The sequence below is a fragment of the Amborella trichopoda genome, chromosome 4 (genome assembly GCF_054954075.1).
Source record: "Amborella trichopoda isolate Santa Cruz 75 chromosome 4, AtrichopodaSantaCruz75HAP2 v2.0, whole genome shotgun sequence".
In the NCBI taxonomy this organism is placed as follows: Eukaryota; Viridiplantae; Streptophyta; class Magnoliopsida; order Amborellales; family Amborellaceae; genus Amborella; species Amborella trichopoda.
The window spans coordinates 37,731,947-37,876,125 of NC_142339.1; the positions used below are offsets into that span (position 1 = coordinate 37,731,947).

Below are 144,179 nucleotides of genomic sequence, written 5' to 3' on the forward strand. Positions count from 1 at the left end.
AGACAAACGTAGCCAGTGCCAGTACAAGCAGCACTCTGATCCAGGCCCCCCCCTTTAAGCTTCCAAATGGCCAGAAGTCTGACGACAGGGCCAATGCCGCCATCTCCATTCCAAATAGCATCAGGCCCGAAGACCTCCACCAAGCGGGAAACAGCTTGGCCAACATGACTGAGATGACATGTTGACATGTCAGTCCGTATGCACCATACTGACACTTCAGAAGTCAGTACGACCAATGGCTTTTGAAATTCTATTAGCCAAAGAACTGACAAAGGTACAACCAAGACGGCATGCCAGTTGGTCTCTGGTGACACTCCAAATGCTGCCGTCGCCATTGCCAATGGCGTCAAACATAGACAGGGCTGTATCGGCCGCATTAATGAGAAGTTAATCTTTGTTGACCTTCATTATTACTGCATTAATGACTTGGTGTCATTCCCATTAGCGCTAGCACCACTCCAAATGTAGCCAAAATTCTGATGGTCCGAAAATCGTACAAAACCGATCTACGGGTTGTCATGGGTCCCTTTTGCCTATAAATAGCCCATGTTGCCTCAGGCTTAAGGTCCAAAAATTCTGAAAACTTTGTGCCTAGACTATGCCTAAGATCCCTTGATCTTGAGACTAGTTTATGCTCAAAATTCCTTGATCTTAAGCTCAAGCTTGTGGTTGTATCAAAGCCCCAAGGTGAGCCCACTTGAGAAAATCTCATTCTACCAATATCCTTAAATCCAAGACTAAACTACCAACCCTTCAAGCTACACTATCAAACCGAAGGCGGTCTAAATAATTAGACCTTACGGGCCCTCTTCCTCAAATTTCTACTTGCTCTGTTAAAAACTGAAAGTTTAGAATTGACGGTGCAACAAATCGATCAATGTTGGCACTGACTCTGGGCGTCGGGCTTGGTGGCCCAGCCTAAATGTTGTTTTCTGCCTTCTTTCATTTGTTTTTCTAGTATTTATTTTCTTTTATCAGTTATAGTTATGATTTACTTCTTTTCTCTCTTCATTTCTTGATTTAGCTCTCTCCTTCCTCTTCTTATATCTCTTCAATTTATTTCCTTTTAGCTATATCTATAGGTTTTTCATTTTTTTCCCTCTTTGTTGGTGATCCTATTTATCTTCTCTTCTTCTTCACTTAATATGATATTTATTAACCTTGTCTAGATATATTTTAATCATCTATCCCTTCTTCTACCTTCTTTATTATATGGTTATTTTCCTTTTCCTTCGTAGCACTTATGCATATTAGTTTGTTATATTTATGTCTCTTCCTTGTTTTTCCTATTTGATAATATAGATTTTGTCCTCTCACCCCAATCTTTCATATCTTCTATTGCATGGTTGTTTTCTCTTTTCTTGTTGCGTTTATTTCTTTTTAATTTGTTGTGCTTGTTTATTTTCCCCTTTTGTTTATTTGATGATGTAGATCTTTCCTTCTTCTTTATCTTCTCAATCAAGCATTTATTTCTTTTCCTTTATCATGGTTGTATTTCTTAATTAATGATATGTTCTCTCTCTCTCTTTTGATCTTATAGTTTAGACCTCATCTATCTCCACTTCCCCTTCTTTTCTTTCTTACTCCTATAGTTGGCATGTACCCATCTACTCCTTTCTCCCCCTTCAATGTGACACTGTCTACTTCTCTCTATCTTATTCATTTTGGCACACTTTCTAACACTCTTTTCTTCTATCTCTCTTTTATATCAATTTTTATTACACTCTTTGCATTTTTCTATTAGTACTAGTTTCACTCTCTCTCGTGTTTGTTCTCTTCCATATTGCATTACTACTTTTATTCTCATCTTGTACACATATCTCTTTGTATTGTTGATAGGGACCTCTTCTCCTTTCTTGTTCATATTCATTTTCTCATTTCTTTAATCTTCTCTCTCTCTTTCAGTTTATGTTATGCATGTTTAGTTTAGATAGTAGCTTAGACTTTGTAACCTCCATGCTTTTTACCTTCATATTCTTCTTACACTTTATAGTTACATTATTTACCCCTATGTATTTCTAATTCCCTAGTTTAGCTATTTATTTTTTGTTTTCCACTCTTGTACTTTTTCTAAATCAGATTTTCTAAAATCTCCCTTTTACCTCCAAACCCCTTTTCGAAGGATTTTTTTGTTGAGTTCTAAGATTGAAATAGGAGGGAAGCTGGCTTTGCCGGCGGTCCAAGAGGAATAAGGTTTTTTGACCCGTTTCTCCCTCGGAATGTAATTTGATAAGACCCATTCTCTACGAACTCATCACTTTGTTTGCACCTGAAATCATGGTGGGGCAAAGTCACTTGCTCTCATTTTCGAATATAAACATATAGGAAGGTTTAAAGAGACTTAAGTATGTTTAGGAGTTTAACTAGTTGAGTGTAAGTCTTAGTGAAGTTAGCTTCTAATTGGTCTATAATTAATTATGGTGTATGGTGGGGTGTATAGTTCATGCGAATAGGGTGCATGAGGGTGTACAACTGTAGTGTATTCTATAGTGTGGTTTAGGTTAGGAGGAATGGTTGTTATGGGGCAAAACTCTAGGATTTGTCTAGAATAGTTTTAGGGAGGCTCTAGAGTAGGTTCCTATGGTTTCTAGAATTTTCCTCAGCTGGAAAATGAGGTGTCTACAGTTGCCCCTTTTGTTGCTCGTGTCGAGCACTTTGGCTGAGATGAGCAACAAATAAGTTGATAACTAAGCCACAAGGTTAGAGAAAACCAAGGTTTGAAAAGAGTTTTGCAAACATAGCAGTCATACATCCTAAATTATTTGGTTAAAAGACTCAAACTCGAAATTGTGAATGAGGGAATTTTTGTATTTGAACAAAGTGAGGACATGGTGATAGGAAAAACATATAATAAGACCTTAAGAAAATTCTCAATCTTTGTGGCAACCCAAGTTGTCAAATTTTACATCGACAGTTAAGAATGAATGTGACTTTCTATACCATGGATAAATGGTCTTATAGTATATAATCAGTTTTCATGATTTAATTACTTAAGTCACTTAAGCCATAAAGCCTAAGTACATTTAAATACTCCATATTTTGAAACTACAATGTGGTTTATTTAAAAAATTTATTCTAGATTATAGTAACATTTTTATTCTTGATTTGGAACTGATCACTTGGTGGGGCCAAATTAATAAATGGAAAAAGTTTATATAAGGGTAAGGCTCTAAACAATCAAATTAAGGTGCACCTCAAAAAATTCATTAAAAGAGGTTTTTTTTATGTCCAAAAATACTCAAATTGATCAAGTCAACTCAACCTCAAGTTGCATGGATATGAGAAAACAGGATTTCAAGTTATGGAATAATGCATCTTGTACTGCATTTTTGGACTGATTTTCAAGATTTTAAAGTTTTCATAGAGGAAAGTCAGGTTAGCAAAGAGGGCGAGCACATCAATCTCATTTCTGATTCGTCAATTGAAGCTGCATAGGTGATCTCGAGTTAGAGAGTCGAGTTCGAGGTGAGGCTGGCATCAAACGAAAAGCAAGGTCGTGGAGGGGACTACTTTCATTCCATCTCGCCCGATAGAGCCATCCCACCCGATAAAGGGATACAATGATAAGTCATCCTTACTCTCGATCAGATACGCTCTTCTCTTCCACCCCTGGACTATATTCCATCTTGAGAGACAACCAATACGCAATTCCATCCATTGTATGCTAGGCCATCCTTTTGGCATCCCTAAAACCCGTGGCGAAAGGAAGGGTTGAATCAAATGCTGCTTTAAATTTTGGGAAAGCTTTTTATGTTGTTAAAGTTTTTTATGTTTCCCCTACAACATAGAAGTTCTATCCTCCCCCTTATCCAACCGTCCATTTTTAATGGAGGGCTAAGATTGCCTTAATTACAATGTCACATCTCTACACTATTTTAGCTTTATTTTTTAGTTTTTTATAAACTATTTTGACACAAAATTTTGGATGTCCATTCCTCTATTAGAGCACTAACGAAAACTATAAAAAATATATTTTCAATAAAATAAAATGACCAAAATACCCCTGAAAAATTTAAGGGGTATTTTGGTCATTATTGTTTATCAAAAAATTATCGTTAATATTTTTTATAGGCGCACCCCAATGAGAAGATGGTACATACAAAATTTCATACTCAGAAAAATTGTATTAAAAAAACTAAAAATACTACTAGACGTCGGATCTAAGATCAAACGGTGAATTGGCTCTCTTGTTCAAAAATTGTTGAGAGCCTCGAGGAGAGGCTCGACCTTATATACAAACTGTACATGTATCCTTCATAAAATGCCTCAACTTGTTCAAAGTTATGAAACAAAAAAAAATTATTTAGTGTAAAATATGTTTTTAAGTTAAGAAAAGGCGGGGTTCATTTGGTTGAAGTTCTTGCCGTGGTTCAAATTACTGCAACTTTTTAATAAAAATCATATATCAAGTTTTTGTTCATATTATATGAAAAGAAAAAGAAAAATTAAAAGAAATGTATTTGAAATAACAAATTTTAATAAAAATGGTCAAGCTTTCATTCATATTATGTAGGAAGAAAGCTGGGTTGAAAGAATCAAGGTATAATAGCAGTGCATATAACGCACGTTATACAAACTCTCTATTTTCAAGGGTTTTTACAAGTCTATTAGATGTGCTATAATCTTGGAGTTCCAAATATAATCATAAAAAAATTTCAAGAGTAGAAATAAATTCTCAAGTTGAATCTCCATTCTCTTATTTTTTTCGTAGAGCCCCGACATTATATTTTTTTTTTCCCAAGGACTAATGAGAGATGAACTATTTAATATTTTATCCATATATTTTGATTTAATTTTAAAATACTCATCAACAGAGACATGATCATGAATTAGAATAGTTACAGATGTGTAAAATACATAATACTAATACATCTCTCATGTGTTCTTTAATAAATTGTTCCTTTTTATCACATCTTTTTTAAACATTATATAAACCACAATGATTGTTTGACCATTTTGATTTTTCCAATACTTTTAGGCATTTTCCAAAAAAATAAAAGAGAAGAAAAAGTAAAAATAAAAAAAATAGGCACACACACTATCCTCTTGATTATTCATTGAAACCCATATTTCTTCGTTAAGAAAAAGAATTTCTTCATAAAAAGAATCCAGACCTTAACAATCCGACGTCAAAAGCACCTCAAGAGAAAAGAAAAAGAGCCTCACGGGCAGGCGTTTCAGTCCGGGCAAATACTAGAAAAGATGGGCAAGCGTTTCCTCGAGCAACGGGCAGCCATAGCAGGGGACGGGCAGCCATCGCCAAAAACCTTTGTCCTCATGCAATAGTGAAGGGCCTCTGCTTCCGTTAAGAAAAAGCGGGCTCCGGCCTGCTTCAAAGCCTCAATATTAATGGCGCCCTCCTCTCTCTTGATGCTCGAATCCAAGGCTTCGGCGGCCCTCAAGAAATTCTCTTCCCTGCTCACCAAATTCTCCCTCTGTGTCCTCGCTGTCAACCCCATGGAATAATCAGCATAAGGGGGAGTTGGAGAGATTATGGTCCTGGGGTTTGAGTTGGGGTGGTATGATGATGGTGAGGAGTAAGAATATATGTATTCATTGCTGCCGCCACTGTTATCGGCAGTGCTGTCGTCTTTGGCGAGGCCAAACATGAAAGCGGCGACGATGTTGCCCTGCTCGTGCAAGTAAGATTTGAGGCCCAAAGGTACAGGATGGTGGCACTTTCCTACTTGCTTGCAAGGACCCAAACTGCACGAGCTTCTGCACACCTGCAAGAGTGAGAATTAATTAAAACTATTGCACATTGTGGTGTTTTATGTGAAAGAGATCAAGACAAATAAGGTGGCAAATCCTATGGTGTGGGGAGGAGAAAAGGAAAGAACTGAAGGATTATGGTTTTTACCAAGAATATTTAGGGGAGAAAATAAGTTGCAGAGAACAGCAAAGAAATCCTCTTTGGGGATGGGGAGAAGAAAACCCAAAATTTCAGAATAAAGTTCAATGTCCGAAATTCATAATCGACTAGAAATTTGAAGCTAAAATCCTCTGAAAAAGAAAAGCAACCCTAAAATCTCAATATATACCACCACATTCCCTACGATGTTTCTTTTCTAGGAGGATCCCAGCGCCTTTTGGGACTTCTAATTGGTAAGGAATTTTAGCCGCATCAAAAGATTACCTTAAAAATCTGAAATTGGTTTCTAATCTAAAATAGCAGTTTGAACGGCTCAGATTTAGGTAGGAAGTTCGTGAAGGAGAACCCCCCACCGTCCCATCTTTGCAAGTTTGGATATAATGGTTTTCGAAATCAGGGGCGAAAATTTTGGCAGAGCGAACGAGTTTTACGAGCGAAAAAGTAGAAAACCAATTGGTAACTTTTTCATATACATTATATAGATATATATGTTAGGTCATTCAGATAGTTTTATCATATACATTATATAGATATATATTTTAGGTCATTAAGATAGCTTTTCTTTTATATACGTATAGATATATATATATGTTAGGTCATTAAGGGGATATGGTCAATTGGAAAGGGATAAATAACCGCTAACAGTTATAGCAAATCTCAATTGATTTCGCACTGAAAAAGGGAAAGCCTCTACTTCTAAGAAAAAGCGTGGGCATGGGCGTGGGCATGAAGAAAAGGAGCGCGTACATTGTGCAAAGTAAAAGCGATTGTAACGCCAGAGAGAGAGAGAGAGAGATTCCAGTGATTTGAAAGAGAGTTAAAGCGCTTCAACTTCTCTCTAACATGACAAGCATACAACAGAGTTAAGGGAGGCAATCTCTCTTTCGACCTGAGTACTATAAAATAAGGCACCAACAGTGAAAGAAAAGGGAAGAGAGAATTGAGGGTTGCTCTACCTCTCCTTTGTTTTTGGGAAAACGCATCACCGGTCGCAGCTCCTCTTTTCCATGCGCAAACTGTACATCAAAACCACAACCACATCACCGACTACATCATTTGAACAAATCACAGAGAAAAAAAAACAAAGAATTGGGCAATTTACATTGGAACAAATTACAGAGAAAGAACAAAGAAAAACTGACCTGACACTTGGAGCCGTATCTGCAAGCCCCTCTGTCATCCCAAGCCCTGCAAATATCGGTCTTATACAGAGTCCCCATTGCCCAATCTCCTGAGCCATTCGACGAAGAAGAGGACGTTGACTCCATCAACGACGACTTGTGCTGCTGCTTCGTAAACGTATTCACCAATAACCCATCCATCACCAATACCCCCTCTTCCATCTCCTTCCCTTTCCCATACGATGGCGGAGGGAGCACTGGGCTCGGAGGTGTCACAGGTGAAAGCGAGAATCTCTGTTTTCGGACGCCTATATCCGGCGAAATTTGCCGGTGGACGTCATTTCCAGGGAAGAGATCCGGCGAGCACGAGTAGCTGCGGAGGGCCTCCGCGTCGAATGCGGGGCCCAGGAATACAGAAAGGGTGCGACGTGGCAGCGTCCGATTCGGAGCATCCGATGGGGCCAGGGCCCTACTGTAGTTGATGAGACGCTCCATTTTCAGGATGCGATACGTGGTACCCGCTTAGCTTGCGGGTCGGGGGTGAAAGAGTGAAGGCTCGGCGAAATTAACTGAAATATCGGAAGCGAAAACCGTCAAGTAACGGCGGGATTTTAAACGCGGGAGAGTTCGAAGGCGACATTTCGTGCACGGGCCTAACCGAGATCATGAAAGTATCCTATATTCGTTAAAATAGAACCCTTGCAAATCACCTATGGGACGAGTATTTCGCTCCTTATTTTGGCCGAAAGTCATTGAAATCAGGAATCACGAGAGGTTAAAAAAGACAGGGTGCAGTTTGAATAGAGCCGAGGCTCTAAACAATCAAAGTAAAGCATACCTTCAAATAGTATCGAGAAATATGATTTCAATACTGGAAATCTTTGTGATAGGCTTAAAATATATTTTTATTTTTAATTATAAAATTATAATCTTAAAAAATAATGTGGATCAGGCAGATCAATGAAACTCTTGAAAATTGACTGTCAAAAAATGCATTACAAGATGCTCTATTTTCAAAAGTTGAAATCTATTTTTTTCTTATGTCTATGTATCTTGACGTTGAGATGATCAATTTGAAGATATTTGGACATCAAAAAGCCTCTTTTAGTAAAATTTTTGAGCTGGCCTCTAACTGATTGTTTAGAGCCTCGGCTCTATATAAACTTTTTCCAAAGCGAAAAACGGCCCAGGGAATTCACATGAATTTTGTAGAGGTGAAAAGACTTCATGCTCCTCCAGTAACATCTTGTCTACTTGCCCCCTTGGGCATAAATCAAGTTCGGAATGTGTTTTGAATCCCAAATTTTGAGGATTTAATCTCTAGAGGCCAACGATCAAACTCAAAGAAGAAAAAAAAAAAAACAAAAAAGTAAAGATTGAATCAAAACCGTCCAGTTTTTAGAGGGAAAGATCTAGTTGCTTGAACACGATCCAAATTTTTCATCTTAAAGAGTATCATCAAGTGATACTTAGAAAACATATCCCGAGTAGATATCTTGTCCAAAGGAGTTCTTGTACAGTATACTCCACGGGAGCATGCAATAAGCCCTCTTTATTGAGAAGGCAGTAAAACGAGTGGACAAAACATCTCTCTTTGCATCTCAATTTTGGAATCTATGACAATTATGCCCTTGAATATTTGCCATATATTCCAGAGTACGCCCATGCCAAACATTTTAATCAAAATATTGCTCACTTTTCAAATACTTAATAATTAATATTACATCCTTTTTATAGTATTTCACTTATACTCACGTGTATTTTGATGGACATTTTAAAGTTAAATAAAGACATGTAAGAAATTTTTTTAAAGGGGCATTATGGTCACAACTCCTGACCCACAAGAATTGGAATGTTACAGTGTTCTTTCTTTCTTGTACTATTTTACTTGAACCGATTTTTTGTAATAAATCATTAGCAATCTCCACAACGCAGATGCTTCTTGATTTCAAGTTATCATCAAAATAAGCTTTTAAGTGACTCTGGAGAAATGCCAAATAAATTGAATACCAATTCCTAGAGTTCTTTTCTTTCTTCTTCTGCAAGTAAACAATGGGGATTCAATAACTGAGCACAGTTTTACTACCATCAGTAATTTGCAAAAATCATACTCCGGTTAATTTTGGATGCTCCTTAAAATAATGTTGAAATTGTATGGAATTTCCAAAAAATATTAAGAACTTCCAAATAAATGGAAGATCTATTCATGTTTCATACTTCACAGGGTTATTTATTTTTTCTTTTCCCAAAATTTGGGGGTTCAAGAACTGTTCATCGTTTTGAGGTTCATCAGAGATTTGCATAAAGGGGATAACTCTTTATGTTCAGTGATCTTTAAAATCAGTTCACGTGAACAGAAGAACATTCTGAATGAACAAACAAATCAAATGCCCGTTTACAGTGATCGTAAGTAATTACATTGACCTTTCTTTCTTCTGCAGATTCAAGACAATTTTACTCTGAATTTTTAGAAATGCAAAAGAAATCAGCATAGATTGCGATGAACTACAGAGCAAAACATAGAGTAAAGATCAAAACTAATCTTGATAGGAAGCCAGCGAACTAATTAAATCAAATTCGAAATTCATCTGAGAATTAGGAAACAGAAGAGATTCATTAAATTGGAAACATAAATTGAAAAGGATCATTAAATGGTGAAATTTCCGGCTTAAATTTCTGCTGACTTAACAAAAATTACCTCTTCTGATCACGCCAAATCCATGTTTCTCGGTGACTTTAATCGTTTCTTTATGCGGTTTGGCCGAAACTGAAGGTATTTTCCGGCATAATCGGAGGCATTTTCCTGCCAAAATGAGCGGAAGGCTTGAGCAGAGGAGAGAGAGGCTTCTCTCTCTAATGGGTTTCGGTGGCCCCGCCTAAAGCGGAATGGTGGGGCCTTTTATAGGACTCCGGTGAGAGGCCTTACATGAGGAAGGCCGTAATCATTTCTGAGCCGTCGGATTCAAACGCCTGACGGATGCAATTGAGAACTCGTGCGGCGGGAAAATAAGAAGATTTTTGTTAAAAGCGCTGCCGTGGAAGGGACGAAAAGATTTGGTGCATTAACGGTCCAGATTTGTCCGGTCTATTCGCGATCGACGGTGCTCAAGTCTTATTTCGTTTTTTTGGGTAATTTAGTGGAAGTTTGTTACAAACGGAATAGAAGTGCAGCACTGAACAAAAACTGATATTTCGTCTCTCTGCCGAAACATTAACACCCATTTTCATGCAACATTCTAAGGCCCACGTTTGTACTTTTTTTTTTTTTTCTTTTTTTTTCTATTTCTTTTCTTTTGTTTTTTTTGTTTTTGTCTTCTTACTATTCACCCTCATTTGTAATTAATAAAATTATCTTTGGAGAGGTGATTTTGAGAATGCTTCGGCTAGCCTGCCAAGCCCACGCAGATAGAAATGCCGGCTTGACAATAAATATATTTTTTAAATATAATTTGATACTAATTTTTAGAGAATATATAATCTTTAACATGGAGATGATGAATATTAAAAACACAATTGAAAACTAGAAATAATAATTATAGGATATGGTTTCTATGCGGCCAGCCCACAATATTGTAGAAATGCAGGCTGGGCAATAAATATATTTTTAAATATAATTTGATCCTAATTTTTAGAGAATATATAACCGTTAACAAAATTAGAGAATATATAATCTTTAACATGGTGATCATGAATATTAAAAAAACAAAAAAAAAACTAAAAATAATAATTATATTAAAAACACATTTGGGCCATTAGTTACTTGTTTTTTTGATGAACCACCTATTTGCATCCATCTTTAAAATGCTTCTAGTGCATATTGTAGAAACGCAGTCCAACCCTCATGAGACAATTTTCCATAATTATATTAAGAAAACATTTAGACCATTAGTTACAGTTGTTTTAAGATGGACCACCTATTTACATCCATCTTTAAGATGGATACTCTATACTTCTAGACCACATATTGTAGATATACAGTACAAACAGCATGAAATAATTGTTCTTTTCAGAAAGAACATGTTTTCTATGAGTCCATGTAGCAATGAATGAACTCTTAGAAATCTATTTTTGAGAGAGATCATGTATATAAATAAATAAATAAATTTTAAAAAATACAAATAATGATTTCATGAATAAAACAATTGGACCGTTAGTGTCAATTGTTTTTAAATGAGCCACCGATTGTTTTTAGATGAGCCACCTATTTGCATCCATCTTTAAGATGGATGCTTTATACCTTGCATCTATCTTTAAGATGGATGCTTTATACCTTGTATTGTAGACATGCAAACCCGCCCTATTGTAGAAATGCAGTCCAATTGAAAACCTAATACCTGAAAACCTCATACCATTTTTCAACTTGAAAACCTCATAACTTGGAGACCAAATCCTCATGCTTTATACCTTGCATCCATCTTTATGATGGATGCTTTATACCTTGGGAGCTTATATTGTAGAAATGCAAACCCGCCTGTAGAAATGCAGTCTAATTGAAAACCTAATACCTGAAAACCTCATGCCTTTTTTCAACTTGAAAACCTCATACCTTGGAGACCAAAACCTCGTACCATTTTTCAACTTGAAAACCGCATACCTTGGGAGACCGCATGATGTAGAAGTGCAGCCCAGCTCGCATGAGACAATTTTCTTTTCAAAAATGTTTTGAAAACACATGAGTGGCATTAGATACCCGCCGATACCATCAAATCAACCCAAAGCGGATTCTGTAAGGTTGCAACTTTAAACAATCCAATTACGGCACACCTCCAAATTTTTTCATGACATGTAATTTTGGCATAAATTTTTTTTAGGATTATGTAAAAATCTTTTTTTATATCTAATTATAAGATTTTAAATTCCAAACGTAGTTAAAATCAAGTAGATCTATAAACATATGAAAATCTTGAAAATGGACGTTCTAGATAATGTGTTGCAAGATGCACTATTTCTAGAACTCAAAATCTTTTTTTTTTACATATTCATACCTCTAGATGTCGAGATGATGATCAATTAGACAGTTTTTCAATGTTAAAAACAACCTTTTCTAATTGATTTTTTAAATGCATCTTTTAATTCTACATTTGATTTTTTAAATGCATCTTTTAATTCTACATTTTAAGGTTGCAACCTGATGCAAACTTTTTCCTCCATCAACTTTTTAAGTTTAATTTACATCGGCTACAATGCGTCATTACACGTGATGCCAAAACGATGTGTTCGTCTCTACCATGAGACACTCCATTTTTGAAGTGTTTTGGTCGCCTTTCTTTACATTATGCCCAATGTGGGATTTAAAATACCTCATCTCCATCTTTCACTTAATTTTTTAACTTTCCTATAAACTATTGAAATGTGAATTCGCAACACAGCATATTTTTGCAACCGGAGTCTTAAAAATAAACGCCCTGACTGTGGATATTTATGTGTCACAATTAGTAGGTTATATGACCGTTTTTTCTCTTATCAAGTTATTATATTTTGTAAAATTTGTCCCTTTTTTCTACTTTTATTGATTTGTTTAATATAATTAGAGATGTCTGAATCCAGGTTATATTATATATTTCTCCTAATAAAAGTAAAAACAGAAAGGAAAGATGATTTTTTTTATGAGAATAAGGAATCAAAGACCACAATTATCTTCTTTTTTTTTTTTTTTTTTTTTTTTTTTGGGAGAATATAACATAACAAGGAACTACTTGAAGAAACCCATACGGAAATAAATTCTTATATGTCTTTTAAATTTTTTATGCAAGATAAATCTATGATAGAAAGAAAGCAAGAGAAAATATGCTAGAAAACAATTTTGAGAGAAAGAATCTAAACTATGAAATCAAAGCTAAGCAAAATATGTTAGAACAAAGAAAATCAAGGCTAATAGAAAACCAAAACTATGAAACAGGGAGCACCAACCGTAAGAAGTAGGCCATGGAGATGTTCATGGAGACCCGTGATTACTGTGCCGCAAAGTGTGGTACATAAAGGAGGCCTCTTGCGTTGCACTCTATGATGCAGATGACTTCCAGACCGAACAGGGTTCTGGTGTGCGCTCGGACATTTCCTAATTCCTCATATTCCCTTTGTAAGATCTCTGGTTGCACAACCAGGGACTTTCCAGAGGCGAAATTGATGTGTTTATAACTGGATTTCACAATAAATCTAAGCTCGACAGGCCCACAATGGACTCCAGACAACTGTATACACGTGAATCTAGGACCATGTCTAAGACCATGCACAAACTTAATTATTTAAAAGAGTGGAGAGAGGTGGATCCAGACAATTTAGATCTAGAAAGAAATTAACTTTTTTCTTTGTAGATTTGCAACCGAGCCAGCCTAGAGAGTTTGAAATCTAAAATAAACACAAAAGAATCAAAATTAAAAGGAACATATAAACAAATTACTTAATGAAAATAACGGAAATCAGAAAAAATAGGATATCTAATAAGAAATAAAATAAAATAACCAAAGGAAAATAAAAAAACAGATCCATGAACTCCGGGATAGAGAGAGATCCTAGGAATTGTAGATCTAGGGCTTTTGTTGACCAAAGAGGTTTTACTTTTGGTCTTCGAAGTTGGCTAGAGAAAGGTCATAGAACTAAGGTTTGAATGGCCTAAAGCTAGGGTTTGAGGGCTACAGGGTTTTTATAACTTGAATTAGGTTTAGCGTTTTTGTTTGGATCTAGTTCTACTAAAATGACTAGAAAAATGACTTTTATAGGCAAAATAAACTCCAAAACACGAAGGCAATGGTCCAAACCAGTATGAAAATTCCATTTCTTCCATGCTACAACTTGTTATGTGGATCTTTGCCACATATTACAATGTTGATCAATCTCTTTCCCGTTTCTTGACAATTTTGATCAGAACGTTGATGTGAATCAAATGTCAAATCTAGCTCTATTGAAATGATTGAAAAATGACTTTTATCGGCAAAATAAACTCCAAAACACGAAGGTGGTCGTCCGAACCAATACAAAAATACCATGTGTCCCACGCTACAACTTGTTGCGTAGATCGTGTACCTTTCATGCCACATATTACGATGTTGATCCATCTCTTCCATGTTTCTTGACGTTTTTTATTAGAACGTCGATGTTAATCTAATGGTGGTAGTCTTAGTCGAACCTGGATTTACCTCATGAGCTCCCTCGGGGAACCGGGCTTGATGAACCCTCTCAGACAACTGCTTGACCTGTGCGCATGTGTGCACCTTGCGTGTCGTGTGTGGATAGGTATTTCCAACAATGAGAGGATTTTAAAGTAGTAAAGAGAGGGACTCAAACACCTACCTCACCATGATTGAGTTTGTGGGACACATCTGGGCTGTAGCCCTCTTAGATCAATTACGAAAGCCCTCCGGTTGTCCAATAGCATGGTTTGAATTGGTCCCCTCTCTAAACTCGATATCTCTTTGGACTCTCATAAAAAGACTGCTATAATCTTCTTATGCTAACCTCCTATAAATGCACGTATGGAATAAGGGTTCTAGTTTTGAGAGTAGAGTGACAGGAAAGATATGTTAGAAAGAGAAGCAAGAGAAGAAAGAGAAGTATAAGAGTGGGTTGATGAGAGTTCAGTTTAGAGGTAAGAAAAAGAAGATGAGATAGAAGAAGTGAACATATGACCCAAGAATCGGGTAGCCTCCCGATATAACCTCTCCTAAGAGATGTTACCAGAGACAAGGGAAAGCACTAGGCTCAAATCCTTGGTACCAGGAGGATTTGGAAAGTGGAGTCGCGAGACTTAGCCTGTGACTATGTCACTAACCCAAAGAGCCTCCTAAAAGTGATCTAGTGAGAGAAGAGAAGAAAGTGGAAGAGATATACATCTCTCACAACTCGAACACTATGTATCCCGATGGTTAGAGTAGTTTAAGGGTCGAAACTCTTATAAAACTGTCTCAGGAGGACCTTAGCCCAAGTGATCGAGTGCAAAAGAATCTGTGTCTCTTATTACCCAAAACACTATGTGAACTGATCGTTAAAGCAGCATTCTAAGAGTTAGAACCCTAAGAAACTATCTCAGGAGGACCTTAGATCGAGTGCTCCAGAGTGTGAGATGAGATGAGTGAAGAGAGAGAATGAAGAAATAATGAAATGAATGTGGGTGAATGAGAAGTGAGAGAAAGATAGAATGGATGAAAGAGAGTAGATGAGGATAATGAGTAAGGGATGGGAGCTAGAGAGAGTGGAGTAAGGGAGTGTGAGAGTTAGAGAGATGAAGGGATAAGTTGGACCCACCTACGACGTGGGTCCATGCCCAGGTTGGGGGGTGGAGAGATGATGATGAGAGAGGGAGAGACAAAAAGAGTGAATGAAGTCACTTATGGCACGTGTCTGTGGCCTGGTGAGTGAGAAGCGAAGGCGAGAGAGAGAATAAGATAGAGAGGGAGGGACGGACCCACCTATGGCGCGGGTCCATGAGTAGGAGAGGGTAAGGGGATGCAAAAGAGAGAGAGATAGAGAGAGAAATAGTGGGAGATGGGTAGACCCGCCTATGGCACAGTTCTGTAGCTCAAGCGAGAGAGAGTGAGAGAGAGAAATAGAGAGAGGGTAGACCTACCTATGGCACGGGTCTGTGACCCAAGCAAAAGAGAGCGAGGGAGAGAGAGAGTAAGAAAAAGAGAGAGAGAAGGAGACGGGCCTGCCCTAGGTGCGGGGTCCGTGACTTGGGTAGAAGAAGGAGAGAGAGAGAGAGAGAGAGAGAGAGAGAGAGCAAAGAGGGAGAAGGCTCAGAACAGCCTTGGGTCCGAGTGGAAGAGAGAGAGGGAGAGAGAAAGAGAGAGAAAAGAAATAGGAGAGAGAGTGGACCTAAAGTAGGCTCGGGCCTAGGTATGCCTGAATGCACCTTAGAGAGATATCTTAGTCGTGTAGGTTGAGGCTAGGGTCTAGGCTCTAGGTGTATGGACTTAGGTGGGTTCGGATAAAGTAAGGTGTATGGAGGCTAAGGTATAAGAATTAGGGTAGTGTGTACGTAAGGTAGGGTGTACAGTGTAGGCTAAGGTGTATGGAGTAAGGTAGTGCGTATGGAAGGTAGGGTTTATGGATGCTAGGGTGTATGGCGTAAGCTAAGGTGTATGGAGTAGGTTAGGGTGTAGAAAAGCTAGAGTGTATAGGGTAGGGTGTATGGAGTATATTGGGAGTTGTGAATCCTAGGTTGTTGGATGTTTGAGATTTTGGGGAGTGAGGGTACCAAGGGGTAGTTTTTCTTTCTAACAATTATTTCTCTCTCCTCTCTTCTTGAGTTTGGAATTGGGATTAGAGGGACCTACTCTAGAGCCTCCCTAAAACTATTCCAGACAAATCCTAGATTTTTGCCTCATTGAAACACCCATTTTTCGTAGCCTAAACCACACTAGGGAGTAAACTATAGTTGTACTCCGTCATACACCCTACTCTCATGATCTATACACCTCACCATACACCGTAATTCACTAGAACTCATACTCAACTAGTTAAACTCCTAAACCTACTTAACTCTCTTTAAACCTTCCTTAATAAACCTAAGCTACCCATAAACCTGCCTAATTAGGCTAACCCGCCCTACCTACCTTGAAACCTACTTAACTAGGATAACCTACCCCTTAAGGACCTTATAAATTTGTGTAAACCTTAGATTACGAGCATACAAACTAAATTAGAATGTTGACCCACCATAAACTCTAGTTTGACCCATGAATAATAAAAATGTAAATTCAACTTATTTAAACGGGTCATAATTCACCCAAATCGTCCCAATAACACCCCATTTAAAACAAGCACCCTTTGCCCTTTGGACGTGGGAGATAGATGGTAGGAAGTTGCCACTTGTCTAGGGCCCGACACTGTTGATGCACACCACATTGCTGAGAGATGGATGACTTAGATTGAGCTGCTATCTCCCAAGGCCATTTCCCCCTCTTTTCCCTATAAATAAGACCTTGTGATCCTATTTTATGACCCAATTTACAAACCCTACACCAAAACTTTGTCAATCTAAGTTCGGACCTTTGCTTCCCTCAAAACCTTATTTTGACCTTGTTCTAGCCCTAAGCCTTTCAGCCCCGATTGCAACTACAGGAGAATTATCTAACATCCTTGACCCTAAAAAGTATTCAAAAACCTAAAACCAATACTCTGGCTAATCATGATTCACACCTGCCTCGAGAGCGTATCGTCTCCTTAACCATCACTACGAATTTGAGTGTTTCTAGCTCAACTCTCCAAAAGACAATGGGAAGGGTCCCCTTGCACCAACATCTCTGACTCGGGCTGCATGTCTAGGTGACTGTGGGCCTGACTTCTCTCCATGTAGGCTCATTTCTCCTCTATTTTCCTTAACTTCTCTCCATGTAGGCTCATTTCTCCTCTATTTTCCTTACTTCTCTTTGCATTTTATTTATTTTCTTTTCTTATTCTATATTTCTAAATCACCTTTCCAAATTCCCTTGTTTTCCCTAAGATTTTAAAATTTTATGTTTTTTGGTTTTAAGGAGATTTTTAACAGGCATGGCAAGTGATCTATGCAAAGATGCTTTTTTTGATTGATCGCCCCCCAACACATAAATTTCATTTTACTTCTGAATTCTTAAGCCTTGGAGTACACTAACCTGGTATACAATAGGACACATAAAACCATAGTCCATACCCAAACCATAATCCATCCTTGAAAAAATTGTAAGTTTGGATATCAGAGAAAAAAATTGAAAGTTTTTCCTCCACAATTAAGAAACATTCTCTTCTTATTTTATTATGTTGGTATACTGTTTGGATGTATAATGTGTGGTCCCTTCCCATTTATCCAAATCATAAGTTGTTGAGTGTTTACAACAAGTTGAAGCCCTCAATCGAACTGTGGGTCCTCTGGATGGAATCAATTTGTAAACCCCTCACATAAGCTACTGCATATTTTTCTGTAACAATGATATCTTCTCCTGGTGTTTATTGCCCTCTACCCCATCTTGGATCCCTAAAAGTATTGATATTTGGGCCCAAAATGTTAATCTATCAGCTTGTCTAGCGTTGTGTTTTGCTCGCCTCTTTTCCGGCTGCCTGAAAACAATTTCCGTTCACCCCAACAAGAAAATAGAAGGGAAGAGCTAGAGAGAGAAAGTGTTGGAGAGAGGATGAGTTGGGTCCAAGGCCAGGGCTCAAGAGCTTGAGGTTTTGAGACCCAATTCAGAAAAGGAATGAAAGCGCTAGAGAAAGAAAGGAGAAAAATGCGAGCTGAACATTGAGCTTGTCTGTCCAAATCCTCCTACACATCCAAAAAAAAGGGAGAGAGAGAGAGTTGGAGTTAGCGAGAGAGAGAGTTAGAGTTGGGTTCTGGCTCATAGCTGAAAGGCAGTTATTGCTGCAAACTTGAGTTTTGGTGACATACCTATCTTACCCATTTAAAAGAAAAAATAGAGGGCTGGAGAAGGAGAGGCGCGGGAGGGTGATGTTTTTAAGAGAAACATGACTAAAGCCAAAAATATTTGAGTCCCACATGAATTTTTTTGGCACGTGGTTTTGCGGGGCAAAGTGATATTTTTTTGGATGATCTGGAAATTCATATGAGATTATCTAAACGTTTCTTACCTCCTATCTTAATCCTTTTCTATTGGCATCTGAAAATATTGCAATTTTGGGTACATTCAAACTGGCACTTAAATATTCCATATTCTCTAGATATCCATTTTAGGAATTTAATATCCTTAGATATCTCAAATATCCAAACTCAAGAAACCCAATATTTATGAAATATTTCCTCAATATTCCCAAGATCCTCTATAAATCCTGAATATCTCATTTTTGGGAGCTAAATATCCCAAACTCGAACCAGGCAAGTCAATCTCCCAATAAAGAAACCAAATTTGTAGGTTAGACAGTTTCTATAACCTGATAAAGAGCAATCGTGCGTTGCGACCTTCTAGAAACGTCCAAATTCGATCAAACCACCACTATTAGACTCACATCGACATTCTAAACAAAATTGTCAAGAAACAAGGAAGAGATGGATCAACGTTGTAATATGTAGCGTGAAAGGTAAAAAATCTACACAACAAGTTGTAGCGTGGGATACATGGCATTTTCGCACTAGTTCGGATGCCTGCCTTCATGTTTTGGAGTTTATTTTGCCTATAAAAGTCATATTTCCAATCATTTCAGTAGAGCTAGATCCGACATTAGACTCACATCATTGTTCTTATCAAAATTGTCAAGAAACATGGAAGAGATGGATGAACGCCATAATATGTAGCATGAAAGGTAAAAAAATCTATGCAACAAGGGATATATGGCATTTTTGTACTGGTTCGGGCCACGACCTTCGTGTTTTGGAGTTTAGTTTTCCTATAAGAGTGTCATTTCAGTAGAGCTAGATCCGAACAGAAACTCTAGACCTAATTCCAGTCATAAAAATCTTGTAGCCATCAGAAAAATCATACCTATTTTTCTTATTTGTTTTATTTTCTTTAAGTTGTTTGTTTATATTTTCCTTTTAGTTTTTTGTCTTTTGTGTTTATTTCGGATTTCACATAGGATATTTGCTTGCTTAGGTGCTTTTGTCGTGGAAGTATCAAAAAGAATTTTTTTTAAAAAAAACACTCAAAAACTGATGTTGAAGTCGTGAGGGTTACGTAGCTTTAGGATAGGTGGGATGGTTGCGAAGCGCATCAGCCTTTCAAGTGAGTGCCCCTCCAAAAATCCTCACCCCTATGCGTAGCTTTGGTTTGAAATCCCTTTGGAATGCTTCGCATACCTTACAAGGATTTGATCATTGTGCTATCCGATGTGGACATCTTTTGTGGGTATGGTTAAGTCTCAAAATGGTGATCCCGGGCATTTTTTTTGGTATCTCTGGCTTCACCGTAGTTGATGTCTTGGCTGCACACCTTTGTTAAATGTTTGTATAAGCAGAAGAGTGCTTTGAATTCTCATGAGTTGTAATTTTAAAGTACTTGATGTACTTATGTAGTTCTCAATGAACTAGTGCAATTGTTTTCTAAATTGTACATTCTATCCTATTATTACAACCTTCACTTATTCAAATGAATGCAAATATGTATGGGGTTAAATTGGGGAAAATTATAGATACCCCAAAATGAACTTTATAGACATTCTACTTCTCAATATTTTTAGCATCACGCTCTAGATCCAGTGTTTGTAAAATCGAACTGCAACGGTTAACAGGACATGGGATTGGAAGCAGTTTAACCGGCCGATTCAACCGCTCTAACCGGTCAAGTCCCGAGCGGTCAAAAAAATGTTAAAAAAATAAAAGTAAAAATCTACTAAAATATAAAAAGCATATAAAGAATGACTAAAACAAAACACATTCAAATGAAATTGAAAATTAATGAAAAAATGGATTTTAACCCATTTCAAATTTCCAATGGCTATTTTTAAAATTTTCTAAAAAAGATTGGAATATATAAAAGTGAGTATTAATGACCAAAACAATTTTTAATCCTTACCATGATGTAAAGAATATTTAAAAATATATTATAAATCAAATTTCTTATTTTTAAGAATATAGATGCATTTTTTAATTTTTTTTTTTTAAAAATACCGGTTGATCACCCTAATTGCCCAAAACCGGAACCGGCCACTGGCTGGTTCCGATCTAACCGGGCAGTTAGCGGTTAGATCAAATAATGCCTAGACCCAACACTATTTTTTCTTGTATTCACTTCGAGGCAAAGGGTAAACAAAATTGGAATTAAAATGCCCTCTTTAACTCTCTACTTGCCCTCTCACTTTCTCTCTCTACGCGGCTGAAAAACAGGCCTTGCATTTTTTATTCTCGTACTTTCTCTCTCTACCAGTCCTCTCTCACTTTCTCTCTCTACCTGCCCTCTCTCATTTTCTCTCTCTATCTCTCTATCCACCTTATCTATCTCTCTCTCTCTACCCACGCTCTCTATCTATCTTTCTCTCTCTACATGCTCTCTCTCTTTTTCTTTCTATCTTGCCCTCTCTCTCTGCCCGCCTTAGCTCTCTCTCTCTTTGTCTTTATTTGCATGTTCCCCTTTTCATTGTTTCATAAATCCCTTTCTTCAATCCCTAATTTTTATTACAGTGAAGCTCTTAAATCCACAATTTTCATCCCCAAAACATAAATTTTTTTTTTTTTTTTTATCATAGTGAAGCTCTTACGGCCACAATTTCGAGCTCCAGATCCTTGGATTCTTCTCAAATTAGCCAATTTGGGGCTTTTCTCTGAGCTATAAGGAGACATTCTTCAAGGTTTTGTCGAAAATGATGACTAGTACAGTTCAAGCTCCATTCATTGGTTTGAAGAGGTAGGATTGTGGTTTGAGCTTATTCTCGTTACAATCTCATTCTATCACAAACTCTGAGTGTCCGGCAACAACCCTTTTTAACCTTTCTCTCTCTCATTCTCTCCCTGTTAAGCCTTCCTAGATATCTAATTGCTCACGCTCAAACTTTCTTAGTTTCCCTCTCAAACTCACGCGCTCTCAAACTTTTGGCTCCAATAAATAATATCCAGACCTCACTTTTCTGAATTGGAATCGCTCTTCTATTTCTCTCTCTTTCTCTATACGACGCTCCGGTTTTGCCTTCCTCTTTCCCAATTTGGTCTCTCTCTACTGCGTTAACCCAATTGCTCTGTTTCTTCTCGTTTGTTTGAGGTTTTGACGCTCATATTGCTTCACCATTCTGGTTACTTTTTTTTTTCTCTGTGATTTTAGGTAGAGTGGGCGGGTAGAGAGAAAGGCGGGTAGAGAGAGGGAGGGCATATAAAGAGAGAGAAGGCCAATGGAAAGAGAGAGAGAAAGAGAATAAAAACATATGGCCAGCTATATAGAGAGACAAAGTGAGAACATGTTGATTGTTGAAAAGGGCATTTATTGGGTGTGTGCAGGTGTTTATAAATGAATTATATAGTGGAACATAAACTTAGTGAAAGTATGGTTCCATGTGGACCATACTAAGCAAACGATGTTTGCTGAAATCGGACTGAGCTTAACATGCTAGATCAGTCTTGTTAGAAAAAATCTTTATTATCTCGGCATAGAAAAATAAATCGATAAGGGCTAGATGGGTCATCGCTTGTAAGGTTAGAGTATGCCTAGAAGAGTGAGTCATGTGACTGTGTGAGCCTTGTATGTTATAAGCTTTCAAAGACAGGCGAAAGCCTCATCCATGTACTATCACATAGCATACACATTGATAGCCGTTTTTTGAAAAGTGAATCATCTTTCAGGGTGAAACGTGTACATGTGCGAAAGATAAGCTATGTGCGCCATCAAGCAATGGATTGCATTAGGTCAAGGTAATCTTGGTTTCATCTTTAAGGGGAATCTAAAATCCAAGATTGAGACTGCGACCACTTGCCCATTAGCTAGACTTTAGAGACCCACTAATGATCCCCTACATGGACTGTGGGTTATAGGCAATGCTAGGTTGGTTTGAGAAAACATGTGTGGCCCATAGTCTATAGTTATAGGTGGAGTACCCTAGTGCACATTTATTCCTATGGATCCTTTTCTAATCAAAATATTTAATTATGTTTATTTTAATAATATATTATTTTTTAGAATTGTTATTTGAATTTTTCTAAATCTCTTAATATTTTATTTATCAAATTTGAATGTATAAAGATAAAGATATTGATTTTACATTGATTTAATTATTCAAATATGATTTTATATATTTTTAAAAATTATATTATTTTAAATATTGCATAGGAGGCCCATTAGGCTTTATGGGCCCATCATGACAAATTTGATGGGGCCCATTGTGTGCCACAAAGGGTGACACACCCCACCTAGATGGCTTTCTATTTTTGTAGAGCACAAGCTTTTGTCTTGAGGAATAGGTAACTTGAGCTTTGAAAAACTTGCGCCTTGAGGATATTTTGAATCAAGTTTTAGCATGTGCGAGATTGCTTAACTCTAAAATAAGAAAAGATAATATTATCATATATTAATTTTTTATTTGAATTAATCGATGAGAAAATAGTTTAAGAAGTAGGGAATAATGATTCTAGCACCTTCCATATGATATTGATAGCATATCTATAGAATGAATGGCTCATATCTCTGACTCAATAAGTCACTCAATATCAATGGTGCATATTCAATCTCATATGAAGAGACAAGCTATGGAAAACCTTAAAACCCCTTGAGGCACTATAAAAAAGGGATGGACCATGCCCAACATTATCTACACCACATCTCTTATACCTAAAATATCTCTCTTCTCTCTCCCATAGAAAAAGGGGGGCACACCCCATCTCTTGAGATTCTCTCTCTTTCTCTCTCATCCAACTAGGGGGCATGCCTTACTCTATAAAGTATCTCTCTCTCATCTTGGAAACTTTCTCTCTCCCTCAAGAAAGCCTAAGGGGCACACCCCACTCTCTCCATCTCTTGGATCTCTCTCTCCCACATTATGAAAAGAAGCTAAGGGCTTAGGCTATGGAGAGTTACTATCTCTCAAACTATGTTATCAAAGGGGTTTACTTAGAGTTTGAGTTTTAGTGACCAAAGAGGTTCATGTTCCATTAGTGTAGCTTATCCTAAACTTGTTTTCCCTATTGAGATTAAAGGTTAACCATTAGATCCTGCGACATCGAAAGGTGGTGACTTGGTGTGGGGTGTAAGAAGCCCGGTTGAAGTAATCTCCAGCACCTTCATTTATTTCTTGCTTATTTACTTATTGGGATTCTTATTCCCAAGTATAGGTAGTGCCTTTTTTTTGTTATTGAAATAAAGGTTTTGAATGACTTCAAGTTCTTAAGATCCTAGTTGTATTCTTTTCTTTATTTTATTTGAAGTTGATTTATTTTAAAAGGACTACTTGCAAGTGATCTATGCCCTAAAGAAGAAAAAAAAGTTAGAAAATGAAAAAAAAATGTATATATATTCCAGCTAGGTCGTATCAGTCATTATTTCAGCATTTAGCCCCAAATTTGTTGACTTTTTTATTGGGAGAGGAATACAACAAAAAACAGTGTTGGGGTCTAGGATGTGATACTAAAATATTACGACTAAGATGCCTATAAAGTTTATTTTGGGAGAGTACATATAATTTTCTGGTTAAATTTATATAGTTTTCATCCTCAATTTGAGTTGTAATTCAGCTTGTAAAGTGGATGTATCGGTCCTTTAACGCTAAATTTTGGTTTGAAAATTGTAGGCAAGATAATGTAAGAGTTGAAAATTTCACATAATAATTTGGCGATCGATGGGCCTCGGATCTCGGTGCTATCGCACGTGGAAATCGAGTATAGGGAGTACCCAGTCACTTGCGGTATTTTTGGGGCATTTTTCTTGTTTTTATAGCTTTCCATAGTCCGTGTAGTTTTGTGTCTTTAATGACATATGTGTTGATGTGTACGTGAAGCTGATGTTATCATCCAAGTGTTTGTGTTGTTGCGATGTATGTAAGCTTTGTGCACCGGTCTTTGATATACGTGTGTTGAATTTTACGTAAAGTGTGAATTGTCTTGTACATGACAATCTCAACTGTGTCTTCGGATAAGTGAGTGGGGGCCTATTAGAGGTGTGTATTGGGTCTTGTATCCGCCACATTTGCGGTGGTTTAAGTATCTTTGCTTTGGAATTTTGCTACAAATTGTATTAACCATATTCCGCACATGGGTTTACGAAAGGTTGCTATGTATACGTTTTTTTCAATAATTTACGTCCAGGACATAAATAATAATAATAATAATACTAATGAAATAGGCTAATTTTGGGAAAAAAATATGCAAAAGGTTAGTCTACTTGTATTTTTTTTTTTTTCCAAAATTGTTCATCGGTCCAGAAAGACGGATGCCACAACACTGGAACAATCCACTTCTCAATTAGTGTGACATTGTAATACTAGTCCAAGACTCACAACCAAATACAAAGAAGAAGAAAAACCAAAATGAGATGGAAGAAAAAAAAATCTTCCATTCAAAGATGAAAAATGGCGAACACAAAGGTATTACAATATTGACACGAGGTGGAAGAAAAAAATAATCTTTTATTCAAAGTTGAACAATGGGGAACACAAAAGGCATTACAATCTTGACACCCATGTGACCCAATTTTCTCACCACACACCTCTCTTTAAATAGAGGCACTAATAACTGTATTTACTACAATAACTCCCCACTCACAACAATAACTACTAACTTACAACAATAACTACTAATCACCTAGTAGTTCCATAACTTCTTATTACACAAAACTACCAATTATTACATCACCATTATTGGAGTTATGGTGGCAAAAAAATGATACAATTTGCAAAATTAGATCTCGAACTCTTCTTGTTTTCGGGCACGCAGTAGTGTTATTTCAAGACGATATTTGCCCCCCTTCGATTGAGTATTTGTGGTGCATAAGAAGAGCAATTCGTCCTCAAGATACAGGAAAACATAAAGGTCTTATAACAATGTTCCTAAGCTCTATGCACCCGAGCTTGGAACCCATACAATAGACACCAGAGTCTTGATAGTTTAGAAAGAGAAATAGATAAAATCGAGTAGAGAGAGAGTTAGCCCACTGGTTTGCTTGCTAGAATTGCAGAGAATGGTATCATGAGAGAGGCTAAAAAATTGTTCTAAGTTTTTCAAAATCGTATGGGTAGGAGGGCCCTTTTTATAGAGCACCAAGAGGCTGCCCATTTAGTGTTGCGGTGGTTACATGCATCACCCAACAACTACAAGTTATATGAGTTACATGCACCCCAACAGCTACAAGTTACATGCACTTGATGGTTGTAGTTACCAGCCTCTATCTCATCAACGGCTAGATGACCGTTGAATGTCCCACACTCATCAATGGCTAGTTGACCGACACTCATCGATGGCTAGCTGACCGATACTCATCGACGGCCAGCTGATCGACACTCATCGAGGATTAGATGACTGTTGGATTCCTTTACGAGCCGAGCTTACAAAAACATAAACGAGTCACAAGCCCGACCCGCACACGTTCTCGAGTGAGGGGCACCTCATGCTCCGATGCGAGAATGCAAAGTGCAAAGTACGTCATCAAGGGCCCTTGTGCCCACACTCTCGCACATGCACGCATGTGTGCACGTGCCGTGGCTCCGCACATGTGCCTTCTCTCTCCTTTGTACTTAAAGTATATTTCATGAGAATGAGTGTTGTTAAATACACCTCAACAAAGTCTCTCCTCTTCAATATGGGACTCAAACCCACATCTTTCTCTCTCTACAAAGCAATTTAAGAAAGAAACATAAAACCATCATTAAAGCAATTTAGGAAAAAATAATATACCATACTGTTGTTTTGAAATACATATAAGTATTTTTCAAACCAAAAATGGTAACAATTTCCTCCACTATTTCAGAATAACAAAACAAAATATAAGAAACATGTTATTTGCATACCATGAAAGTATCTTTCAATTTGAATTTTCACTTAGAGTGTACACTACAAAGTCCATCAAGTACTATGGTAGCCTATAGCTTTGAACCAGGTTGCTTATTTAACACACTGGTAGTATAACTCACAAACAATATTCAACTCTAGTGTATTTTTAGCTACCAGCATGTTTTGGGCCTTATGCTAATATCCCGATTTCATAAGTGCTCTAGAGATGAGTCCATCTCATAAGAAGCGGCCTCACTTCCACACTTATGTAGGTGTATCTATCAAGAGTACCCCTATATATCAAAAATTCTGACTTATATATATAGTCCATAGATAACATTAAGAGCATAACTCATACTACTAACATACAGGTCATCACTAGACTTATCCACCTTATGGATTTTCTTAGAATGTGTGCTTACAAAAAAATTTTGTCTAGTGACCAAACTAACCATCCGTAAAATTTGTTTTTACCACATTGAACCTAAAATTTTGAGGTCACAAAAGACTAAGTTGGGTTCCCATTGTAGATGATTACTCAATGAACTCTGATCCCATTCGAATTGACATCTTACTAATGTCATTCCTTGCAAGGCCTTTAGTCAAAGGATCAACCAAATTTTCCTTTGATCTTACATATTCTACACTAATCATGTCATCTTAATTAACATTTTAATGGAGTTATGCCTTCTTTTAATATAAGTAGATTTTTCATTATATACATCATTACAAGCTCTCACAATAGTAGCTTGATCATCAAAATATATTGTTGTTGCAGGTATTGGTATTAGCCATATGGGAATGTCCTATAACAAATTATTTAGCCATCCGACCTCTTTGCCAGTAGAGTCTAAAGCAATAATTTCAGACTCTATAGTAGAGCTTGAAATACATATTTGTTTATTTGACCCTCATGATATCGTATCTCTCGCTAATGTAATACTCATACGGATGTTCATAATGAATATTGGATTTCAATATTCCAATTAGCATCACTAAACCTTTCCAACACTCTGGGATAACCCACATATTTTATGTCATAATTGATAGTTCCTTTCAAGTATCTTAATACTCAAGATATAGCATCTCAATGCTTTTTACCTGGGCAACTTGTATATCTAATAAGTTTCTCTAGCGCATATGCAATGTCAGGTCTCGTGCTAGTCATTGCATATATTAAACTACCAATTACTCCAGCATATTCAAATTGAGATATACATCTCCCATCATTTTTCTTTAATTTAATATGATGATTTATAGGGGTAGAGACTTGCTTAGTAACAATATGCTCAAATTTATTAAGTATTTTCTCAATGTAGTGAGATTGAGTCAAAATGAATACATTTTATTTTCTCACTATTTTGATACCAAGTATCACATCAGCCTCTTCTAAGTCCTTCATATCAAAGTTAGATATGAGAAACTTTTTAGTTTCCCCCACAATTTATAGATTAGAGCCAAAGATAAGCATGACATCCATATATAAACAAATTATGAAACATAAAGAATTCATTTTCTTACACATTTACACATGTATCAACCTCTTTTCTCTTAAAACCATTTGACATCAACATATTGTCAATATTCTTATGCTATTGTTTAGGTACTTGTTTTCGTCCATAAAGTAATTTATCCAATTTACAAACTTTATTCTTATGACCTGACACTACAAATCCTTCGGGTTGTTCCATATATATTTCTTCATCTAAGTTACTATTTAAAAAAGTAGTTTTTACATACATTTGATGTATGGCTTGATGATTGGTAGAGGCTATTGCCAAGAACAATCTAATAGTAGCAATTCTTGCCACATGTGCATATGTTTCAAAATAATCAATACATTCTTTTTGTTTAAAACCTTTAGCAATTAATCTTGCTTTATACTTATTAATAGAACTATCAGAATTTATTTTTCTTTTAAACTTCTATTTACAACCAATGAGTTTAGAATTTAGTGGAAGGTTAACTAATTTCCATGTTTTCTTAGGTATAATGGAATCTATTTCACTATTAATAGCTTCTCTCCAAAAAATTGCATCTTGAGATACCAAAGCTTCATTTAGAGAAGTAGGATCTTCCTCTACATTTGAGACTACAGGCAAAGAATTCAAAATTTTATTTTGATTAGCTTCAATAAGATAAATATAAAAATCAGATCCAAAGTTATAAGATGGATCACCTCTAATTCTCTTACTTCTTCTTGGTTCTATTATTTCATGATCATTATTTTCTACATGTACTTCGTCAACATTATGATCATTTTCTTCATTATTTTCATTTTGCATGCTATTTGATTCATTCACTTTACTTTTACAAGTGAGATTTTCAAAAAATTCAGCATCTCTAGATTTCAAAATTGTCTTAGAATTTAGATCCAAAAATCTATAAGCTTTACTATTATGAGAATATCCCACAAAAACACATTTAGATGTTCTATGACCCAATTTATTTCTTTTAGAATCTGGAAGTCTAACATATGCAAGACGACCCCATACTCTAAACATAAAGCATGCAGATAATAAAGTTTCACCCCACAAATTCAATGGAAAAGAGAAAGAAATAAGCATAGCATTTACCATTTTAACTAATGTTCTATATTTACTTGATGAATTATGCCATTATTTTCACAAAATTCATTAAAGTCATTTGATAAATATTCTCTTCCTCTATCACTTCTAATAATTTTGATTTTCTAATTAAGTAGATTTTCTACTTTCGCTCTGAAAACTTTACATTTTTCAAAAGCCTTATCTTTATGTCTAAGCAAATAAACATAAGAAAATCTAAAAAAATCATCAATAAAGGCAATAAAGTATCTTTTACAATCTCTAGTTAAAACATTAATTAAATCACATATATCACTGTGTAAGATGTAGTAATTCACTCTTTCTTTCAATTGAAGGAAATGGTTTTCTAGTTATTTTTGCCTGTACTCATACTTCACATTCTTGTTTAGTTAATTCCTCACAATTAGAAATAATCCTAGTTTTAACCAAAGATTTAATTGATGCATAATTAACGTGTCATAATCTACCCTGCCATACATTACACGAAGTAACAATATATGCAAAAGACATATTCATTTCATTAACAAGGTTAAATTTGAACATCTCATCACATGAGTATCCCTCGCCAACAAATACACATTTTTTTGTCAAGATAGAGTTATTTAGATCCAATGACCATTTTAAAGTACTTCTTGTTCAAGATACATCCTAAAACACGGTTTCTTCTCATGTCCGGTATGTAGTACACATTTTCTAAGGTGAGTACCTTGCCCGAACTAAACTTTAGTTCCACTGTACCCTTTCCAAACATATTCACCATAGCTTGGGTTCCAAGTTGAGCTGAATTACTGTCACCCACTGGTTCAAAAGTTTTAAACATGTATCGATTGTTAGACACATGAATGGTAATGCTGATATTGACCAACTATCCATTGTCTTTATCGATCATATTTACTTCAATGACCATTGTGATAAATTTTTCTTAAATAGTCAAGTTCACTTGATCTCTAGGTCTTTTGAGCCCTTTTCGGTGTCAGCACTTTCTTGAAAAATGTCTCGGTTTTCCACATACATAGCAAGTGGCTGTCATTTTATTTTTGTTGGTAATAGACTTTTGGTCCTTATAATTTTCATTATGGACCTTAGAAAAGAAAGGCTTCTTGTTATACGAATCACTTGATTTTTGTTCAACAAGGTCTGCCTTAGAGTGAAAATTAATTGATTCATATTTCTTTTCCCTAAGTCTATTCTCTTCTTCAATTCAAAGAGATCCTTGAAGTTAAACCAAATCAAGATCAACGTTCTTGTGTTTCATCTTCTTTTGGTACTCTCTCCAAGATGGGGTTAACTTATGAATTATTGAGCCAACTAGGAAATATTCATCCAAAGAATTACCACAATCTTTAAGTTCATTGACTACAAGTTGCAACTCATATACTTGAGAAGGTATAGGCTTGTTTTCAATGAATTTAAAATCTAAAAAATTAGATATCAGAAATCTTTTGTTACCAGACTCTTCCGTGAGGTACTTGGTTTCAAGTAGTTTCCAAAGCTCTCTCGCCGTGCCAATGGAGGCATACATGTCATAGATCGGATCCGCTAAGGAATTTAGGATGTGACCTTTGTATATATAGTGATCCTCCACCCATCTCTTGTATGATTGAGTCTGCTCATCAGTAGAGTCATCCGATGGTGACGATGGTGCAGGCATTGACTCGATGACTATATAAGCTACTTTGAGAGTGGTAAGCAAAAAGAGAACCTTTTGCTGTCATCTCGGGAAATTCAGCCCGTTGAAGTGTTCAAGTCAAGTAAAGTCGTGATTCATGACCTTCAAAGAAGTCATGACAATCTCCTTTCTTTCACCCATGAAATATCATCTTGAACTGTCGAAGTTATGGTGAGTGAAATGGGGGCAAAAAAATGGTACGATTTGCAAAATTAGATCTCGAACTCTTCTTGTTTTCTGGTACGTAGGAGTACTATCTCAAGACGATATTTGCCCCCCTTCGATTGACTATTTGTTGTGCATAAGAACGGCAATTCGTCCTCGGGATACAAGAAAACATAAAGTATATAACAATGTTCCTAAGCTCTATGTACCTGAGCTTGGAACCCACATAATAGACACCAGAGTCTTGATACTTTAGAGAGAGAGAGATAAAATCGAGTAGAGAGAGAGTTAGCCCACTGGTTTGCTTGTTGGAATTGCAGAGAATAGCCTCTTGAGAGACTAAAAAATTGTTCCAAGTTTTTCAAAATTGTATGGGTAGGAGGCCCCTTATTATAGAGCACCAAGATGCTGCCCATTTAGTGTTGTGGTGGTAACATGCATCACCCAATAACTACAATTGATATGAGCTACATGCACCCCAACAACTACAAGTTACATGTACTCAAGTTATATGAGTTACATGCACCCCAACAACTACAAGTTACATGCACTTGATGGCTACTACAAGTTACATGCACTCAAGTTATATGAGTTACATGCACTCCAACAACTACAAGTTACATGCACTCAAGTTATATGAGTTACATGCACTCCAACAACTACAAGTTACATACACTTGATGGTTGTTGTTACAAGCCTCCATCTCATCAATGGTTAGATAACCGGTGGATGTCCCACACTCATCGACGGCTAGAGTGCAAAGTGCTCTATCAAACGCCCTTACCCTCGCCCTCGCACACTTCGCGTGCTCCGCACATGTGCCTTCTCTATCCTTTGTACTAGAATATATTTCATGAGAATGAGTTCTCTTAAATACACCTCAACAAACTCTCTCCTCTTCAATGTGGGAATCAAACCCACATATTTCTCTCTCTACAAAGCATTTAGAAACGAATGATATACCATAATGTTGTTTTGAAATAAATATAAGTATTTTTCAAATAAAAAATACTAACAGCTACATCACTCATAATAAATTAATATACTTTCTAGAAAATACACTTTAACAATTGTAACACAAAGATGATATCTTCATACCTCTTTTTAATTTTTATTTTTTTGTTAATAGGGTAGCGCTCAGTCCAGAAGGTCAATATGAGGTTGGTATCCTCGAACCGCCTTATTTCTTAGCAAACAAATGAGCTAATGTGATTCGAGGATGCCAACCTCAAACCACCTGAAGAGTATCATAGAAGGTGGTCCAAGAATGGGCAACTCAGACTGCCTCTGATTGCTTAACAAAGTTAGTCTCTGCGGTCCGAGGATGCCAACCTTGGACTGCATTGAAGAGCACCACATAAGGCACTATGATGATGCTAGCATCTGACCGATTGGGAATTGACCCAAATATTAGGGCACAGCCCTACTCTCGAACAAACTAAAAGAGAAAATAAATAAATAAAATGCAATCCATGAATGGTATCCTAAGGCAAAGGGGCAATTTTGAAAAAAAATAAAAAAAAACCTTAAGTTGACCAACCTTCAGTATAATTTTGTCCAAAAATTGACTCATTTCGTATTTTAGCAGTTTTTTTTTTATTCCGAACGTAATTCACTCAATATTTTTTAATCGAACACACGTTATCATACCATTGCATAGACCTTTCAGAAATAACCAGCTAGTTACACGATGAATCACACATTTTTCTTGATAAAGAGATCGTATACAATGCTCCTAATGGAGCACATACTGCAGGTTTACTCTTGGATAAATTACATACGTAGAAGCATCTTTGGATGTGAGATTTTGGGATCCACAAGTACTCCCAAACAAAAATTTATTTTAAGTTCCTAAATAAGTAAATCTGACCATCTAAAAATTAGATGGTCTCGATTCAAAATGGGAACATTATTTCCTTTTCAGGGGCTCAGTGTGCAAATAAAATATTGCTTGCTGGCTTGAGGAATGGCCCTTTTGGAGTCCTAGGAATGCCCCTTATTAGTGTTTATCTAAGGGAGTGAATCTCCAACATGCTCCTCCTTGAGCATAGAATTTTTTATTCTTGATTAGTGTAATATGTACAGAAAAATAAACTGTTTAAAGCAACAACCTTATACAATAAAAGTAAGGCCCACCTAAAAAATCTAAATGAAATTGTTATTCGAAAATTATCAAATTGATCATGTCAATCTCAAAATACATGAATACGAAGAAAAAGATTTGAAGTATTAAAAATAGTATATTTTATGCGCATTATCTGCTCAATCTGCACTATTTTTCTACGTTTCCATTTCATAATGTTTTTGAGAAACTTTAAATTTCATGATTTAATGTAAACATAGATTTTTAGGCATAGGGGTTTCCTCCCTATATTTTTTTATGAGCGTTGGAGGTGTTGACCCCTTAGATAAACTATTCCCACGTGTAAAACCCCTTGAACTTAAAAGGGGGTACAATACTAAAATGTTTTCCATTATTCAAAATCTTGAGAAAGAGAGAGAGAGAGAGATGAAGCTTGATGTCATAAAATGTTGTCCATTATTCAATGTCTACAAGCGAAGATCGGAGAGAGGGAAGGGGTCTAGTTGCAGTGGAGGAGAGAGCCATCATTGAGATGGAGGGCGCATCTTTGGGAGCGCGGCAGCAATTGCATACGCCCGGTAGGTTTTGGTCTCCTAAGGAGGGGCACGTTATGTAGCCCACATCAAAGCAATACAAAGGGCCAGCTCCCACTTGGGTTCGCATCGTTCCTTGCAAAATCGTGCCTTTCATGCACAACACAAGGACACATACGTAAAAGCTCGAAAATTTAATCTCTCTTTTTTGTCAAAAAAAATTCTCTCTCTCTCTCTCTCTCTCTCTCTCTGCGCAGAGAGGCAAACACAAACCCCAGCAACCCCGACAATCCCTGGGCCTGGTATCCAACTTATGGATCTAAAAAAAACATTCAAAACTTGATAAAAAATCTAAAAAACGAGAAATTTATTTAAAATATAGTTTTTTTCTTTTTTGTTTATTATTATGACAAAGATTAAACAGTGTTTTGGCCATGAAATTTTATATTTACATTTTCCTTTCATTTTGAAATATTTAAAAAAATATGCCCTACACGATTTTTTCAAAATCCATTTTTTACCATTTTTTTAACCTCATTTAGATATGTCTTGTTTAAGTTTACGATAAACATATTTTTATTTCTTAAATTTTTTTTGTAATTTTTAATATTTTTTTGCTGCTACAGCACTCAGCCTAACTCTGACTAAGTTACTCGGACTTGAGCTGTGTACTCAGCCCGAATAGCTATTTCCAACACTGCTCAAAACAACTAAAAATTCAATGGACATGGTTAAGTAGTTGTACACAAGAATTAAATTTACCTGCCATAATGAATAAGAAGTCGGAGAGCAGTGCCCATGACTTGAGAAAACACAAATGCTATGCTATAGTGTGTCTGGAGACTTTCGCAAGGAGAACAATGGGAGAATGCCAATTTATATAAACACCAAATGTTGATGTATTAATATATATGAGTAATTGCTTTTAAGTCTCAATTAATAGGATTTGTTGGGTGGTGATAGACTTTTCAGTTTGACTGACTATTCTCAAGCTTAATCTGACTCTCTCTGGTACCATCTGGCAACCACTAATTCCAAATCTTAATCTGACTCTCTCTGGCACTCTGGCAACCACTAATTTCAAGTCTTAATCCGACTCTCTCTGGCACCATCTGGCAACTACTAATTCCAAGTCTTAATCTGACTCTCTCAGGCACTCTGGCAACCACTAATTCCAAGTCTTAATCTGACTCTCTCTGGCGCCATCTGGCAACCACTAATTCCAAGTCTTAATCCGACTCTCTCTGGCACTTTGGCAACCACTAATTTCAAGTCTTAATCCAACTCTCTCTGGCACCATCTGGCAACTACTAATTCCAAGTCTTAATCTGACTCGCTCTGGCACTCTGGCAACCACTAATTCAAACTCTTAATCCGACTCTCTCTGGCACCATCTGGCAACCACTAATTCCAAGTCTTAATCTGACTCTCTCTGGCACTCTGGCAACCACTAATTTCAAGTCTTAATCCGACTCTCACTGGCACCATCTGGCAACTACTAATTCCAAGTCTTAATCTGACTCTCTCTGGCACTCTGGCAACCACTAATTCCAAGTCTTAATCCGACTCTCTTTGGCACCATCTGGCAACCACTAATTCCAAGTCTTAATCTGATTCTCTTGGGCACTCAGGCAACCACTAATTCCAAGTCTTAATCCGACTCTCTCTGGCACCATCTGGCAACCACTAATTCCAAGTCTTAATCTGACTTTCTCTGGCACTCTGGCAACCACTAATTTCAAGTCTTAATCCGACTCTCTCTTGCACCATCTGGCAACTACTAATTCCAAGTCTTAATCTGACTCTCTCTGGCACTCTGGCAACCACTAATTCCAAGTCATAAATCCGACTCTCTCTGGCACCATCTGGCAACCACTAATTCCAAGTCTTAATCTGATTCTCTCTGGCACTCTGGCAACCACTAATTCCAAGTCTTAATCTCTGACTCTCTCTGGCACCATCTGGCAACCACTAATTCCACATCAAAACCGATAAGTTTGACTATCTTTTGCATCAAATCATTGTACTTAGATGTCCACCGCATAGCATTCTACTATATTCAAAATTTTAAAGGAAAATGATTTAATAGGGCTGCAGTCCATCAAAATAAGTAAAGCCTCACTTTGTAACTCATCAGAAATTAGAATGTAAGCCGGAAAAACCTTTACATTGATTGTCTCAGCATGAACATTATGGTTGTAAAGAAAAATTAGGATTTGAAGCTTTAAAAAAGGTGTATATTATTCTAAAAAAAAAAAAAGCAACCATAGATCCACAAGAACTGTATATTTTTTTAGTTTCAAATTTTATTGTCATTGTTAAAAATTTGATTTTAAATTCATTATGAAGATTTCTATTGCTGAAAGTGCATTCCAGACAATAATTTGAGATGAGGCTTTAATTTTTTCATAAAGCCTAGGCTTTATAGAACCTTCGTCCTTTTTATTAAAATGAAAGTAAAAAGAGTGCACCATACACAAATTTTAAACGGGTCCATTAAATTAGATAAGGAAGGACCGTCTTCATGTTTATTCAATTAATGTTTGACTATTTCATGTCATTTTAAATTTAGATTAGTGTATAGTACAATCCTCTTACTTTCCATTCTATCAAAATAACACATTTTTTAATCATCAAAAAGAAAAAGAATAAAAAGAGCATTTTTACATTTCAAAAGGGTAATTGCATCCGTAGGTGTAGAGGCAAGGTATACCTTCAAATTTTATCATGGTATATAATTTTTATGTAAAATGTCATTAGGATTATCTCAAAATCTATTTTTATTTCTAATTATAATATTTAAAATTTTAAAAATAGTTAAAATCAAGTAGATCTATAAACATATAAAAATCTTGAAAATGGACGGTGTAGATAATATGTTGTAAAATGCACTATTTCTAAGACTTAAAATCTTTTTATTTTTCATAGTTATACATCTCGATGTCGAGAAGATCAATCAAAGGGTCTTTCAACATTAAAACTACCTTTTTTGATGGACTTTTGAGGTGCATCTGTAGCTCTACGTTATAAGGTTGCAACCTTGTGTAAACTTTTTCTAAAAAAATATGTTCTTCCCGCGTGAAGCAATAAAAGAGTGTCAGAAGAAAATGTTGGAGATAAAACACAACCTGAGTTCAAATGTCAAGTATTGATAGTTGAAATGTGTCATTATTTTTTGTTTTTTCCTAGTGGATCTTAACCGGATCAATTTGGATGGGCTCCAATTTGATGTGATTTGAGGCATGGAGCAATAAAATAAAACATTGTATACAACAAGACCATTTATGTTTCATATAAAAATATCACAATTACTTACAATCATCCAATATAAAATCTTATAGCTAACTCCTCAACATCCATCCAACATGAATCTTATAGCTTTTTAATGTCAACTCCATTGAGAACTTACAAGTTGTATTCGGTTTCACCCTTTATTCTCTGTCAAGAATTTCAACCCAAGCTTGGCATACACCTTAACATATCGCGACAGTGGAGGAGGTTTAGTCAAGATCGGGGGATACAGTCCAACAACGTTTTTCTTTTGAATATTTTGGTGCCTATATGATGCCTGAGTTTTGAAATTTGACAATCACACATCCCATCACATCTGATAGTTTGATAAAGGAAAAAGAAAACTCTTTCCAACGTTTATAGGAGAAAATAAATAATGATTTCATCTACTCTCATAACCATCTAAACTTCATTGTGCGGTCACAGTTGTCTGGTAGTGTTTCATTTTTCATTTTTTTCTACAAAGCTAAATTACTTGAAATTTGGGACATGTGTACGTCTTAGTGAGACGCACTTAATAAAAATATGAAAATAACAATTTGTACAATATAAATTGACCAAAATGCCCCTATAAAGTTATGAGGGTATTTTGATCATTATATATTCCATGAGTTATTTTTCATATTTTTATTAGGTGCGCCTCACTAAGATGTACACAAACTTCAACTTTCAGATCATTCCGATTTTAAAAAAAAATGAAAAATACAACACTACCGGACAACTATGACCGTACGATGAAGTTTAGATGATGATGAGGGTAAGCGAAATCATTGTTCATTTTTTCTTATAGGCGTTTTGTAGTATCTTCCTTTGATTAATATTGGCGTTATTGCCTAGTCTTTACATTAAACATTAGTTTCTTAAAAATAGGAAATATATATAGGAAAACGTTTATATAAGTGCGAGGCTCTAAACAATCAAAATTGGGTATCCCTCAAAAATTTCACTAGAATAGGCAATTTTGGCGCCATAATATCCCCCAATTGATCATCTCGACCTCAAGATGTATGGACATAAGACAAAAACGAATTTCAAGTTTTGGAAATAGTGTATCTTGTAATACATTTTTTTACTGTTGAAACTATTTTATGGCTATCACTAAGATTTCTAGTATTGAAACCACATTTCTCGACATTATTTGAAGGTGTGCTCTACTTTGATTAGTTAGAGCCTTGGCTCTATATAAACTGCACTCATATTTATATCGAATTGTTTACCAAGAGTCATTTATCTTTGGTACATGCAGGTCACAATCATTCTCGCTCCGTAGATGTCGAATTGGATGGCTTGGGATGAGTCACGAAGTCCGAAAAAAAAAATTTGGAACTTTGTGTCTGATCAATGACACTTCTACAACAACCCAATTTGAAATTTAAATGGCAAGAATGATTATGACCTCCATGTACAAGTAAAATTAAGGTGCACTAAAAAACCCATCGTAAAAGATTGTTTTGAAGTTAAAAAACTCTCTAATAGATCATCTCGAATATTTTGAAAAAAAAAATGACTTCTAGTCAAAAAGTTAGTGTATCTTGTAGCATATTATCTGGATCGTTTATTTTCAATAACTTCATGTGTTTGAACTATTTTTGGAGTCTAATTTTTTTTTTTAGTGTAAAATTTTAAAATAGATTCTCAATACATCCTATGAATTTTTTATGCAAAAATTACATTTTATAATAAAATTTGACTAGTGCACCTTACTTTGTTTAAGGTCGCAACCTTATGCAGACCACACCTATATATATAACCCCTTGACCATAGGTAGGCGTCCCCTTATTAAACCAAATTAGTAACCACAATAATATTCATTTTTACAGCCACTCCAATTAAAAAAAGAATTCAATTAACAAAATACCTCCTAAAACCTAAGTTTATAAGAAATTTATCAAGTTACCTAAAAGAGCTGAACAATTCTAAATTTTACCTATCTCTTGTATGAATACCCGTAACAAGGGCATGGTCTTGAGTTGAAATAGTGTAGCACCCTGAAAGAGAGCTAAGAGGTACATGACAGTCCCAACACATATCGTACACTCTACAAACTGATATGAAATAAAGATAGTGCTGAAATTGCGATCTCCACCTTTGGAGGAGGTCAAGAGACCTATAATTATACTTATGCAAGTCAATAAACATGCATATTCATAATTCATATTAAAATTATGCCGAAATTGCGGAAATCACTCAAAACCACAAATATTAGATCAGCCTTAAGATGAATTCGTAAGGACCCTAATGCTTGTAGCACCTATATGGTGATTCTTACTCACTACAAAGAGCTCTAAGTATCTTTTACAAAAAAATTGATCTTTAGCATAAAAAAAAAAATTACAAAATTATTAAAGCAATGCAATATAATAATGTAGATTTGACCTTTGGATGGAGAAGAGAGAGATGAAGATAAATCATGCAAAGCAATGTAAATTGTTAAACAAAGTACGGGTTGTCTTTTACAAGCGTCATCAGCAACTCCTTGAAGTCTTTGGAAGATGTATAAATCGGTCATGAATCAAGCAAGCTTTGTAGGTTTCCTTTTTTGTCAAAATAATTTAGCATAGTAATCACATAGCCTCCAAAAGGTAACTTGAAAAAAATCGTGGTAGGGCTATTTATAGACTGTTGGAGGGGTACCCTATGAAAATTCTAGTGAAAATGGAATCCAAGGAAAAAAGGTGCGACTTCAAATAGCTCACTGAGGCGCTATTTCAAGTAGCACGCTAAAGATGTGCCATGCAAAAACGTGGGCCTCGAGGCTTTGACAGGTGTCTAATAAGCATGGAAATAAAAATACGTGTCCCAACGGCTAGCTGACTGGGAGAGGCACTAATCCAAGTCGCGCCCCTATTCGGTTAAGATTAGCGCACGATCTGAAGTCATGCCCTAGAGCGCTATTCGAAGTTGCGCACTGAAATGGGTGTGTTAGCCTCCATGTAAAACGTGGGCTCCAAATGTGTGACATGTGTAATGTGAGTGGTAGAAATGAAGACGTGTGTCCCAATGGATACTTGACTAGGTGATACGTTAATCCAAGTTGTGCTTGAGTTCGGTTAAGATTAGGGTGCAATTTCAAACCGCATCGCTTCTCGAGGCTCTATTCCAAGTAACACCCTGATTTCTAAAAGCTAGAAACATCGCAAAAAAAAAGGCATTGTATCAGAGGCACAATAGTTTCTTATCTCCATAAGGTACAGATCCGTGACAATTGAAGCGATGTGGATGTAGATGAGGGTCATGTCCTTAACACATATATTCGGAAGTCGAGTATCTACATATGCCCCTCTTTGTCATTGATTACGTAGAATCAAATTGATGGCAAAGACAAATGATGCAGACTTTTGAATATAAAAAAAAAAAAATTCAAATTTCAGCTAAGAAATCGATAATGTACTTTGGTTTTTTGACAGAAGAAAATTTGATTTTGGCGCTTAATGCATGGTAACCAAACCATCTCGGAACTTACGATGACTTTCGAATCCCGTCAAGACTTCTGATGTGGCGCTTGAAGAGTGGTGCTTTTTATATGGTGACCAAACCATCTTGGAACTTGTCCAGTCAAGACTTCTGATGTGGCGCTTGAAGACCCAAAATGGTGCTTTTTATATGGTGGCGAAACCATCTCGAAATTTATGACGACTCCCGAGTGCTATCGAGACTTCTAATATGGCACTTGAAGACCAAAAGTGGGGATTTAATTTTTGATCTGAGATATAAATTTTATCCTATTAATAGAATTTTTAATTTTCTAGCTTGAGCTCTTTAATTTTTCTTGGCGCAAGTTCGAGTTGCGCAAGAAATAAGGCACGCATCTTCTAGACTGTCCTTTTTGTTTAGGAATACCCAATAAATTTTTACAAGCATCTTCTAGACTGTCCTTTTATAGGTTGGATATGTTGACGTCTTTGATAAACTATACCCACATGTAAAATCCCTTGAACTTAAAAGGAAAAAGTTTATATAAAGTTGCAATTTTAAAATGTAGTATTAAAGATGCATCTCAAAAATCTATCTAATACGGTTGTTTTAATGTTGAAAAACACTGTAATCGATCATCTCGATATCAAGATGTATGAATATGAAAATAAATAAATAAATTTGAATCCTAAAAATAATGCATCTTGCAAGGCATTATCGAGACAGTCCATTTTCAAGATTTTCATATGTTTATAGATCTGCTTGATTTTAACCATTTTTTAACTTTCAAATATTATAATTAGAGATGAAAATAAATTTTAAGATAATCCTTAGAATGTTTTACCTCAAAATTACATTTGTGATAAAATTTGGAGGTGCGCCTTAATTGGATTGTTTAAGGTTGCAACCTTGTAGAAACCATACCGGAACTTAAAACCGGGTACACTATTAAAATGTTTTCCATTATTCAAAATCTTGAGAGAGAGAGAGAGAGGCGAATGAAGCATGTGGTCCAGAGAGAGAGAGAGGCGAATGAAGCATGTGGTCCAGAGAGAGAGATGAAGCTTGTGGTCATAAAAGGCTGTCCACTATTGAAAGTATACAAGCCAAGATCGGAAAAAGGTAGGGGTTCTAGTTGCAGTGGAGGAGAGAGCCATCTCTGAGATGGAGGGTGCATCCTTTGGGGGCGAGGCAGCAGTTGCATTTGCCGGGTAGCCGTTGTAGTCCTGAGGAGGGGCACGTCATGTAACCCACATCAAGGCAATACAAAGGACAAGCTCCCCCTTGGGTTGGCATCGTTCCTTGCAAAATCGTGCCTTTCATGCACAACACGAGGACACATACATAAGAGCTCGAAAATTTAATCTCTTTTTTGTCAAAAAAAATTCTCTCTCTCTCTCTCTCTCTCTCTCTCTCTCTCTCTCTCTCTCTCTCTCTCTCTCTCTCTCTCTCTCTCTCTCTCTCTCTCTCTCTCTCTCTCTCTCTCTCTCTCCGCACAGAGGCAAACTCTCATTCACTCAAAACCAGTGTTCGACTGCTCGGGGATTTCTCATTTTTTTAGATTTTTTATCAAGTTTTGAATGTTTTTTTTAGATCCATAAGTTGGAAACCCTGCCCAGGGATAGTCAGGCAAGCAATTGACTTTTTTTTCTAGACGCACACTGTAAGCCCTTGAAAAGAAAATAATATTCCCATGTTAAATTGAGACTGTACTCTGCCCAATTCAAGCCAAGTTACTAGGACTCGAGCGCAGTACTTAGCCTGAGTCGCTCTTTCCAACATTACTAAAACCAACTAAAAATTCAATGGACATGGATAAGTAGCTGTACACAATATTTAAGTTTACCTGCCATGATGAAGAAGAAGATGGAGAGCATGGAGCCACAACCTTGAGAAAACACAAATGATATGATGCTATAGTGTGTCTAGTGACGAGAACAATGGGAGAATGCCAATTTATAGAAGCACCAAAGGTTGATGTATGAATGTATATGAGTAATTGGTCTTTAAGTCTCAATTAATAGGATTGGTTGAGTATGTAACTTGACTTACATTATTTAAGCTTATTCTGACTTTCTCAGTTTGAGTATTGAACTTGACTCACTATATTTAAGCATAATCTGACTTTCTCAGTTTTAATATTGAACCTCACTAACTATATTTAAGCTTAATCTGACTTTCGCACCACCTGGCAACCACTTATTCGATGTCAAAACCCCATAAGTTTGAAGATATTTTGGACGGTCAGGATACATCATGTGACGACAAATTCTTGTACTTTGATTTCCACCGCATAGTTACTCAAAAATAAAAATAAAATTAAATAGTCCAACATTAATTGCGGGTATTATTGAATAAACATGAACATAGCTTTTTCTAATTTAATGGACCCATTTAAAATTGGGTGTGGTTTTTTCCAAAATTTATCATAACATGTAATTTTGGTAAAAAAAAATTTAGGATTGTATGAAAATTTATGTTTTTTTAATTATAAAATTTTAAACTCAAAAAATGATTAAAACCAAGTAGATATAAACCTATGAAAATCTTGAAAATGAATTGTCTAGATAATGTGTTGCAAGATGCATTACTTTTTTAAATCAAAATCTTTTTTTTATTATTTTCATACATCTCGATTTTGAGATGATCAAATTATAGGGGTTTTCAACATTAAAACAATCTTTCCCAATGGATTTTTAAGGTGCATTTATAATTTTACATTTTAAGGTTGCAACCTTATATAAACATTTTCACATTTTAAGGTTGCAACCTTATATAAACATTTTCCTTAAAATTGTGTATGGTGCAATCCTCTTATTTCCCATTGTACTAAAAAATACATTTTTTAATCATCAAAAAGAAGAAAAAAAAGACCATTTATTTTTCTTTTCCAAAGGGGGGAAAAGAAAAAGTTCTTCTAGCGTAAAAAATTCAAAGAGTGTAGTAACAAAACGAGTGAGATTAAACACCACCTAAGCTTTAATTTCAAGCAGTGTATAAAAAAATGCCTAGTCGAACCGGATTCGCCCTGTTCGACTAGAGAATCGCTATGGACGGATCGAATAGGTGAAAAAAAACGACAATCATCCGGTTCAAGAGAGAACCGGACGATTCTGCACAGTGACTCGCCGATTCACGGAATCGGGGAGTCCCGTACAGTGAATCGGCGAGTACAGTATGGTTTTTTTTTTTTTTTTTTTTTTTTTTTTTTTTTTTTTTTTTTTTTTTTTTGTAATCCATGATAGATTTTTTTGTAATACTTGATCGATTTTTTTGCAATCCAAGATCGAATTTTTTGTTTTTTTTTTTTTTTTGTAACCCATGATAGAATTTTTTGTAATCCATGATCGAATTTTTTGTAATCCATGATCGAAATGTTTGTTTTTTTTTCTTGTAATCCATGATAGAAATAGTTATTTTTTTTTCTTGTAATCCATGATCGAATTTTTTGTTTTTTTTTTTTTTTTTGTAACCCATGATAGAATTTTTTGTAATCCATGATCGAATGTTTTGTAATCCATGATCGAAATGTTTGTTTTTTTTTTGTAATCCATGATCGAAATGTTTGTTTTTTTTTTTGTAATCTATGATCGAATTTTTTGTGACCCATGATAGAGTTTTTTGTAATCCATGATTGAATTTTTTGTAATCCATGATCGAATTGTTTTTTTCTTTTTTTGTAATCCACGATCGAATTTTTTGTTTTTTTTTGTTTGTTTTTTTTTGTAATCCATGGTCGAATTTTATATAATCCATGATTGAATTTTATGTAATCCATGATCGAATTTATTTCTAATCCATGATAGAATTTTTTGTAATCCATGATCGAATTTTTTGTAATCCATGATCGAAATGTTTGTTTTTTTTTTCTTGTAATCCATGATCGAATTTTTTGTTTTTTTTTTTTTTTTTGTAACCCATGACAGAATTTTTTGTAATCCATGATTGAATTTTTTGTAATCCATGATCGAATTGTTTTTTTCTTTTTTTGTAAGTCACGATGGAATGTTTTGTTTTTTTATGTTTTTTTTGTTTTTTGTAATCCATGATCGAATTTTATGTAATCCATGATCGAATTGTTTGTAATCCATGATCGAATTTTTTGTAATCCATGATTGAATTTTTTAAAAATTTGTGATTTTTTTTTTTTAATCCATGATTGAGTTTTTTTTTGTAATCCATGATAGAATTTTTTGAAAATTTGTGATTTTTTTTTTTTAATCCATGATCGAATTTTTTTTTGTAATCCATGATAGAATTTTTTGAAAATTTGTGATTTTTTTTTTTAATCCATGATCGATTTTTTTGAAAATTTGTTAATTTTTTTTTTAATCCATATTATTCAAAGAGAAAATGAGAGAGATGATGATTCTGAGGCCACCCTATCCCAGCCATATTATTCATATATCGAGTCCCAACAGCAACGGTATAGGGATGAGCACGACTGTGCAGGTGAGCATGAAGGATGGACAAGCTTTGGGGATTTTGGATTAGGAACACAACAAAACACTAACACTCAGGGATTTGGGAATAGTCAGACGCCTGCTAATATCGATGATTCATTTTTAGATCGAATCAATGAATTGTTAAACGAATTCAATCAATGGCACCAGCATGACCAAGAAGAACAATAACTTCGTCTATCATTTTATTTTTATATCATATGTTACTAATTTTATGCTTTATTGTAGTCCATGTATGTTGATATACTTATTCCATGATAATTCTACGTTTATCTTTTTGTGTGATGTAAATTAAATGCTGAATGGCGGTTCATGTAGGGAAAGAACATATCAATATTCACATATTCATTCAAAAACATGAAAATTCTTAATGGAGTACCCTCATTTCTTATTGAATTCTTAAAAAAAATTATTTATAATGAATTTTAATAATTTTTTCATATTTTTTTTAAGCTTTATTCTGACCGATTCACCCGATTCTCGATCCAAATCGCTGATTCGCTGATCCGAATCGATTTTTTGGGTGCCCAATCCGGGTCACCGATCCGTTTTTTAAACCATTGATTTCAAGTATTGATAGTTGGAATATATCATTATTCCGGGGCTATGAAATTTGAAATGAGAAGTTTTTTTATTTTTTTCGATAGATTAGTGTCATTACCGGCCCCTAACCGTTTTGAAAAGAGTGAATTTTAAAATGAGAAATGTGGATAAAATGCGATCATTTCCCTTTTTCCAAACTAGAAATGCAATCATTTCCGAGTGGATCTTAGAAGGATCAATTTGGATGGGCTCTAATTTGACGTGATTTGAGGTATGGAGAAATAAAATAAATCGAAAAAAGGAAAATTTTATGATAACTCCTCAAAAATTTTTAACATAAACTCCATCGTGAACTGCTTACAAGTTGTTTTCGGGTATCACCCTTTTATTTGTGTGTCAAGATTTCCATCCCAAGCCCGGCATTCACCTTAACATATGGCGACGGTGAAGGAGGTTTAGTCAAGATCGTGTTATATGGTCCAACAACCTTCGCCTTTAAATATTTTGGGGCCAACATGATGTCAGAGTTTTGAAATTTGACATACATGCATCCCATCATATCTGATGTTTTGAAAAACATTGATGTTATTGCTCAGGCTTTACATTAAACATTAGTTTTTAAAATAAATTGGGAAAATATATATATATATATATATATATATATATATATATATATATATATATATATATAATTTTATATAAAGTTGTAATCTTAAAACGTATAATTATGGTACACCTAAGAAATCGATTGTGAAATATTGTTTTGAAGTTGAAAAACCCTCTAATTGACCATCTTGACATCGAGATATATAAATATTGAAAAAAAAAAAGATTTCAAGACTAAAAGATAGTGCATCTTTTGGCATATTATCTGAAGTGTCAATTTTCAATATTTTCATGCGTTTATAGATCTACTTGATAGTCAATTTTTGTTATAAGTCTAAAATTTTATAATCAGATATGACATCCTATGAAGTTACAACTTTATGCAAACCATACACACACACATACACACACACACACACACATATATATATATATATATATATATATATATATATATATATATATATATATATATAGAATAAAGCTTTCCATATTCCCCCTACAACATAGAAGTTCTATCCTCCTCCTTATTCAACCGTCCATTTTTTAATGGAGGGTTAAAATTGCCCCAATCACAATGTCACGTCTCTACACTATTTTATTTTTAATATTTTTTTTATGAACTATTTTGACACCAAATTTTGGACTTCTAGTCCTCTATTAAACTCGCACTAACAAAAAATATAAAAAATATATTTTCAAAAAATAAAATGACCAAAATACCCCTGAAAATTTCAAGGGGTATTTTGGTCATTATTTTTTATCAAAAAATTAATATTTTTTATAGGTGCGACCCAATGAGAAGATGACACGTACTAAATTCTATATTCAGAAAAATTGTATTAAAAAAACTAAAAATAAAATACTTTGAGACATCGAATCTAAGATCAAACGGTGAGTGACTCTCTTGATAAAAAATGGACGGCTGGATGGTAGGGGGAGGATAAAACTTCTATATTATAGGGGGAACATAGTAATTTGAAGGGTTGTGAAGTTTAAAATATCCCATATATGTATATATATATATATATATAATTTCAAGTGATTTAGATTTGTAGAAAATAAAATAAAATTCAAGTACTATTGGACATCCGTGATCGTCATATCGGCCCAGATTCAATCTGAGCCGTTTGGCTCATATGTTCATATAAGCTAATGAGCTAATCCCAGCTTTTTTCATATAAAAGAAGTGACTACAAAATACATATGGGCAAAATAAATAAAAGTTTCGCCCATAGGCTTGGCACCATTCGATTTTTTCGGATTGCGTGGATTAAAGACCGTCATAAACATGCTATGTTAGTGACAAGGCGAAACACTGTAGCAATTCACCAATACGCATTTTTAAGACTTGTCAACGCCTATAGACAATACTGAATAATTATTTCGGCTATACTCATCACCGTCCAAAGTTCATCGCACGGTCACGATTGTTTGGTAGTGTTTCATTTTTCATTTTTCATTTTTTTTCTGTAAATCAGAATGATTTGAATTTGAAACGTGTATGCATATTAATGTGGGAAAAAAATATTTCGTAAAATATAAATTGATAAAAAAAACCCCGTAAATTTTCAAAGGTATTTTGGTCAATTTATATTTTTCAAATTATTTGATTTATATTGTTATTATATTATCCTATTTTTGATGAACATAAGATCAAATTTTCATATCATTTTGACATGTAAAAACAAAATTGAAAATTAAAACACTATCGGACAACTGTAACCGTGCGATAAACTTTGGACGGTGATGAGCATATTACATAGTATTTTCCATAGTGGCCGTAAAAGCTCCGTTTCTGATTGGGCTAGTCTGATTTTCCTCGATACATCATCTAACCAAGTTAGTATAGAGATTTTCACCGACTTAAAAAAAAGCCCACTCTCTAACACACCTCAATCCCACTCTCTAACACGCCTCAATCTCGTTCACAGGCTTTTCTTTCTACAAAAAGTCCCTCTCATGAATGAGCCTTGAGTCTGTCACACTACAAAAATTTCCTCTCATGAATGAGCCTCGAGTCTGTAAAATATCTAAACCAAGTTACAGGGGTAGCTCAACAATCAAGAATTTCCTACAAAAAATTGGTGTATCTAAGCCACAATTTAAGAAAAAATCAGATATGAGAAACAACACCACTAGCATCAATCTAAAACCCTAAAAAATATGAGTTTCAATAAAAATCCAATACAAAAAAGTCAGCGGTGAATAAATAACAATAAGGGATACCATCTACAACTAAGTTGCAAGGGCAGCTCAACAATCAAGAATATAGTGCAAGACTTCCTCCAAAAAATAAGAGTTTCAATAAAAAAAACCCAATAAAATAAAAATCAGAGGTGAAGCCATGAAACTCACCTCTGAGTAGCGAGAGGGTATGGTAGTTGCTGGTGTGGAGAGAGTTGTTGTGGTCTCTGAGCGTAGAGAGAGAATTAATGGTTGAGCGTAGAGAGAGAAGGGTGAGGATAACAGGGAGAGAGAGTAGTTGAAAGGGAGACATAGAGAGTAGCAAAATGGGTAATGGTTGAGCGTAGAGAGAAAAGTAATAGTTGAGCGTAAAGAGAAGGTTGAGGGTAACAGGGAGAGAGAATAGTTGACAGGGGAAGAGAGACTGGCAAAATGGCGTAGAGAGAGAAAGGTGAGTAACAGGAAGATAGAGTAGCTTACAGGGGGAAAGATAGTGGTTGCCATTTTGCAGAGAGGAGCTGATAAATTTGCACACAGTACAACTCATTAATTGATATGGCTTTTTCCCATGTAAACCTGGGACGTTGATTAGAAGGCTTAAAATCTCAGCCGTTGGGCGGAAATGGATATTTCTCTATATATGCATATATAAATTTTTTTGTTATTCTTTACTTTTAAAATCATAAATATTTTTTGACACTTAGATACCCTTATCTTATAGAATAGTAACTTTTTGTTTATGGATATTTTAAATAATTAATTATTGGTAAAATATAAATTTTTCATAAAAACAAACTCATGTAATAATAATTGTGGAAAATGACGTCCCGACATGGTGTGTGGCATCTTCCACATGATCTATTAATTATTTTAACTACTAATATAATGCAACTATTTTATTATAGAAATATCCATTCTACTTCTCTAAATGACCAAAAATGCTCATGTTTGAAAAAAAAATTATATTACAATTCAAGATAATCTAAATATAAAAAAATGTTTAGGACTTTGAAGGTATACCCCACAAGTGGTATATATATATATATATATATGGGATAATCTAAACTTGACAACCTTTCAAATTACAAAGGTTAAAGATAGGGAGAGTTGTGAATGGTGAATTTATTAATTTTGTAGTCTACTTTCTAAAAAAAGTTACTTTTTGTGATATCTTCATCATTAAGTAAATGTAAGTTTGTAAATATTATTACAAGACAATCGATATTTTTGTATTCTCCATAAAAGATAAAGTTAAAATTTTTATTAAAAGACAAAAGTGCTTTTCTAAAAATTTCAAATTTGCTCATACTTAAAGATTAAGTTCTTATTAATATAACAAAAAGTAATTAACTTTTTGATTAATATACCCATCACAACCCTTTCTAACTTTAACCGTTGTATGTTGAGGGTTTGTTAACTCTAAACAAACCATATATATATATATATATATATATATATATATATATATATATATATATATATATATATATATATATATATATATATATATATATATATATATATATATATATATGAAAATGATGACGTATGCCTACTAGCCTAGAGCTATATATGCGCCCAAATGCCCAAATTCAATCTGAACCAATCTCACAGTCACAACCTCATTTCGTATTTTAATTTCAATATTTTTTATACAAATCCAATCACATAAAATTTTAGCCATCTATTCTTCTCATTAATGTGCAATAATAAAAATATTAAAAAAATAATTTATAAAATATAAATTAACCAAAATACCTGTGAATTTTTTTTAGGGTATTTTGATCAATTTATCTTGTATGAAATATTTTTTTGATATTTTTATTGGATTCCTCTATTTTTAAAGAACACTCGTCCAAAATTCTACCTCAGTCTTGGGCATTACAACATACAAACCAACCCCAAGAAGCACCTAGAAATAATATTCCAAACCAAATGATCGAACATCCAGATGGAAATATTGAAATAAAATTCCAACAATCTAGAGTCAAGGATGATATAGATATTAATAGGAAAAGAAATAAAAAACCATTAATACCTCTTAGAAAATCCTGTCATACTACTCCTGATGTCATCATACTCCCTTCTGCTTCACAACCTACACCATCTTCTGATTTTCAATTACAAGGCGTAAGAAGAACGACTGATCATGTAGTTCTTCCTACATATATTCCTGAACCTAATATAGAGGAATTTCAAATCCTTACATTACAAATAGAAGATGATACAGAAGAAGAGATAAATATCAATAATACATATGATAATGAATATATAGCAGCATATTTAGCTGCCAAATTAGAAAGAAAAAAGAAGAAAATTAATATTGATTATCTTAAAAAAGATTATCTTTCTTCAAAAAATCAAAATATTAGGAAATGGTATCTTCAAACCTTCCAACCTAGGTTGATAGAATTATTTCATAAAAAATACAATAAATTTCTCAAAAAAGAAAGAGAAACAAAAGAATTTTTTATATGGTTAAAAGAAATATGTATTCAACATAAAATAAACATTCCTTCATTCGATAATCTTCACACTTTAGAAGAAAAAACATATATTCGCACGGATGGTACTACTATTGCTAATACACACCCTCTTGAAAAAAGTATAATACTCAAAGGAGTAACCCCATCAAGTAAAGGAGAACCACCACAATCTTTATATGATATAATTGCCACACCATATAAAGTTTTACCCAAAGAAATAGGTAAAAAACAAGAACTTATTCCCCATATTGTGGAACAAAACAATTATACTAATTTATATATGCAGTCTTTAGGAAAACAAGCAGAACGTATAGAAAGATTAGTTTCGAAGGAGATAACTCCTTTCCTTCCTAAAGCAGTCATGTTTAAACCACCTCCAGAATTGAATAAAAATAAATTTCATATTGGTGACAGTAATAAAACCTTAACGGATCAGTTAATAGCCAAATTAGCTCAATTAGACATTAAAGGAACTCCTTCTCCCAAACTCAGTATTCCTATGCCAAATATACCTGCTCCATTACCAGAATCTTTAGATAAAGGAAAATAAAAAATACCAGAGCATGAAACAATGATGCTCCAGGAAAAAGAACCAATTATCGAAGACATCATACAAAACCAAGAAAATGCTTTTATGGATACTACACCTATTGATATAAATAGAATAACCTATAGTAAAACTTGGAAACCAATTACCGCTTTACCATATTATAAAAGACCTACACCTGTTGATGTCCAGCTTGAAGAAGATGTCATACAACAAGTAGTTTCATATTCAGGAAGATCAATAGTTAATTGGACAATAGATGGTTTATCTGAATTAAAAATATTAGATGTCATGAGACACATGTCAATGTTTGCTTCTGCAAACAAAATGACAGGCAATCCAGACCAAGTGGTTGCTAAAGCAATAGTCAATAGATTCACTGGCTGGTTAAGAGGATGGTGGGATTTCTATGTAGATGATGAAACCAAAAATAGAATCCTTACCAATACAAGACAATTGGACCGCCAGGAATGAACAAAATCAAGAAATAATTTATACTGAAAGTGATGCAGTAAACACCTTAATATATGCCATTACACTTCATTTTGTAGGCAGTACGGCATTATTAGCAGCAAGATCCGAAGATCTTCTATCTAATCTTCATTGTCCTACATTATCCCATTATAAATGGTATAAGGATGTCTTTTTCTCAAGATTATTAATACGGGAAGATTGTCAATTAGACCATTGGAAAGAAAAATTTATTACTGGTCTACCCTACTTATTTGCAGAAAAAGTCAAAGACAGACTAAGAAAGAAACATAATGGAATTATAGTATATTCAGCTTATACACTTGGAGAACTCTCAGCAGAAATATGTGCTGAAGGATTAGCTTTATGTACTGATCTTAAACTCAAAAGATAGTTAGATAAACAACAAATTACCAAGCGTAAAGAACTTGGTGATTTCTGTGAACAATTTAGATATCATATAGATAGGAAAATACACCTGAAAAATTATATAAGAAAAAGAAAAAATATAAAAAAGACAAATATAAATCTAAATCAAACAAAGTACATAAACAATATAAAAAGTCTAAACAAAAATTTATAAACAAATTTTCTCCAGATACAAAAAATAAAAAGAAACTTCCAGTATGTTATAAATGTGGAAAAGTTGGTCATTACAAACACCAATGCAAATTAAAAAGAAAATAGAATCATTACATTTAGATGATTCGATCAAAGCAAAACTACATAATATAATCAATTATGATTCAATATCTTCAGATTCTACTGAATAACATATAGAACAAATTCAGGATGATGACCTTTTATGGACAGAATCATCTAAAATGTGAAGATTATCGAATGAAGGAATGTTTATTTTATATTGAATACATATTTCTTTTAACCATACAAAAAATACTTTTGTTTCTCTTTCTTTTTTGAGAAATTTATTGTATTTTTTATGAAATAATTCTATCAACCTAGGTTGGAAGGATTGAAAAATACCATTTCCTAATATTTTGATTTTCTGAAGAAAGATAATCTTTTTTAAGATAATCAATATTAATTTTCTTCTTTTTTCTTTCTAATTTGGCAGCTAAATATGCTGCTATATATTCATCATCATATGTATTATTGATATTTATCTCTTCTTCTGTATCATCTTCTATTTGTAATGTAAGGATTTGAAATTCTTCTATATTAGGTTCAGGAATATATGTAGGAAGAACTACATGATCAGCCGTTCTTCTTACGCCTTGTAATTGAAAACCAGAAGATGGTGTAGGTTGTGAAGCAGAAGGGAGTATGATGACATCAGGAGTAGTATGACAGGATTTTCTAAGAGGTATTAATGGTTTTTTATTTCTTTTCCTATTAATATCTATATCATCCTTGACTATAGATTGTTGGAATTTTATTTCAATATTTCCATCTGTATGTTCGATTATTTGGTTTGGAATATTATTTCTAGGTGCTTCTTGGGGTTGGTTTGCATGTTGTAATGCCCAAGACTGAGGTAGAAAAATATCGGACCAGGTAATTGTTTTAGGTACAATTGTATGTGATTTGTCTATATTTGTTTGAAATAATATAGTGTGATCTTTTTTATCAACTTACATAATATTAGGACAAAGGGTATTCATTATTTTATAATAAATTCTATATACTATTGCTAAATTCTGAGAACCATGCATCGTATTAAATCCATGAGTTTTTAGGTTTATAGATAATATATCTAATATATTTGGATCTGTTAAAGAAACAGAAAAATTTGGAAAACAATTAAAATATATTGGTCCACTACATAGGCTGGATTCTACCATACCTAGGAGTGAATCTGCGAAGTTATTGTATCTTGTATCTCTTAGGCATACAAGCACTGAGGTGTTTAACGCTAGTCGGGTTAAAGGTTTAATGACTATTTGGATTAACCCAATGTTATTTATAATTATTCTTTTTATGTTTTTCAATAATTTTTCTTGATAATAATTGAAAGTCTTCTTGGTTCTGAGTTACAGATAGACTTTCTTCTACGGTTTTTATAGCATAACCTAATTTGAATTTAAATGATCCTTTTTTATAAATATATTTTATTGGTACCTTAGGAATATTCCAATTTTAGATATGATCTTCAATATCATTTATAATAATCTGTTCCTTATTTTTAACTCTTAATGTCTGAGGTTGAGTTGCAGTATTACTTTTTAGATTCCTAATTAAATTTCCCATCTGTAGGTTGCGGATAATGACAATCTGGACGATCAAGGGTCCAGCGTGTTCCCCTAAGCGGCTCTACCTGGCCTTGGCTGGTACTTTGCCTAGGCTTGTCCTTTCTTCTCTTGTCTTAACTCTCGGACCAACTTTCTTAGATGTAAATTTAAGTTGGTTTCTACAGTAATATTGTAACTTTTACTCTTAACAGTTTAACTTGGCTCTGATACCAAAACGCGCCCAGATCTACAGTAATTTTGAACCAACTATTCTATAACAAGTAAGCAAATAACATACCATTATATTTGATTAATTCTTGTAATATATTAATTTAATTAAGGACAAATAAGATTAGTACAATAAAAGGTATAACGGAAATATCAATAACAAACCACGATGTGTGTGTATGATCACCTACTTTAATACTGAAGACAAGTTTAAATTGCATTAAAACCTTAGATCTTATATATGTATCACAGTATGTATCACAGATTACAAACCATAAACAAACTTATAAGAAAACCGACAAACTGACTGAAAAAAAATTGTGAAAACAAATACTTGTTGTTTACAGATACAATAACTGGAAAATAACTACCAGTTGTGAGGACAATATGATGGGAGTGTATGAAAGTTACAATCACACTTTTTTAAACTAGAAAATTGAGGTAGGAAAACTGAGATAAAAAGATAGCTGAGAACCAGGTTTGATGTATTAAAAAGGATAGGGAGAACCTGGATAGCATGAAGCAGGTTCTTGCAGTGAGGTCGGGACAGCTATGATGATCTTATGTAGAGAGCAAGGAGATGAGAGAGCAGAGAGAAGAAGAGAGCTTAGAGAGAGATGAAGAAGGCGAGAGCAGAGAGAGAGCAGAGCGGAGTGTGAGAGGGAAGAAGCTTGGAGACCTGAGAGGTTTTGGAGGTAGGAGGCTGCCTTTTATAAGCTAAGGGAGGTTCCTTCGTCGCGAAGGTAAGGGTGTAGGAAAAAGCCGCGAAGAGATATAAAGTAGAGGGATATGACATAAAAAGAAAAAGACAAACGTAAAAAGGAAAAAAAATATTCCATTGGTCGGGAGTGAGGACAAAACGGCATCTGGGAATAGTATTTCTTTTGTCTTTACGTGTCGGTGGCTTTGTCTTTTCCTGTGTACTACAGTTGCTTTTTTCTTTTATATATCAGTGGGAACAGTAACTTGTTTGTCTCATCTGTCGGTGGCTATAGTGACGGGCATCAACTATTTGTCGTATATGTCGACAGCATTGTGAAGGGCATCAACTATTTGTCGTATATGTCGGTCGCATGAAAGACATCATAGTATCATAGAAGAGGTGTCCTGGTACTGTGTAGCATTATTATGGTCTTTGGCTGAATTCATTGGGGTCTTCTTCTTCTGGGTCTGTTTCTTCTTCTTCTGGGTCTGCTTCTTCAAGTGGGAAATATTTATTGGTTTGCAATGGTGAAGATTGTACGGTTTCATCTGATGAGACCGGTTTTCTTCCTGCTTCTGCAAAGATCTTCTTCATTTGTTGTTCTAGCATTTCTTTGGAAGCATTTGGGTTTGATTGGAGCATATTTCGTAAATATGCGGGAAAGTCAAATGAAGTATTGGCTGTATTATGGTCACTTGGACTTGGGTTATATATACGTTTTTGTGGAGGTATTCTTTTGGGAACTATGGTTGTGGGATCCATGTTAAATATATCCCACCATTTGACTGAAATGGTTTTGCCCAGTCTTGGAATGTAGGTATGGTCGGCTGTATTATTAACAGAGATGGTATATTCCCATTTCATAATCCATGGGAGTTGGTATAGTGCCACAAAGTATAGGTGATTGTCAGTATTATTTATCACTATCATTGAACTGCACAAATTGTTCCTGCACTTTTTGGAAAGCAGGAGGTAAAATTGAAGTAGTTGATCCCCAAACTAAAAACCAATTTTTAAACCAGTTAGGGAATCGTTGGAAAATAGGTAATCTGAACTGGATATACCAACTATGAGTATTGTTTGGATTTTGATAATAAAACATTTTATGCCAGGCTTCTATATATTCGGCATATTTATAATATTTGTATGAAAAATCAGGATTATGTAATTTCTTTCATTGAGCAGGATTGCAACCCCACTCATCATTAGAGAGCAATTTCTTAATCTGGATTTTGGAGTAAGCAATGACTCTAGTATTTTGTTGGTAGTAATGGACAACAGATATGAATCTTGTTTCCATGAGAATTGCTTCATAATATTCTCTGGTTTTGACTCCATTGGTTGGATTCAAATGTTTTATCAAGTATAGTGGAGCAAGTTTGATTGGGTCTATATTTATATGGTGATCATCAATGGTGATGTCCATAAGGTAGGCTCTTTCAATGTATGAAGACCTAGGAAAATTAGTCTTCTGATTGGATTTGGACTGTGCTTGAGAATAAGCAGGAGTAGATGTATTAGCATCTGGGTAAGTAATTTGGTGAATAGGAGAATTGGATGGTGAAAGGGTTGCCAAAGGCGGGAATTCACCTTCAAATGGTATTATATTCAGTGGGCGTTTTTCGTTGCGATAATTGCTACGAGAACCCATGATAGTAGGTGGATGTGAGGGAGTAGTATTATTTCTATTAGCTGCAAAGAGCTGTAGTGCAAGTGAGAGTGGTGATTCTTCGTCGTTTGCATCAGTGTTGTCCCCCTGCAAAAATTCACGGGTAAGAAAATCAGGAAGAGAATTGGAAGACCCGGGAAGGTGTTCAATGGTAAAATCAAAGGCGGACAGGATAGCCTGCCAGAGGGCAAATATTTGTTTTGCAACGAGATTTTGAACATCTTTTTGCAGAATATCTTTAGTTGCTTTGCAATCAGTTCTTATGAGAAATTGTTCATTGAGTATATCACTCTGAAATTTTGTAACACAATGAACAATGGCTAGTAATTCCTTTTTTACCATAGAATAGTTTTTCTGAGTTGGGTTCCAGGCTTTAGAGGTATACCTGAGTAGTTGTTATTGATTATCAATGTGTTGCTTGAGAATACCACCCAAGCCTATTTCTGAGGCATCACACTCTATTATCTTGAAAGCAGTAGGATGAGGAAGAGAAAGGCAAACAAGAGTTTTTACCTTTTATTTAATTAATTGAACTGCTTTAGTATGAATATTTGTCCATGGTAGAGGATGCTTTTTTAATCTTTCATGTAAAGGTTTAGCATCTATGGCAAGATTAGAATAGAAATCACTACTCCTCGTTCTTTTTCAGCATTGTTATTGACATAGAAAGCTGCACAACTCCAAGGTGATGAGCTTGGTCGTATTAACTTTTTTGTTTGGAGGTCATTAATTTCTGTTCTACACATGTCTAATAAAGTAGTGTTCATTTATATTGGTCTAGCTTTTGTAGGTATTTGTTTTTCATCAAATCCTTGTTCATATGGTAGACTAATACTATGCTTTTTCCTTTCCCAAAAAACATTGGGATGCTCTTTGCATATAGAGGTTTCTATGTGTTGTTGGATTGATTGAATCTTTTGTTGAATCAAAGGATCTTTTATTTGTTCTTCTACATGCTTATATTTAATCTCTTGTTTTAAAGTACAAAGAAATTTTTCTTTATTCTATAACTAACTTTTGGCATTATTGATTTCCTTTAATTTTGGTTTATGAATAAAATCAAAGTGTATTGGTACATTTTGAAAATTCGAAGTTATTCATGTTTGATCTGTTGATAAAGGATATAAGAGTGTAAGAAATGGGACTACAAGTATAACTGCATGACTTAATCCTTTGACCATAATAAATGGTGTATTAATACATTGGTGATTATTACAGACAGAAGCATTAGATAATTTGTAATTAATAAAGAGTCTACTACCATCTACTGTATTTAAAATTTGAGTTGTTTTATCAAAATATTTTGAAGGTACTAAACCTTCATTAATGCAATTAAGGTCAGCCCCTGAGTCTATTAAGGCTGAGGTTTGAAAGCTATAATCTTTTGCTACAATTAATTTGACTTGAACAAACCATTTTTGAATCATAATTTTATCTATCAAATTGACAGAGGGAATTGTTACCAGATGAGGTTTGGCTTCAGAGGTTTCTGGTATATCTTCTATTGGATCAGGATCATATAACATAAGCTGATCGAATTCTAGTTCATCTGTATCTGTCTCTGGTTGAGATAGATTTTGTAATTCTAAAGTCTTAATTCTATTTTTTAATTGATATACTTCTTTTTTGACTTCTTTGATTTCTTGCTTTAAGTCTGAAATAGAAGGTTCTTTATGTTGAGAAGTATGTTGTTCACTTACTCTTTTCATAATGGAAGGAAAATTGTATTCATCAGGTGTTTTACTAATTGGAGGTGTCTTTGCTTTTGTTTTCGTTAATGTAATAAATTTAGTGATTACAGATCTTTTTTCTTCTAGATCTGTAATTTTCTCAATAATATCTAATATTAAATTATCTTCTTGAGTAACCATATGAAGATTATGTGTAAGTATAGGGCAACTACAATTAGTGTCTTTCATTGGATTGGATGATTCTGCATCTGTAGAAGAATCTAAAGAATCAGATGATTCTGTCCATAAAAGGTCATCATCCTGAATTTGTTCTATATGTGATTCAGTAGAATATGAGGATATTGAATCAAAATTGATTATATTATATAGCTTTGATCGAATCATCTAAATGTAATGATTCTATTTTCTTTTTTAATTTGCATTGGTGTTTGTAATGACCAAATTTTCCACATTTATAACATACTGGAAGTTTCTTTTTATTTTTTGTAATTGGAGAAAATTTGTTTATAAATTTTTGTTTAGACTTTTTATATTGTTTATGTAGTTTATTTGATTTGGATTTATATTTGTCTTTTTTATAATTTTTCTTTTTCTTATATAATTTTTCAAGTGTATTTTTCCTAGCTATATGATATCCAAATTGTTCACAGAATTCATCAAGTTCTTTACGCCTGGTAATTTGTTGTTTATCTAACTGTCTTTTGAGTTTAAGATCAGTACATAAAGCTAATCCTTCAGCACATATTTCTGCTGATAGTTCTCCAAGTGTAGAAGCTGAATATACTATATATCCATTATGTTTCTTTCTTAGTCTGTCTTTGACTTTTTCTGCAAATAAGTAGGGTAGACCAGCAATAAATTTTTCTTTCCAATGGTCTAATTCACAATCTTCCCGTATTAATAATCTTGAGAAAAAGACATCCTTATACCATTTATAATGGCATAATATAGGACAGCGAAGATTAGATAGAAGATCTTCTGATCTTGCTGTTAATAATGCCGTACTGCCTACAAAATGAAGTGTAATGGTATTTATTAAGGTGTTTACTGCATCACTTTCTGTATAAATTATTTCTTGATTTTGTTCATTCCTGGCGGTCCATTGTCTTGTATTGGTAAGGATTCTATTTTTGGTTTCATCATCTACATAGAAATCCCACCATCCTTAACCAGCCAGTGAATCCATTGACTATTGCTGTAGCAACCTCTTGGTCTGGATTGCCTGCCATTTTGTTTGCAGAAGCAAACATTGTCATGTGTCTCATGACATCTAATATTTTTAATTCAGATAAACCATCTATTGTCCAATTAACTATTGATCTTCCTGAATAGGAAACTACTTGTTGTATGGCATCTTCTTCAAGCTGGACATCAACAGGTGTAGGTCTTTTATAATATGGTAAAGCGGTAATTGGTTTTCAAGTTTTACCATAGGTTATTCTATTTATATCAATAGGTGTAGTATCCATAAAAGCATTTTCTTGGTTTTGTATGGTGTCTTCGATAATTGGTTCTTCTTCCTGGAGCATCATTGTTTCATGCTCTGGTATTCTTTATTATCCTTTACCTGAAAATTCTGGTAATGGAGCAGGTATATTTGGCATAGGAATACTGAGTTTGGGAGAAGGAATTCCTTTAATGTCTAATTGAGCTAATTTGGCTATTAACTGATCCATTAAGGTTTTATTATTGTCACCAATATGAAATTTATTTTTATTCAATTCTGGAGGTGGTTTAAACAGAACTGCTTTAGGAAGGGAAGGAGTTATCTCCTTCGAAACTAATCTTTCTATACGTTCTGCATGTTTTCCTAAAGACTGCATATATAAATTAGTATAATTGTTTTGTTCCACAATATGGGGAATAAGTTCTTGTTTTTTACCTATTTCTTTGGGTAAGACGTTATATGGTGTGGCAATTATATCATATAAAGATTGTGGTGGTTCTCCTTTACTTGATGGGGTTACTCCTTTGAGTATTATACTTTTTTCAGGAGGGTGTGTACAAGCAGTAGTAGTACCATACGTGCTGATATATGTTTTTTCTTCAAAAGTGTGAAGATTATCGAATGAAGGAATGTTTATTTTATAATGAATACATATTTCTTTTAACCATATAAAAAATCCTTTTGTTTCTCTTTCTTTTTTGAGAAATTTATTGTATTTTTGATGAAATAATTCTATCAACCTAGGTTGGAAGGTTTGAAAAATACCATTTCCTAATATTTTGATTTTCTGAAGAAAGATAATCTTTTTTAAGATAATCAATATTAATTTTCTTCTTTTTTCTTTCTAATTTGGCAGCTAAATATGCTGCTATATATTCATCATCATATGTATTATTGATATTTATCTCTTCTTCTGTATCATCTTCTATTTGTAATGTAAGGATTTGAAATTCCTCTATATTAGGTTCAGAAATATATGTAGGAAGAACTACATGATCAGCCGTTCTTCTTACGCCTTGTAATTGAAAATCAGAAGATGGTGTAGGTTGTGAAGCAGAAGGGAGTATGGTGACATCATGAGTAGTATGACAGGATTTTTTAAGAGGTATTAATGGTTTTTTATTTCTTTTTCTATTAATATCTATATCATCCTTGACTCTAGATTGTTGGAATTTTATTTCAATATTTCCATCTGAATGTTCGATTATTTGGTTTGGAATATTATTTCTAGGTGCTTCTTGGGGTTGGTTTGCATGTTGTAATGCCCAAGACTGAGGTAGAATAATATCGGACCAGGTAATTGTTTTAGGAACAATTGTATGTGATTTGTCTATATTTGTTTGAAATAATATAGTGTGATCTTTTTTATCAACTTGCATAATATTACGAAAAAAGGGTATTCATTACTTTATAATAAATTCTATATACTATTGCTAAATTCTGAGAACCGTGCATCATATTAAATCCATGAGTTTTTAGGTTTATAGATAATATATCTAATATGTTTGGATCTGTTAAAGAAACAGAAAAATTTGGAAAGCAATTAAAATATATTGGTCCACTACATAGGCTGAATTCTACCATACCTAGGAGTGAATCTGCGAAGTTATTTTGTCTTGTATCTCTTAGGCATAAAAGCACTGAGGTGTTTAACCCTAGTCGGGTTAAAGGTTTAATGGCTATTTGGATTAACCCAATGTGCAAATATTTATAATTATTCTCTTTATGTTTTTTCACCAATTTTTCTTGATAATAATTGAAAGTCTTCTTGGTTCTGAGTTACAGATAGACTTTCTTCTACGGTTTTTATAGCATAACCTAATTTGAATTTAAATGATCTTTTTTTATAAATATCTTTTATTGGTACCTTAAGAATATTCCAATTTTGGATATGATCTTTAATATCATTTATAATAATCTGTTCCTTATTTTTAACTCTTAATGTCTGAGGTTGAGTTGCAGTATTACCTTTTAGATTCCTAATTAAATGTGCCATCTGTAAGTTGCGGATAATGACAATCTGGACGATAAAGGGTCCAGCGTGTTCCCCTAAGCGGCTCTTCCTGGCCTTGGCGGATACTTTGCCTAGACTTGTCCTTTCGTCTCTTGTCTTAACTCTCGAACCAACTTTCTTATATGTAAATTTAAGTAGGTTTCTACAGTAATATTGTAACTTTTACTCTTAACAGTTTAACTTGGCTCTGATACCAAAACGCGCCCAGATCTACAGTAATTTTGAAACAACTATTCTATAACAAGTAAGCAAATAGCATACCATTATATTTGATTAATTCTTGTAATATATGAATATATTTACGGACCAATAAGATTATTATAATAAAAGGTATAACGGAAATATCAATAACAAACCACGATGTGTGTGTATGATCACCTACTTTAATACTAAAGACAAGTTTAAATTGCATTAAAACCTTAGATCTTATGTAGAGAGCAAGGAGATGAGAGAGCAGAGAGATGAAGAGAGCTTAGAGAGAGATGAAGAAGGCGAGAGCAGAGAGAGAGCAGAGCGGAGTGTAAGAGGGAAGAAGCTTGGAGACCTGAGAGGTTTCGGAGGCAGGAGGCTGCCTTTTATAAGCTAAGGGTGGTGCCTTCGTCGCGAAGGTAAGGGTGCAGGAAAAAGCCGCGAAGAGACATAACGTAGAGGGATATGACATAAAAAGAAAAAAACAAACATAAAAAGGAAAAAGAATATTCCATTGGTCGGGAGTGAGGACAAAACGGCATCTGGAAATAGTATTTCTTTTGTCTTTACGTGTCGGTGGCTTTGTCGTTTCTTGTGTACTACCGTTGCTTTTTTGTTTTATATATCAGTGGGAACAGTCACTTGTTTGTCTCATCTGTCGGTGGCTACAGTGATGGGCATCAACTATTTGTCGTATATGTCAGCAGCATTGTGAAGGCCATCAACTATTTTTCGTATATGTCGGTCGCATGAAAGGCATCATAGTATCATAGATGAGGTGACCTGGTACTGTGTAGCATCTTTATGGTCTTTGGCTGAATTCATTGGGGTCTTCTTCTTCTGGGTCTGTTTCTTCTTCTTCTGGGTCTGCTTCTTCAAGTGGGAAATATTTATTGGTGTGCAATGGTGAAGATTGTACTGTTTCATCTGATGAGACCGGTTTTCTTTCTGCTTCTGCAAAGATCTCTTTCATTTATTGTTCTAGCATTTCTTTGGAAGCATTTGGGTTTGATTGGAGCATATTTCGTAAATATGTGGGAAAGTCAAATGAAGTATTGGCTGTATTATGGCCACTTGGATTTGGGTTTTATATAGGTTTTTATGGATGTATTCTTTTGGGAACTATGGTTGTGGGATCCATGTTAAAAATATCCCACCATTTGACTGAGATGGTTTTGTCCAGTCTTGGAATGTAGGTATGGTCGGCTGTATTATTAACAGAGATGGTATATTCCCATTTCATAATCCATGGGAGTTGGTAGAGTGCCACAAAGTATAGGTGATTGTCAGTATTATTATCACTATTATTGAACTGCACAAATTGTTCCTGCACTTTTTGGAAAGAAGGAGGTAAAACTGAAGTAGTTGATCCCCAAACTAAAAGCCAATTTTGAAACCAGTTAGGTAATCGTTCGAAAATAGGTAATCTGAACTGGATATACCAACTATGAGTATTGTTTGGATTTTGATAATAAAACATTTTATGTCAGGCTTCTATATATTCGGCATATTTATAATATTTGTATGAAAAATCAGAATTATGTAATTTCTTTCCTTGAGCTGGATTGCAACCCCACTCATCATAAGAGAGTAATTTCTTAATCTGGATTTTAGAGTAAACAATGACTCTAGTATTTTGTTGGTAGTAATGGACAACAGATATGGATCCTGTTTCCATGAGAATTGCTTCATAATATTCTCTGATTTTGACTCCATTGGTTGGATTCAAATGATTTATCAACTATAGTGGAGCAAGTTTGATTGGGTCCTTATTTATATGGTGATCATGAATGGTGATGTCCATAAAATAGGCTCTTTCAATGTATGAAGACCTAGGAAAATTAGTCTTCTGATTGGATTTGGACTGTGCTTGAGAATAAGCAGGAGTAGATGTATTAGCTTCTGGGTAAGTAATTTGGTGAATAGGAGAATTGAAAGGTGAAAGTGTTGCCAAAGGCGGAAATTCACCTTCAAATGGTATTATATTCAGTAGGCGTTTTTCGTTGCAATAATTGCTACGAGAACCTATGATAGTAGGTGGATGTGATGGAGTAGTATTATTTCTATTAGCTGCAAAGAGCTGTAGTGTAAGTGAGAGTGGTGATTCTTTGTCGTTTGCATCAGTGTTGCCCCCCTGCAAAAATTCACGGGTAAGAAAATCAGGAAGAGAATTTGAAGACCCGGGAAGGTGTTCAATGGTAAAATGAAAGGCGGACAGGATAGCCTGCCAGTGGGCAAATATTTGTTTTGCAACGAGATTTTGAACATCTTTTTACAGAATATCTTTAGCTGCTTTGCAATCAGTTCTTATGAGAAATAGTTGATTGAGTACATCACTCTGAAATTTGTTAACATAATGAACAATGGCTAGTAATTCCTTTTTTACCATAGAATAGTTTTTCTGAGTTGGGTTCTAGGCTTTAGAGGTATACCTTCTTGATTATCAATGTGTTTCTTGAGAATACCACCCAAGCCTATTTCTGAGGCATCACACTCTATTATCTTGAAAGCAGTAGGATGAGGAAGAGAAAGGCAAACAAGAGTTTTTACCTTTGTTTAATTAGTTGAACTGCTTTATGTGTGTATGATCACCTACTTTAATACTGAAGAGAAGTTTAAATTGCATTAAAACCTTAGATCTTATATATGTATCACAGTCTGTATCACAGATTACAAACCATAAACAAACTTATAAGCAAACCGACAAACTGACTGAAAAATCACTGTAAAAACAAATACTTACTGTTTACAAATACAATAACGGAAAAATAATTTCCAGTTGTGAGGACAATATGATGGGAGTGTATGAAAATTACAATCACACATTTTTAAACTAGAAAATTGAGGTAGGAAAACTGAGATAAAAAGATACGTGAGAACCTGATTTGATGTATTAAAAAGGATAGGGCGAATTTGGATAGCATGAAGCAGGTTCTTGCTGTGAGGTCGGGACAGCTGTGATGATCTTATGTAGAGAGCAAGGAGATGAGAGAGCAGAGAGATGAAGAGAACTTAGAGAGAGATGAAGAAGGCGAGAGCAGAGAGAGAGCAGAGCGGAGTGTGAGAGGGAAGAAGCTTGGAGACCTGAGAGGTTTTGAAGGCAAGAGGCTGCCTTTTATAAGCTAAGGGAGGTGCCTTCGTCGCGAAGGTAAGGGTGCAGGAAAAAGCCGCGAAGAGACATATAGTAGAGGGATATGACATAAAAAGAAAAAGACAAACGTAAAAAGGAAAAAGAATATTCCATTGGTCGGGAGTGAGGACAAAACGGCATCTGAGAATAGTATTTATTTTGTCTTTACGTGTCGGTGGCTTTGTCGTTTCCTGTGTACTACAGTTGCTTTTTTGTTTTATATATCAGTGGGAACAGTAACTTGTTTGTCTCATCTGTCGGTGGCTATAGTGACGGGCATCAACTATTTGTCGTATATGTCGGCAGCATTGTGAAGGGCATCAACTATTTGTCATATATGTCGGTCGCATGAAAGGCATCATAGTATCATAGATGAGGTGACTTGGTACTGTGTAGCATCTTTATGGTCTTTGGCTGAATTCATTGGGGTCTTCTTCTTCTGGGTCTGTTTCTTCTTCTTTTGGGTCTGCTTCTTCAAGTGGGAAATATTTATTAGTGTGCAATGGTGAAGATTGTACGGTTTCATCTGATGAAACCGGTTTTCTTCCTGCTTCTGCAAAGATCTTAGAGAACTCTCAACAGAAATATGTGCTGAAGGATTAGCTTTATGTACTGATCTTAAACTTAAAAGACAGTTAGATAAACCACAAATTACCAAGCGTAAAGAACTTGGTGATTTCTGTGAATAATTTGGATATCATATAGATAGGAACAATACGCCTGAAAAATTATATAAGAAAAGAAAAAATATAAAAAAGACAAATATAAATCCAAATCAAATAAACTACATAAACAATATAAAAAGTCTAAACAAAATTTATGAACAAATTTTCTCCAAATACAAAAAATAAAAAGAAACTTCCAGTATGTTATAAATGTGGAAAAGTTGGTCATTACAAACACCAATGTAAATTAAAAAAGAAAATAGAATCATTACATTTAGATGATTCGATCAAAGCAAAACTATATAATATAATCAATTATGATTCAATATCCTCATATTCTACTGAATCACATATAGAACAAATTAAGGATGATGACCTTTTATGGACAGTATCATCTGATTCATCAGATTCTTCTACAGACACAGAATCATCCAATCCAATGAAAGACACTAATTGTAGTTGCCCTATACCTACACATAATCTTCAAATGCTTACTCAAGAAGATAATTTAATATTAGATATTATTGAGAAAATTACAGATCCAGAAGAAAAAAGATCTGTACTCACTAAATTTATTACAATAACGAAAACAAAAGTAAAGACACGTCCAATTAGTAAAACACCTGATGAATACAATTTTGCTTCCATTATGAAAAGAGTAAGTGAACAACATACTTCTCAACATAAATAACCTTCTATTTCAGACTTAAAGCAAGAAATCAAAGAAGTCAAACGACGCAAACGATTGCAAAGCAGCTAAAGATATTTTGCAAAAAGATGTTCAAAATCTCGTTGCAAAACAAATATTTGCCCGCTGGCAGGCTATCTTGTCCTCCTTTGATTTTACCATTGAACACCTTCCCGAGTCTTTCAATTCTCTTCCTGATTTTCTTACCAGTGAATTTTTGCAGGGGGCAACACTGGCGCAAACGACGAAGAATCACCACTCTCACTTTCACTACAGCTCTTAGCAGCTAATAGAAATAATACTACTCCATCACATCCACCTACTATCATGGGTTCTCGTAGCAATTATCGCAACGAAAAACGCCCACTGAATATAATACCATTTGAAGGTGAATTCCTGCCTTTGGCAACCCTTTCACCTTCCAATTCTTCTATTCACCAAATTACTTACCCAAAAGCTAATACATCTACTCCTTGCTTATTCTCAAGCACAGTCCAAATCCAATCAGAAGCCTAATTTTCCTAGGTCTTCATACATTGAAAGAGCCTACCTTATGGACATCACCATTGATGATCACCATATAAATATGGACTCAATCAAACTTGCTCCACTATACTTGATAAATCATTTGAATCCAACCAATGGAGTCAAAACCAGAGCATATTATGAAGCAATTCTCATGGAAATAGGATCCATATCTGTTGTCCATTACTACCAACAAAATACTAGAGTCATTGCTTACTCCAAAATCCAGATTAAGAAATTACTCTCTTATGATGAGTGGGGTTGCAATCCTGCTCAAGGAAAGAAATTACATAATCCTGATTTTTCATACAAATATTATAAATATGCCGAATATATAGAAGCCTGGCATAAAATGTTTTATTATCAAAATCCAAACAATACTCATAGTTGGTATATCCAGTTCAGATTACCTATTTTCGAACGATTCCCTAACTGGTTTAAAAATTGGTTTTTAGTTTGGGGATCAACTACTTAAATTTTACCACCTGCTTTCCAAAAAGTGCAAGAACAATTTGTGCAGTTCAATAATAGTGATAATAATATTGACAATCACCTATACTTTATGGCACTATACCAACTCCCATGGATATGAAATGGGAATATACCATCTCTGTTAATAATACAGCCGACCATACCTACATTCCAAGATTGGGCAAAACCATCTCAGTCAAATGGTGGGATATCTTTAACATGGATCCCACAATCATAGTTTCCAAAAGAATACCTCCATAAAAACCTACATATAACCCAAGTCCAAGTGACCATAATACAGCCAATACTTCATTTAACTTTCCCACATATTTACGAAATATGCTCCAATCAAACCCAAATGCTTCCAAAGAAATGCTAGAACAACAAATGAAGGAGATCTTTGCAGAAGCAGAAAGAAAACCTGTCTCATTAGATGAAACCGTACAATCTTCACCATTGCACACCAATAAATATTTCCCACTTGAAGAAGTAGACCCAGAAGAAGAAGAAACAGACCTAGAAGAAGAAGACCCCAATGAATTCAGCCAAAGACCATAAAGATGCTACATAGTACCAGGTCACCTCTTCTATGATACTATGATGCCTTTCATGTGACCGACATATACGACAAATAGTTGATGGCCTTCACATACTGCCGACATATACGACAAATAGTTGATGCCCGTCACTGTAGCCACCGACAGATGAGACAAACAAGTTACTGTTCCCACTGATATATAAAACAAAAAAGCAACTGTAGTACACAGGAAACGACAAACCCACCGACACGTAAAGACAAAATAAATACTATTCCCAGACTCCGTTTTGTCCTCACTCCCGACCAATGGAATATTCTTTTTCCTTTTTACGTTTGTCTTTTTCTTTTTATGTCATATCCCTCTACTTTATGTCTCTTCACGGCTTTTTCCTACACCCTTACCTTCGCTACGAAGGCACTAGCTTATAAAAGGCAGCCTCTTGCCTCTAAAACCTCTCAGGTCTCCAAGCTTCTTCCCTCTCACACTCCGCTCTGCTCTCGCCTTCTTCATCTCTCTCTAAGCTCTCTTCATCTCTCTGCTCTCTCATCTACTTGCTCTCTACATAAGATCATCACAGCTGTCCCGGCCTCACAGCAAGAACCTGTTTCATGCTATCTAGGTTCTCCCTATCCTTTTTAATACATCAAACCAAGTTCTCACCTATCTTTTTATCTCAGTTTTCCTACCTCAATTTTCTAGTTTAAAAATGTGTGATTGTAACTTTCATACACTCCCATCATATTGTCCTCACAACTGAAGTTATTTTCCAGTTATTGTATCTGTAAACAGTAAGTATTTGTTTTTACAGTTTTTTTTCAGTCTGTTTGTCGGTTTGCTTATAAGTTTGTTTATGGTTTGTAATCTGTGATACATACTATGATACATATATAAGATCTAAGGTTTTAATGCAATTTAAACTTGTCTTCAGTATTAAAGTAGGTGATCATACACACACATCGTGGTTTGTTATTGATATTTCCGTTATACTATTTATTATAATAATCTTATTTGTCCTTAATTATATTCATATATTACAAGAATTAATCAAATATAATGGTATGCTATTTGCTTACTTGTTATAGAATAGTTGGTTCAAAATTACTGTAGATCTGGGCGCGTTTTGGTATCAGAGCTAAGTTAAACTATTAAGAGTAAAAGCAACAATATTACTATAGAAACCTACTTAAATTTACATCTAAGAAAGTTGGTCCGAGAGTTAAGACAAGAGACGAAAGGACAAGTCTAGGCAAAGTACCCGCCAAAGCCAGGAAGAGCCGCTTAGGGGAACACGCTGGACCCTTGATCGTCCAGATTTTCATTATCCGCACCCTACAGATGACAAATTTAATTAGGAATCTAAAAGGTAATACTGCAACTCAACCTCAGACATTAAGAGTTAAAAATAAGGAACAGATTATTATAAATGATATTGAAGATCATATCCAAAATTGGAATATTCCTAAGGTACCAATAAAAGATATTTATCAAAAAGGATCATTTAAATTCAAATTAGGTTATGCTATAAAAACCGTAGAAGAAAGTCTATCTGTAACTCAGAACCAAGAAGACTTTCAATTATTATCAAGAAAAATTATTGACAAACATAAATAGAATAATTATAAATATTTGCACATTGGGTTAATCCAAATAGCCATTAAACCTTTAACCCGACAAGGGTTAAACACCTCAGTGCTTGTATGCCAAGGAGATACAAGACACAATAACTTCGCAGATTCACTCCTAGGTATGGTAGAATCCAGCCTATGTAGTAGACCAATATATTTTAATTGTTTTCCAAATTTTTCTGTTTCTTTAACAGATCCAAACAAATTAGATATATTATCTATCAATCTAAAAACTCATGGATTTAATATGATGCATGGTTCTTAGAATTTAGCAATAGTATATAGAATTTATTATAAAGTAATGAATACCCTTTGTCCTAATATTATGCAAGTTGATAAAAAAGATCACACTATATTATTTCAAACAAATATAGAAAAATCACATACAATTGTACCTAAAACAATTACCTGATCCGATATTATTCTACCTCAGTCTTGAGCATTACAACATGCAAACCAACCCCAAGAAGCACCTAGAAATAATATTCCAAACCAAATAATTGAACATCCAGATGGAAATATTGAAATAAAATTCCAACAATCTAGAGTCAAGGATGATATAGATATCAATAGGAAAAGAAATAAAAAACCATTAATACCTCCTAGAAAATCCTGTCATGCTACTCCTGATATCATCATACTCCATTCTGCTTCACAACCTACACCATCTTCTGATTTTCAATTACAAGGCGTATGAAGAACGACTGATCATGTAGTTCTTCCTACATATATTCCTGAACCTAATATAGAAGAATTTCAAATCCTTACATTACAAATAGAAGATGATACAGAAGGAGAGATAAATATCAATACTACATATGATGATGAATATATAGCAGCATATTTAGCTGCGAAATTAGAAAGAAAAAAGAAGAAAATTAATATTGATTATCTTAAAAACGATTATCTTTCTTCAGAAAATCAAAATATTAGGAAATGGTATCTTCAAACCTTCCAACCTAAGTTGATAGAATTATTTCATAAAAAATACAATAAATTTCTCAAAAAAGAAAGAGAAACAAAATGATTTTTTATATAGTTAAAAGAAATATGTATTCAATATAAAATAAACATTCCTTCATTCGACAATCTTCACACTTTAGAAGAAAAAACATATATCAGCACGGATGGTACTACTACTGCTAGTACACACCCTCCTAAAAAAAGTATAATACTCAAAGGAGTAACCCCATCAAGTAAAAGAGAACCACCACAATCTTTATATGATATAATTGCCACACCATATAAAGTCTTACCCAAAGAAATAGGTAAAAAACAATAACTTATTCCCCATATTGTGGAACAAAACAATTATACTAATTTATATATGTAGTCTTTAGAAAAACAAGCAGACGTATAGAAAGATTAGTTTCGAAGGAGATAACTCATTCCCTTCCTAAAGCAGTTCTGTTTAAACCACCTCCAGAATTGAATAAAAATAAATTTCATATTGGTGACAATAATAAAACTTTAATGGATCAGTTAATAGCCAAATTAGCTCAATTTGACATTAAAGGAATTCCTTCTCCCAAACTCAGTATTCCTATGCGAAATATACCTGCTCCATTACCAGAATCTTCAGATAAAGGAAAATGAAAAATACCAGAGCATGAAACAGTGATGCTTCAGGAAGAAGAACCAATTATCGAAAACACCATACAAAACCAAGAAAAAGTTTTATGGATACTACACATATTGATATACATAGAATAACCTATTGTAAAACTTGGAAACCAATTACCGCTTTACCATATTATAAAAGACCTAAACCTGTTGATGTCCAGCTTGAAGAAGATGCCATACAACAAGTAGTTTCCTATTCAGGAAGATCAATAGTTAATTGGACAATAGATGGTTTATCTAAATTAAAAATATTAGATGTCATGAGACACATGTCAATGTTTGCTTCTGCGAACAAAATGGCAGGCAATCCAAACCAAGAGGTTGCTAAAGCAATAGTCAATGGATTCACTGGCTGGTTAAGAGGATGGTGGGATTTCTATGTAGACGATGAAACCAAAAATAGAATCTTTACTAATACAAGACAATGGACCGTCAGGAATGAACAAAATCAAGAAATAATTTATACATAAAGTGATGCAGTAAACACCTTAATATATACCATTACACGTCATTTTGTAGGCAGTACGGCACTATTAGCAGCAAGATCAGAAGATCTTCTTTCTAATCTTCGATGTCCTACATTATCCCATTATAAATGGTATAAGGATGTCTTTTTCTCAAGATTATTAATACGAGAAGATTGTCAATTAGACCATTGGAAAGAAAAATTTATTTCTGGTCTGCCCTACTTATTTGCAGAAAAAGTCAAAGACAGACTAAGAAAGAAACATAATGGAATTATAGTATATTCAGCTTATACACTTGGAGAGCTCTCAGCCGAAATATGTGCAGAAGGATTAGCTTTATGTACTGATCTTAAACTCAAAAGACAGTTAGATAAACAACAAATTACCAAGCGTAAAGAACTTGGTGATTTCTGTGAACAATTTGGATATCATATAGATAGGAAAAACACACCTGAAAAATTATATAAGAAAAAAAAAAAATATTAAAAAGACAAGTATAAATCCAAATCAAATAAAGTACATAAACAATATAAAAAGTCTAAATCAAAATTTATAAAAAAACTTTCTCCAAATACAAAAAATAAAAAGAAACTTCCAGTATGTTATAAATGTGGAAAAGTTGGTCATTACAAACACCAATGCAAATTAAGAAAGAAAATAGAATCATTACATTTAGATGATTCGATCAAAGAAAAACTATATAATTAAGGATAAATAGGATTATTATAATAAAAGGTACAACGAAAATATCAATAACAAACCACGATGTGTGTGTCTGATCACCTACTTTAATACTGAAGACAAGTTTAAATTGCATTAAAACCTTAGATCTTATATATGTATCATAGATTACAAACCATAAACAAACTTATAAGCAAACCGACAAACTGACTGAAAAAAAACTGTAAAAAGAAATACTTACTGTTTACAGATACAATAATTGGAAAATAACTTCCAGTTGTGAGGACAATATGATCGGAGTGTATGAAAGTTACAATCACACAGTTTTAAACTAGAAACTTGAGGTAGGAAAACTGAGATAAAAAGATAGGTGAGAACCTGGTTTGATGTATTAAAAAGGATAGGGAGAACCTGGATAGCATGAAGCAGGTTCTTGCTGTGAGGTCGGGACAGGTGTGATGATCTTATGTAGAGAGCAAGGAGATGAGAGAGAAGAGAGATCAAGAGAGCTTAGAGAGAGATGAAGAAGGCGAGAGCAGAGAGAGAGCAGAGCGGAGTGTGAGAGGGAAGAAGCTTGGAGACTTGAGAGGTTTTGGAGGCAGGAGGCTGCCTTTTATAAGCTAAGGGAGGTGCCTTCGTCGTGAAGGTAAGGGTGCAAGAAAAAGCCGCGAAGAGACATAAAGTAGAGGGATATGACATAAAAAGAAAAAGACAAACGTAAAAAGGAAAAAGAATATTCCATTGGTCGGGAGTGAGGACAAAACAGCATCTGGAAATAGTATTTCTTTTGTCTTTACGTGTCGGTGGCTTTGTCGTTTTCTGTGTACTACAGTTGCTTTTTTGTTTTATATATCAGTTGGAACAGTAACTTGTTTGTCTCATATGTCGGTGGCTACAGTGACGGGCATCAACTATTTGTCGTATCTGTGGGCAGCATTGTGAAGGGCATCAACTATTTGTCGTATATGTCGGTCGCATGAAAGGCATCATAGTATCATACATGAGGTGACCTGGTACTTTGTAGCATCTTTATGGTCTTTGGCTGAATTCATTGGGGTCTTCTTCTTCTGGGTCTATTTCTTCTTCTTCTGGGTCTGCTTCTTCAAGTGGGAAATATTTATTGGTGTGCAATGGTGAAGATTGTACGGTTTCATCTGATGAGACCGGTTTTCTTTCTGCTTCTGTAAAGATCTCCTTCATTTGTTGTTCTAGCATTTCTTTGGAAGCATTTTGGTTTGATTGGAGCATATTTCGTAAATATGTGGGAAAGTCAAATGAAGTATTGGCTGTATTATGGTCACTTTGACTTGGGTTATATATAGGTTTTTGTGGAGGTATTCTTTTGGGAACTATAGTTGTGGGATCTATGTTAAAGATATCCCACCATTTGACTGAGATGGTTTTGCCCAGTCTTGGAATGTAGGTATGGTCGGCTGTATTATTAACAGAGATGGTATATTCCCCTTTCATAATCCATGGGAGTTGGTATAGTGCCACAAAGTATCGGTGATTGTCAGTATTATTATCACTATTATTGAACTGCACAAATTGTTCCTGCACTTTTTGGAAAGTAGGAGGTAAAATTGAAGTAGTTGATCCCCAAACTAAAAACCAATTTTTAAACTTGTTAGAGAGTCGTTGGAAAATAGGTAATTTGAACTGGATATACCAACTATGAGTATTGTTTGGATTTTGATAATAAAACATTTTATGTCAGGCTTCTATATATTCGGCATATTTATAATATTTGTATGAAAAATCAGGATTATGTAATTTCTTTCCTTGAGCAGGATTGCAACCCCACTCATCATAAGAGAGTAATTTCTTAATCTGGATTTTGGAGTAAGCAATGACTCTAGTATTTTATTGGTAAAAATGGACAACAGATATGGATCCTGTTTCCATGAGAATTGCTTCATAATATTATCTGGTTTTGACTCCATTGGTTGGATTCAAATGATTTATCAAGTATAGTGGAGCAAGTTTGATTGGGTCCATGTTTATATGGTGATCATCAATGGTGATGTCCATAAGGTAGGCTCTTTCAATGTATGAAGACCTATGAAAATTAGACTTCTGATTGGATTTGGACTGTGCTTGAGAATAAGCAGGAGTAGATGTATTAGCTTCTGGGTAATTAATTTGATGAATAAGAGAATTGAAAGGTGAAAGGGTTGCCAAAAACGGGAATTCACCTTCAAATGGTATTATATTCAGTGGGTGTTTTTCGTTGCGAGTATTGCTACGAGAACCCATGATAGTAGGTGGATGTGATGGATTAGTATTAATTCTATTAGCTGCAAAGAGCTGTAGTGCAAGTGAGAGTGGTGATTCTTCGTCGTTTGCGTCCGTGTTGCCCCCCCTGTAAAAATTCACGGGTAAGAAAATTAGGAAGAGAATTAAAAGACCCGGGAAGGTGTTCAATGATAAAATCAAAGGCGGACAGAATAGCCTGCCAGAGGGCAAATATTTGTTTTGCAACGAGATTTTGAACATCTTTTTGCAGAATATCTTTAGCTGCTTTGCAATCAGTTCTTATAAGAAATTGTCGATTGAGTATATCACTTTGAAATTTTGTAATAATCAATTATGATTCAATATCCTCAGATTCTATTGAATCACATATAGAACAAATCAGGATGATGACCTTTTATGGACGGAATCTTCTGATTCTTCAGATTCTTCTACAGACACAGAATCATCCAATCCAATGAAAGACACTAATTGTAGTTGCCCTATACCTACACATAATCTTCATATGCTTACTCAAGAAGATAATTTAATATTAGATATTATTGAGAAAATTACAGATCCAGAAGAAAAAAGATCTGTAATCACTAAATTTATTACATTAACGAAAACAAAAGCAAAGACACCTCCAATTAGTAAAACACTTGATGAATACAATTTTGCTTCCATTATAAATTTTTTTTTAGACTTTTTATATTGTTTATGTACTTTATTTCATTTGGATTTATATTTGTCTTTTTTATATTTTTTTCTTTTTCTTATATAATTTTTCAGGTGTATTTTTCCTATCTATATGATATTCACAAAAATCACCAAGTTCTTTATGCTTGGTAATTTGTTGTTTATCTAACTGTCTTTTGAGTTTAAGATCAGTACATAAAGCTAATCCTTCAGCACATATTTCTCCTAAGAGTTCTCCAAGTGTAGAAGCTGAATATACTATAATTCCATTATGTTTCTTTCTTAGTCTGTCTTTGACTTTTTCTGCAAGACTGCATATATAAATTAGTATAATTGTTTTGTTCCACTATATGGGGAATAAGTTCTCGTTTTTTACCTATTTCTTTGGGTAAAACTTTATATGGTGTGGCAATTATATCATATAAAGATTGTGGTGGTTCTCCTTTATTTGATGGGGTTACTCCTTTGAGTATTATACTTTTTTCAAGAGGGTGTGTACTAGCCGTAGTAGTACCATATGTTTTTTCTTCTAAAGTGTGAAGATTATCGAATGAAGGAATGTTTATTTTATATTGAATACATATTTCTTTTAACCATATAAAAAATCATTTTGTTTCTCTTTCTTTTTTGAGAAATTTATTGTATTTTTTATGAAATAATTCTATCAACCTAAGTTGGAAGGTTTGAAAAATACCATTTCCTAATATTTTGATTTTCTGAAGAAAGATAATCTTTTTTAAGATATTCAATATTAATTTTTTCCTTTTTTCTTTCTAATTTGGCAGCTAAATATGCTGCTATATATTCATCATCATATGTATTATTGATATTTATCTCTTCTTCTGTATCATCTTCTATTTGTAATGTAAGGATTTGAAATTCCTCTATATTAGGTTCAGGAATATATGTAGGAAGAACTACATGATCAGCCGTTCTTCTTACGCCTTGTAATTGAAAATCAGAAGATGGTGTAGGTTGTGAAGCAGAAGGGAGTATGATGACATCATGAGTAGTATGACAGGATTTTCTAAGAGGTATTAATGGTTTTTTATTTTTTTTCCTATTAATATCTGTATCATCCTTGACTCTAGATTGTTGGAATTTTATTTCAATATTTCCATCTGAATGTTCGATTATTTGGTTTGGAATATTATTTTTAGGTGCTTCTTGGGGTTGATTTGCATGTTGTAATGCCCAAGACTGAGGTAGAATAATATCGGACCAGGTAATTGTTTTAGGTACAATTGTATGTGATTTGTCTATATTTGTTTGAAATAATATAGTGTGATCTTTTTTAACAACTTGCATAATATTAGGACAAAGGGTATTCATTACTTTATAATAAATTCTATATACTATTGCTAAATTCTGAGAACCGTGCATCATATTAAATCCATGAGTTTTTAGGTTTATAGATAATATATCTAATATGTTTGGATCTGTTAAAGAAACAGAAAAATTTGGAAAGCAATTAAAATATACTGGTCCACTACATAGGCTGGATTCTACCATACCTAGGAGTGAATCTGTGAAGTTATTGTGTCTTGTATCTCTTAGGCATACAAGCACTGAGGTGTTTAACCCTAGTCGGGTTAAAGGTTTAATGGCTATTTGGATTAACCCAATGTACAAATATTTATAATTATTCTCTTTATGTTTTTCACTAATTTTTCTTGATAATAATTGAAAGTCTTCTTGGTTCTGAGTTACAGATAGACTTTCTTCTACGGTTTTTATAGCATAGACTTTCTTCTACGGTTTTTATAGCATAACCTAATTTGAATTTAAATGATCCTTTTTGATAAATATCTTTTATTGGTACCTTAAGAATATTCCAATTTTGGATATGATCTTCAATATCATTTATAATAATCTGTTCTTTATTTTTAACTCTTAATGTCTGAGGTTGAGTTGCAGTATTACCTTTTAGATTCCTGATTAAATTTGCCATCTGTAGGTTGCGGATAATGACAATCTGGTCGATTAAAGGTCCAGCGTGTTCCCCTAAGCGGTTCTTCCTGGCCTTGGCGGGTACTTTGCCTAGACTTGTCCTTTCGTCTCTTGTCTTAACTCTCGGACCAACTTTCTTAGATGTAAATTTAAGAAGGTTTCTACAGTAATATCGTAACATTTACTCTTAACAGTTTAACTTGGCTCTGATACCAAAACGGGCCCAGATCTACAGTAATTTTGAACCAACTATTCTATAACAAGTAAGCCAATAGCATACCATTATATTTGATTAATTCTTGTAATATATGAATATAATTAAGGACAAATAAGATTATTATAATAAAAGGTATAACGGAAATATCAATAACAAACCACGATGTGTGTGTATGATCACCTACTTTAATACTAAAGACAAGTTTAAAATGCATTAAAACCTTAGATCTTATGTAGAGAGCAAGGAGATGAAAGAGCAGAGAAATGAAGAGAGCTTAGAGAGAGATGAAGAAGGCGAGAGCAGAGAGAGAGCAGAGCAGAGTGTGAGAGGGAAGAAGCTTGGAGACCTGAGAGGTTTTGGAGGAAGGAGGCTGCCTTTTATAAGCTAAGGGAGGTGCCTTCGTCGCGAAGGTAAGGGTGCAGGAAAAAGCCGCGAAGAGACATAAAGTAGAAGGATATGACATAAAAGGAAAAAGACAAACGTAAAAAGGTAAAAGAATATTCCATTGGTCGGGAGTGAGGACAAAACGGCATCTGGGAATAGTATTTCTTTTGTCTTTACGTGTCGGTGGCTTTATCGTTTCCTATGTACTACAGTTGCTTTTTTGTTTTATATATCAGTGGGAACAGTAACTTGTTTGTCTCATCTGTCGGTGGCTACAGTGACGGGCATCAACTATTTGTCGTATATGTCGGCAGCATTGTGAAGGGCATCATCTATTTGTCGTATATGTCGGTCGCATGAAAGGCATCATAGTATCATAGATGAGGTGACCTGGTACTTTGTAGCATCTTTATGGTCTTTAGCTGAATTCATTGGGGTCTTCTTCTTCTGAATCTGTTTCTTCTTCTTCTGGGTCTGCTTCTTCAAGTGGGAAATATTTCTTGGTGTACAATGGTGAAGATTGTAAGGTTTCATCTGATGAGACCGGTTTTCTTCCTGCTTCTGCAAAGATCTCCTTCATTTGTTGTTCTAGCATTTCTTTGGAAGCATTCTGGTGTTATTGGATCATATTTCGTAAATATGATCATCTGATTCTTCAGATTCTTCTACAGACACAGAATCATCCAATCCAATGAAAGACACTAATTGTAGTTGCCCTATACCTACACATAATCTTCATATGCTTACTCAAGAAGATAATTTAATGTTAGATATTATTGAGAAAATTACAGATCCAGAAGAAAAAAGATCTGTAATCACTAAATTTATTACATTAACGAAAACAAAAGCAAAGACACTTCCAATTAGTAAAACGCTTGATGAATACAATTTTGCTTCCATTATGAAAAGTGTAAGTGAACAACATACTTCTCAACATAAAGAACCTTCTATTTCAGACTTAAAGCAAGAAATCAAAGAAGTCAAAAAAGAAGTATATCAATTAAAAAATAGAATTAAGACTTTAGAATTACAAAATCTATCTCAACTAGAGACAGATACAGATGAACTAGAATTCGATCAGCTTATGACATATGATCCTGATCCACTAGAAGATATACCAGAAACCTCATAAGCCAAACCTCATCTGGTAACAATTTCCTCTGTCAATTTGATAGATAAAATTATGATTAAAAAATGATTTGTTCAAGTCAAAATAATTGTAGCAAAAGATTATAGCTTTCAAACCTCAGCCTTAATAGACTCAGGGGCTGACCTTAATTGCATCAATGAAAGTTTAGTACCTTCAAAATATTTTGACAAAACAACTCAAATTTTAAATACAGCAAATGGTAGTAGACACTTTATTAATTACAAATTATCTAATGCTTCTGTCTGTAATAATCACCAATGTATTAATACACCATTTATTGTGGTCAAAGGATTAAGTCAAGCAATTATACTTGGAGTCTCATTTCTTACACTCCTATATCCTTTATCAATAGATCAAACAGGAATATCTTCGAATTATCAAAATGTACCAATACACTTTGATTTTATTCATAAACCACAATTAAAGGAAATCAATAATGTCAAAAGTCAGTTAGAGAATAAAAAAAATTTCTTTGTACTTTAAAACAAGAGATTAAATATAAGCATATAGAAGAACAAATAAAAGATCCTTTGATTCAACAAAAGATTCAATCAATCCAACAACACATAGAAACCTCTATATGCAGTGAGCATCCCAATGTTTTTTGGGAAAGGAAAAAGCACAGTATTAGTCTACCATATGAACAAGGATTTGATGAAAAACAAATACCTACAAAAGCTAGACCAATACAAATGAACACTACTTTATTAGACATGTGTAGAACAGAAATTAATGACCTCCAAACAAAAAAGTTAATACGACCAAGCTCATCGCCTTGGAGTTGTGCAACTTTCTATGTCAATAAAAATGCTGAAAAAGAACGAGGAGTCCCTCGATTAGTTATTAACTATAAACCTCTTAATAAAGTTTTAAGATGGATTAGATATCCTATCCCCAATAAAAAAGATTTATGCTTGTATCTTTTCCAAATTCGATATGAAATCTGGATATTGACAAATACAAATTCAAGAACAAGATAAATATAAAACAGTATTTAATGTACCATTTGGACAATATGAATGGAATGTAATGCCATTTGGTTTAAAAATTACTCCATCAGAATTTTAGAAAATAATGAATGATGCCTTTAATGCTTATTATCAATTCATGATAGTTTATATTGATGATATCCTGATCTTCTCTGAATCCCTAGATCAACATATCAAACATATTAATACTTTTATTCATGCAGTCTAGAATGCTTGATTAGTTGTATCAGCAAAAAAGATAACTTTATTTAAAACCAATATTAGGTTTTTAGGACATATGATTCATCATGGCACCATTATTCCCATAGATCGATCCATACAATTTGCTGATAAATTCCCTGATCAGATACGAGATAAGAAAGAACTTCAAAGGTTCTTAGGATGTTTAAACTATGTACGTGATTTCTATCCTGATCTTGCCATAGATGCTAAACCTTTACATGATAGATTAAAAAAGCATCATCTACCGTTGACAAATATTCATACTAAAGCAGTTCAACTAATTAAACAAAAGGTAAAAACTCTTGTTTGCCTTTCTCTTCCTCATCCTACTGCTTTCAACATAATAGAGTGTGATGCCTCAGAAATAGGCTTGGGTGGTATTCTCAAGCAACGCATTGATAATCAAGAACAACTACTCTGGTATACCTCTAAAGCCTAGAACCCAACTCAAAAAAACTATTCTATGGTAAAAAAGGAATTACTAGCCATTGTTCATTGTGTTACAAAATTTCAGAGTGATATACTCAATCAACAATTTCTCATAAGAACAGATTGCAAAGCAGCTAAAGATATTCTGCAAAAAGATGTTCAAAATCTTGTTGCAAAACAAATATTTGCCCGCTGGCAGGCTATCCTGTCAGCCTTTGATTTTACCATTGAACACCTTCCCGGGTCTTCCAATTCTCTTCCTTATTTTCTTACCCGTGAATTTTTGTAGGGGGGGCAACACTGACGCAAACGACAAAGAATCACCACTCTCACTTGCACTACAGCTCTTTGCAGTTAATAGAACTAATACTACTCCATCACATCCACCTACTATCATGGATTCTCGTAGCAATTCTCGCAACGAAAAACGCAGAGCCTACCTTATGGACATCACCATTGATGATCACCACATAAATATGGACCCAATCAAACTTGCTCCACTATACTTGATAAATCATTTGAATCCAACCAATGGAGTCAAAACCAGATAATATTATGAAGCAATTCTCATGGAAACAGGATCCATATCTGTTGTCCATTACTACCAACAAAATACTAGAGTCATTGCTTACTCCAAAATCCAGATTAAGAAATTACTCTCTTATGATGAGTGGGGTTGCAATCCTACTCAAGGAAAGAAATTACATAATCCTGATTTTTCATACAAATATTATAAATATGCCGAATATATAGAAGCCTGGCATAAAATGTTTTATTATCAAAATCCAAACAATACTCATAGTTGGTATATCCAGTTCAAATTACCTATTTTCGAACGATTCCCTAACTGGTTTAAAAATTGGTTTTTAGTTTGGGGATCAACTACTTCAATTTTACCTCCTGCTTTCCAAAAAGTGCAAGAACAATTTGTGCAGTTCAATAATAGTGATAATAATACTGACAATCACCTATACTTTGTGGTATCATACCAACTCCCATGGATTATGAAATGGAAATATACCATCTCTAATAATAATACAGCCGACCATAAGACTGGGCAAAACCATCTCAGTCAAATGGTGGGATATCTTTAACATGGATCTCACAACCATAGTTCCCAAAAGAATACCTCCACAAAAACCTATATATAACCCAAGTCCAAGTGACCATAATACAACCAATACTTTATTTGACTTTCCAGATATTTACGAAATATGCACCAATCAAACCCAAATGCTTCCAAAGAAATGCTAGAACAACAAATGAAGGAGATCTTTGCAGAAGCAAGAAGAAAACCGGCCTCATCAGATGAAACCGTATAATCTTCACCATTGCACACCAATAAATATTTCCCACTTGAAGAAGCAGACCCAGAAGAAGAAGAAACAGATCTAGAAGAAGAAGACCCCAATGAATTCAGCCAAAGACCATAAAGATGCTACACAGTACCAGGTCACCTCATCTATGATACTATGATGCCTTTCATGCGACCGACATATACGACAAATAGTTGATGCCCTTCACAATGCTGTCGACATATACGACAAATAGTTGATGCCCGTCACTGTAGCCACCGACAAATGAGACAAACAAGTTATTGTTCCCACTGATATATAAAACAAAAAAGCAAATGTAGTACACAGGAAACGAGAAAGCCACCGACACGTAAAGAAAAAAGAAATACCATTCCCAGATGCCGTTTTGTCCTCACTCCCGACCAATGGAATATTCTTTTTCCTTTTTACGTTTATCTTTTTCTTTTTATGTCATATCCCTCTACTTTATGTCTCTTCGCGGCTTTTTCCTGCACCTTTACCTTCGCGACGAAGGCACCTCCCTTAGCTTATAAAAGGCAGCCTCCTGCCTCCAAAACCTCTCAGATCTCCAAGCGTCTTCCCTCTCACACTCCGCTCTGCTCTCTCTCTGCTCTCGCCTTCTTCATCTCTCTCTAAGCTCTTTCATCTCTCTGCTCTCTCATCTCCTTGCTCTCTACTTAAGATCATCACAGCAGTCCCGACCTCACAGCAAGAACCTGCTTCATGTTATCGAGGTTCTCCCTATCCTTTTTAATACATCAAACCAGGTTCTCACCTATCTTTTTATCTCAGTTTTCCTACCACAATTTTCTAGTTTAGAAATGTGTTATTGTAACTTTCATACACTCCCATCATATTGTCCTCACAACTGGAAGTTATTTTCCAGTTATTGTATCTGTAAATAGTAAGTATTTGTTTTTACTGTTTTTTTTCAGTCAATTTGTCGGTTTGCTTATAAGTTTGTTTATGGTTTGTAATCTGTGATACATACTGTGATACATGTATAAGATCTAAGGTTTTAATGCAATTTAAACTTGTCTTCAGTATTAAAGTTGGTGATCATACACACATATCGTGGTTTGTTATTGATATTTCCGTTATACCTTTTATTATAATAATCTTATTTGTCCTTAATTATATTCTTATATTACAAGAATTAATCAAATATAATGGTATGCTATTTGCTTACTTGTTATAGAATAGTTGGTTCAAAATTACTATATATATATATATATATATATATATATATATATATATATATATATATATATATATATATATATATATATATATATATATATATATATATATACACACACAGATATACATATATCCATAGATATACATATATACATATAGGAAAAAGTTTATATAAGGTTGCACCCTTAAAATGTAAAATTAAAGATACAACTCAAAAATCTATCAAAAAATGTTGTTTTATTGTTGATAAACCCTCTAATTAATCATCTTGACATCGAGATGTAAGAATATATAAAAAAAAAATTGAGTCTTAGAAATAGTGCATCTTACTATACATTATTTAGACCGTCCATTTTTAAGATTTTCTTATGTTTATAGATCTAGTTGATTTTAACAATTTTTTTAATTTAAAATTTTATAATTCGATATGAAAACAAATTTGAAATAATCCTCAGCATTTTTTATACCAAAATTACATGTTGTGATAAAATTTGGAGATATGCCTTAATTGGATTGTTTAAGGTTGCAACCTTATAGAAACCACACTATATATATATATATATATATATATGAAAATGATCCTATGAACCAGTGGGCTCACAAAAAAAAATGAGCCCAACGGCCTAGATTGAATCTAGATTGCTCTGACAATCACGGATGTCCGATAGTTTTTTAATTTTAATTTGTTTTCTACAAATTTAAATCATTTTAAATTTTAGCCGTGTATTCTTCTCATCAAGCCACACCTAATAAAAATATAAAAAAAATAATCCACAAAAAACCAAATTGATCAAAATACCCCTGAATCTTTACCTGGGTATTTTGGTCAATTTCTTTCATGTAAAATATTTTTTTGATATGTTTTGAATATTCACCTATTTTTTATAAAACCAAGTTTAAAATTTCAAGGGATTTTTTATAAAAACAAGTTTAAAATTCAAACACTATTAAGCATCCATAATCATCACGGCCCAGATTCAATCTGGGCTCACTTTTACTTGTGAGCCCATTGGCTCATACGATCATTTTCCATATATATATATAAATATATATATTTATTTATTTATTTATTTATTTATTTATATATTCCCTAGACTATAGGTATGCACCCCCAGTCAATTGTTTTTAAACCACATTAGTAACCACAATACTATTTATTTTTACACCCACTCCCAAGTGAAAAAAAAATCAGTTTAACAAAAATACTCCATATGACCCACGTTTGTCTCACCCTTTATTTTTTTTATAGGGAATTTATCAAATTACCTAAGAGAGATGAACAATTTAACATTTTACCGATTCCTTGTAATTTAATTACAAAATCCCATAAAAAATACATGGTCTTGAGTTCAAATAGTTCCAATCGAGTTAAATGATGTATACTCTATCTCTAATAGGTACTTTGATAAAAAATTTCCTTGTTTTAGATTGACACATAGTGTGCCACACCGACTCTTGGACTCTATTGAAGCCGGCCCAATACTTATTGTGTTGGACCAACTTCATTTTAAACACCAAACCACATCAGACCATCTTGTAGTCCCCATTAAGACCACTCGGGCATTCATAGTGCCAAACAAGATTCATTCTTCATTTTAAAAATGAAGCCGGTCCAACAAATTTTGCTAGACCGGCTTGTTTTTTTTCCTCTTGAGAGAAGCATGCATTATAAGGGCCATTTGCCTTATCTGACCAACCGGTCCAATCAACTCTCGATAATATCGATATAAACAATACAAGTGCTAAAAGTAAGATACAATTTATACTATTTAGATGGTGCTTACAGCTATTCGTAAAAGTTGTAAGTAACATTTGCATTAGATTTCGCTCTCCTATAGTCGTCCTTATTATAGTATGTTTGGATAACATTTACATAAAGTTACAATCTTACTTTTAGAAGCAAGGTTGCAATAATCTACATCATCCATATTATTTGAATGGTACAGGTTTGGCACTATCTTAAAAGAAATAGTATTATTTAATGTCTTAAAAGATGTATCAAATCTACACTATCTAATTAAAATAAAGAGTACATAGTATCACAACTTTATTTCTACAAATAAGGTTGCCACCTTATACAAAACACACTCATTATGTTTATGTTATTAGAGCTAATAAAACTCATTATCATTACTATTATTTTTATATTATAACAGTCAAATAAAAGCTATTGGAAGTTGAAAGTTGACAACTTGTTTGGCGAGTATTGCATCTGTGTAGACTTCTAACTTGAACTCCATAGAAGAAAGCACTTTGTATTTGAACTTCATAAAAATAGGGTATTTTCTTCTTTTTTTTCACATGCAAATAAACAACTTTTCTTTTCTTGATCATCCTGCCACAACATGATTTTACTCTCTCAAGTTTAATTTGATTATGCTTATCTTTTTATGTCTTTCAGTTTTTTTTTTTTGACAATATTTCAAAATTTTATTGCTGTAATCATTGAGAAAACAAAAGGTTGCAAAAAAGATGTCACATCATAAAAAATAACCAAATAAACAAGAGAAGCCCCACTTTTTGCCACGAATTAGCTAATCATCGTTATCCTCATAAATATATTCGAAATAAACTCTCAAACTATCGACTAAATCCACAATTTGCAGTCAGTAATGGCAAAGCTGCCAAGGTACCCATGGCTCGTTCTTACACTAAAGAATGGTTTGTAAGGAGTCACCCTCCACTACACATAGCTCCCCCCTCAATTTCTCATAAACCAACTTTAAGCCTTGCAAAACAGTGCTCGTCTCTAAATAATTAGCCGCAGCCCTTTCACAAGGATCCGCATAACCAAAAAGAACGGTCACATTCCAATCTCCCCCCACCCAACAAAAAAAAAATATTGTAACTCCTGGATTGTTAAACGAACTTCCATCGAAATTTAATTTATAGCACCCTTGTAATAGTGGTACCCAAATGGACCGGGGTCGATACTTCACCCTCCTCATCTTAGAAAGATTTGAAAGATTCAAACAATGATCAATCGCCGACACTCCCCAACCCTCTTTTGTGATGGATAGCTAACTCCATCAGGTATGTAGATATTAATCAAAATTCTATCAAATGGCAACAAAGACCTTTAAAGGTTCAATAATTTCTTTCTTTCCATATTTCCCATAGAACCTCTCCTCTTAGAGTCATCCAAATCGTCTTACCAACTTCAAATACTTGAACAAAGGAAAATTGTGTGAGAATGCCTAAAATATTAGAAGGACAAACCCAAGGTATACCAAGTTATTGGAAACACCAATTCCACACTCTAGAAGCAAATTGGTGTAGAAAAATATTATATTTTAGTGTTAAACTTGTGGGAGAAAATCCCATTTATGTATAAAAATGTGGTATACAAAAAAGGAAAAAAATAGTATAGCCTACTTGATCAGGAAAATATTATCCTATCTACAAAATAAATAAATAAATAAAGTATATACAATTTCACACTCCCTTTGAAACTTGTGATGGTCGGAAGCGAACCAATGAGAGTTTGGAAACAAGGCTTGAGAAATGAGGAGCATTATGGGACTTCTTAAAGAAGTCAACAAATTGCACGGAAAATGAGATATATGGCAGAGAGATTATCGCCGCTAAATATTCATGTTGAACAAAATGACTATCTACTTCAATATGCTTTGTACACTCATGAAATAATATTTTTGTTATCACAATATAAGGGAGTAGAAGAAGAAGATTTCACACCCAAGTTAACTAATAATCATCGAAGCCAGACAATCTCTATTGTTGTTTGAGTCATGGCTCGATACTTAGCTTCATTTGTGGACTGAGCAATACATTTTTGCTTCTTGCGCTTCTTAAAAATAAGGGAATCTCCAAAAAAATACAAAAACCCATAGCAGACTTTCGATCGGTAGTGTCCCCTGCAAAGTCAGATTCAATGTAAACATGAAGCTTAAGAGTGAAAGATGAAGAGAATAATAGAACATGATCAAGCATGCCTTGAATATAATGAATAATACATAAAACGGTTGTTAGGTGGACAGAAGAAGGGGCACTGAATAATTGACTGATAAGATTAATATCATAAGTAATGTCCAATAAAGAGATAGTCAGATAAATCAATCTTCCAACAAGCTCTTTGTAAAATGTAGGATCATGAAGGAGCTCACCATCTATAAAACAAAGTTTGACATTCAACTTAGTAGGTGTGTCAACATGCTTTCTATCATCAGCCAGACGAGCTCGACAGGCAATATCTGAGGCATACGTAAGTTGAGAAAGCAAATACCTACCAGGTGAATAAGCAACTTCTAAGTTCAAAAATATTTTAAGAATCTCAAATCTTTCATCTCGAAAGCTTACTAAGTTGTTACTTGATCAGATGAATGGTGGCCTCATCATCACCAGATATAATCATATCATCAATATAGAATAGAAGAATTGTACGTCCTCTTAGTGTGACTGCGACAAACATAGCAGAGTCATGAAAGCTATGTCGAAAACCTGCGGAAACAACAACAAAACTAAAATTTTCAAACCAAGCACGAGGAAATTGTTTAATCTCATAGAATGTGCGCCGTAGTCAACAAACTCTATTATCAGGATCTAAAACTCCAAGAGGTAACTTCATATAAACTTCTTCTGTAAGATCGCCATTAAGAAATACATTTTTGACATCGAGTTGATATTGCGGCCATTGGCGAACAACGACCACATAAATTAGAGTGCTAAAGGTAGTCATGTAGGCAACAAGGGTAAAAGGTTTCAGCAAAATCAATCTGAAATTATTGATTATAACCTTTATGTATAAATCGTGCCATATAACGCCCAATATTGTCATCAACTTTAGTTTTGATTTTGTACACCCACCAGCAGCCAATGACACTTTTATCTTTATGAAGAGGGACAAGATCCCAAGCATGTATTCTATCAAGGACGGTCATTTATTTTACCATAGCATTTTGACACTCATGTTGTGTGGCAGCTTCCTCATAAGCATGCGGCTCAGAGTAAGAATAAACAGAAGCAAGAAAGGTGCAATACATCGGTAAACATGTTTCATAATCAACAAAGTGAGCAGGTAAGACAAATTCATGGTTACAACAGGTGCATGTGTCTAAAGTGGTTCATTAGCAACAGTTGAGTGTTATATAACTGGACCATCTACAATAGGTATGGGTGAGATAGTTGAGTGTTCTATAACTGGACAATCTACAATAGATATGGGTGAGATTCTAGAGACATCATAAGCATCATCAGATAAAAGGACTAGAAAAGAAGTGGAAGAGATGTCAGCAGCAAGTAGATGGGAATGAAAAAGAATGTGCTCAGAAAATACCACATGTCGGGATACCAAAAGTTTCTTAGTCAAAGGGTCGTAACATCTATATCCCTTTTGGTGGTCAGGATAACCCAAGACAAAACATTTAACTGCTTTGGCTGACAATTTATCTCGTTTAGATGCTGACAACATAACAAAGCAAGTGCAACAAAAAACATGAAGAATAAAATAGTCTGGGAATTGAGCAAACAGTTGTTCAAAAGGGGAACATCTAGACAATATATTAGAGGGAATAATATTCATCAAGTAAACAAATGAGTGAACAGCTTCTTCCTAGAAAACCTTTTGGAACTAAAGCTGACAAAAGAATAGCTCGTGTAATTTCTAAAATATGATGGCTTTTACCTTAAGCAATGTCATTTTGTTCAAGAGTATATGGACAAGATTTTTGGTGTTTAATATTCTTGTCAGAAATAAACTTTTGAAACATCTCACTAATATACTCCCCTCGCCCCCCCCACCCCCCCTTTAAGGAATTTGATCGTAAGGCTTTGATTTTGATAGAAAATTGAGTTTCAATATATGAATAAAACCGAACAAAGATGTCATATAATTCATTGCAGTTATTTATAAGAAAGACCTAAGTATATCTAGTGTGATCATCAATAAAAATGACATAATATCGTAACCCCATCTTTGATGCAAGAGGAGTTGGTCCCAAGACAGTAGTATACACTAGATCAAATATAAAAACATAAATTGACTTGCTGCGATGGAATGGCAATGCATGCATTTTAAAAAGTTTACACGACTCACAATCTTTAAGAGTAGAGAGAGTTTTAAAAGAAATGAAATCAATAATGCGACGAGAAAAAAAAACTTCTAACCAAGAGGTAGAAATATGACCCAGACATTAATGCCACCAAGAGTTTTTATCAAATATTGTAGTACAGTCATAGGTTTCAGTAGGAGTGTTTAAATGAAGATGGTCCATACAGTAGAGATCGTCAACTTTATGCCCAGTCTCAATTAGTTTTCCCAACTGCATATCCTACACATGAATTCCAAAGGGAGTGAATACGACAATATAATTGGAACGGGTAATCTGACCAACAAAAAGTAGATTCATACCAATTGAGGGAACATGATAAACACCAGACACATTCAATTTACAAGGAGTAGAAATTTTCATAACGGTACCATCAACAGTATAAATAATATCAAAACAAAGTTTACAGTCAACAAGAATAGACTCATTGGCTGTCATATGGCAACCAACCAGGAAGCTGAAACAATATTTACCTGAATAAGTAGATGCAAATATGTTTGACAATTGGGATTGTGAGAGAAACCATTGGAGTTGTTCCATTATAAGAGTGACTGATAAAGAAGCGGTACCAGCAGACAGTGGTGTTAGACCAATTAATCCAATACCAGCAGTCATGATAGATTGCAAGGGAAGCTTCCCTCTAAAAGCTGACTTGACTCAACAACTATTGAGCCAATAAACTTTATTTTTTGGTAATGTAACAGAGAAGAGAGATACTGGAAATTTTTGTTCTGGAATTAATAATGTTAATTGTCAATAATGTTTATTTGGATCATGTGGTTTCTAATACCATGTGAAGAGCCTCAAGTTTCTCAAAATAGACTCAATGTCTATTGAGTTTAATAGACAGTAGATAAGATCATGGCTTTTCCATTATGGGAAGCCGGTATAACAATGATTGATATAAATCATAAGAGAGATACAAAATTATGCATGAATAGCTCAAGTGGAATAGTTAAATAGTCTGGTCCATCAGTGGTCCTTCAAGGTTTTGTAGTGAAAACTTTTGTACAAAGTGGGTGGAAGTTTTGCACTATCTAAATTTAGCGGCAAAGTGGACTTTGCACCGTCAAAAAGAAAAAACAAAAAGCTTGAAGAAAAAATCGATAGAGAAAAGTCGATGGAGAGAAACGGTATACGCAGAGAGAGAGAGAGAGAGAAAGAGTAAGAGAGAGGCACAGATAACCAGAAAGAGAGAGATGCAGATAACCACAAATGTCACAAAAGGATAGCCAGAAAGCGATGGCCAAAAAATAAAAAACAAGTCGAAAACACTGGGAAGAAAAACTTACCAAAAAATTTCTTGTGGATTCAAAAAATAGGAAAGGAGGTGAAAGACTGACCGATTTATATGTGAAAAAAGATTAAGAGAGCTCTGATCAGACCTCAAATATCGATGGCAGTTCTTCAACAGTTCACGAGAAAAGTAACAAGATCATATCTGTTTCTAAAACTTATTTCAGATGGAGGTTTTAATGAGTAGCTTTTGAGATGGTGGTTACAAACGGTTTTGCAGGAGGGTAGTTTCTGTAGGTGGTTTTTGAAGGGAGGCTTCTGTGTTGGTGGGCAGTTTTGCAGGACAGTATTCAGATACTGATTTTAAAAGAGTGGTATCGCAGGACTAACCATAACTCTATTTCCATGCAGAAAAATATTGTATTTGTATTAAACTTGTGGGAGAAAATCCCATTTATGTATACAGCAGTAGTATCCAAAAAATGAAAAGAAATAATACAACATGCTTAATCAAGGAAATATTATCCTATCTACAAATAAATAAATAAAGTATAGACAATTTCATAATTAGCAATGAAGCACATCAAGCAAACATTTGGAAAAACCTTTCCTCTCTTAATAAGATTATCTATTGTCAAAATTTTATCTTGCAAAGCCATCCAAATAAAAGCTTGGACCTTATGGGGAATAGTCCACCTCCAAATATTAGATAAGTTGTGATCTACCCATCTCCACCGATCATGAAAAAGTAACCTATAGACAGATTTCACTTAAAACAATCCATCATTTTTCAACTCCCATATTATTTCATCCGCCACATGTTCTGAAATTTAAATTGAGGCCAAACTTTGCATTAAGGAAAGAAATTGATTGAAGAACCCACTAGGAATTCTATTATAAAGAAAAATAATATTCCATACCAATCGGCTGCCCCTTCCCTCTACCACCTTTGATTCCTTGGCTTGAGGGCATGAAACTCTTTCCAAAAGATCCGAAAAAGCGAATTTCAATGACCTATCCCCCAACCACTTATTAAGCCAAAATGAAATATTAACTCTCTTTTAATCATCCATCTCACATTCCTCTCAACAATTTGTTTTGTTGAGTAAATTGTTTTCTACATAAAAGAGTTATTTGAACTTTGTCTACCTCGTCCAATCCAAAGGTCATGCCTATTCATCCCATACTTAGCCAATCCTACACCACAGCTGGTCCTAACGATGAATAGTCCACCACCATTAAAATAATAGGGTTGTATTAAACGAGAAAATCCTCCTGATTCCAAGGTCGTACTCACCCTTTAGTGTATACACTCTATCTCACTTCAACAAATGGAACTGCACTTTAATTAAAAGATCTCCATATAAAGTTATGCATCATACACTCATTCTCTAAGCCACAACTTGTGGCATCTGCAGCATCAACATCAGATAAATTGGTAGATTCGCTAAATAAGCCTTAATTAACATAATCCTACTTCCCAAAGAAAGATATTTAGGTTTCCAAATATCCAACTTACATTGAACTCTCTCAGTCATTTTATCCCAAGCAGAGATTAGGAGCCTCTAAATAGAAATAGATATGCCGAGATAGGTAAAAGAAAATGAATCAACTTTACAGCCCAAATAAAAACCAATGAGGCCATCAAACTATCATCACATCCTATCCCAATTAAAGAAATCTTAGCGAAATTCACCTTAAAACATAGTGACACTTCACAACATATGAGAAAACGACATATATTGATTAATTATACTTAGTCAGCCTCTCAAAAAATGCGAGTATCATCTGCATATTGAAGATGTGAGATAGCTAGACTTTCTTGAGCCACATTAAATCCTTGGAAATGCCCCCCTCTCTTTGACATTCGAAGCTTAAGACTAAAGCTCTTTACATAAATGATATATAGGAAAGGAGAAAGATGATCCCCTTGCCGAAGATCTCTAGATACCCAAAAAAACCTTTTGGGCTGCCATAAATCAAAATAGAAAAATGAACTTAGGAAAGGCGTTCCCAAATCCAATGTCACCACTTCAATTCAAACCTCATTCTATTCATAACATTCAAAAGGACCTTCCATTCAACCCTATCATATGTTTTTGTCCATATCCAACTAACAACCACCCTTGGATCCCCACTCAAAAGCCTAGAATGAACACATTTCTACGCAACCAGCACACTATCTGTAATGAGCCTATCTTGGATAAAGGTGAGGTCCTGAAATCACCCAATGAAGAATAACCTTGAGCCTTTCAGCAAGAAATTTACCCACAAGCTTATAGAGGTTAGTTAACAAAGTAATGAGTCTAATGTCACTACGACTATTTCTTAGAAATTAAGGAAATACACGTAGAATTAACTCTCTTAAAGAAAATCCCTCTTTTAAAAAACTCTTTGACCATTTCCAAAAGTTATCCACTCACAAACCTCAAAATTTTTGGAAAAAAAAAAAAAAGAATAAAAAAAACTCATCTGGACCTGGCACTTTATCCCTAGGGATAGAAAACATTGGTGCTTTAAATTCAATATGAAAACATCAGCTTCCAAATGGTCAACAATATGACAAGGTAGAGTCTTAAAGTGAACTCCTCCCATATTAGGCTAAAAAAAAAACTCATATGAGAACGCGTTATTGAAATGCTCAATGATACCATTCTCTAGAGTAATTATATCCCCTTCCTTATCCCCAATAATAGATTGGCCCAATGTATTATTATGCTGCCTCCTAACATTAGCAATAGCATGGAAGAACTTAGTATTCAAATCCCCCTCTTTAACCCACTTGACCCTTGACCGTTGTTTCTAATAAACTTCATCTTGTCTAATAAGCTCTTGCAGAGAGTTCAACTTGGCGTTCCTTTTACACAAATTATCTTTCAAGAAAACACCAGAATTTTGAATAAATTGGTCCAGGAATTGAATATCTAACAAAGTGTTGATAATTTTGGACTTAATATAAAACCTACTTTCCTTCTTCTATGCAATCAATTTTTGTTTGATATTGATCAGCTTTTTATGAAGTTGAAAGTCCATACTATCCCGAACAATAGTATTGGGCTAAGGATTCCTCATCATGCTCCTGAAGCCACCCCAACTCCATCCTAAACAGCCTCAGTCGACCCTCCCCATTAGAAATACATAATTGAATAACCACATGATCTGAAGGCAGCCTAAGAAGACCTTTAACTGTTGTTAATGGGAAAGCACCCAATCACTCGAAACCAAAAAATGATCAAGCTTTGACATGATCAAATTTGACAGACTATTATTTGACCAAATATAATTAATTCCAACAATAGGCAAATCCAAAAGAGAACGACTCTTTGTAAACCCTTTTAGATTCACATAAAAGTTAACATATATATTTAAAGAAAATTCATATAAGTTGCAACAATGAATCTACAACCAACAAGGTGCAATGTCAGTTCATGATAGATGATTGGAGTCCTATAAAATATTTCAATCGACAAAAGTAATTTAATATATTGCTCTTTCAGAATGGAGGATATAGTCCGAACTCCATAATTTAGCTAATTTTTCAACAAGGACTACTTTAATTAAATAGATATCTCTATTCAAGTACCTTCTCAATTATGTTATGCAAATTTATCAAAATCACAATTAAAAATAAAGTATTTAACATTTCAACAATTTCTTTGTATACGGTTTCCAAAAGCCCATCAAGAGGGTCATCATCAAGTGTCAAAATAGTGGGCTTTCAACTTTTGACCCTCTATCAGAGCCATCCAATGTTCAGTCAATTTGGGAATGGTGTTGAAGTTGAGGTGGGTGAACCACCTGAACCTATGCTATTGTTCTAAGTTTCTATTCCCACCGACATATTGCAAAACTACTAACTATTTCTAAAACAGGTAGGGTTTTTAAAATTGGTATGGACCTATATTCCCCACTGATCTACCTTCAGTCAATTTCACACTCCCATCATCATTCCTTCACCTCATAAACAAAGAATATTCCCAATTCATGTCCATCTATTTCTCATAGGAGAGAAACCGAAATCCAACCCTCCATTTGTTTTAAAGAGAGAGACAAACATATCTAATTCTATGTTTTTCCTCACCCCCATCTTTTCCTCTCTAGTAGAGAAGACACCAGAATCAGCATCAAGCGTCACTCCCTTCGGCGCCCAGTCTTCATTCTCCATAAGCTCGAAGATCTCCTTGATTTGAAATCCTTCTCATATTCAAATCCTTCTTCACTATTGAAGCAACCAATCAAGCACCCCCAATTTCACTAATCTTCTTTCCAAAATTCTTAAAGATACCGCAACCCAGCATTTAGATCTCTAATTTTACCTGAAACTATAGTTATTTGCACACATTTTTTAATACAGAAAGAGATTTTTCAAAATTTTAGTGTTATTTTTTTTTTGTTTATTTTTCTTAGGAATAAGAATTGCGTCGGGATAAGTTAGCTGGGAGGATTTTGGTGAATTGAGTTGTTAAGAGGTAGGATTTGGGATAATAGATTAGGAACTAATATTTTATTAAGAATTTGGGAGGGGATAGAGATGGGAAATAGACGTGAGAGGAAATAGGGAGATTGACGTGAGAGATGAGATAGGCATGGGAGATAGAGAAAGAGATAAGAGAGAGACTAATTTTTTGTGGACTATTTTATTTATTTATTTATTGTCATCTAAGTCTATTTAAATCCCTCCTTGTAAAAGAAGATAAATTAGATTTGAGTAAAGAATTTGGTTCTTGTGAAAATATATTTTGGGGTGGACTCCCTTGTAGACCTTGATACCTACTAATGTAGGGAGAAATAATAATCAATTAGAAAATAAAAATAAAATAAATAATTGAGAGAATAGATTAGGAACTGATTTTTTAAGAAGGATTTGGGAGGGGATAAAGATGGGAGATAGACGTGAGAGGAAATAGGGAGATGGGCATGAGAGATGAGATAAGCATGGGAGTTAGAGAAAGAGATAAGAGAGAGTTTTTTGGTGGGTTATTTTATTTTATTGTTTTTTTTGTCCAAATGTATTTGAAATGAAGAAGTCCATCATTGTAAAATAAGATAATTGGATTTGAGTAATGAATTTGGATCTTGTGAAAATATTTTTTAAGGTGGACTCCCTTACAAACTTTAATACCAACTGATGTATAGAGAAATAATAATGAGCCAGAAAATAAAAATAAAATAAAAGATTGAGATAATAGATTATGAACTAATTTTTTACTATGGATTTGGGAGGGGATAAAGCTGTGAGATAAACATGAGAGGAAATAGGGAGATAGACATGAGAGATGAGATAGGTGTGGGAGTTAGAAAGAGAAGAGAGTCTATTTTTTTGTGGGATATTTTATTTATTTATTTATTTATTTATTTATTTATTTATTTATTCATTTATTTATTTATTTATTTATTTATTTATTTATTTATTTATTTATTTATTTATTTATTTATTTATTTATTTATTTATTCTAAGTGTATTTAAAGTGAAGAAGTCCCTGATTATAAAAGAAGAGAATTAGATTTGAGTAAACAATTTGGATCTTGTGAAAAAATCTTTTGAGTTGGAGTTTCTTGCCGACCTTGAGAGAGGGTATATTCTCTTATCTTTTATTATTTTTTTTATTTTTAAATTTTTTCCTACATCTCTTGGTATCAGAGTAAATAAGATCCAGTCATTACAATATCACCGAAAGCTAATCTTGTTATGGATGATCTGCTCGAAAAAAATTTGGAAAATTTGACCAAGGTCATGGAGGATGTTCAAATCGAATTTGTGAAACGAATCAGCGGTTGCAATAGTGAGATAGCATTATTCTTGGATAAGATGATGCTCACAATTACAAAGATTTGGCACCAATTTTTACCTTAGAGACAGAACTCCCTCCACAATTGATTCCAAATTCCGATCCAATATGTAACAAGCACATCATGATACAAGAACCACGATCTGATGAGCATCCACATGATCTTGGAATTAAGCCGAACTTCTCAAGTTTTATGAAAAACTTGAAAAAGAAACCACAATTGAGCTCGAGATCCCAGTGTTCTACTTAAAGATGAGCAAAAGTATTTTATGCATTAGCTTATTGAAAAAAAAGTGTGAAGGCGTATGATGAAACTACATCGCCAATTACTCGATTGGTTTCAAGCTCGAGGTCGAGCTTCTCCCAAGCCGGAAGAATAATACAGCAAGAGATTTGTCAAAATTTTAGTGTTACTATTTTTTTGTTTATTTTTCTTACGAATAAGAATTGCGCTAGAACAAGTTAGGTGGGAGGATTTCGGTGTGTGAATTGTTAAGAGTGAATTTTGAAGAATAAATTAGGATCTAATCTTTTAGGAAGGATTTGGGAGGGGATAGAGAGAGGAGATAGATGTGAGAAGAAATAAAGAGATAGATGTGAGAAGATATAGGTATGGGAACTAGAGAAAAAGATAAGAGAGAGTTCATTTTTTTTGTGGGTTATTTTGATTATTTATTTATTTTTTCTAAGTGTATTTAAAGGGAAGAAATCCTTCATTATAAAAGAAGAGAATTGGATTTGAGTAAAGAATTTGAATCTTGTTAAAAGAGTTTTTTAGGTGGACACTCTTGCAAACATTACGAGGAGGGTATATTATCTCATTTATTATTATTATTATTATTTTTATTTTTATTGTTTTTCCCAATGTTATCAAATTCACTTCACTTCGATCGAAGGGGCCGAAACCTTCGGATTTTAAGCATAAACTAAAGCAAAGAGAAACTTAGTGCTGCTACTTCAGTCAGATTCGAACTGCTTCATACTGTTCGGTCTGCTTCGGCCGAAGCTTCTGGCTACTTTTGTCAGCAAAGAACTACCTATATAAAAGTAATTTAAAAAAAAAACAATTTATTATTTTAAATTTTTTTCCATATACATAAATATCTAATTTATTTATATTAATTTTTTTAAAAAAAAAAAAAGATCTAGAGTCTTCATCTAAATTGTTTCATTTTTCTCACCAAACTGAAAAAGACTCCGAAACGAATCTGATAGCATTGGTTTTTCCCACATCAGTTTCTCTAATTGCAAGTCTATGTTCTTCCTTTAAGTGTCTTCTGGCCTCAAATCTTTCTAGTAATGTAAATCTTTGGGATAGTACTTCCACAAAGAAAGTGTGTTTTACAAAAGAGATCTAAATTTCAAATCATCCTCACATTTGGCAATATGGGTCGCATCATTAATATCAAAGTATACCCAAGATGTTTAAGGTTAATCTATCAAATGGAACTCATCTTTGAATGGAACTCATCTTTGGAGGGGCGAACTTAAAAAGTACCTCTACAAGTTTAAACCCATGACGGATTTGATAGCTTTTCAAAATCAAATCAAAGAAATAACCAACATTTCAAGTATATCATCTCTTCGGTGCTGGATAAATTTCTCACTAACTTTGTTAAAAATATTCTAAATGCCAGTTCCAGACAAAATCTTGCGCAAACAGAAATGTTTTGAATAATTTAAACCCACGTAAGTGGCACAGGCCAAAGATAACACAAATGCCATATCATGTTCCAGGTTTCACATCTAGAACATGCTTTTTTATTTAAAATCTCATCCTAAGTTTGGTACCGAAAACAAGTACCAAAACAAGTAACGTACGGCATTTGACTCAAGTACTCCATGCCAAATGATGGAACTACCGCCATTTGGGCTCTAATGTTCCAAGCCAAATGATGAAACTATCATCATTTGTTCAAGTTTCAAACTGAGAACGTGTGTTTCTTTTGCTTTTTGCTCCAAATGTGGTATCCATACCAAGCAGGGCATTTTAGTAAATTTGAAATGTTATAGGCTTAAAGCACTAGAGCACCCATTCATATGCCGGACTCCACACACTGGATAAATGCACCTAGAGCAATTTTAAGAAAAATACCTGACGAGGCACTTCAGTGAAATGAACTCATTAATGTTTATCCGTTTTAATAGTATTTTCCTAAATCTCTCCATGTAAACATAGTTTCGGACCCTCTGGAAATAGAATTTCCTAGCTCTCTGTCTCTCTCTCTCTCGGGTGGGAGGGACGGACTTTGGATGGAAACATTCAGGAGTTTCAATATTAGATGGAGTGCATTCTGAACCCATGTAACCCCAAAATACCCAAATATCTTCAAGGCCACCTTCAAATATATCACACATCACTTAAAAAACACACATTCTTGTTACAAAACACTATTCACAACCTCAAAACGCCACCACCACCAACCCGAGGATTACAAGCTGCAAAAGCAACCCTATACAAAAACAACCAACCAACAAGCAAAGAAAGCTCTGTTCCCTCTATACCTGTAAAAAGGTTAGCCCAGCTTTTAACCTCCTTTCCTATTATGCCTTACACCAACAACAGAGAGTCAAGTCAGAAGCACGCCTTCAACTCCCTCCCGATTCAAACCGCAATATCACCAAAGGTTGCCGGCTTGCCAAGGGTAGTCATAATCAATTGGGACTAAGAAAAAGAAAGAAAAAGAAAGCCTATGCAAAGTAAACCCTACTAATAAGAGCGAGAGAGAGAGAGAGAGAGAGAGAGAGAGAGAGAGAGAGAGAGAGAGAGAGAGAGAGAGAGAGAGAGAGAGAGAGAAACATGTACCATGATGACATATACTAGCACAGATGCGTCATGATCTCTGCGATATGGGGGTTTGGCAACTCATTATGAGTTCCTCACATTTCTGCAGAAAAAGGAGCAAATCAGCACAACAGAAGCAATTATCGTAAACATTTTAAAAAGTTAGCATGCAGTTATTTTCTTTAATAGGTTTAAAAAAATAGCATATTTCAGCCCCTGATCAGCAGATAACAGAAATCACAATATCATAGTATGTTCTACTTTCTTATTTTCACCTTTTTTCATACAAATAAAGGCAGCGAACATAAACTCAGCCAGGTAAGGCCTTGATCGCAAGTGAACCAGGCCATACCATTAAAGCTCATAACACAAAGACTAACTAAAGATGAACAAGAGAAAGGCATGGAGATGGCTATAGTACATCATCATCATCTGAGCCTCATCCCAGCTATTTGGAGGCAGTCAGTGCATCATTCATTGATAAAGACAAGCAAGTACATCCAATTTAATTTCTAACTGAACAATATTACAGTGGAAGTCCAAAAGCACTCTGCGCACTTGAACTTGAGGTTTGGCATATAAATCCACCTCCCCAATTTGTTAGATTTCATTGGCTTCCAATGAGCCAGACCAAGATGATCTTTGTCACAGAAAACAAAAGCATTCAACATGTAGTCAACTTTGGAAAATGTAGACCAAGATTATTAGAAGTTGAAAACAAAAAGGATCCCAATGTATAGTGTGTCAGAGAAAAGTAGACCTACCCTTGCAAATTGAGGGTGTAGGGTTTGATTAGGAACTATGTGTTAAGGGACATTCTAAGAAAAGTTGTTCCCTAGTAGGAGGGTGCTATAAACTTGTAAACATAAATTGTGGTTTCTCGGCCCCTCCTAGAAGCACGACTGGGTAAAAGTTGTTCCCGAGTAGGAGGGTGCTATAAAGTTGTAAACATAAATTGTGATGTCTCGGCCCCTCCTAGAAGCTTGACTTGGTTGGATGGCTACACTCAATAATGGGTCTCATCTTCAACCATTCAACCTAAATCTCAACTGGACAGCATAGGCAACGAGAAGTCCTTCCCCTGGAACTCTTGGAGTAGAGGGTTCCCCTAAGGATAGAGAGTCCCAGGGCCACTAGGAATTTCCCACTCAATTCACATAAGCATAAAAGCATTATTGGAAAAACAGAGAGAGTAAACACAAAGGCTATAATGTGAGCTGAGTGTCTCTTCAGCACTTGTCAGAGCCACTTAAGAGGGTAACAAATTAAATGTGATTAGGTGAGAAAGACGTTTGGCAGCACCCCCATGAAAAATGACTAGAAGAGAACTAAAAGCAATTATCACGCATGTAAACTTTCATCGCATCCTTCAATTTATCAATGTAACTGGACCACGTGACCAGCATAGGTTTCAGCCATTGTGGAGAGTATCAAACCCACATGACCAGAATAGGTTAAAAGGATTTTACTAAGGTGGTTTCTAAATATGTTTGTCCACACTTCATGGGCCTGGGTTGCCTATTAAGAATTCATCAAAGTTTAGTTTAATCATGACTTGGGTAGGTTGGATCCAAAAGAGAAGATCTCGTTATGCCTTTGGAGTGTCCCAAATAATATGGGTCCAATGGCTAAAGAGATCAGAGTAGTCATAGAACTCGTGAGAAAGGCCCATGAGATGATTGTTGACTTGACGCGATCAATGCGCATGAGCATCCTGACCTCAATGCCTTGAAAGGTTTGTCGATTACGTTCTAGCCAAAGTACCCAAAGTATGGCAAGCACTACTAAATGCAGGAGGAACAGACCCTTTTAATGGAAACGTAGCTTTGAACACGGCTTTCTGTGGAGGATTGGTCGCCTAGAACAGAGCGAGTGACTTGGGGAAGAATGAAAGGACTTGTGAAGCAACCATTCCATGGATGAACAAGCGACCAATAGATTCCTCCTCTTCTCTGCACAATAAACAACAATTGAGCAGAGGAACACCTCTACTTTCGATGTGATCTCAGGTTAGGACTTTATTGAGGACCACCAACCAACTGAAAGATTGGACACTCGCGCCAGCATAGAGCACACTTTCCTAAACATGGGGCTTGTTTGAGGGGTGAGGGCCTTGTAAAAAGGAGACAAAGGGCAGTAGTCTGCAGTTTTAAGACTCCAGACTTTCTTGTCCACTCCTCAGCATGGTATGAAACATGCATTTAGATCTCCAGCAATTCGAGAAGCTCAATCTCCTCTGCTTTGTTCAGGATTTACAGTAAAAAGGATACCACATGATGGCATTATGCAGCCACTAAATATTTCAAATAGGTTGGGAATGGTGGCATCTGGTCTAAGGCAATCATAGAGTCTTAGGAAGATCATTTCAAGAATTTTGATACACACCAAATATGTCCCTCCAAAACCTAATATGGTCACTGTTTTTGGCAGCAAAACGAATGTGGCTGTAAAAAATCTGTTTAACATTATCTTTCGCCTTCCATCCCCAATATTATCTAGCGCTGGGGAAAGATCAGGGCAACCATCCTGAAGGAGCAGTACCATAGCCCTGTTTGATAAGTGATTGCCACAGACAGTCCTGGTGGATGATATAGCGCCACCACTACTTGCCAAGGGCAGTATCGAGTCTCCTCACACCCAGGACTTCCTCCTGTTTAGGTAGGAAAACTTTGTCCCAGTTTTCAAGATGGTAATTCTGAGTGTCTCCAGCATCACTCCTTAGGAAATTTTTAAATGAACCTTTTAACTTCCAGACAATTTGCATAGCATATGAAACTGAGACATTTAGAAGATGTTACAAGCAAGAGTGTTGATGGGTAATGCGTCCCCCAAAGGAGAGAAATCTACATTTAAAGCTGCTAGCCTTCTCTAAATCATCTCTAAATACTATTACACTGTGACTCTTTTGGACTTGTGGACACAGAATGGGAGGCCCAAGTATTTGCCTGGACTTTGGTCTGTACCACATCCCATCCTATGAGCCAGGAGTTTGGTTCTAGACATGTTTACCCTCAAACCAGAAACCAGCTTTGAAACATCTCAGAAACAGCCATAACTTGCCAATATCTTCAGGATTAGCAAAAGAAAACACTAAAGGCCTTGTTTGATTGATAAGTAAATCTATCTTGAGCATCTCAATTTATCTAGAATTAATATATTTTGTATAATATTGCATGAGATAACTGCTATCTGCTGTTTGGTTGAATTTTGATATAATCATCGGAAAATTATGGAATACCTGCCAGTTATAACAGTCTCCCCAAAATACCCCCCCGTTGAGAAGTCCCCTACGCTCATTACCCCAAAAAACTTATTTTTGCCTCACTTACTCCTCAGACCACTTTTCAGTATACTTTAGAACAACAATGCCCTTATTAAATGGAATTGAAATTTTGATTTGAAAATCTTCCACCCACAAATCAAAACCTCCTGTCACTTGACTCTGTCTCTGTTAACTACATTTCTCTCCCCCCCTCGCTTTCCATTTTCTCTCCCTAAAACTCCCTCTACTCTTAACACTCTCTCTCTCTCTCTCCTTTCTTTTTCTCTCTAAAACTACCCTCACGAAGAGCTCCCTCTGCAAGCTCGAGCCATTCTTCTTCCCCCACACAGCCATCATCAAAAAATTCGGGATTTCAAACCCATCGCAGCAATCATCAGGAAATTAGGGATTTCAAAAGTTGAGACCTCTCCATCCACCATCAAAGGTATTTTTTCAATTTAATTTTGATTTATGCTTGCTATGTTCATGTTCTCATAAACTGAATCTCAATTTCTTGTTTGGTTTTTATGGGTGGTTTTATGCATGCTCGTTTTTGTGCTCTCATAATCCGGAATTTTATTGTTCGTGTCCATGTTTCCAATATATTAACGTCAAGACATGTTCTTCATCCTTTAAACTTGGGTTGCATTCCTAAGCTCATGCATACTTCAATGTTCTCATGTGTAGGCATCCTTATACGAAAAGGATTACCCCGTTGAGCCCTTGTAGAAATATTGTAGAATTGCCTGGTACTTTCTTGCTCAGTCTTTACTTAAAAGCATCTTAATTTCTTGGCTGACTCGCAGATGGTTGTGTTTCATGTTATTCCTATGAATTATGGGTAGCCACTTGTTGCTAACCAGAGATTTTCTTGTTCATTATTCTTTGATGAACCCTGATGAATATACGAATGGAAAATATTGAATGTCCATACCATATTAGGATCTGAACTTGATATGATGCTTATTTTCATTCAAGAACAAGAAATTTATGTATGAACCAAAGTTCTGGTGCTCGATACATGTATTGTGATTCAAATGAATTGAGCATTGTTTTTATTTGAGAACAGCAAGCACTGTTTAAAATCAAATATCAGAGTAGCTTAAGCACTTAAATATGGACCGAGTTAATGTCAAAAACCAAGTTTACATGACACACTTTTTCACTGGTAATGTTAGTGTCCATTGCAATTTTATTAGTTTTTCCTTTTCTTTTCCAATTATATGTAGGACACAAAAAGCATGGGAAATAACCATTTGATTTATTGTAGATATGGTGGTGGATTCCACACATGTTGATGACGATAGACAATCTCAGCGGTGAGGCATGTAATTTTCTTGCTAATTGTAGCACAAAGTTAGATGAGATGAGGAAGCATATAGTGGAATTGATTCTCAATTGACATGCACATTGTTTCACTGAGGTATTTCATCCAAGGAATTTGGATATTCCCTATAACCCTATTTTATTGACAATGATATGGAGAGATTGTTGAGTGCACATGACAACTGAAATGTTATAGTCATCTATACATGTGTTCGCATTAAGCATAGGAGTGGAAGTTCCACAGTCCATCCTATCACACGGTAGAAATATATATATATGTAAATATGCCCATTTCACTTGAATTTCTATATTCCTGTATGATATTAAAAATACTCACATTGTACTATTCTAGGGTAAATGAATATGTGAGACTCACAACGCCCTCTAGTGCTCTTGAATCTACCAATGAACAAAGTATTAGGAGAATGCTTTAGCTGGGGTAGAGCACGAGGTTCTTTCTCTTGATGACCGAGAAACTCTTAGCAAGTTTGCCATGGAAAATCATTTTGCATACCGTCCTATAAAAATGAGGGGTACCGCATGAGGACAAATGCAAGGATGAAAGTTGCAATTGGGATATATATGTCCTTAAGATTGGGGCGACCAATATATTCAAAATCAAGAAATGCAAAAGGGAACACTCGTGATCGCCACAAACCATAATGTTCAGAAACGAGCTACCCAAAAGTTTATTGCTTCCCTGATTAAAGACAAGTTGACTGACACCTCGAGTTAGAAACCTAAAGAAATGGTAAACAGTTTAGCTCGAGATTATAAGTTAGAGGTACTAAAGTATGGCTAGGGAAGGAGGTAGCAGTAACTAAACTACATGGATCCCAAGAGGAGACTTACAACCAATTACCTGAATAATATTATAAACGAACCAGGAAAGTCATGTATCAAAACATCTATGGCTCGATGGAAGATTTTGCTGCTTATTCATGAGTTTCCATGCATCACTATATGCTTTCAATTTGGTGCCGCCCATTCCTCTTTATTTATGGAGCAGCATTGAAGGTGTGATCCCTGATAATCTTAGTCGCTTTTACATCAATTGATGGGCAAGGTGAAATGTTCCCAGTTCCTTATGTTATTGTAGACGCTGAAAATAGCGACAATTGATTGTGGTTTCTAGAAAGCCTCAAGGTCTCTATTTGTACATAATGTTCAATCACATTTGTGTCAAATAAACACCATGGTCACACTCAAAAAATAATAAATAAATAAACACCATGGCTTGATTGACAATGTCTTGCATGATAATGTCTTGCATGTGTTTTAGAATCCTAAGTATTCATTTTGAGAATGCCACATAGTGGAGAACTTCAAGAGGGATATGAGGCACTTTCGCACTGATGCGAAGAATGCAATTGTTAGTCCTTTCCAAGGAGCCACATTAGCGAGAATGTATGACATAAAAATCACAACTAATTGTTGCTATTTTCAGAGTCCTAGTAGACGAGAAAGTGGTATACTCATGTGGCGCCTTGAAAAGCATTAAAAATTGCCTTATTTACATCTATGCGAAAGTGCCTCATATCCCTCTTGAAATTCTCTACTATATGGTGTCCACAAAATTAATGCTTAGGATTCTCAAACACATGCAACACAGTATCAATCAAGTCATGGTGTCTATCTGACACAAATGTGATTGTTTAACAAAAGCAACCTTGAGAATTTCCATAAACCACAACCAATTGTCGTTATTTCCAACATCTACAATGGCATAAGCTATTGGAAAGATTTTGCCTTGCCCATCCATTGAGGTAGAAGCAAGTATGGGTCCCTAGGAAATGTGCCATCCATGTTGTTCCATCACTAAAAAGGAGTGGGTGGCATCCAAATTTAAAGTCATGCAGTGACGCATGAAAACTTCTGAATAAGCGGTGAAACCTTCCATTGGGCCATACGTGTCCGAATACATGACTTCTCAAGTTTGCCTCTAACAAGCAGTTAATATATGGAGGTAATTGGTTGTATGCCAACTCTTGATATCCATGTACTTCAGATACTGCTACTTCCTTCCCTTGCCATGCGTTCTAATATGGTACCTCTAACCCATAATCTCAAGCTAAATCGTTCACTATTTCTTTTGGTTTGTAACACGAAGTGTCACTTGTCATTAATCAGGGAAGCAATAAATTTTTGGGTGGTGCTTCTGTGATTATTATAGTCTGCACCAATATCGCATGAGTGTTCCTTTTTCCATTTCTGAATTCTAAATATATTGGTCACCCCAATCTTAAAGGCATATATCTCACAATTGCAACATTCAAGAACTCCCAATTGTAACACTCAGTCTTGCATCTTGCCCTCACGGGATACCCCTCTTTTTTATAAGACATTACGCAAAATGTTTTGGAATGACAAACTTGCTAAGAGCTTCCTGAAATCATCAAAAGAAGGAAACTCTTGCCCTTCCCAAGTAAAAGCATGCTTCCACAAACTAAGCAAACATGGTCCAGTGCTTTGTTCATTAGTATATTCAAGAGAACTAGAGTAGGGTGGCAGGAATCCGTACAGTGAGATTCAAATAAGTATTTTAATATCACATACGAATACAGAAATTTAAATGAAATGGGCATATGCGACAAATATATACAGAAATTCAAATGAAATGGGCATATGTGACATATAGATTGTGGTAGGACGGACTGTGGAACTTTCACTCATATGCTCATTGCCATCACATACACAGACAACTATAAATCTTCATAGGCACTCAACAATCTCTCCATGTCACTATCAATAAATCGGGTTATAGGAATCTATTATTTCTCAGGACGAAATAACTTAGTGAAACAACCTGCATGTTAACAGAGAATCAATCTACTACGTGCTTCTTCATTCCAATTTTGTGCTACAAATAGTAAGAAATATAAATGCCTGGCCACCGATATGGTCAATGGTGCCATTAACACTTGTGCAGAATTGACCACCACATATGCAATAAATTAAACGGTTATTCCCATTCCTATTGTGTTCTACATATAATTGGGACAAGCATAAGAAATTCCTATTTCTATGTGCATTTTATGGTACACACAAAGAACCAGAAAAAAAAGAACCAATAAAATTCCCATGTACACTAACATTACCAGTGAAAAAGAGTGAAATGTAAACTCACAATTTTCAACATTAACTCATTCCATATTTAAGTGCTTAAGCTACATTAAAGAGTGTCTGGTCTTTGATTTGAATGCTCTCCATTAATAATTAGAATGCTCAATTTATTTGAATCATAATACATGTATTAAACATCCGAATTCGAGCTCATCCAAAATACATAAATTTCTAGTTCGTGAATGAAAAGAAGCATCATATCAAGTTTAGATCCTAAAATGATATGCACATTCAATTTCTTACATTTCTATATTCATCAGGGTTCCTCAAAGAATAATAAACAAGAAAATCTCTAGTTAGCAACAAGTGGCTACCCATAGTTCATAGGAGTAACATAAAACACAACCATCTAGGAGTCAGCCAAGAAATTAAGATGCTATTCAGTAAAGACAAAGCAGGGAAATACTAAGCAATTCTACAGAACTTCTACAAGGGCTCAACGGAGTAATCCCTCTCATATAAGGATGCCTACACATGAGAAAAATGAAGTATGCAGCTTAGGAATGCAAACAAAGTTTAAAGGATGACAAACATCTCTTGACGTCAATAAACTGGAAACATGGGCACGAACAATAAAACTCCATATTATGACAACACAGAAAAAAGCATTCATCAAACCAACCATAAAAACCAAACAGGAAATTGGGATTCAGAATATGAGAACATCAACTTAACAAGTAGAAATCAAAAATGAAAATAAACCAAACTAACTTGAGATTTATATGACAATAACTTTTGAATAGAGGAAAGAGAGGGTAAAAGAGGAAGAGAAGAAAAATATGGGCTTCGCAACCACAAATCACGAAATATATCTTTGATGATGGATGGAGAGTTCTCAAATTCACAAATCCCTAGTTTCTTGAGGATGGTTGGTTTGAAATCCCTAATTTCTTGGTGACTGGTACACAAGGCGAATAATAATGGCTCGAGCTCACAGAGGGAATTTCATGAAGAAGCTCTTCATGAGGGCAGTTTTAGAGAGAGAAAGAAGGGGGAAATAGGGGGAGAGAGAGTTAAGAGCAGATGGAGTTTTACAGAGAAAGGGGTAGAGAGAGAGTGGGAGAGATGTAGTTAAGAGGGACACAGTTAAGAGAGACGGAGTCAACAACATAGTTACCCAGAATGGGAGCAACAAGAGATCCAAAATCAAGATCACAAACAAGGTCAGCTTGAAATTCTGTGGTAGGAGGAATGAGATCCACACATGGTCATATAAAGGGATTGAGATCCCTAGCTTCAGGGAGCATGTTCCATATCTGCACAAGGGTGTGTTTCTCATCTGCATTGGAGCGTGTTTCTTAATAAATGGGATCACGTTCAGTTGTGCATAGGAACAAGATTCCTAAAGTTCACTTTTCCCTATATTGTAATTTAGGAGCGAATTCCAATGAACAATATGTTTAACTTTATCCAAATTCACAAACCCAAGTATCAATGTTTGAAATCTTTGAATTTTTTCTTGTCATCAGAGTATGATTTCATACAAGTAATGTTACTTAAAAACCAATATAGTCTACATGAGTCATCCGCAATGAAAGGAGCTTCGTGTCTTTGATCTCAGCTCTCTCTTTCTCTCTCTCTCTCTCTCTCTTTCTCTCTCTCTCTCTCTCTCTCTCTCTCTCTCTCTCTCATTGTGATACAATCATTGGGGACTTTCGTGGACTCCCATTCTCTTCAAATTCCTAGGAGAACATTGTGATCTATCTGACTCTTACATATGTGACATTAATAAACTCTCTCAACACCCCTTATGTACTTTTATTCAGGTAATAATGCACCACTAACAGTATAGACATATATTTCATCTTAGCCTTTGAGTTGTTAACGAAAACTTCATTACACACCCTGACAAAGACAATTACTTAAGCAAAGATTCACTGTGAAAAATTACTCATGCGGGTCCATTACAAAAATTTCACACCTACCTAGAATAGTATGCCTACATATGCACACCTCCTCATTTTGGCACCAATCAGTTGGATTGGACGGCGACCACTAGAATATTGATTCATAGTTACATTTAAGAAAGTTTCAGTAACGATAAACAACAAGGGGGAAGGAGGTATCCTTGTTGAACATGTCAGGACGTCTTGAAGAAAGCCAAAAGGGTTGTCATTCAAGAGGGTGGAAAAGTGGGTGAGGTGATACACCGTTAATCCAATCAAGCCATTTGCCCCAACAACCATCAAATGGAGGACCTGATCTACAATTTCCAAATAGACATAACCATCGGCTCTTTGAAAGTCGAGCTTACATATTACACTCGAGAGCTGAGAATGTCATCACTACACTCATGAGGGATCAAAGCAGCATGCTTGATCCATTCATCGGGAAGAAAGGCAGCTTGACGAGCATATATGATCTGGCTAACAACTCACTACAATCTCGAGGCAAGAACCTTTGCACCTATCAGGTTCAGGTAAGAGGTATTGATTGGATCTGAAATTGTTTCTCTTTAAGACCTTCGAGGTTTGGGATTACGGACAATGAAGGTTGCATTCATGTGACTCTTTGGTGAAATTCTAAAAAGAGCATAATCACATCCGGGCCCACGACACCCATAACTGGTGAATGATAGAAATCTGGAAGCGATCGGGTCCGGTAGCTTTTTCTTTCCCCAACTCTTTGATAGCTTTGAGAACCTCTGTTTCAGTAGAAGGTGCCTCCAAGTTCCTAGCAATATGCTCTAAAATCTTTTCTCAACTAGATGTATGATACATCAGATTTTCTTCTCAACTAATAATAGGTTTTGGAAAATTTATCAAAATACCCATAGGAGATGAATTACTTGACATTCTATCATTTGTCACTACTCCAACACATGATCATGTGTTTTTTTATGGGTAGTTTGAAATTAAAAACACAAGATATGGATAAGACATTAAATTGTTCAATGTTCATATCTTGTGGATAACTAGATAAATTTCCTACAATATTTTGACAAACCATGCCATTTGGGCAATCTCATGTGTTTAACACGTATAGCTCCCCACCTATGATCTCCAAGATGGAACTTTATCAAAATACCCATAGGAGATTAATTATTTAATGTTATACCATTTGTCAATATTCCAACACATGATCATGTGTTTTTTTATGCATAATATATGCAAAGGCACCTAGGGGCAGCAATGGACACGGACCCAACCCGAGTCCAGGTATGGGTCCAAAAATTGGACCCGGTAGGTCAGGTCCAAGTCTGGATCCATGTAGACCCGACGCGATTAGTGTTGATATTTAAATAATATTAAACATATGATATTTATATAATATTTAAAGAAATACAACTATATATTTTTACAACTATATATTTTTAGTTATAATATTTAAATAATGCATGTTAATATTTAACAAATTTGTAAAATATATTTTAATATATTTAAATATAAAGATATTTCGATTTTTGGGTTGGGTCGATCAGGTCCGGTCGAGTCTGGGTCCGGGTCCGGGTCTGGGTCTGAGTCTGGGTCCCACATTATATTTTCAGGTTTGGGTCCGGTTCTAGGTGACTTTGGGTCGGAGTCCGAGGCCACATTTGAGTCCCATAATATCTTTTAGGGTCCAGGTCCCGAGACCTGACCCAACTCATTGCCATCCCTATAGGCGCTTGCCTAGGCTGCTAGGTGCCTGCCTAAGCCGTTGGGGTCCGCCTGGCGCAAAGTTAACATAAACATATTCAAATATGTGCTTTTGGGCAGCACATATATTCATATATTTGCATAATTTTCACTACAAGGGTCAGGGCACCTGCGTAGGTGTTGGGCGCTGAGCGCCAGACCAACCGCCTAGCGTTTTTGAAACCTTGCGTTTTGGGATATGTGCGAGCAAAGTGTCAATGCCACAACTCCACTTGTAGTGGTACTAAAGATGGTTAATTACGATGTACAATCTGTCATGAGATTCTTATATGAAGCAATGGACCACACAACAAAGGCTTAAAAGCCAAATTCCAAGTACTCTCGAGGAAGTTTGTGACATCATCAATGACAAATAGAGCAGCAGACTGCATCGTCCAGTCCATGCAACAGATAACTTTCAAATTTTAATATATTCTTATATCTTAAACTTGTGAATTTGTGACTTATATGCGTTTTGGGGGCCTTTTTATTCCATAACTAATCTATGGTCATGTATCATACATCAATTTATTCAGGTTTCTACTTTAATCAGGCATACCACTATCAACTGGGGTCAAAGCCAGCACTTTGAGATCATTAAGGCGTGAATTATTATATTTGAAGATAGGAATGGAACGAGGAGACAAATTAAGGCGTTGAAGGAGGTATACTCTCATTTAATTTTGTAATTGTAATTTGTAAATTGAAAATCAGCACCAATAATTAAAGTCAACATATTCAAAAAAAAAATTAAGAACCAATAATTATCTCTCCACTACATAATACAACTAGGTGATCCATCTTTGTGACCTTCAGGCTTGTTTGGATGTACTCGTTATCATTGTTAATTCACTATTCAATAAAATTAATCATGCTAATTAATTATATGTAGTTTGACAATGTCCCCCATAAAATTATCTGAGATAAACTTATACACAGTTCACATATAAATTTATCTTTTCGTAACGGTTTTTACTTTATTCCAAGTAATTTACTGAAAATCCATGTTTTTAGCCAAAAATAACAAAAAATGAAAATCACCAAAATGTTAAATAATTAAACTATATTATAAATACTACAAGTTATGTGTCAAACAACTAATAAAATAATAATATGCAAAGCATATTAGTTTCAACTAAGATAGTCTACCCCTGATAAGATTAATTGTCACACAAACAGGTCCTTATTTGTTATGTAGCTTTGTTATCTTAACTTGCTCTATAAAAGGACGCACAAGGAAATTTTTGGTTAAACCTAATGATAAGAACTCGAACAAGCTAGAGCCAAGATAGTTTCCTATAGCCATAGGCTCAAAGCAGTATATAATCTTCCAAATATATTCCATCATATTGTACTCCACGATTGTACCCTTAAGGACCAGTTTGGAAGACAATTGATTTTATCAGCAATATATTATCTTATCTGAAATCAATACGCTCTGGATAAAGTCATTTCATTAGCTGCTTGGTAGTGATCTTGTATTGTACATAATATTATTTAAATATTTAACTTTTCAGTGATTTGCAGTTATTTTTAGCTCTATCTCACGAAGAACATGTGATATTCAGCAAATTACTTTGAATAAAGTAAAAACAATCTTTCAAAAAGAAAAAAGTTACATTTAAAACTGCCAATAAGTTTTATCTCAAAAAACTTTACAATGGACAACAAACAGATATCCCATTATAAGGATTAATTTTATTGAAACAATGAATTATCAATGATAAAGAGTACATCCAAGCATGCCCTTATTATATTATTATTTCATTGTATTGCACTTTATGATGGTACACTTAATTTGAGTATTAAACTAATTTATATTGGTGGTAGATCAATGCTCAGATTTAGGGTCCCTCCCTTTTCTTTTTTTTGGCATTATAGTCTAGATTTGTTTGGCTACATGGAATCTAGGGACTCTATCAAGTAAGAGTATGGAGTTAGTGGATACAATGAGACGAAGGAGAATTAACATAGCTTATTTATAGGAAACTAAGTAGAAACGTAAATGATCAAAGGATAATAATAGAAATGACACAGGTATAATGGTGGACAAAGGTTTAAAGGATAATGTAACAAATGTTAAGAAAGTAGGTGATACTCTCTTATTAATTAAACTTGTGCTAGGAGAGGAGAAAATGTAATTGGTGCTTATGGGCCAACGGTAGGAATAGGGATAGAATTAAAAGATAATTCTAGGAGGACATGGATGGACTAGTCCAAGGAATACAAAATTGATAATTTATACAATAAATTGGGGACAAGAGAAGGTCAAAAAGATGTCTCCAAACTAACAAACATGAGAGAGGAAGGGTAGGGACTTAGATCATATTAAATGCATTACGAGTGAGGATCAGAGGGTATTGGTGAAGGATGCCAAGGTCAATGAAAGGTGGAGAATTTATTTTTAGAAATCGCTAAATGACGACCACTCTAGGAGCTCAATGTTAATGGAACCATTGACATATATGGGGACAAACAGATACTTTCGTGGGATTATGATATATTGAAGTGAAAGAAGCTTTGAGAAAGATGATGACAGGAAAGGTTTTAGGACCAAATGGTATACCAATATAGGTTTTGAAGTGCATGGGAGAGATTGGCTTTCTGGTTTACCAAAGGTTGTTCAACAGGATTTTGCGAACAAACAAAATGGTAGATGAATGGAAGTAAAAGTATTATGGTACCTATTTACAAGAAGAAATGAGACATGCAAAGTTGTACAAACTATCGAGATATCAAACTTATAAGCCACACTATGAAATTGCAAAAGAAAGTGACTCAACAACGACGAAGACATGAAACAAGTGTACCAAAAAATCAGTTCGGATCCATGCTAGGGAGGTCAACCATTGAGGCTATTTCCCTACTTAGGCAATTGATTGAGAATTTTATAGAGAAGAAAAAAGACCTCCACATGGTTTTTATTGATTTAGAGAAAGCATACAATAAGGTACCTAGAGTTTGGTGGGCGCTGGAAAACAAAGAGTTCTCAAGAAAATATATTAACACAGTAAGTAATATGTACAAGGGAGAGCTAACTAATGTGAGGACAACCGGTCAAGATACAAGTGAGTTTTCAATAAAAGTAGGCCTATATCAATGATCAGCATTGAGCCCATATCTCTTTGCTTTGGTTATAGACAAGTAAACTAGGCATCTACAGGATGAGGCCCTATAGTGTATGTTGTTTGTGGATGACAGAGTTTTGATTGATGACTAGATATAGCACAAATGCAAAGTTAGAACTTTGCAGTGATGCTTTCGAATCGAAAGGTTTTAAAATTAACTGGACTAAGACAAAATATATGGAATGCAACTTAGTACTAAGAGGAGTAGAGATGAGGAATTACTTAAGATTGGACCAAAAAGTACCTAAAAGATATTATTTTCAATATCCTGGGTCAATAATCCATTAGAAATAAGAGATTGAGGTAGATATTTCTCATAGAAATAGAGCTGGGTGGATGAAGTAGAGATGTGCTTTTGGAACATAGTTCGGGTTCGGGTGCGTTCTCGAAAATGGGAGCTGGTTTGGGTCCTCTGAACTATGGATTGTTGGAAGGTCATTGTGGTTAAGATCGTCATCCATACGATCCTATATCAAGGGAGCTCAATCTTTGTCATTGGGAATCTCAATTCCAGGATGTATGAATCACAAGAGCGAGTTATAAGGGATCGTTAACGATTTTTACGCTCACATTACGATTGGGCACAAACCTGAATCAGCATTAAATAATGAAAACTTCGTATGCACTGCATATTACAGTTGAGAACCACAGTTCAAGCTTGCTAGAAACAACAAACAAGATCCATAGCTAGAATCTGGGGATCAAGATTTGAACCGGTTCCGTGACCTTGCCTACAAGGTTAGAGTAACTATTTTCTGGAGTCTTATGTGATCATCGCATGCTAATGAAACTGAAAGGGAATTTTTATTGGACCGCTATAAGACAAGCCACGCTTTATTGAACGAAATGTTGAAAAGTCAAGGAACAACATATCCATAGAATGAGTGTAGCTGAGATGAGGATGTTGAGATGGATGAGTAGCAAGACAAGGATAAAATTCGGAATGAATATATTTCCTGAAAGTTAGGGGTAGCTCCAATAGGTGATAAAATGAGGGAAAGTAGACTTTGGTAATCTAGTCATGTGCAGTGTCGACTTATAACAATACCGGTTAGGAGGAGTGATTTGGTTCAAGTGGAAGGCTATAAAAGGGCAAGGGGAAGGCCCCAAAGGACATGGATGGAAGTAGTAGCAAAAGATATGGTGACTTATGATCTGCCTGGGAGTATAGCCTTTGATAGAGTGGAATGATGGAACAACACTCATGTAGCCGACCACATATAGTTGGGATAAGGCTCAAATGATAATTACATCACTACTCTCTAGACTTTTAGAGTAACAAACTACGTATTTGTCTTTTACTCCTTGTCTTTGATTATTTGTGACTCCATGTTGTGTATAAAATTGTTGTGTATAAAAATTCTCATTTTTAATAAAACTTGGAAATTGATGAGTGCCATCTAAATTTACAGCAAAAATTATCAAATCATTGAATCTTATATTATCTTATTATAATTTACTATGGTGTATTCCAAACCATAATTGCTAGGATCCTGCTCCGAAATCTCAATCCAAGGCTGCAGCAAAGGGATCTTCAAGGGATTTAGATTTTTAAATTTTGGGAACTAGATTCCCAATATTAGGGATCTTGATCCCCATTATTAGGGATCTCGAACCCCACCTTAAAGGCCAAGATCACGACCAACTAATAATTTCTTTATTTATAGCCACCATGCAAAGCACTTATATATTTAACGGAAAATTGCAAATACCCCCCAAAAGTAGACTTTCTAGACAACCTCCCTCCAACCAAACGTTTTATTGCAATGTTTACCTCAAAACCAAGTTTTATAGCAAATACCCCCCAAGGCAAAAAGTCATAAATTTTTGGGTGAAAATGCCATTTATAATAGTGCCGGACAGGAAACAAAAATTGTCGGACACCGAGGGAACCTTTTGTCAGACTACTCTTCACCTGCCGGAGCCCATCATGAGATTGCCAAACCACAAAAGAAACAAAAGCCAAAGTACCGGATCGAGTACGGAAAATGCTGAACCATGTGAAGACAGATCAAGCCACACCCTTTGTTTAGAGCGCCGGACCGAGACACTTTGGTTAGAGCGTCAGACCGTAGGCAAATCACGTTGAGAAATGTGATTTTTTTACTAAAGGGTATTTTTGTCCAAAACTTATAACTTTTTTGACTTGGGAGGTATTTGCTATAAAACTTGATTTTGGGGTAAAAGTTGCGAAAAAAATTTAGTTGGAGGATGTTGTCTAGAAAATCTACTTTTGGGGGGTATCTACAATTTTCCCTATATTTAATACAGTGGCATTGGTCCAAGAAGGTTGAGGACCTTAAACTTTCCCTTAACCCATGCCAAGCCCAAGTAAAGAGGTGGGTTGTGCTAGGTAGGCAGCCAACATAAAACTTTGCCAAAACTTTCCAGAATCCTGAATCTAGATTATGATTCATGTAGCCAATCCAAATAGTTGGGATAAAGCTCTGATGATGATGACAATAGCATCGCTTGTTAGCCATGAATAAAGACATCTCCACTTTAAAGAATATATATTCCTAGACTATAGGCCTGTTTGGATGCACTCATCATCACTAATAATTCATTATAATAAAACTAATCGTAATACTGAACTATCTATTGTTTGGCAATGTCCGTACTAAAATTATCTGAGATAAACTAATAGGCAGTTTTATATACAAGTTCATCCTTTTGGTAAGTGATTTTTACTTTATTCAAATGGGTTTGCTGAAATCGCATATTTTTAGCAACAAATAGCCGGAAATCACTGAAAAAATAAATAATTAAATAATATTATACATAGTACAAGATACGCACCAAATAGCTAACAGAATAATATTATCCAAAATATAATATACTCTTTAAGGTTGGGAGCTACATCACCAAAAGGTTGAAATTCAAATCCCAAAAGGTCGTGAACAGAATCCCAAAAGGTTGGGTTTGAGATCCCTAACATTTGGGAATCTTAATCCCTAGCATATGCATTGTACAGGCCTGAACTTTAGGGGGTAGTAGCCGAGGCTCACAAAAAAAATGGACTCAAATACCCTACAGCACTCACCAAAAAGGGTCGCAGTAATTTCGATCATCTGTTTTGTTTTGCATTATTTTTTACACTGGTTGTCGAATATGTCAAGATTGACCTTGTGCTGTTAAATATGAAAATTAACTTCTCATGCATGAAGGCGGTATGTCATTTGGTATCAAGAAGATCAATTTTGAAATTATTCAAATTCTTAAATATAATGACAATTACTTTTTCTTACCTTCTAAAAGTAAATAGACACATACCTTTGATGAACAAAATTATTAATATCAATAATGGCCATTAGGTTGTATTTGGAATGTAAAATTTACTAGCAAGTCTAAATATGATAAATAAGAACAGATTCCTATAGTCCCTGCAAGTACTAATGTTAGAGCCATGTTATGAGATTGCATGTTAGGTCCAAACCATCTGAGGGTGTCACATGAAACTTGAAAGCATAATTTAGAAATATGAAAGCTTAAATGAGGTCTTATCAGAACAGTTTAAACTTATGTGAGGTATAAGTAATGCTTCAAAAACATGTTCTTGCCACAAATATAATGGTACACAGGAAGTTTATCAGTATCGTAATGCGTCTTTTAATTCACCACTTTGCCTTGTTTAGAAAACCGTTAATGTTGTTGGTATCATATCTTTTATCGATAAAAAACACTTCAATGAAGGTAAATATTACCAGTAACGTCCTCAAGAATATAATGGTAACAATATCATTTTCAATCTTGTCAATATATCCCCAATATTGCGGGAGAATCACAATTGTTGGAAACATATGAGATTCAGAATAAATTTAAGAATCAGAAGCATGGAATTGCAAGCGGCTAGAAGATCACTATTGTTGAAATGGCCTTTGTACAATGTGAATTGTAAGAATCGAGATTCCTACTTCATGGGAATCAATTTCAACCCAAATGGAATTGAAATTCCTTCCTCTTTGGAATTATGCACCAACTTGTTCGCATTTGAGATTCAGACCTCTTTGGAACCAAGTTTCAACATAATTGGAATCAAGATTCCTACATTTATGGGATCGCACACCAAACAATGGGATCGCACACCAAACAACTTAGAAATGCAACAAAAATCAACAAGAAACGAGTTTCATAGGGCAAAAGGTTCGAGGTTCTGGAGTAAACTTAAGCAAGAATGCCTTAGTATTCAAAATGATGCATTGTGTATGCTTAGCTATGGTCCCCAAGTATTGGAATCAAGATCCTCAATGGTCCTAAAGACCCGAACAAAGGTTTCCCTGTTATTGAATCCGATGTGTTAAGTAGCCTCACTATGGTTCCCCACTAGTGTTGGAATCAAGATCAAGTAGCCTTAATACGGTTCCCCAACAAAAATACTTGATTTGTTAATAATGAAATTTTAAGAAACAAGATATATGTTTTAGGTTCTCAAAATTTAGGAATGATGTTAAAGTATAGTAGATACTCATAGAGTTTTAAGACACCAATCATATATTAAATAATAATAAATTTGAAATAACAGAATGTTCACTAGTCCACTAGGGAGTTTATGATTCTGTTTTCAAAAATTACAAATATTATCTTATGTATAACTGAAAATGAGATTTCATTTTGATATATATATTTATATATATACATATATATATATATATATATATATATATATATATATATATATATATATATATATATATTTGAAAATGAGATTTTGTTTGTCTTTGTGATGCTCTACCTTCAATTCCGAATCGAACCCTAATCTCTTTCCCGATTATCTTTAACAAGTAGTCGCCAAATTTATAGCACGATCAAACTGTAGAATTTAATGCTGCCAAATCTAGATTCCAAAAAAAAAGTATTGGAACGAGATTCTATAAAGGAAGAAGCTAGATTCCATGTTGATCGAATTGCAGTTTCATGCACCTTGGACCACGGTATTTAATGTTGTGGAATCTGGATTGAGATCCAATAAGTGTGGAATCGAGATCCCTAACTTCATAGAAACGGATTTCATGAAGATCCTTGAAGGAATCACCAAATCAAGATTCCAAAGCGGAATTTGCACCTGAGATGAGAGATTCCACTATGGAGAATGCATATAAAAACCCTAAGGTGTCCTAATTAATATGAGATCTGATCACTTTACCTCCCAACATCTCTAAGAAGAAAAAACACAAGCACAAACGATACTGCAGTGCCTTAACTCACCATCCGCATTCTTTGGTATCATATTACCCACTAATCAACATTTCCACAAAACATCAGCCAGCCTCCTCAAAGAATCAATGACATTTTGCGTGACAAGGACTTACTATAATGCCCCATTAACCCAAATCCGATTTCCAAACCTCGCATCCTCCCATCTTCTCAGGACAGAACACTAACCATCTGGAAGCATGTGGCCCCGCAATTGTCACTCCACAAAAACTCTTTCCAGCGCACTCCAACTTAACACACTGACTGTCGCATAAAGCATGCCAAGAGCCATGGTTGTTGGAAGAGGGAAGGGGATCGTAAAGCAAGAGCAAATCAGGAGCAGGGAATCATTGTTCGTGAAAATCTCCCTAATTAGGGAACATCATGGGAACGCTCATACAATATAGTAAAATGTTAAATATCTAATACAAAAAAAAATTATTTGAAGATTTTGATGCTCGAGTTCTCTTTTAAATTTGGTTTAGAGTGAACCCTAGACTAGCCTCTTCTTTAAAATCCAAAATTTACCTCGTGGAGCATTTTGTATGTTCTGCAATGGAGGCTACCACAGGAGAAAGGGGCTAGTAGAAAGACTTCTCAAGAACATGTTCCCATTCAAAAGTGCCACCTGAGATGGAATACCCCAGTGTATATCCTAGGAGTTTTGAAAGTAGCCTTCATTGGCATGTGACCAATCCCAGATGATAGAAAATGCTTTTCTAAGTAGCTAGCATTCATTCACATCATTCACTTGGTCCAAAACTCTTGTGGGGCTAACTCCAACAAAGAGAAGCTATTAGAGATTCCACCATACTTCTACCCTGCAAGCTGAGCTCCCCAATTAAGCCCCCACCACCACCATTCCAATTCAAAACTATTCATCTAAGTGATCGTACATTGCAACCCCATAGAAGAGCAACTGAACCACAAGCTACATGCATAATCTAGGGAAACATCGTAAAACTATAACAGCATCATAGCCCTACTGGAGATGAGAGATACTCAAAAGAACACCTGCCACATCAAAGCCACTACCAATGCATGTAATCTTAGCAGGGCAATCATTCCAATGATAAAGAGGAAGTACAAAAATAGGCCATACACCACTTTGCAGAGGAAGCATATGCCACTTGTAAAAACTCTTGAAAGAGGGGAATCAACACATCATTTGTCTCCCTATAGGCATTGCCAACACCAAAGCCTCTGGCAATTTGCAAAAGACCTTATAATTAAACAAATATTTACCCAATGTTCCTAAGCAAACAAATTAGCCCACCTAGAACATAATGATAAAAGTCAATGAATGGAGGAGAAGGGTCATCCTAAAAGGTCAAATTAGTACCACAATCACATTAAGCATGAAACAATTAATAGCCATGTGACACAGTAATCTAGAGATTCCATAATCTTATAATCTTATTATAATGCCCGAACTTCTTGTATCAAGCTTACTCTGTGACACCGCAATGGTCCTAGGTAGCTCATACGACACTTTTACTTGTTAAGCTAAAGAACGACACACAATTTTGTAGGCATGAAATAGAAGAAATAACTTTTTATAATTTAGCAAAGAGAAGAAACAGCCTCTTCTTTTATCGCTAATGCAAAAATTTATAAACAATAGAATTAACTCATAATAATAAATAGAGGAAAAAAAATCTTAGGACACTTCCAATAACTTCTTTAATAAAACCAAAGGTTGCATAAAGATCAACATGTTATAGCCAAACTCGAATTCAATGACCCAATTCTACCCCACAAAAAATAAGTTTAAAAGATTTAAAACTCGGACTTTGGCATGGAACCATGCAAGCACCGAGAACGAGTCAGCCATTTTGACTCAACCAAGTCCCAACAAGATTCAGCCAAGTCTATTAATTGAGAACTGGAGAAACTACGCCAATTCCCAAGGTTTTCCAATGGCGCCCAACACCCTAGCAGGTCCAAGTATGCATGGGAGTCTGAGTAGGATTCACCAAGTTTAAATCATTGGTTTAGAATTTATGGAAGTGAAAACTCGCATGAGGAAAACTCCCATGAGTCTATCAATGCTAATCCGACAGATATTGTTCTTAGGGATATTGCACCCTTGAATTTCTCACCACACAGCATGATATTTCTCAAGAGAGAGAGAAAGAGACCACATGAAACAATGTTAAAAAAAATTAAAAATGCATGCGCCTAGGCTGGCACACATGTATATATATATAAGAGAGAGCATATGGGCCTGTATGTGTGAGAGAAATGTCTTGCATCAAACACTTGGAGGACATGTTTCTTCTTTTTACATGTAGAAAGAGATAGGATATGAGTCTATGGCCGGGGGGGTTCACATCGAACCACTTGAAGGTCATCATATTATTTTTCTTCTTATATGTAGAACAAGAGCATATGGGTCCATGAGTCCTTGCAGCGAACAATTGGAGGCCATCTTCATTTTCTTCTACTACTCATACGTAGAGAGCAAGAGCATATGGGCCTTGTGAGTGAGAGAAAAGGCCTTAAGCCCTTAACCGTTTTTATAGGTGATAGCTATTTTTTTATTTTTTAAGAGGGCTTATGCTCTCTTTTTTTCCCATTTTTTAGGCCACACTAGGTGCATCAGGGTTTGGGGCTAGAATGCCCCCCAAAACCCTTTCACCCCTTTTTAGGGGGGAAAGTACTTTTTTGCCCTTGGCCGAGGGCCTTTTTCCGCTCTCGGCGAAGGGCATCGAAGCGTCGGCTAGGTGGCTGCCTTGAGGGGACCACCCCGGTGACGCCTTGGGCACCTAGCCTGGAACCTAGGAGCTAGATCGCCTAGGGCATATGCCCTAGGCGTTTTGAGAGCCTGGCGGCTGGGCGTATGCCCTAGGCGTTTTGAGAGCCTGGCGGCCAGGCAGCCAACTTTTTTAACTAAGGCATGAAACTAAACGAAGGTATCTACATAGAGAAAAGTGACAAGATACATTCACATACTTCAATAAACTTGATGAATTTGTGTTTGCTCACTTGTCGTTATGTGATTACTTGACTTTGTTTTGCCAACTTCCCATATCGATATACCACACAATCTTGCCAAAAGACCTGCCTCGCTATGAATGTATAGATAACTCATCTCCTACAGTCAAGTAATTAACAGAGATTACCCCGCAACATGAACAATGACACCAAGAGCATGCATTTATCAAAAAAAATGTTAACAAAATAAATAGGAAAAACACTTAACAACAAGATAACCGGATACATCAGCCACACATCAGCACCCCCACCCCTCCCCAAAAATAAAAATGAGGCCCTCATGTTTTGGGGGAGCAAACCACTTTCCAACACATGAAATGCACCATCTATAAATCTTCCTCAACATCCAAAGAAGGCATCTAGAACCTATCTGGTGTACTAGTAATTCTCAGAAGTCAAAGCCAAATTAGATCACATGATTTTGCTGATTTGAATTGAAGCCAATCTACGTATCTGAATCTAATCAAGAAAACAGCATCAACTTTATAAATTAGAATATTCTCAGTTTCCCTCTATTGGCAAACAAAGAATTCCAACCAATCAACACACGTTCTAGAAAAGCTTATTTCTAATCAAAATCTGGGTTGATTTATATCTCAGGATGGGTGTACAGACTGGGGAGCAAAAACACATAAAAGCCCTCCTTTCAGAAATTAAAGTGTTCCAATCACAACCCTCCAGATATTTTAGCCACTCTGTACAGAAAATCATTATCAACCTCAAAAGAGGGCCTCAAGAGGCAACTCTCGGATTTAAATTGCCTTCCAAAGTGCTGCCACCTCACAACGTGGTGAAAGGAATACCATTCACTTTCTTCCACCCCAATAATCGCCTCCAAACCCAACAACACAACATTAATCTCTCCACGATCAATGAAGCTAGGCAATGCACAACAGTGTATCAAAAAATGCTAGGCGGGTCCTAGGCAGCCTTGGGGGTCCATGCCGCCCAGCGCCAAGACGGGGGCCTAGAACCTGGGCGGCTCTCAGTTGAAATTTGAAAAAAAGTAAAAACCATACCAAATTATTACCAATGTAAAACCATATTCCACGTTAAAAAAAAAAAAGATTGACGTTGAGAAGAGAATTTTGATACTCCATATTGTTAAAATAGTGTAAAACCATACGAGTGTAGGTAGGATATAAAAGTCAACACTTGACACAACAGAAATTTAGAAAATATACATTATAACAAAAGTCAACACTCATGCCTCAACACAACAGCCAACAGACTCAACACTCAGCACCAAGAGACAAGAGTCTTCAGTCGTCGTTGTCATCATCATCATCATCATCAGAAGGAATATCAATAGGGCAAGCCTCATCATATGCATCAGAGTCGAGGCCATCATCATCAGAGTCATCTCTCTTTTCAATATAACGTTCGTCCTCTTCTGTTTTTTCTGAATCTGCCTCTTCCCCCTCTTCTTCTATCTTCTTACTAGTCTGTGCAGATGAGGCCCTAGGAGACTTGGCTGCTCTACCCTTTTCTTTGTGCTTTTCTGAACTCAAATATTGTATAATTTCCTCATCGATAGCCTCAGGAACATTTTTACAAAGGGCAACATCCCCCTTAATACCGGCAAGGTGTTTTTTAAATCGGAAATGCCCCATTAGTATCCTTTCCACAATAATTACATTTAATACGATTTTTATCACTTGGATTCGGGATATAACCATACTTCCAACTCGGATCACCACTCTGTCTAGAACCTAGAGAAGATACTTCCATAGAATAAGGCTTATTTTCATCCTTTTCTGGTTCTTCAAAATTCAGAAAATGTCTAATCTCATTCCGAACTGCTTTAGGAACCTTTGTACAAAAAGCAACATTACCTCTAACACCAGCAAGGTGTTTTTTGAATCGGCTAATACCCCCATTGGTATCTTTTTCACAAAAATTACACCTTATACAATTTTTATCATTTGGTTTTGGGTAGTACCCATACTTCCAACCCGGATCACTTTTTCTAGGAGTAGCAGAAATAGATCTATGACAAGGATTTTGTTCTTGTTTTTATTTTACATAACTTATAAATTGCTTAATCTCCTCTCTGATAGCTTCAGGAATATTTTTACAAGGGGCAACATCCCCCTTAATACCGATAAGATGTTTCTTAAACCGGTTTATGCCTCGTTTTGTATCTTTTTTCACAAAAATTGCATCTAACACAATTTTTGTCATTTAGATTCGGGCTGTATCCATATTTCAAACCCGGATCTCCACTCCGACTAACTCCTGAAGAAGACATCTCAAAATAAAACAAGCAATCTAAAAGTTGCACGTACTTTGGTTGCTCGAACTCCAAACTTTGATAAACACTTCGATGATTTGATCCAATGAAATGTAGTGTTTTGGAGGTTTCTTTCTCTCTAAAAGGGTTTTTTGGGGGTTTAGGTTTCCAATGAACCTAAAACCCATCTTTCTAAACTTTTATATCTTGAAAAAAACGAAAAAAAAAAAAATACTTTTCCGCCTCTGGGTGGGGCGCAAGCTCTGAGCGGCCGCCCAAGGCTGGGCATTGGGCGGCCGCCTAGGTGGGTTCCGTATCGCCTAGACGATCACCCAAGGACCACCGCCCAGTTTGGCCGCCTAGGCCTGGGCGATGCGCCTAGGCCTTCTGGACTGCCTAAGCGCTGGGCGGTCCGCTTTTTCAACAATGATACACAATCAATTAAGCAATCAACAAAATCATCCACAATGCTTAATCCTATCCCCCAGTCAAAAACCCTCACATTCTATGACGGGAATCTGCAGCTACCCTCATCACCAAACCCTTTCAAAACTGGACATCACTCACACCCATCAAGGTCCATTATCCTGATAATCGCTACCCATTCCAGCCTTTTCCCTTGATGATTCTCATAGATTTCTTCTCATTTATTGTGCAGAATGTATCAAAATGAAGGAACCGATATATCATGAAGAACATTAACCTTGTTTCCTTTGTATAGATGGGGATTGATATCTCATAAGAACATTAATCTGACAGCACCAACAACACAACTGAATATATCATGAAGGCTAATCTTCACTATACACCGAGAATGGGGAATTAATATACAATTAAGACTTAACTTCGCCAAACACCACCACAGAGAATGTCAAGCTCTGCTCGTGTTTCCAACACAAAAAAATATGCATATAAGAGCTGGAAGCCAGTATTCCTTGAGCATCCCAAAGAAAGGGTTGTGTATCATTCAACATCACTCCCAGTTTCCCCTTTATTTTTTGAGTCCTTGTTTGGGCAGTACAACAACTCCAATAAGGGATCCGGTTATTTAGAAAAAATTGAAAAACAAGAAAGAAGGGTCCTCTTTTCTTAGAGCTGCGGGCAATTTGGTGGCATTTTTTCCCATGAATAGTCGAGCAGACCAATCTGGGCCATTTTTCAGTTCTAATATCTGGTCTATTGAAATGGGGCCTTCTTGTGTATATGTACTTTGTAAATAAGAGATTATGCACCCTTTCAGTTATACACTCCATAATAAGACAAGAAACCTCCAACTTCCAAGACATGAAGACAATCCGTGATGCTAGAAATAGCAATAAATAACATATCTGCAACCTGCTAAAACTACAAGAATGATATACAGCATTTTCCAAGAATGAGATACATCAACAAGCATACATGGGACCACATAAATGCCCGTGGAGTACAAAGTTATTCATTTCACTACAAAGATAAAATGCATCGAAAAACAAAAACAAAACAAAAAAAGAAAGTTTCTAGAATATAACTTCTTGAACTCAATTACAGGTGGGATGTACAATTACATGGCAGGCCAAATAACTGAAAGCACTAACAGCTTCATGAAATGCAAACAACAAACACAGTTTTTAAAATATAATCTCAATGGTGTAACAACATTGCCATTTGTCAGAAACATAAAAAAATCACAGAAGAAACTTGTTTAAATGGATAGAGTTTCAACATAAAATGGAGATATACATTAACTTTTCAAAAAAAAAAAAATTGGGGCCCATGAAAATGGTCTTTTGCACTTGCTTCAACTGCTTCTTCACCCCCTCACAAAATGCTCTCAACTACAAGCAAGTATTCTTTGGGATATGGGAGCCATAAAGAATCCAAAAAGAATATGTAAACTCTATGTCATAGACCACAAACATTAAAGGTAAGATATGACAATACTTACAAAAAGAGTATACATTATAACATTATTAGTATTCATTCATAAATTATTCAGCAGAAAAATGTAACATAAAGATGTCAAAACATACCTTCCAGGAAGCAACTGTGAACTATTTACAGAACCCTTGAAACTACCAAGTCGCTTTGCTCTTTGATCATGCTCTTTCTCTATTCGCATAGCAGCTACCTCCTTCTCCATGGCGGCTACTTCTCTTCGCATTTTCTTTGCCTCAACCTCCATTGCTTTGGACAGCGTATCAACTTTTTTCGCTAACATCTAAACCAGAACCAATAGCAAAAACAATTAGATCATGAAAACAAGAAAAAGTTAACAAGCAAATTAAAACTAACCTCAATTGCATCATCCTTATCTTTCAGGCTTTGGTCCTTTTCATGACTAGCTTTTCTTAAAGCAATGACCTCTTTTTGCAGCATGTCATACAACAACCCCGATACAGTATCATCTGGGTCATGCTTAGCAAGCTCATTTGGCTTGCCACCTGAGTCTTCCTTCCAAGTACTACTGGTGTCATTAGTTCTAGTTCCATCAGTTATCTTACTGATGGTACCATTTAATGCTATCCCGTTAGAGATTATCTTGCTCCTGTCCAATGATCTGGTACCACCATCGAAAGACTTTGATGTTCCTTTTGCATTCTTCAAGACTATACTTGTGCTGCTAGATGTTGAAGACCTCAGCTGGGTAGATGGGGATCTTCTCAGAAAGCCATTGGAAGCCACTTTAGAGAAGTTCTCAGATCCACCAAGGGACTGGCGGCGAGAAGGACCATTACTGGTGCTTCTTCCTTCAGATGAGGGGCGAACATTACCAGTTGTGGAAGCTTTTAGACTATCTTCCAATACCTTCAGCCGTAGCTGATACTTCTCCTGAGTAGCACCAACACCAAAACAATTTACATACATAGATCAACTAACAGGTCAATTAACATAAACCAAGTAGTTCAAATTAACTTCTCACTTTCAACTGGGCTTCATATCTTGCAGTACGTTCTGCTATAGCCAATTTATCTCGAAGTTGTTGCATTTCTCCCTGTTTAAATAGAATTCATGATGAAGTCAAAAGCAGTTGGTATATCACATAAAGCGAGAAAGACTAGGAAAAACAATAGCATATATTGTATAAACAAAAATCACCATAATTTCTTTAGAATTAAATACACAAGAAGCTCAGCCTCTTCAAATAGATAAACAAAAATCACCATAATTACTTTTGAGTTGAATACGCAATAAGGTCAGCCTCTTCAAATACATAAGTTTTTCACCATTAAAAACCCCAAAAAAACATGAAGACTAAAACAAAGTTAGCGAAATCGCATACCTGCATAAACCTTCGATCTTCAAGCCATTGCTTAACAGGCATAACTTTATCATTTGCATCCTTCCATTCATTAGCAACCACAACGGCAACCCGATTGGCAGTGACCTTTGCACGGGCCAGTTCACGATCCAGGGTCTTCCTCTCTTCCTAATGAAAATAAAGATACAATAGCCTTGTCAAAATTATGTCGAAATCCGACAAATAAATTGAGAACAATAAACTCAATGAATTGGAAAGGGCTCATTACATTCATCTCCTGAACTTTTCGTTGGTAATCACGAACGGCATTTGCAGCAGCCCCACCAGCAAGAACAGCTTCCTCTAATTCACGAACTGTCTGGCTCAGCTTCTCCACCTCTGCAACCTTCTGCCGATGCATTTTATCCAAGATCTTGTTTTCTTCCTGAGATAAGTGGGCAATCGATATATATATCTCTCTATGGAGTTGTGCAACATATTATGATGTATGGGTTTTCCTTATATCTATAGAACATAAGATTTACCATGAATCATCATAGTGATCTTCTTCTATGAAGTTTGTTACCATGAAAACAAACACTTAATTACTATGAATTGTCTCAATACAAAGAATACCTGGCAGATTTCAATTTGTTTCATCAGCTCTTGATTCTTATTTTGTAAATCGTCCACCATGGAAGCTTTGGCCAAAGCAAACTGGACAGTCCTCTCGGCATCAAGCAACGCTGCTTCCTTTGATTTGGTAAGCCGGTCCAATGCCTTGTTGTCATCTTGAAGCTTTGCAATCTGCAAAAGAACTCAAAAACATTCAAAACAAAATGGAACATAATAAAATGCATGACCTTCAGAGAATTGAGTAACACCTATAACAATGGAACCCAAGGTACAGATCAAACACCAACCATAACAAAAGCAATAATATGGAAGATGGCCGAACAATAACTAAACAAATCAAGAAACAACATAACTATCACACAGTTAATTTTGGCTGACATAGTAAACTGAAAGAATATGATACCTCCTGCCGGGCAAGCTTGAGCTCTGCCTCAAGAGGAGCAAGAATGGCCTCAATTGGGGGCATGTCATCATCTTTCTGAGCTGCATGAACCCTTCTAAGAGTTGCTTCAGCTGCAAATTGGGCGGCCATAGAGGCCTTCTTCTCATCATTTAATTTCTTAATCTCTAGATTCTGCATTATATATTAAAGAACTTTTGTCAGCCTAGAAACAAAACCCAACTGCATTGAATAATAGCAACAACGTTAGTTCTTTTGGAGAACTAGAACTATGAAGAAAAATGATCAAAATTCTCAGTTTTTAGACCTTGTTCTCAAGAAGATTTTCAGTTGCCTTGAGCTTCTCGTCCACCTTTGATAACTCCTCCGTAAGCTGAAATGCAACTCAATCACCAAAAACAGTCATTATCTAATAGAAAGAAGCTAGACATAAAATAGCTAAATTCAACTCAACGATCTGAAAAACTTAATAGAAAGATACCCCCAATCAAGATCACGTAATTAACCAAGAAAACTTCAGGGAGAGAAAATTATTAAATAACAAAAATCTGAAACTTACACATCTTCATTTTTAAATTATGATCTAAAATGACGAAATGAAACTCACCCAAGGAAAATAACCATTTTTAAAATGCAGCTATCAGACATGACCAACCCACGTTTCAGCTATTAGCTATGACCAACTCACATTTGCATCTCCTCCGATTAAATAACATGACACAATTCAGATAATATTGCCCAAAAGCGAAAAATACAAATGCCCAGAACAAACGATAGTTAAAATCCAAATAGAAATCTTGCCTCTTCGACTGCTTTTTCTCTCAGGCGTTCTGAAAGCTTCAATGCCTTGATCTCTGCTTGCGCTTCCCCCAATTCCCTATCTTTGTCTGGAAATAAGATAAAAAGGCGAAAAAACAGAAACAAAATAAGGATACAAACATATCCCAAACTCTTCAATCAAATAAAGTCCCAAATAAGAGAGAGAACAAGAGAAGAATTTAATAGACGAAGGAAATCAACAGCCAGATCAAAAGAACCATCACCTCTAACGTCATTCTCAAGGCGATTAAGCTCGACCTTTACCGGATCGGACCCATGAAGCAAGTTAATAAACTCATCAGCTTCCAAGCTTGGCCTAATCGAAGTCCTCCTCCTAACCTTGGCCTCACTCTTGAAAGAGCCAGATGAAGGCTCAGGCACCATGGGCCTGCTACAGTTGAGCTCGGCCGAGACCTCGGCATCTTCACAAGTGCCAGAAGAATCGGCCATGGCTGCTCCTGTTACAAAGCAGATCTACTCTCTAACATCCAAATACCCTAACTGTCCGCAAATGTAGTTCCAAAATCTGTCCACAAATGTAGTTTCAAAATCAAGTTGCAGAGACTCAAGTATGAGAGAACCCGAGATCAGAGGGGTTTGGCCTCCATTTAGGAGAAATGCACACTGAATGGGAGCGAAATGGAGGGGCCAGACAGGAAAAAGGGAGACAAAATAGGGTTTTGAGGTACCTGGAAGGAAGATGCAGAGATTCGAGGTAGGGGAAACAGAGATCGAAGGTTTTATTCTATGCCTCCAATCTAGGAAGAAAAAAATGGTGGTGAAATGCGGAGAAGGGAGAGAAATGATGGAGAAAAATTAGGGTTTTAATTTTTAAGGTACTCGGTATGAGTTGCATAGAGAGTGAGGATTGGACTGTAGAGAGAAAGAGTGAGGATTCGTCTGTGTAAAGAGAGTTGAGAAGAGATGAATAGTGATCCTCTTTCTCTCTCTACTCAACCTGAACAGTTAATAAATTTGATTTAATTCCGAGATTTGTTTTGATTGATAGCATCCTTTTTTGTTCGATTTGATCACACCGCTAATTTATTTAAATCCTTACTCCTCCTAATTTATTTAAATCCTTGCTCTAATCTTTGTTTAAGCTTTAAAAAAGAGTGAGATTTTCTGCTAAACAGTAGGAAATGAGCCCCTTAATCATCCTGTTTTTCCAGTTAAAAATTGAAAATAGCAAAGTACCCTTGGTATTTGATATAATATCTGCGGTACATTAACGCCTGAGTGGGAGGGAAATATATCAAGGATCCGGTTTCTATGCAGTCATGCCCGTATAAGTGGAAATGCGGGCTTATTAGTAAATTTATTTTGAGATTAATTTTTTGGACTTAATTTTTAAAGAGATGTAATTTCTAACACGGAAATCATGAATATAAAAAAATCAATAAATTTATAAAACTAAAAATAATAGTTCTAATAAAAAAACATTTGAAGAACATCTACTTGCCTGGATGTTTTATACTTTTGGACGGCATATGCAGTGAAGTGTCCAACCCGTACGAAACAATTTTTCATATATAAATTGACCTTGGGGCGCTATTTTTCCTATATGGACACTTTTGAAAATTGGAACACGTTTGAACTTGGGACGAGAAGAAGGGACATGTCGCTTGGTGACCTTTGAATAACAATCGTGTATAATTTGTAGGGTTTTGTTAAGCTACCATAGTATTTCATTAATCTACTCCATTTATGTGGATTTTTAATACCGATGTATTAATTTAAAAAAAAGGCATAAAAACCGTCTAAAAGTTTAATACCAAATAACCTCATGGTCTTATAAATATCTCATTAAACCCCCACATTAAATAAAAAATGACGTTTCACTCCCTTCTTGCCTTTTTTTATTATTTAAATAAAGAATTTATCACTTTTTTTTTCTTAATAACCCTATTATCTAAAGGGTGAGGTTTGTATAAAGTGTGAACCTTATATAATTGGACTAAGGTGCACCTCAAAACTATGTCGAAAATGAAGTTTCGGTGCCACAAAGAGTTGCAATGATATGAAAATTTATTGTTGCCCGCAATTATGAAATTTAAAGTTCTAGAAATGTTGACGATCAAGCATATTTGTAAATACTTGGAAATATTGAAAATGGACGATCCAAATAATGTATTAGAAGATGAACTATTTTTACGGCTAGAATCCCTTTTTTCTTCATGTCTATGAATTTCAAGATCGAGATGATCGATTTGAGGGTTTTCCAGTACGCGAACAATCTTTACTAGTAGGTTTTTTAAGTGCACGTTACCTATACAGTATAAGGTTCAGATTTTATATAAACTTTTTCTTTATCTAAATCCTAAAAAATCTCTTCTCCTCTTTCTGTTTTTCTTCACCTGTGGACATTTTCATCCCTCTCTTTCACTAGCCACCTTCCTTGAATACTTATCTCTCTCTCTCCCCTTATTAATAGTACGAGCAAATTAGAAAATACATCACAAACTTGATTTTTATAATGAAGTTACTAGAAAAAAAAAGTGATAAATTTTGTAATTTGAACAATAAAAAAGATGAGGTGTTCAAACGTCCTTTTTTGTTTGCCTTAGGAGTTCTATGGGCTTTTGATGAGACCAAGGGGTCATTTGCGATAATAATTTAGGGAGAATGGTATATGTCATTTTCCCGTAACTTTTTTACTTAAAAACTTTTAGGTGATTATACAATAGTAAAGAAAAAATTTCTCGTAGAGATAAAAGTCAGCTATTACAAAACAAGGGTAAAATCCAATGAATGTCCAATGAATGTCCAAAAATTTTTGTATCATAAAACAAGGGTAATGAGTATCCAATAAATGTTAAATAGGTCAAGTGAATATTACATGAGAGGGAGTAGCCTAACAAAATCCTAATTTGTCTGGTACACAAAATTCCAAAAAATTTTACGAATCACATGTGGGCTATAACTATGAAAGGGACTATCCATTTCAAAATGTTATTGGGAGCCCATACTTCATGTCAGGATGATTTTTAGGACTCACATTTTTGCAAATATATTTGGATTTACATGGTGATTGATTCTTGAAAACAATAGTTTAAAACTCTTAAAACTATTGATTACTAAATGGTGCAAAGGAAATTAAGTAAGATAGCCATGGAAATTAGTTCCAGTATTCAATGAAATTCAGGATTTCATTTGTTGGGAACATCCATATTTCAATGCCTAGAAAGAATGTAAGCAGGAAGCAAATAGGCTAGTGAGGTAAGAAGGCTCAAGCAAATAGGCTAGTGAGGTAAGAAGGATTCAGGTTCATGCCGAGGAGTTGGGTGCAATTCCATACCAATTGGGATGAAACATGACCTTGAATGAATCCCCTTCCATTAAGATGACGCCTATGATCTTCATTTATAAGAACATTGTCCCATACATATGGGTTGGCATGGGATGAAGGTGACACCATATCCTATGCATCAGATCGAAATTCAGAGAGATGAGAGAGTCCCTTATCTTGTGAGTGTGACCATAAAGGTCCGGCCATAGACCAGCATATATAGATGGTACAAACAATCAACCTTTTTTTGCAAAATGAATGATACACTTTTTTAAATGAATTTTATTTTTGTTTATTGGTCGTTTTCATAAAGTGATACTTAAAAAGCTTTTGCAAAGGCATAGAGACCCTGTATTGGGAGTTTGTTCTTCTGTTTTTTTTCTCCAAATACTCTTGAATTCTTGTTCCTGAGTGAGTCAAATAATATAGGCACAGGTGACAAATCCAAGCACAATAATTAGAGAAAAATGTGCATGCCTCACTGATTGAGAGTCAATAGATTAACTACATAGGGAAATCTCCCTTAGAGGGACAAACTTAATTATAATTGTTAATAAAGATTGGATGAGCTGCCCAGGCTATGTATCAGTATAAACGAGATAATCCATATTAAACTGCATAGGATGGCTAGCATTCACCATAGATGGCACAGACATTGTGGCTTTCTTTTTAGTAGTTTTTACCCATTTTTTTTAGCACTTTAAGTGCACATGCTCTCAACATTCAGCTCTATCAAATTTATGAAAGCTAAAAATAAAATTCATAGACTAATATGCCATATTGGCTATCCGGATAGGGCAAATTCAATATGAGTTATCCAGTCTATGTTATAACTTTCTTGTATATATGTGCAGATGAGATCCTTTAACCGTAAAGGTTGTTTCCTTTCGTGTAAGTGTATGCTAATAATCATGCTACTCTTAACAAGTAAGACCTTGAAATTTGTCAAACATGACACTGCCGATTGAAGTTGGAGTCACTTTAATCCATGCAGATCTGTGACTACTATTAAATTACAGAAATATGAATCAACTGGTGAGCTTGGTTATGTTGCTCGGTTTCATGAAATTGACTAATAGAGTCTGCTAAACTTATTTCCCTTAAAATTTTAAAGGAAAAGTACATCGTGCATCCCTGGACCCTTAAGTCCATCTTGAATCTCTATAAATTTAGGACTTAAAATCTCATTCTAAATCATTACAAATATATTCTCGCAAACTACATTCATGTATTCTCTGGTCGAAAAATAGTACAAATCTAAGAAGAATAAAAATGAAAGGTCCAAAAACAAAGTTCAAAATAGTTTTAAGGTTAAAAATTCATTTTTACCTGATCATGCTTAGGGCACATGTTGAATTTTGGATCCAAATCCAACTCAGATACACCAAAACTCTACCCACATTAGAAATCCTTTAAAAGAGAAAACATGGTTTATTGAGATTGCCAAAAAGAACCTTCAAACTCATAAATAGATGTCATTTGTTGAACCAAGGGGTAAATTCCAGCTGAGGTTTTATTTTTCAATGAAAAAAATGTATTAAGCAAAGAAATTAGGATTGAGGCGTATTCGTCAGCAAATAGAGAAATATTTTTCCATGTATATACTACAAGAAGAAACTCCATATATTTGTACATGAGCTTGGATGCGTAAGTATAACTTGTGGCATACGAAGAAGGAATTTGTTAAGAGTTACATAGAAGGAACTTCTAACAGGTTCATCCTATTCAACAAACAAAGTCTATTCATACTATAAGATATACATTGATTGTTATCTATGTTGTATATTATGACACTTCCTCTCAAACTGATGGGGGCTTAACAACATCAGTTTGTTTTGGCAGATAATTGTGATACCCTCTAGTTAAGGTCTTCGTGAAAATGTTAGCAATCTGATCCTTGAAAGGAACACGGGTTAGAGTTATTTCTCCTTGTTCAAACTTTTCTCATACTAAATTATTGTCTATCTCAATATGTTTGTTATCTCGTGGAAAATTGGATCGCTGACAATTTTCACTATGCTTTCATTGTCGTAAAACAAAAGGATTGGAGAAACTAAAGTGACTCCAAGAACTGCAGAGAGTCGCCTGAGCCAGATATTTTTTCCACATGCAGATGACATAGCTTGATACTTTGACTCTGTAGAAGATTTCAAAATTATAGGTTGTTTTCTTGAACTTCTAAGAAATGAGGGAGTTCTCAAGAAAGAGACAGTAGCTGGTAGTGGAACGACATGTATCTGGGCAATCAACATGAAATGAGTGATTATGTGGAACTCAAGGTAGTAAATTAAAAAAAAAAATTATTTTTCTCTTATTCAATAGACCTGAATTCCACTTACATGGGGCACTAAACACTGTTGTAAATCAAAAAAGTTAAAACTCTAAACACAACCTAGGATCATATTTTTACTGTCAACTTAAATCCATGAGCAATAATCAATCTTCCACTATAGTCTCGAGTCAAAATATGTTCGTGAAAATTCATAAAAATATATAAAATGTGACTGAATAACAAGTAAATCAACTGGAAAAACATACTAGATGTTGCCTAGAGTTATCATCATATGTCTTGATACACCCCACACCCAATTCTCTAACCGATATTGCCCTTTTTGTCCCTTTTGATTTTGCTTGAATTTTAGAGATGTGAAGCTTTCATGCGCAATATTTCTTACTCTAGGGTTTTAGAGATCATGAAAACCAAATTAGGGTTTGTAGGAATCCTTATGAACAAATTAGGTTGGGATTGAAGGCATAAAGTCCTCCTATGGCTGGGCATATCCCTTTTTCCTCTCCAAACAACAAAACTCTAATTAGCGTTTCAATGTGCACCCTTGTCTTATCAAGTTTTGGGTGGCATGACCCCTTTTTGGAAGGGGAAGAGAGAAAAATAATTTTCTTTAAGTGAGAGAGGGAGAGAGAACGATTTGTGCATAGAGGAGAGAGAAAAATATGTGTGTTGAAAGAAAGGGGCTTAATGGTGTTTAAATATAAAGAATTCATTCTTCTATTTGGATTAGAATTCTATTTTTAGGTATTGCCTATCCAATGGCACAACTTGACCAATATGAACAGAGAAAATATGTTGGGCGAGAGATAACAAATTTGAGTCATCCATCTGATAAATCAGCCATCGTGATTTTTGGAGGATTATTATGAACCTTATCCCCTTATAATTTAATCAAAGTTCAATATTTATTTAAAACCAACTTTCCAAAATATGTAGGAAGTTCAAATAATTAGAGTTTTGGTCAAACCACCTCCTAATTAAAACAATCTTTTAAAAAACATAACTTTCACTTGAATATGAATTAAATCTTTTTAGATTTTAAACGATTTCTAGCCAACTAAAACTTAATTAAAAGTGTCACATAAAAAAAAATGGGGTGTGCCACCCTAGGGACTTTATGTGGGCCCCACAAGGCCACACCTCCTATTCATGAGTGACACACATATGTGCGGGCAAGATCCCTTCGTAGTTCTAAAAATTTTGGAACTACTCGTTTTAATGAGTTTATAGTAGAAATAAATATTTAAAATTGTAAAAAAATTATAAAAATCACAAAAATATTTATAATATCAAAATAAAATATTTTAGAAGTAGATTGATACCAATGGGTCAAAATTAGTGGCAATAATGACACTCTACTTGGCCCAAGAACCATGATCTACTATTGGTTTTTTATCCAACCCAACTAAGAGCCATGACCCACAATCTCAATGCGAGAACTCATGATTGGCTTGTCAAAGTTGGATAATAAATAGTAGAACCATGATATTAGAATGAGGATTTCAGTCCCCCCTTTAATAGTAAGTCAAGCGCTTGTCACAACAATGTAAAGGGGGCTCTCTCTGTGCAAATATACACATGTCCATCTATAGGACTACTTTCCAGTAATGTGGTTGTCATGTATACACGTTGTGTGAAAGATTGTTGAAGTTTTGGTTCTTGCTTTCACATCCCTACAACTTCACACAAGAGACCACACAGTTCTATTGATGTTCATTTGATCACTTTTACAATTTTGAAAGTCGTCAGAAAATGGGATTTCAACGATAAAAAAATATGCCTTCTTGTGAACTTGAATCAAGTGCCTTTCCGACCTCAATCTCATGCAAATCTTACCTCAAATCGAAACCCTTCCTATCACGGTCACAACAGATCCATATTTGAGGTTATCAAATATTGAGGCTTCAAGATATAACCAATTGAATGGATGGATGTTCCTTTTAAAAAAATTCTGCAACATATGAGTTTTTTGTCCAGTTTTTCTCTATGATTTCTCTCATTCCGGGTATCGTTTCAAGCCATGTCTTATAACAAAACATCCAGCTTGATGAGATCTACCATATAATGAAATTTGGGCTCGATTGGTGTTAGGATGAGAGAGTTATGACATTTACAAGTCAATCCCTAAATCAAATGGCATAGTTTCCAGAAATGGAAACTAGTTCGTTAAGGCAGCATAGGAATAATCTAAAGCCCACCCATTTTGAGTAAGTTGGCCCTGGAATGGTCCAGAAGCGTCCAAATGAACTGTATTCGGGGGGTTTTAAGCCTTCTAAATTCAATGGCGATGGTCTGATGCTCATATGAGACCTTGAAAATATAGCTCTAGTTATAAAATACTTTTTAACATGATAGATAATGGTATTGCAAAATGTAAATTTTGTCCTGATCTATTTTATCTTGATCGGATTGGAACAAAACTTGGCGGACACTATTAAAACACCAAATGTCACCCTTTCATGCTTTTTAAGGTCAATCTGCCACCTTTTCAAGTCCTTCCAAAATTATGCTTATTTGATCAGGTGTAGTCTTTAAATATTTTTGATACCCGCGGGCCTAGGTCTCCACTGGTTTCTCCATTATTCACACTGGAAACACAAGCGTGTCAAAAATACCCTATACCGTACATTTGTAAAATAACATCATTATATATCTTCATGTAGTTTGGATACGCTAAACTTGTAACAAGTTCCTTCTTTTTTTTTTTTGTTGTAGCAAATTCCTTCTTAGTAGGCTAGAGCATGTACATACGCATCTAATCTTAAGTATAAGTATAAATATATGGGATTTTTGCCTCCCAAAAGATATACATGGAAAAATACTTCTCTCTCTATTTGTTGACATGGTATGAGAGTAGTAAAAAAAAAAGGTAATTCCTCTTGTTCGTGGCTCTTATTGTTTTTTCTCTCTCTGGATGATCGAATTGATGTGAAGGTGATTCTGCTGATTTGAAAGAGCAAGATTGTTGCCTTTGTTGCTCTCTCTATCTAGTTTGATACTAAAATTTGGGTTTTGCCAAGAATTTGAGTCAGCTGCTCTGCTCTCTCTCTAGTTTTATGCCACTGAAATTTAGGTTTTTTTGTTGAGAATTTGAGTTTATTGCTCTCTATAGCTTTAAGCTGTTGAAATTTGTGTTTTTGCTGGGAACTATAGTTTGCTGCTCTCTCTCTCTCTCTAACTTTATGCTTTCAAAATTTGGGTTTTTGTTAACAAATTGAGTATACTTGTCCCTCTCCCTCTCTATAGTTTTACAATGTTGAAGTTTGGGTTGTTTGCCGAGAATTTGAGTACGTTGTTCTCTCGCTAAAATTGGGGTTTTGTTGAAAATTTGAGTCTATTACTCTCTCTCTAGCCATACACTGCTGAAATTTGGGTTTTTGTTGAGAATTTGAGTATGATGCTCTCTGTCTAGCTTTACGCTGCTGAAATTTGGGTTTTTACTGATAATTTGAGTATGTCTCTCTTTCTGTCTCGTCCTCTAACTTTAGGCAGCTGAAATTGATTTGTTTTGCGTGTGGGTTTTCATTGCCTCTGTTTTGGTGGGCTGGGGTGTACTGGGGCAACTCACTCCAACATAATTTTTTTATGGGTGCGATTTTTATGAGGATGCAACCTTAAACAACCCAATTAAGGTGCACCTTAAAATTTTATCATAGCATGTAATTTTGTTATAAAAAATTTTTAGAATTATTTTGAAGGAAAAAGTTTATATAAGGTTGCAACCTTAAAATGTAGAACTACGGATGCATCTCAAAAATCCATCGAAAAATATTATTTTACTGTTTAAAAACCCTCCAATTGAGCATCTCGACATCGAGATATATGATTATGAAACAAAAAATAATTTTGAGTCCCAAAAATAGTATGTCTTACAACACATTATCTAGACCATCCATTTTTTAAATTTTCTTATGTCTATAGATCTACTTGATTTTAACTATTTTTGGAATTTAAAATGTTATAATTAGATATGAAAATAGATTTTGAGAGAATCCTAATAATATTTTACATCAAAATTATATGTTAAGATCAAATTTGAAGGTGCGCTTTAATTGGATTGTTTAATGTTGCAACCTTATGGTAACCACACCATATCTTAAATCTATTTTCATACCTAATTAGAAAATTTTAAATTGAAAAAATGGTTAAAATCAAGTAGATCTATAAATATATGAAAATCTTGAAAATGGACGGTCTAGATAATGTGTTGCAAGATGCACTATTCCGAGACTCAAAAACCTTTTTTTTTTTTTTTCATATTCATACATCTCAATGTCGAGATGATCGATTAGAGGGTTTATTCAACATTAAAACAACATTTCCGATATATTTTTGAAGTACATATGTGATTCTTCATTTTTAAGGTTGCAACCTTATATAAACTTTTCCCTTTTTTTATTTATCCTTTTTTTTTAAAGTTACAATAGTTAATAGAGACTATATTGGTCGTTCTCTATCTCTCTCTAACCGTTCTCATAATTGTCTCAACCAAACGCTCCACCAAATTCCCAAACAAACATAGACTTTCATAACCTAGCATTAAAGCTTAATGGATATAACTATTATTTATGGGCCTCCTATCTACAGATTTTTTTGGAAAGCCGAGAATTATGGGGCTATATCGATGGCTCTGTCACTGAACCGTCAAATGGGATCGTCGATTTCCAATCGACAACAAATAATGCAAAGTTAATACTTGGATCATGGAGTCAATTTAGAAGTCTATTGTTTTACATATGATCCATTTAAATACAATGAAGGCTATGTGGGAATATCTTAAGCGTATATATCAACAATCAAGCAAGGATGTATCAACTAGAGAAAGAATTAAGTTCCTTGAATCAAGTATAAAAAATTATTCACAAATTTTATTATGCAATGATGTTGATATGTAATGAAATGGATATGATAGATATCAAAATTCCTACAGGGCTATAAACACAATACTCAAACTCATGCAACGTTCATGTTCTCGACAATTTTTAATGAAACTACGATATAAGTTTGACTATGTGCGAGCCGCAATTCTCAATTGTGAAGATAATTATAACATTGATGGACTTCTTGTTGAACTTCTTGCCGAAGATACTCACTTCAAATAAAGACAAAGGTCGAGATAGGAGCAAGGTCAAATGCTACCACTGTTGAGATATGGGACACTTAGTCAGTAATTGTAAGAAAAATATTATTTGTAGTTACTACAAGGAGACTGGACACCTAATCACTAAGTACAGAAAATGGCCCCAATATAAGGGCACCTAATCACTAAGTACATAAAATGGCCCCAATATAAGGGTTGACCTCCTAGAACCTACACTTCAGTTGCTACTACTTCAGATACGACTTCCTTCACTCTAACCTTCTGTTTTGCCTGCATCCATCCCCTCGCAAAGTCAATCACCCTCTGTTACACCAGAATTCCTTCGCCAAGTCATGCAAGCACTCCATGTTTTCGGTTTTGATAAGACTAATATTCAAACATATTGAGTATTAGATTCGGGTGCTTCCAATCATATGACAGGCAACTTGACATTTTTGAAACAAGTTATTCCATATAAAGGCACTCAAAATATTCATATTGCAAATGGTTAGTCTCTATCTATAACAAAAGTTGCTTCACTACTCATTAAACCTCCTAATTTTCTGCCTTTATCTCTTTCTAATATTTTCTATGTACCTAGTCTATCAACCAATTTAGTACCTCCCATTATCTATCACCCAATTAGTGAACTAGTCAAACAAAATTGTATTCTCCCATTATCTACCTTTGGTTGCCATGTGGACCGGAATGGTGATTGGGAAAGGCCGTAAGAAAGGGAAACTCTTTATCTTGAATTTCGAAAGTGACTCATTCTCTCCTTAGTGTTATCCTTGCTCCTTCTATCAATAAACTTTAGAGGCTTTAGCATTATCATTTAGGTCATCCTCATACTTTAAATTTGTCTTCATTATTTTCTTCAGACACCTTATTAAATAAAGTTGACACCAAGTCTGTATAAATAAAACATGTGAAGTTTGTATTGTTGTCAAAGCAATGACATTATCTTTTCGTTTTGGTGTGACTCGGGCTATTTGCGTTTTGATTTAATTCATAATGATATATGGGGTCCAACATTCATTGGTTCATTAACTAGAAAGTATTATTTTGTTTCCTTTATAAATGATTAGTCTAGATATTCTTGAATATATTTTTTACATCGAAAGTCAGAGGTACTTCAGATGTTTAAGAAATTTCATATAATGGTTCTCACTCAATTTAAGAAAAAGGTAAAAATTTTGTGCATGGACACGTAGGAGAATATATGTTAGAAGCATTCAAAGTTTTCTTTGGCTAAAGAAGGAATTCTACATGATATCAAGTTGCCCTCATATACTACAACAGAATCGTGTTGCAGAAAGAAAGGACATACACATTCAAGAAACTTCTAGGGCACTTCTCCTTCATTTTAATATGCCTAAAATATTTTGGACAAAATCTTAATGGGTATATATTTAATTAATATGCTGCTGCCTACTCCTGTTTTGAATAATAGCGCACCACTTGAGAAATTATTTGGGTATTCACCTAATTATTCTTTGCTCTGATTTTTTGGATGCACTTGTTTTGTTCTTCTACCCCAATCTGATCGATCTACGATTTTTTAAATGCACTTGTTTGTTCTTCTACCCCAATTTGATCGATCTAAACTAGAGGCAAAGTTTGTCAAATGCATGTTTGTTGGTTATGAGGAGACAGAAAAGGGATATCATTGCTATGATTGGGAAGCTAAGAAATTGAAAGTATCCCGGAATGTGGTTTTTTTTTAGAATAGTCCATACTTTTCAATAAATTCCTGTTCATCTCAATCAATACCCTTGGTACCATCATCTACTACTTCTATTTTTTCTTCATTTCCTGACACTTTACAACACTCTAATACACAAGCAAGTGCTCACCAGACTACTACTCCACCACAACATCCAAAACTAGGTACTATACCTCCTCCAACTCTTCCTCCCCCTCCCACGATGGAATTACAATGCTCCACTTGAGTTCATAAACCACTAGTCTTCTTTCTTTACTTTCAACACTTGATCCATTCTCTATTCCTAGTACTTACAAACATGCAGTTGAAAGTGAATAATAGTGTTAAGCTATGCAAACAGAAATTGAGGTGTTAGAGGCTAACCACTCTTAGGATTTAGTTCCACTACCCACAAGTCATACTGTGGTAGGTAGTAAATGGGTGTATACTGTCAAATTGATATTTTATAAAACACTAGATCGATATAAAGCTCGACTAATCACAAAGGGATATAGTTAGGAGCACAGTCTTGACTATGATGATGCCTTTGCACTAGTTGCCTAGATGACTTATGTACAAATCTTGAATGTTGTTGTTGCAGTACAAAGTTGAGACATCTTCCAAATGGATGTCAAAAATGCTTTCTTTAGGGTGCGGGATACCAACAAAACCACAATGACTACTCCTTGTTTATTTCCTCCACTTTTAAGAGAAGTGTCTTTGTTCTGGTCTACATTGATGATAACTTAATTACATGAGATAATCATCAAGATATACAAGTCTTATAAACGACGCTCCAAATCCTTTCTAGATGAAAGACTTGGGTCACATTACCTATTTCTTAGGATTGGAAATCTCTATCTGACTAGTCAGAGAAAGTACACTAATGACCTTATAGCACTAGTTGGACTCACATATAATAAGCAAGTAGATACACCATTGAAAATGAATGTCAAATATGGAAAGGCTGATGGCGACCCAATAGATGATCTGACTATGTATATGGGATTGTTGATAGCTTAATCTATCTTAGTGTGATACATCCTGATATCGCTCATGCAATTCAGGCTGTCAGTAAGTTTGTTTTAGATTATTGGAAGCTTCATGTTACGACAATTCATCATATTAATCGATACCTTCGATCAACAAATGACGTAACTTTGTTGGCGAAGGTATCGAATAATATGATGGCAATGCAGGTTAGCATATGATAGATTCTCGCCTTTAATCTTAAGGACATACACTGTTAGTGAATATGTTGGCTACTTAGATACAAGTTGTTCCACTACTAGCTATAATGTCTTTCTTGGAAACTCCCTCATTTCTTGAAAATTAAGAAACAACCTATGGCTTTAAAATCTTCTATGGAGTCTAAGTTTCGAGCTATGTCTTCTGGATGTCGTGAAATTAACTGGCTTAGGCGACTTCGTGCCCATCTTGGACTCACTTTAGTTTTCCCGATCCTTTTGTTTTGTGACAATGAAAGTGCAATGAAAATTTTCAAAAATCTAATTTTTGATGAGCGAACAAAGTATATTGAGATTAACTGTCATTTTGTACGAGAAAATTTTTAACTAAGAGAAATAGCTCTATCTCATGTTCCTTTCAAGGATTAGATTGCTGCCATTTTTACTAAGACCTTGACTAAAAGATGCCGCGATTATCTGACAAGCAAATTGATGTTATTACAACACATCAGTTTGTGGGAGAGTGTCAAAAAAAACAATGTAGATAGCATCAAAGTATATCTTCAAGTAGTTTGGATAGGCTACACTTGTAACAAGTTCCTTTTTTGTAGTTGTAACCAATGTTTGAAAAATCGACGATCTAATCCAAAACCGGACGATCCGGATCGGGTATCGCCCAGCATGTTCCGGTTACAGTGAAAAACGGGATTATGAGTTGCTACAGAAAACATGGAATTTTGAAGTAGATTTCTTATAAAATTATAATGGTGGGCCCAACCCCACCACCCACCTGCCACATTTGAATAATGCCTGCCACACTTGAATCACGCTTACCTCATCATCAGTCAAAAGTCCCTACTCTCACATCGTGCTAACCTCAGGGCTCCAAGGCAACATTGTGTTTCAAAATCTTTGATGTTGGAACATTCGGATGATAAGTTTTGCACCTTATGAAGCTATCTCTCTTACTTAGATTTGTCATGAAATAATCAACAAAATAAATTTTTTTTAAGATTAATAATATTTATTCATTTTTTTATAATGTACAAAAAATAAAAGTACATATAGTTAAGTTTTAATTGCATATAATTACAAAAAAAATTCTATTTATTTCATTTACAAAAAATAGTATAATTATATTGAAAGTCGTATTGTTTATTTATCTTAATAAGTTGTTAAACTTATGTCAGTATAGTCATATGATATGATCACATTAAAATTTATAGGGGATTTTATTTTGTTTTTAATCATATGATATGGAAGCATTTTCTAATAACATATAATCATGTTTATTATTATATTATAATGAGCAATATATTGATAACCAAATCTTGTATTTTATTTATTATTTTATTTATTAATTTATTTATATTATAAATTTTGTAATATATTATTTTTTCTTAGAAATGTAAATAAGATTTTTTTAAATTAGATGATATCATATGACATTTTAGATTTTTTTATTTGTATAATAAAATAATTATAAAATATATATTTATAAACCAACAACTGTACTTTCAATATATACTATTATACTTAGTTAGATTGTAATAATTTTGGATGAGTAAAAAGAAATAATAAATGTTTGATACTTTGATGTGATGCTAATTTCACTTTATGTTTATATTAGTAAAATGATGTTAAAATAATAAAATACAAACCAGTAATTCTAATTTTAATATATAATATTATATTTAGTTAGATCTTAATAAATGTTTGATGAGAATCTTCATATAGGGAAAGAACATCTCAATATTCAATTATTGACGCAAAAAAAATAAACGTTATTAATGTGGTATCCTCATTTCTTATTGGATTCCTAAAAAACAACATTGATAATGATAGTAACAATTTTTTGAATTTTTTTAAGGCTGAATCCAACCGATTTGACTAATTCTCGATTTGAAACGCCAATTCACTTATCCATATGGGTTTTTGGGGTGCCCGATTCATAGCACCGATCCATTTTTTAAACCACTAGTGGTAATAAGTTCATTCATAGTAGGCCAGAGCACTTTCATATTTGTTTAATGACATGTATAAATGTATGGGGTTTTTCCTCCCAAAAGATATATAAGGAAAAGTACTTTTCTCTCTATTTGTTGATAAGGAGATGAAATGGAATATTCGG

The 144,179-nt window shown here is 34.9% G+C and overlaps 2 protein-coding genes and 4 long non-coding RNA genes across 12 annotated transcripts; all 6 read right to left on the reverse strand.

Annotated features, from left to right (window-relative positions):
* Nucleotides 1-5,069: 5,069 nt before the first annotated feature.
* On the reverse strand, nt 5,070-9,944 carry LOC110008401 (uncharacterized). The gene is made up of 4 exons (XM_020675458.2): nt 9,692-9,944; nt 7,015-7,562; nt 6,829-6,888; nt 5,070-5,726 (listed from the first exon to the last, which is right to left on the reverse strand). Exons 2-4 carry the CDS (start codon nt 7,486-7,488, stop codon nt 5,178-5,180), a joined length of 1,083 nt encoding a protein of 360 aa, XP_020531117.2. The 5' UTR covers nt 7,489-7,562; nt 9,692-9,944; the 3' UTR covers nt 5,070-5,177.
* A 14,992-nt stretch (nt 9,945-24,936) lies between these two features.
* On the reverse strand, nt 24,937-30,487 carry LOC148782431 (uncharacterized). Of its 2 annotated transcripts, none has more exons than XR_016054426.1 (2): nt 30,331-30,464; nt 24,937-26,152 (listed from the first exon to the last, which is right to left on the reverse strand). It is a non-coding gene; the product is annotated as an uncharacterized LOC148782431 (long non-coding RNA). The 2 variants fall into 2 exon arrangements; XR_016054425.1 differs by lacking the exon at nt 24,937-26,152 and adding an exon at nt 29,378-29,679 and having other exon boundaries at nt 30,331-30,487.
* Nucleotides 30,488-33,237: 2,750 nt separating this feature from the next.
* Nucleotides 33,238-42,458, reverse strand: LOC110008487 (uncharacterized). Of its 3 annotated transcripts, none has more exons than XR_016054424.1 (3): nt 41,883-42,411; nt 34,094-40,291; nt 33,238-33,481 (listed from the first exon to the last, which is right to left on the reverse strand). It is a non-coding gene; the product is annotated as an uncharacterized LOC110008487 (long non-coding RNA). The 3 variants fall into 3 exon arrangements; XR_016054423.1 differs by having other exon boundaries at nt 33,238-39,890; nt 40,086-40,291; nt 41,883-42,379; XR_016054422.1 differs by having other exon boundaries at nt 33,238-40,291; nt 41,883-42,458.
* Nucleotides 42,459-46,796: 4,338 nt separating this feature from the next.
* Nucleotides 46,797-48,358, reverse strand: LOC148782432 (uncharacterized). Of its 3 annotated transcripts, none has more exons than XR_016054429.1 (2): nt 48,007-48,358; nt 46,797-47,635 (listed from the first exon to the last, which is right to left on the reverse strand). It is a non-coding gene; the product is annotated as an uncharacterized LOC148782432 (long non-coding RNA). The 3 variants fall into 3 exon arrangements; XR_016054428.1 differs by having other exon boundaries at nt 46,797-47,722; XR_016054430.1 differs by having other exon boundaries at nt 46,797-47,741.
* A 37,928-nt stretch (nt 48,359-86,286) lies between these two features.
* On the reverse strand, nt 86,287-86,914 carry LOC148782433 (uncharacterized). Its single transcript, XR_016054431.1, has 2 exons — nt 86,796-86,914; nt 86,287-86,546 (listed from the first exon to the last, which is right to left on the reverse strand). It is a non-coding gene; the product is annotated as an uncharacterized LOC148782433 (long non-coding RNA).
* An 11,165-nt stretch (nt 86,915-98,079) lies between these two features.
* Nucleotides 98,080-129,374, reverse strand: LOC18423815 (microtubule-associated protein 70-2). 2 transcript variants are annotated; one of them, XR_016054432.1, is made up of 12 exons: nt 128,722-129,374; nt 128,480-128,565; nt 127,986-128,051; nt 127,682-127,852; nt 127,279-127,449; nt 126,932-127,087; nt 126,685-126,831; nt 126,325-126,396; nt 125,697-126,233; nt 125,435-125,622; nt 98,568-98,649; nt 98,080-98,396 (listed from the first exon to the last, which is right to left on the reverse strand). XR_016054432.1 is itself a non-coding variant. In XM_011629785.3 (11 exons), exons 1-11 carry the CDS (start codon nt 128,945-128,947, stop codon nt 98,631-98,633), a joined length of 1,839 nt encoding a protein of 612 aa, XP_011628087.1. In that variant the 5' UTR covers nt 128,948-129,374; the 3' UTR covers nt 98,080-98,630. The 2 variants fall into 2 exon arrangements, 1 of the variants encoding a protein (XP_011628087.1); XM_011629785.3 differs by having other exon boundaries at nt 98,080-98,649.
* Between the last annotated feature and the right edge of the window lie 14,805 nt (nt 129,375-144,179).

What these genes read in the sequence shown, in the direction of transcription:
- LOC110008401 (XM_020675458.2), bottom strand. Translation starts at nt 7,488, where the DNA reads ATGGAGCGTCTCATCAACTACAGTAGGGCCCTGGCCCCATCGGATGCT. An exon ending in GATACGGCTCCAAGTGTCAG is followed by an intron (nt 6,889 to 7,014) that starts GTCAGTTTTTCT and finishes TTTGATGTACAG; the next exon opens with TTTGCGCATGGAAAAGAGGA. An exon ending in TTCCCAAAAACAAAGGAGAG is followed by an intron (nt 5,727 to 6,828) that starts GTAGAGCAACCC and finishes TCACTCTTGCAG; the next exon opens with GTGTGCAGAAGCTCGTGCAG.
- LOC18423815 (XM_011629785.3), bottom strand. Translation starts at nt 128,947, where the DNA reads ATGGCCGATTCTTCTGGCACTTGTGAAGATGCCGAGGTCTCGGCCGAG. An exon ending in CCTTGAGAATGACGTTAGAG is followed by an intron (nt 128,566 to 128,721) that starts GTGATGGTTCTT and finishes TCTTATTTCCAG; the next exon opens with ACAAAGATAGGGAATTGGGG. An exon ending in AAAATCTTCTTGAGAACAAG is followed by an intron (nt 127,853 to 127,985) that starts GTCTAAAAACTG and finishes TATATAATGCAG; the next exon opens with AATCTAGAGATTAAGAAATT.